Source organism: Gossypium hirsutum, chromosome A07, assembly GCF_007990345.1.
Source record: "Gossypium hirsutum isolate 1008001.06 chromosome A07, Gossypium_hirsutum_v2.1, whole genome shotgun sequence".
Lineage (NCBI taxonomy): Eukaryota > Viridiplantae > Streptophyta > Magnoliopsida > Malvales > Malvaceae > Gossypium > Gossypium hirsutum.
In genome coordinates this window covers 17,403,352-17,546,284 of record NC_053430.1, presented here as the reverse complement: position 1 = coordinate 17,546,284, position 142,933 = coordinate 17,403,352, and the positions used below count along the sequence as shown (strand labels likewise).

Here is a 142,933-nt window from a genome sequence, read left to right as displayed (position 1 = left end):
ACTCAATTGAGAACTGCATGGTTAAAAGCGGTGGAAGGTTCATAAGATGGGGATTGTGAAGTTGACACCATTAGGACCCAACGTAGCAGCGAATCCGTTACCCAACATGCTGATAAAGGGGTAAACGCAATAACGAGTGAGAAAAAGAGAATCAAAACCGACATTGCAGAGATAAAACCCATTGAGTTGGGTCTGGAGACAAATGAAGAAGGAGGTCTCATAAACAAGATTCAAAAGAAAGGCCCGAAGGAACGAAGACGTACTGCGAGTTTCATGCTCAAGAAGACCATGACATTCAAAACTGCACTGAAATCAAGGCCATGGTGCAAAATCTGATGAACAACAAGAGCTAGAATTTTATGAAGAGATCAAAGGACTTGAAAATGGAGAAGTTTATGCCTCGGAGGAGGGGCCTACGGGAAAGGCCTCAAATCACCCAGTGGTGATTATTTCAAGGCCAACGAGTACAAGATCTGGAATACAACTGGCGCCAAGGGTCATAATCCAAAACCTGTAGCCTTTCCTTACAAGGATAGCAAAAAGGTTCCTTGGAATTACGACTGCAATGTGATGATCACGGGAGAGGAGAACCCGATAAATGCTTCAGAAGAGGGTAATGGCGCAGGCTTCTATACGCGTAGTGGAAAACGTTACGACCTGGGAAATACAAAAAGGGAGCCTATAAAAGGAAAAGCCTTGGCGGTTGAACAAGATAAAACGAAGACGACCGGAATTGAACCGCATATTAACACACCGGTGACTGAAAATGAGGCTAGAGAATTCCTAAAATTCTTGAGGCATAGCGAGTATAGCGTGGTGGAACAATTGCATAAGCAACCCGCTCGCATCTCAGTGCTCGAGTTACTTCTAAGTTCAGAGATACATAGTAATGCGTTGGTAAAAGTGCTAAATGAGACTTATGTCGCTAAAGATATCTCAGTGAACAAATTGGATCGCCTGGTTAACAATATAAATGCTGATAACTTCATCTTCTTCACGATGATGAGATCCCGCCAGGTGGTATGGATCTACCAAGGCCTTGCACATCACTGCCCGTTGCAAGGGGTGTATACTACCGGTGGTACACGTGGACAATGGATCGGCCCTGAATGTTTTACCCTATCCACATTAAACAGGCTACCTGTGGATAGTTCTCACATGAAATCATGCCAAAATATAGTGAGAGCATTTGATGGCACTGAGAGAAAAGTGATGGGGAGAATCGAGATACCTCTATTGATTGGTCCAAATACATACGAGGTGGACTTTTTGGTAATGGATATTAAACCATCTTACAATTGCCTATTGGGGAGGCTTGGATCCATTCTGCAGGAGCTGTACCATCGTCACTTCACCAAAAGTTAAAATTGGTGATAGAGGGTCGATTGGTGACTATAGGTGCAGAAGAAGACATCATTGCATCAGTCACCGATGATATGCCATACATAGAGGCTGATAGTGAAGCGATAGAATGTTCATTTCGATCATTGGAATTCGTAATGCCACATTTGTCATCGAGATGAGCAAAATCCCAGAGCCTAAGATATCCAAGCTACGTCAATGAGCTTACAGCTAACGATGGGGAAGGGAGCATTGCCTGGAAGAGGATTGGGAAAATACCTCCAGGGAAGGGTCGGAGTACCGATCCTAGTTAACAAACAGGACCATTATGGTTTGGGATATAAGCCTAATGCGAGGGAAAGGAGGAAGGAGATGGAGAAAAAGCAAGAAAGGAGAAGAGCACATTTGGGCGTGATAGAAGCCAAGTGGGGATCGATAACCTTTCCTCTTATATCTAAGACTTTTGTTTCAGGGGAATTGTCCACCCTGAAGAGAATGATGAGGTTACAGAAGGAAGGATTGAGATGTTGGACATCAATGCCATATCCGCGGAAGAAAGGGTGGAAAGGAATTTATCGGGCATTCGTCCTTACGAACCTGGAAGTGTTCTGAATAACTGGACTGCAGAAGAGATCCCTGTAACATTTAGAACTAATTCAGAGTAATATTCAGAACACTTGTTGCCCTAAGCCTGGGGTGATAAGAATCTTTTGTAAAGGCACATGTCCAAAAGCTAATTTCAGTGAAAACTTATCATTCAGTTTCATCTTGAGCAAATATTCTTTCATTCTTTTCATCCCCTTTATAATCATACTATGCATACAAGTATTCTTAGATTCTTTTATTTGGGCCTCCATTTGTTCCAATAACAGGTCTTCAGATATCAACGAGATGAGCGACGCTGTTACTAATTCAGAGTCTCTATTTGAGCAAGACATGAGTATAGATGATCCTCAAGATTTTGAGGGTGACCAAGACAGCGTTTTATCTCCGGATTTGTTAAGAATGATGGAAGAAGAAGAAAAACAAATTCTACCCTATAAGGAATCAGTAGAAGTTGTGATCTTAGAAGAGGGCAGAGAGGTAAAAGTTGGCGCTTGCATTGCCAAGGAAACAAGGCGAGACCTTGTTGAGTTGCTTCAAGAGTTTAAAGATGTCTTCGCATGGTCCTACCAAGATATGCCAGGTTTAAGTACTGATATCGTGGTGCACCGATTGCCTATAAAGGAAGAATGCAAACCAGTCCAACAAAAGCTCCGAAGGATGAGGCCTGATGTCTTGCTAAAAATAAAGGAAGAAGTTAGGAAGCAATTTGATGCTGGTTTCTTACAGGTGGTCAAGTACTCAGATTGGGTAGCCAATATAGTCCCTGTTCCTAAGAAAGATGGGAAGGTGCGAATGTGTGTGGACTACAGAGACTTGAACAAAGCCAGCCCAAAAGATAATTTCCCACTGCCTCATATCGATACCTTGGTAGACAACACGGCCGGATACTCACTGTTCTCTTTCATGGATGGTTTCTCCGGGTACAACCAAATTAAGATGCTTTCTGAAGATAGGGAGAAGACCACATTCATAACGATGTGGGGAACGTTTTGTTATAAAGTGATGCCTTTTGGATTGAAAAATGCGGGAGCAACGTATCAGAGAGCCATGGTAGCATTATTCCATGATATGATGCATAAAAAGATAGAAGTTTATGTTGATGACATGATCGCAAAATCCAGAACAGAAAGGGAACACGTGCAAGTTCTGAGAAAACTGTTTCTGAGGTTAAGGAAGTTCCAGCTAAACTTAACCCAGCCAAGTGTACTTTCGGGGCTAGATCAGGAAAATTGCTAGGATTCTTAGTCAGCGAAAAGGGAATTGAAATTGACCCAGACAAAGTTAAGGCCATACAAGAATTACCTCCGCCAAGTACTCAAAAAGAAGTTCGGGGTTTCCTAGGAAGACTAAATTACATCGCTCGATTCATTTCACAATTAACTGAGAAATGTGACCCCATATTCCGTCTTCTTAGGAAACACAATCCAGGTGTATGGGATGAAGAGTGCCAGAAAACTTTCGAAAGAGTTAAACATTACTTGTCCAACGCCCCAGTACTGATGCCACCTTGCCCTGACAAACCACTGATACTATACTTGGCAGTATTGAGAATTCCATAGGGTGCGTGCTCGGCTAACATGATGAGTCAGGACGAAAAGCAAGAGCGATCTATTATCTCAGTAAGAAGTTCACTGAATGCGAAACGAGATATTCGCCAATTGAAAAATTATGTTGCGCATTGGTTTGGACTACTCGGAGATTGAGACAATACATGTTGTACCATACGACTTGGTTAATCTCAAAGTTAGATCCTCTGAAATACATGATGGAGTCAACTGCTCTAAACGGAAAGATGGCCCGATGGCAAATTCTACTATCTGAATTTGACATAACCTATGTGAATCAAAAGGCTGTAAAAGGGAGCGCGATAGCAGATTTTCTAGCAAGTAGAGCCCTGGACGATTATGAGCCTTTGAACTTTGATTTCCCAAATGAGGATCTGATGTATGTGGCAACTACTGAAGCGAGCACACAAGAAGGCAATACTTGGAAATTAAATTTTGACGGAGCCTCAAATGCCATGGGCAACGGGATTGGGGCAGTCTTGGTATCTCCAAACAGTGATCATTATCCTTTCACCAGTAAACAAGATTTTGATTGCACAAATAACATGGCGGAATATGAAGCATGTATCATGGGAATCCGCGCGGCTATGGAACGCAAAATCAAGGTACTTGAGGTATATGGGGATTCGGCATTGGTAATTTATCAGCTCAAAGGCGAATGGGAAACAAGAGACCCTAAGTTGATTAGTTACCGAGGGATAGTCCTAGAATTGATTGAGGAGTTTGACGACATCACTTTTTGTTATCTCCCACGAGACGAGAATCAGATGGCCGACGCTTTAGCTACATTGGCTTCCATTATCAAAGTAAATAGACCAGAGGATGTGAAGCCTATCCAAATGAGCATTTATGATGCTCCAGCCCACTGTTGTAACATTGACGAGGAAGAAGAAAAGGACGACAACCCTTGGTATCAGGACATATTACGATACGTGAAAAATTGTGAATACCCAAACCAAGCAACTGAGAATGACAAGAGAATGTTGAGGAGGATGGCCAGTGGTTATGTCTTAGATGGAGAGATCCTGTACAAAAGAGGAAAAGATCAGGTGCTGTTAAGATGTGTGGACGCTGTGGAAGCCAAGCAGATATTGGAAGAAGTCCATGATGGTATTTGTGGAACACACGCTAACGGTTTCACAATGGCCAGACAGATCATGAGATTTGGATATTATTGGTCTACCATGGAAGGAGACTGCATCAAATATGCTAAGAAGTGCCATAAATGCCAGATTTACGGAGACAAAATTCATGTGCCTCCATCACCTCTTCACGTCATGACTTCCCCATGGCCTTTCTCCATGTGGGGCATGGACGTCATTGGGCCGATATCGCCAAAGGCTTCAAACGGACATCGTTTCATTTTTGTAGTGATTGACTACTTTACTAAATGGGTAGAGGCTACTTCTTACGCCAACGTCACAAAGACAGCTGTCAGCAAGTTTTTAAAAAAGGAAATCATATGTCGGTATGGAATGCCTGAAAGGATCATATCAGACAACGCATTAAATTTGAATAATAGCACGATAGCAGAGGTTTGTAATCAATTCAAGATCAAGCACCACAACTCATCGCCATATCGTCCGAAGATGAATGGTGCGGTGGAGGCAGCCAATAAAAATATCAAGAAGATTGTGGGGAAAATGACTGAGACCTATAGAGATTGGCACGAGAAGTTGCCATTCGCGCTCTATGCTTATCGAACGTCCGTCAGGACTTCTACCGGGGCAACACCATTCTCTTTGGTTTATGGAATGGAGGCAGTGCTACCAATTGAGGTTGAAATTCCCTTTCTCCGAGTTTTTTCAGAACTAAAGTTAGACGAAGCAGAATGGGTCCAAGCCCGATATGATCAGCTGAACTTGATTGAAGAAAGGAGGTTAAGAGCTATCCGTCATGGTCAAATGTACCAGAAACGAATGATGCGAGCTTACAATAAGAAAGTTCGTCCTAAAAACTTTCATGAAGGGGACTTGGTACTGAAGAAGATCCTTCCCATACAAAAAGACTTCAGAGGAAAGTGGATGCCAAACTGGGAGGGACCTTATGTAGTAAAAAAGGCCTTTTCAGGAGGGGCATTAATTTTAACTGGGATGGATGGCAAAAGCTTGCCCAATCCTGTGAATTCGGATTCAGTGAAGAGGTACTTTGCCTAAAAAAAAAAAAAAAGAGAGGCCAAGGCGAAAACCCGCAAAGGGCACTTTGAGACCAAAGGGGTTTTGGATTGAAAACCCAGGAATGGGCAATTCAAATTTTCGATCAAAGATGAGGCATAGAGTAGTTTTGTCTTCTCCGAATTAACAAGAAGGAGATATACTACATCTTGGGGCATCAACAAAGTCTTTTAGGACTTCTAAACACAGAGTTTGCGCAGAGAAGCTCATGCTGCGATATCTGGGGCACCTTTTTTTTTATCTTATTTACATCTTAGCAAAATTTGCTATTTTTTCATTTAGAGCTCTGCTCTCAATAAAGTTCCATCTTATTCATTGTGATAATCTTTTTCATCTTATTCATCTCATATCTCAGCAAAATTTGCTATCTTGATTTGTTTGTTTAGAGATTTGCTCTCAACAAAATTTCATTTTGTCCATTTTGATAATCTTTCTCAAGCATTTTTCATTGAAATAACGATTAATGGACTGACAATACACATGCAGAAGGAGTTCTGCATATTACTCTGAAAGTTTCTAAATAATACGAGGACCTGAAACAGGACTATTGTTTAGAACTAACCAAACCTAAGGGTTGGAAACATTTGAGAAATGATAGTCTAAATAGCGTCTATTTCTTTAGGTTTTCTATCAAAGGTACTGGCTGAACAAGAAGGCATCAGTGATGGAACCTTGATGAACAATGAGGAATGACAACCTAAGCATTAAAAATGGATCATTCTCATGACATTCTACAAATATCATTCATACACATCTAGTTAGGAGCATTTGATCCACTCTGATCATGTCATCCTAAACACTAGACGTAAATAGGTCCATAAAATTGATTTTATAGGTCAAAGGAACAGATCCTATCTTCCTATATTGGTAGGAAGTGGATCAAAGATGCAGATCTTGTCTTCCCATATTGGTGGCGAAGTAGATCGCAGAAAGCAGATATTGTCTTCATGTATTGGCGTGAAGTAGATCGAAGGTAGCAGATCCTATCTTCCTATATTGGTAGGAAGTGGATCGAAGATGCAGATCTTGTCTTCCCATATTGGTGGCGAAGTAGATCGCAGAAAGCAGATCTTGTCTTCATGTATTGGCGTGAAGTAGATCGAAGGTAGCAGATCCTATCTTCCTATATTGGTAGGAAGTGGATCGAAGATGCAGATCTTGTCTTCCCATATTGGTGGCGAAGTAGATAGCAGAAAGTAGATCTTGTCTTCATGTATTGGCGTGAAGTAGATCGAAGGTAGCAGATCCTATCTTCCTATATTGGTAGGAAGTGGATCGAAGATGCAGATCTTGTCTTCCCATATTGGTGGCGAAGTAGATAGCAGAAAGCAGATCTTGTCTGCATGTATTGGCGTGAAGTAAATCGAAGGTAGCAGATCCTATCTTCCTATATTGGTAGGAAGTGGATCGAAGATGCAGATCTTGTCTTCCCATATTGGTGGCGAAGTAGATCGCAGAAAGCAGATCTTGTCTTCATGTATTGGCGTGAAGTAGATCGAAGGTAGCAGATCCTATCTTCCTATATTGGTAGGAAGTGGATCGAAGATGCAGATCTTGTCTTCCCATATTGGTGGCGAAGTAGATCGCAGAAAGCAGATCTTGTCTTCATGTATTGGCGTGAAGTAGATCGAATGTAGCAGATCCTATCTTCCTATATTGGTAGGAAGTGGATCGAAGATGCAGATCTTGTCTTCCCATATTGGTGGCGAAGTAGATAGCAGAAAGCAGATCTTGTCTGCATGTATTGGCGTGAAGTAAATCGAAGGTAGCAGATCCTATCTTCCTATATTGATAGGAAGTGGATCCAAGATGCAGATCTTGTCTTCCCATACTGGTGGCGAAGTAGATCGAAGAAAGCAGATCTTATCTTCATGTATTGGCGTGAAGTAGATCGAAGATTGCAGATCTTGCCTTCCTGTATTTGGCAGCGAAGCAGATCGAAGATGGCAGATTTTACCTCCCTGACTACAGTGGAGTACATTGAAGCCGATAACTCTTGTCCCTGTATTTGGCAGTGGAATAGATTGAAGATTGCAGATCTTGCCTTCCTGTATTTGGCAGCGAAGCAGATCAAAGATGGCAGATTTTACCTCCCTGACCACAGTGGAGTACATTGAAGCCGATAACTCTTGTCCCTGTATTTGGCAGTGGAATAGATTGAAGATTGCAGATCTTGCCTTCCTGTATTTGGCAGCGAAGCAGATCAAAGATGGCAGATTTTACCTCCCTGACCACAGTGGAGTACATTTAAGCCGATAACTCTATCTCCCTATATTTGACAGTGGAATAGATTGAAGATTGCAGATCTTGCCTTCCTGTATTTGGCAGCGAAGCAGATCAAAGATGGCAGATTTTACCTCCCTGACCACAGTGGAGTACATTGAAGCCGATAACTCTATCTCCCTGTATTTGGCAGTGGAATAGATTGAAGATTGTAGATCTTGCCTTCCTGTATTTGGCAGCAAAGCAGGTTGAAGACGGCGGATTTTACCTCCCTGATTACAGTGGAGTATATTGAAGCCGGTAATTCTATCTCCCTGGCAGTAGAGGAATAGATTAAAGATTACAGATATTATCTTCCCTAAGCAGTAGTGGAGCAGATCACATTCAGTCTTATATCCCTAAGCGGCAGTGGAGCAGACGAAAGAAACAAAAAAATTTCATCCCCATGGAGTTGTAGCAGAATAGATTGAAGTCATGTTTCTCTAGAGCGCAATGAAGTGGATTGAAGCAACGAGACACAGCAGAATAGAATGAAGCTATTTGAAGAGAATGACCCAAAGAAGTCAAGACTAGATGGGACTAGGCAAATTTGGTCTTTCTTAGTCTTTGCCCTGTTCTCGTTACACGAAAACGAGCAAAGAGGGGCAACTGTAGAAGCCCAAATTTGCCGGGCCTAGTGCAAAAAATAAAACAAAATAAATACAATGCCACAGTCCATTAAAGCAGGCCAATATGGCCTAAATCAGAAAATAAAATACCCAGGCCCAAAAATTAAGAAACCCCAGCCCACCTATCTTAACATTCAGCAAAAATAAACCCTAGCCTCCTTAACTCTTTTCAGCCGCCAGCCTCCACGCATGCCCACTACCGCCACTGCTTGGTCATCACGCGCACCACCCACACCTGACACACCTGCAACAGAGACAGAAACAACAGCAAAAGGAAGCATGCGAGGAATGGGGCAAAGAATAAACAAAAGAACGGAAACAAAAAAAGGAAATGAATGTTTATAGATCGGCTTTAAAAAGCCAAAATCAAGGACAAAAAGAGGGGATTTTTTTTGGGATTTTCCTTTCATTTTCGATTGTAATATTACTTGAGAATACGAGAGTAAAAGCAGATTCAAGCAAGAAAAACACCCGAAAACAGAAAAGGCAGTCAGATCTAAGGTTTCTTTTATTTTTATTATTCAAAAAACTCATCTATTATATATCTTTACATAGCATATGTTTATATAAAAAGAGTTAAAAAAAAGGTAAAAAAATTACCTACTTTCGGATCGGCCGAAAAGAGGGATTTTTGACCCTCCAACCGCCGCACACGGCGACGCCGGGGAGCCTCCGGTGGCCGTCCGGTGTCCCCCCCTGGCCGGAAATCGCTCCGGGCTCCCCTCTCCTCTCTCCCTTTTCTTTTTTTTTCCCCTCAGCTTTACAAATGATTTTTTTTGAATATTTTTTGACTTTTATAGGGGGTCAAAACGCACCGTTTTGGACCCCCAGTTTAAATAAATAAAACGACGCCGTTTTGAACACGGGTCGGGTCGACCCGACCCGCACCAGGGAGGATCCGCGTGTTTTTCTTTGGAAGGGCTAATTGCACTTTTAGCCCTTCCGCTTTTCTGGGAGTTTATAATCAAGGTTTTTCTTTATTTTTAATTTGGCTCCATGGTTTCGCCCCGAATTCATTCTGGTCCCCCATGCTGCGCAGCGTTTTAATACTTGGGTTTGTTGCGCTTTTGACCCTCCAAGTTGCACGCGTGTTACAATTAAGTCCATTTTCTTTGTTTTCATTTTAAATTGGCCCTACAACTTTGTTTTTAATTCAATTTTAATCCTTTTTCCGTTTATTTTTGTATCTTTATTAAATATCCTTATTATTTTTATATTATTAGTATTATTAGTATTACTATTATTATAATTATGTACTAGTGTATATTTTTATTACGTACGTGTATACACATATATTTTTTTCATATTTAATATTTTCCATTTCACTTTATTTTAATATTTTATTAATTTTATGTTCGTTTCTTTTATATTCCAATGTTATTATTATTATTATTATTATTACTTTATGCTTTGTTATATATTTATATATTTATAATATGTATATGTACGTACTTATACATACTTAAATATATTTTTCACATTTCATAATTCTTATATACTTACATATATTTATGCATATTTTACATCATATACATACTTATATATTCTTTATACTCTTAAAAATGCTTTTTGTATATTTCACAGATTTTATAATTCACATACATATATTTATATTATCACGATTTGTAAATATATAAATACACATTTACATTTTTTATAATACTTACCGATTTTATATATATGTACATGCTTATCTATGTTTTCATATTCTGTAATTTATATATATTTCTTATTTTATGGCTTTAAATTATACATGCATATATATTTTTTTACATAATTGTATTTATTGTCATCATTGTTACTTGGTGTTTGTTTATTTATCCATGTACACTTGTGCTTTTTCCAAAATGTTAGTTCTATTTATTTATTTGTATGCTTTGTTTATGTAATCGCCTCGTCATTTCATTTTGCCTATTGTATTATTGTTACTCACTTTGCCTTGCTCACCTTGTCGTATTCGTTATTGTTTTTGTCAAGCATTAATACCAAGCATCAAAAGGAAAATTTTTCTAAATAAGGCAATATTTCGCGTTTGGAAAATCGAGAAAACGTGCCCTAACGTGCTGGGTTTCGATTTCTCGTTCGACTAAATAGCCAAATATCCTCTTAAAGCTTCAAAGTGTGGTTTCATTAAACTATAAGGTGATCTTGGTTTCGATGATTTAAAGTATCGTGTCCTAACGTGCTGGATGTGATATTCCTTCGGAACAAGAGAATCTTATATTCCAATTCACGTCATCAGAGTTTCTTTCAAGGATCGTATTTTTTTAAAAAAACTCTTCGAATTTCCAATTTTCGACACTAAGACACTAATTAATCAACTAGGTACCAATTTTGGGCGTATCGAGGGTGCTAATCCTTCCTCGTGCATAACCGACTCCCGAACTCATTTTTCTGAATTTCGTAGACAAAAATCGTTGTTTTAATAAAATCTAAATCGTTTATTAAAAACAACCGTTTTACGAGGTGACCCGATCACACCTCATCAAAAAAGATTGGTGGCGACTCCCATTTTTCGTTTTATTTTCAAAATCTAAGTCGACCCCGTTTTCATCCAAAAAAATGGTGTCAACAGTTATATTATGAAATCTCTTACATACTTTCAAACCAATATATTATTATATAATTATTATTCTTTTTATTATGTTATTATATATATTAGATACTATTTTAAAATGGAAATGAAATATCTCGTTTTTAATTATATGTATATTTTGTTAGTAATCAATCATTTTTTATTAGTTCTTCCATATGTTTGGTATTGTATGTATCATGTATGTGTTAAATTTTTATAATTATATGCATATTGACATTACATTTATTCTATTTGTATATCATGCATTATTTGATTATGTTTGTTTTTATATCATGCATCATTTAAATATTATCTCATATGTTTATATATCTTGTTTATTCATGCTACATATCTTTGTTTGCATTTTTTTTCTTTATGTGTATTATTCTTTATATCATAGTATTCATTTTTTTATTTACCAAGGACAATAATATATTATTATAATTTATAATGCAATACAATTCTCCACGCATCATCTTTAAAAAGACAAGTCTCCAAAATTTTCAAAAAAATATAAAGGCAATACTTGGTGTTTGGAAATTTCGAAAAAGTAGTGCCCTAACTTATTGGATTGCAACTTTTCTCGTTAAGTTCGAATAGTCAAGTACCCTTCTAAAGTTTTTAAAGGATTTCAAAATATGAGTGACTGTCTTGGAATTGCAAAGTGATATGTCCTAACTTACTGGATGTAGCATTTTGCTGTTTTGAGATAGAGATTTCTAAAGGCTAACCTATAGTCGATACTTTGATACAAGTAAACCCAAATTTTCAAATACTTTGAAGAGGATTACATCTTAAAATTTTTAATTTCCGACATTAGAGACATTTTGATAATCAATTAGGTACCAATTTTTGGGCGTTACGAGGGTGCTAACCCTTCCTCGTACGTAACCGACACTCGAACCCATTTTTTTGATTTCGTAGACCAAAACCAACGATTTTAAAACAAATGTTTTAAAGGTGATCCAATCACACCTAAAAAGATTGGTGGCGACTCCCGTTTTCATTTTTCTTAAAGTCGATTCCCATTTTCCAAAACTCGATTTGAAAATGGTTTCGACAATACTAACACGTATTTCTCATTTAATTCAATTTTCTAAATTCAATTCAATAAAATTACTTACCTCAATATTTACTTACTATAAAATAAATAAATTTAAAATTAATACTTAATAATAAATAACTTGAATTATAGTCATACAAACCTGAAATTCTTGATTTACTCCTCGGTAATCTTCTCCTTTCCCTTTTGTGCCGATATCTTTAGTTCTTTGTTAGCTATGAAAATTAAAATAATTATACTATTTAATTACAATACTAATTAAAATAAATAATTGAATTTCTAATCAATTCCTACCTTATTCCCAATTTAATCCTAAATAATTTTACTTACTTTTCTAATTCAATTCATACTTTATTTCTATTTAAATTTCCTCCAAACTTACATTTAACTATTAATTTTTCAGCATATTTTCCTAATTTTAAAATTTCTTCAATTTCATCCATACAACATAAAACTTATAGCCTAGTTTACGATTTATTCCTTTAATCAATTCTAACTTAAAAATTTATTCAATTAATCCCTAATTCTTCTTTTTGTTCAACATAAACTATACTTAAAAACTTATGAACTTCCAAACTATCAACTTAATTCTATCAAAATATTATTTTAAGACTTCTAAAACATCAAAATTAAAAGAAAAGGGCTTGATTAACTTACCTATCAAAGTTTTAAACCCTAAACCCTTAGTTTTTCCTTTTTCTTTTCTTTCTTTCTTTTCCTGCTACCTTCGAAATGCTCTCTGTTTCTTTTGTTTTGTTTCTTTGTTTCTTTATTTCTTTTATGCTTTATTATTTTATTAAAATAATGTAATATTAATATCATATATTAAAACATCTTTTACTTTCATATTAAGTAAATTAATAATTATATAACAAGTGTATATATTTATATTATTACAAATGTCATTATCTAATTTGTTTTTCATACCAAAAATCTTGTTTTAATTATTTATCTAATAAATATCTTTAACATAATAATAATTAATAAATATCTATTTTAATATCAATTACATATATTACATTTGTACACATACATATTATTACATTTGTACTTTATCATCCTCATATGTTTGTCATAACTTTAATTTATTATTATATAAAAATCTCATAATATAATTAATACAATTAATTATTATAAAATATCTTTATACTTAAATTATAAGTAATTTGAGTATTTAAATTACAAATGTACCAATATAATTTTTACACATGTATATTTTTATTACCATACAATTACTTATTATTTAATTTATTTAATAATAATACTAATAATAATAATCTAATATAAAACCATAATGTTAATTAATAATTATAATAATTATATATAATATTTAAATACAACCTAAATAAAATCTTAGATTTTAATACATATATGCGGCCTCAACTTTTGTAAATGATTTAATTACCATTTTAATCCTTTTTATTTTCTATTACTTTACAATTAAACTTTTACCCCTTATTTAATTTAGTTCTTTTTTCTAATTACTCTAAATTAAGCTAAATTCACCTAATTAAAACCTAATTAGACACACCACTAGGCTCACAAATATTTTTAATAATTATTTTTTGACTTATTTCACTAAGACGAAGGCCCTATAACTCACTTTTCCGGTGCCCGTGAATTTTGAGTCATTACATCAAATGTCAAAACTATTTTTTTATTGCTTTATGGACTCTGAAATAATCCAAAATAAGGTTGTCTTAATAATGCAATAAAAAATCGAAAACCTTAATGTAAAAAACAAAAAATCTCTTTTTATTCCAAAATCATATATATCAAAATCAAATAGAAATAATATAGTGGTTCAAAGCCAAATAATTAACAAGTACATGCATTTATAATTTTTGGCATAGAGAAAAACAATAAAGCAATTTACGCATATACATTTATTCATAATCAAATAGAAAACTTATCTTGAATATACCATGTAAATCCAAAGTTGTATTTATGATTAAACAGATATTCGTATGAATACTTGAAAAATATTTTCAAGCAAATAACTCTAAAAATTAAAATCATAATAGTTGGTACATCCTACAATTCAAACTATAGATCAATATCATCATAATTTAACCAAATATTGTAGAACCAAACCTAAAACCAAATACTTTAAACATATATCATGATTAACATTAATTTGCATCAAAACCTAATTTCATCATAATTAAACCATAAAAATATAACCCTGGTCGACTTGCATTGCATATCCCAAGTAAATCTAAATCCAGAATACATGCTTAAACTGAATAGTATGAAAAGAATAAGCATATAAACTCAATAATAAATATCAATAGACTAATATTATTCCTACAACCAAGCCAAAAACAAATAAAACCTTAAACATGCCATTAGCAAAACTTTTAAAATAAAATAAAATATTCTATTTATCCTAAAGCCGCAATAACTTAAAAAAAAAAAAAAGAGTCAAAGACCGAGGGTGAAAAAGCAAACGAAATATATATTCCTTAATAGCATAAAAATCAATAGCCAAATCAGCCTTTATGCGCGTTCTACGGTCTTTTTTTTTTTTAACAATAATAACCTTTGTGACATTAATGAAAGAAGAAAAAAACAATAGCCAAATACATGCATAAATCAAGAACCAAATAAATTATAGTCTTTAATCTTTCACTGAATCACATATTTAGATATTAATCCAACCTATATTTATAACATAAACTTAAAGGGTTTCTATCAGTATTTTCAATATGCAAAATTGATGGAATATTTAATGAATATAAAGAACCAAAATATTTATTAATCAATCCACCAAATCAATATTTTAAATCCTTAAAATTTTAAAACAAATCAAAACCCTAAAAAATTGGACATAAATCCAAAAGATTTGGCATGTATGAAAAAAAATACTGAATTCAAATATCAAATTCATAAAATTTGAAAAAACGAATAGACCCGAAAATAATAGAGAATCAATTCGTTCTCAATAATTCAACATGATAAGGCTCGAATGAGACTTGTTAGAACTGTAAATAATATCTAATATAAAATTAAAACTGTAAACCAAGACCTGTCATGTCCAATCATCAGGAATAAATCAGTAACAAAACTAGATGTAGAACCGTACCTGAATTCATCGATTTCTTGAAATCTACGAATCTTGGGGTTTTGATATTTCAAATTAGCACACAAGTAATCTAGAGAATATGTCTCTCTCTTTTCTAAAGACGGGATATTAGAAAAGTTACATTGTGTGTAATTTGGGGACCATAACCCTAATATATATATAACTTTAGCACATTAACCCTTATTTCTAATCAACCCATCATCAATTAGAAATTAGTTACTAGAGTATCTACACATATTTGACCCATACTTTATTTAATAATTAAAGCCCAATAAACCATAACCAAATTAGATCACTTTTAATTTGGGCTAACCTATTATGATAGTAAATAATAACATGTAACTACCCTTATTATATATGTGATGTCCATATTTTTCTAATAAGTCCTACTTTTTAGATATCAAAATTTAGGTTTAGCTGTTAGCATTATTAAAAATATTTTGTTAAATTCATATTCATTATAAAGTCATTTTTTAGCTATATGAAATCCAGATATTTTTATTTAAAAATGTGACATCAACAAAATTAACAAAAAAAATGTTAAGAATTGAACTTTATTTTCAAATTTGGAAAGTAGAGTGACTAAATTTTTGAAAATAAAAGTACAAAGATTAAATTTCAAATTTGTGAAGAGTACATAGACGTATGGCATATTTAACATTTATATTACAAAATATTTATTATTAGTATATTTATGATTGTAATAAATATTTATTATTAAAATATTAATATTGAATATTTTTCAATAATATAAAGAATATTATTTAAAATAAAATTGAAATATTAAATAAATATATGATTAGGTATAGATAATTAATATGTATGTTTGATAATATTGAAAACATTAATATTTTATTAATTTTAAATATATTTAAAAATAAAACTTATTATTAACAAAGAGCTAGTTATTTTATAGGAAAAAGAAGCTTACTTTCCCTTGACAAATAGTATTTCATGAAACAAACACAAGAAAATATAAAAAAAACATTTTGCAGAAATTATTTTCAATGAAACAAACGGAACTTACATTTTAACTTTTATACAAATGTACAACTTAATTTCGATAAAAAAAATTCTGATTTTACCCCAAGCATAAAAAATCAAATTGGGGTCATAAATATTAGAGTTTTTGAGTGAATCAGATTTGTCATTTTAAGCTACTAAATGATGTTCATCCTAGTAACTCGAACCCTCAACTAGTTGTTGTAAAGGAGAGATGCAATGATATGATTAAAAAAACACATGGGGGAGATGTGTTTGTGTTTTCATTTAAAAAAGCCAAAAAGGCAAAACTTGGAGGATGATGAGTTAGTGTCATGGAACTTTTGAAAAGTGTAGAATAATGTTTGCATTGGTGGCATCGTCGAGTTAGGTTGTGTGGACTCCCTTTCATCCCCTAAACAACAAAAACTAAACTATCCTACTTGCCTACCATTTTAGGGTTTAGACTATAAATTCAATTTCAAACTTGCATTCCTGATTACATTATATGTTCTGATTTTCTTATTTATACTAAAACTATTAATTATTCCATGTTGACCTATCTTATCTTATCTTATCTTTTGGGATCATTCACGTAACTTCTAATTGTATAACCTTCTTAACTAAAATATTTCCAATCAACTTTCATGGTTGAGTTTGGATTAGAGTGAATTCAATATCAATTTAATTAAATATAATACATATTTAAAACAAGGATGCTTTATCCTTTTTCTACTTTTATGACTTTTTTAAAAAATAAATAAATAATTTAGATAGTACATTTTAATTTTAATTATATATTGATTGAATTGGTATCATAAGTTAACTCGACATCAACAACAATATCAGAATAAAATTAAATTGATGTATTTAAATTTTGTTTTACTCACAATTTAGTCTATATTTTTTTATTATTTTAGTATCGCACATATTAATGTGTTGTTATTATTAATATTAGTTTCAAACTTTATGTTTTAATTATTTATTGTATGTTATTTTTAAACATACACCTATATTACATATACGCCTGTGATAGAATTTCTAATATTATATAATTAAATTTAATTATCATCTTTCACCCATAAATTTTTCTTACTAGAATTAAGAAGTTGAATCTAAATATTTTAAAATTTGAAAGAAGTCGATTTGTATGTGAAATAATAAAGTAATGTTGGTGGTTTATATTGGGTATACAATTCACTAAATGTATTTTTTTTTGTAATTTTAATGAGCTATATAATTATTTTTCTTTTTGAAAGTAATATTAAATAAGTAGCATTTTATATTTTAATTTGAAAAGACTATGTTTATACACAATTTTAATATTTAAAATATGATTTATATATTTAAATAATATTTTACATGCAATTTATATTAGTTGATCGAAAGTATTTTAAATTTATATTATATATTATGTATTATAAATTAATGAAATTAAATATCATTTAAATTAACTTTTTTTTTCAAAACAAGCTTCTAAGAAGTATTTTTCAACAACAAAAGCTAAACTAACATTTAATGATACCAAATATAATTTCATTTGTGTTGTTCTAGAATTGGATTTTTGTTTCTGTAAACCTTATATGTTACGTTTGGTAGGAATAGTATTTTCTACATATATTTTAGCATTTGGATTAGTAATAAATTTACTCAATTGGTAATACTTAGTCATTTCGTGACTTATTTTTAGCAAAGAGAAAAAAAAATCGCTTATTTTAAAGATGATTTATTTTTTACTAGAATTGTTACATCTTCTTAGTTTCAATTTTAAATTAGTATTAACTATTCTTTACTTTATGAGTAACTATAGTAATACGCATGTAATTAATAAGCCTTTCTCCTTGTTAATACACTAGTAATCAAACGAAATATATTAATTTTAAATCTTTACATGTATGCGAGCACAACTCTATTTTTATGTTTAGTTTAATTGGTATTCGTAGGGTTGGCTACTTTGAGTTTTTTTTTTTCTGTTCAACTTGGAACGTGAAATGTGGGTTTATTTTGTTATAAGGGCTAACCCCACAAGAAATGTGTAGCCAAATTCATATATATTTGTCGTTGCATGCATAGAAAGTCGAAATTGGGTAATAAAAAGGGAATTTGAACGATGCAAAAACCACGACGACTCATCAATGAAACCTTGCTTCCAGACAACGTAAGTGAAAGATCGGGAAATATAAATATATATAGAGTGAGAGAAAGTTTAGTCTTTGTTGAGTGTAAGGGATGGAAGTCGGGAGGGCACATGCTGATGCTGGTGGCTAGGGAAAATGTTAAGATCCATCAACTTATCCAATCATTCTTAATCAACATCCACATTCAATGCGTTCCCCACTTTGCTCACTCATTCCTATCCTTTTCTACATTACTTTGAGAGAGAGGGAGGGCCTTTTTATCAATGTAATTTTGCTTCCACTTAATTATTTTCTTACATTTTTGTATATCATACTGACATTCAGCACTAGTTGGAGTCAAAAAAAAAAATCAATTATTTGTTAATAATGAGTTTTGTCAAGGACCATCTCGAATGAGCCAATAATAAAAAGATCAAAATTGATTTTCTTTGCTTCCCAAACGTCCATATATTGCTTTAATTGAAAGACTTTCATTGAATGGTCAATTTGTTATACGGGGATAATCTAAGCATTGATGTGAATCAGGCAATGGTCCCATTGGCTGCCTCTTCCCATCTATCTCTACAGTAAGATTTTTTATAAAATATCTAAAAAAATATTTACAAAAATATCTTCAATTGGGTTAGTATTATAATTTGATTGATAAATGCTATATTAGATTATCAAACTAGTTTCTTAAGCTCATGGGATTGAATCTTCAACAAATATATCTTTTTATTTTTTATTTGGACAGATGTTTCAATTTAATCATAATATTCTTTAGAAGATTAAGTTTCAATCATATAAGCAAAATCAAAATATCAAATCATCTACATATCACCATGAACAAATAGAGGTCGCAATAGGAACATGCAGATGCCTTAGCTTCCCAAAAGTGATAAATGGTTATTTTAATGTTTTAAAAAATTATAAATTTTTAAGTTAATATAATAATTTTGCATTACTTCAAAAATTCATACTTCAGTTTTATCTCATAATATAAAACTTTTGGCTTTATTCCTATGAATTATGATAATAACAACATCGTAATTGTGCTGGTAAGATTGAGGTTATAGGATTTTAAGTATTTAAAATTTAATCACCGCTTTTAAAAAATTATGTTTGACTAGTTAATTTATTATATTTGAATAAGTTTTTATGTTAAATATTTATAATTATTAATCTACCTGTAATTAGAAAAATTAATTGGAAATGAATAAATTTAAATACACCTAGAATGTAATCTCTCCAACCCGGCCTAGGTGTTAGGTCCGAATTTGGAATATTACATCGGTCATCGAGATGGTCTAGTACAATCAGAGCTTATAAAACGATCAATTTAAAATATTTATTTATTTTAGAAGAAAATTTAGTTTATTTTCAGAAAAATAGCGAGTTAACAAAATAAAACTATATTTCATGCTTAATTAATTAAAAATCATGTCTTAAATTAAGTTAAATGTCATGCATGCTAAATAAAATCAAAACCTAAATCTCATGCCACAGTTTCAAAAAAAGTAAATCCATACAATCTGAAAAGATGGAAATTTAAAAAGGAGTGAGCTATGAAGCTTAGTGTGAGTTCCATCACAAGCAAAACCAATGCAAACAGTCGATAAGCTTTACTAAATAATAACACAGAATAATTGCGAATAACTCACAAATTAGAGTATCGATTTTTTAGATTAACTATCAATAATATCTCAGAATTCATAATAGCAATTTCAGAATATCGGTATTTCAGTTCACTTAGCAATTTATACATAAGTATAAATATGCCATCACATAAAGTTCAGTTTGTATACACATGCTTTATGAATGTCATACAGTTTCAGTTTAACAAAAAATATCCTACCTCTTCGCTACACATCACACTATGAGTTCCCCAAAACTCATCCAACCTTATATATCTGGGTTGTGGATAAACCACCATTGATTTGTAGTTACTGCCTTTTGTTGTGGGTGCACAACATATTTACAGATTAAACAAACTACCACTTGGTTCATGATTGAACCACATATTTTCAGTTACTACCGGTTGTTGTGAGTACACAACATATTTGCAGATTAAACAAATTGCCACTTGGTTCATAATCGAACCACACTGTTTGCAGATTAAACTGTCACTCTTCATCTGTACATATCATTCCACTCCATGCAATGCAATATAACACATTTTGTAATAGAATAAATTAAAACTAGCAGTACTTATGCTTAACATGCATTCAATTCATTACTAACACTTAACATGCTTTAACAGGTATTTCAATAGGGTAGTATCAATATTAACACTAACATATTATATGTTTCATTATATCAATAACATGTAATATACAGTTCACATATGATATAACCATTACACTTTAGTCATTAAATCACAACTTCCAGGATAACACAATATCAGGGACTAAATTGAACACATAAAAACTCTAAAGACAATTCCAGGCATATACAGGGACTAAATTGAACATTTTATACATATACATAATATTAATAATCCAGTCAATTGAATCATGGATTCTAACATTATTTATATTATCAGAGACTTAATTGAATAAAATAAAACACTAAAAATAATTCAAAAATCAAACAGGGACTAAACTAGTCAAAATATAAAATTCTAGGTCAAAACTATAAAATATGAATAACAGGGGTAAAACTATAAAATTTGGAAAATAGAGGCAAAATTACAAAATCTAAAAATTAGGGGTAAATTTGTAAAATCTAAAAAAAAGAGGCAAAACTTTAAAATCTAAAAAACAAGGGCAAAACTATAAAATTTGAAAACAAGGGACACACAGCCGTGTGATTGGACCGTGTGGGAAGCCTTGGACCATGTGGAGTATTGGGAAATGTGCCCATATTGTAGTAAACATATAACAGTTTTCTATTTATTTGAACGATGAATAAATAATAAAGTTAATTTCACATTTCACTATTAATATGTCTTTTGTATTTATGCCTTTTATATTTTGCATGTATAGCGAAATTGTGACAAGCAAATATTAGCTCATTGATTGTCTAAAGTTCAAACTGAAGATAAGTAGCATTGTAAAGAATGTTTACATTGCGAGAAAGACAACTTACTTCAGTAGATAATGGTTAGTCTTGGCTACCAGAGCTGTTGACTCCACGAGTAGAGACATAGATATATTCATTGGTAGAATGATATCTTGGACTGGACCCAAGATGAATTAATTCTGAATCTGTTTGTGAATTAGTTCACTTGTGACGTTCATGATGTGATTTACCTAAATCCTGAGTTAGTCACTGACCATGCATATGCAACTCATATACTTTGATATAAGTGGAGGTTTATGCTCTAAAGATGATAGAGCCCAAAGCTGGTATGTTGGGTACATGACTTGTGTATGGCATGGCTTTACTAGCAACGGTTGAATTCATAGGTCAATTAAAGAGTTAATGATATCCTCTTATTGGCATTATATGGATTGATAAATATGGAACATGACTACGGGTTACTTGCTCTCGAACGAACAATTTATCACAGTCATTTGTTGACAGTTATCATATTAATCATTAAAAAGACACAATGGTGACAATTAGATAAGATAGGATTGTATTGAGTGAACAGATTTAACTCAAAGGAATCAATGATATCATATGAGGGTAACACATATGACAAGGTCATTGGACAAAGCAGTTGGATGAATTGCTTCCGTAAATAAAATACAATAAAGAGTTTTCAATCATGATACTTCTTGTAGACTGACCCCATGATTAAGTAATTGTGAATTATCGGAACGATGCTTCTGGACATAATTGCAATCATTAGAGCCTAATTGTATATATGTCTGATTGGTCCATCCACTAGCTTAACAAAAGCTCGATTAGACTGCATTTGAATCAGAAGAAAATTCCAAAACTTTGGGAATAATTTAATTGAGTCGATGCATTAGATGTGGAATTAAATTAGGTGGTCGTGAGAATTGTTCAACTAGAGAATTTGGTTAAAGAATTTTCTTAAAAAATTAATTTAGGAAATCTAAGTGATTTTAAAAAAATTTAATTTTGATCAAGTAAAATTAAATTAATCAAATCAATTAAAATTATATGATATTTTTGGAAGTTAATTTTCAAGTCAGACAATTGACCTAATAAGTAGTTGAACTCTAAAATTAGACCTAAGATAGTAATTTGGGCCTGGGAGCCCAAAACCGAGATCAAGATCAAAAAATTGGTTGAACCAGGCCATATATATGAAACCGAGCTGACGGTCCAACCAGTGGCTTGATCGAATTGGTCGGGTCATCATTGGTCCGGACCGTACCGACAACAACCGAATTGACTTTGGGTGTTGTAAAGGCGTCGCACCTGCATCATCGAACACGATGGTGTTCTGGTGGTCGCGATGGCTAGTCATCTGTGGTTGAGCAGTTGTAGTGTTACACTTCTAGTAGGACTCTACTAAAGAATTTGATTTCAAATTCATTATTCTAAAAATAATATTATTTTAATAGTTTAATATTAAATTTAATTTAATACTTATCTTAATTGTATTTTATTAATTTAATATTAAAGTGATTATCTTAATATTAAATTTAATTTAATGTTTATCTACAAGAGAAACATTCTATTATTTTAATAAGATTTAATATTAAATGTAATCTAATATTTATATTGATAAATGTTATATTAATTTAATATTATAGTGATTAAGTTTAATCATAGTTGAACTCTCTAAACTCTCTTTATATAAAGAGAGCCTTAGGTCATTATTTACACATACACTTGAATTCAAGAGAAAGTTGCAGAGAGAAAGTTATCTAAAGAGATTATTTTTAAAAAAATTCTAGAGATATTTTTCCTGATTTACAACTTGAGCCAAAAGTTTAGAGAAATCACAAAATTACTCTTCTGGTAATTTTTATGAAAAATTTTCTGATTCAAAGCGAGCCCACACTCGGCAAACGTAAGCTTTAGGATACAGGAAAAAACTACTCGGTCGAAGCACTCATCTTAGAATAATCGAAAAGGTACAATTTTGATTAAGTGTTTATTACTTTAGATATCACAACCAAGATCCTATTTTGGAAAAAAAAATTAAAACTATGATTTTTCCATAAATTTATTTGCTGCTGCATTTTCCAAACCCGTTTTCCAACATAGAGGGGTTACACGACCGTGTCGCTAGGCCATGTGACAGACTGTGGCCGTGTGCAAATTGAAAAATTGAGGTGCAAAGGAGACACGACTGAGTGGAGGGTTCTAGTCGTGTGAGAATAAAAAAACCTAGGGTTTTAGGGGGACATGGTCGTGTGAGTGGTCGTGTAGTCCACATGCCCATGTGGTTGGTTATGTGGCCCAATTCCGAGGCATGATTTGTCCCAATTCGCTTGTAAAAGAACATATACCTATTTTTGGGACCTCAGTCGACATTCCTCGTGCTTAAATTTGGTCTAGGGTACCTACAATAGGTTCTTCAAATGAGATTTACACATGAATCAATAACAAATTCCAAGATTAAACAAGATTATTAAGAGTTTTGACAAAATTCACAATTGATCGTAATCGAATTGAAAGAAATTCACAATTGATCGTAATCGAATTGGAAGACTAGCGAGATTCGATGCGATTTCAGAATTTACAAGTTCTTACAAATCGAAACAATAATACTTATCTAACTTTTGATGAAAATACAGGATGTGATACTTTTGATGAAAATACAGGATGTGATTGTCAAAAATTACAAAACTGATAAAGAAAACATGTTAATGTAAATCGTTTTTGAGTCGAAATAGTAAATAATTCTCAGAAAAATGATGTAAAATTTGATAAAAGAAAAGGGAAAATAAGAGAAAAAGCAAAATATATAGAGAATAGTGGGAAAATCCTATTTAGGGTTGGAAAGAAATTAAAATCCATGTCTAATTAGAAGAGATTGGAGTAAATATTTAGAGTTTGGAAATTCTAGGGGGTTGCATGGTAATTTCCTCTTTTCTACCAAAATTAAAAAAAATAAAGAGGGGAAGGGTGTGATTTAAACTTGGATTATAAGAGAGGATGGAGTGATGCTTAACCATTAGGGTACTGCCCACACTTGTTTATTTTCTACTTCATTTAATATATATTCAAATATGATTTTGATCATAGATTACTGAAAAAACAAAAAACAAAAACAAATAGTTGGAGTGTGGCTTGAACCTAGAACCTTTAGAGAGTACATTAAACACTTAACAATTAGGCTTGATCATTTACTCAGTCATTTTTTACAATTAACACCCAATATTTTGGGGTGTTACATAGAAATTTTGTCACACACGCATACGTGTAGAAATTACTTATTTAAAATATAAGTTTTCTTTTAAAAATAACAGATAATAAATAATGAAATGTAATGTTTGAAACTAACAACAACACATATACAATATATATAAAATTAAAATAAAAATTAACATTAAATAGTGAGTAAAATGATATTTGAATAAGTAAATACATCATATTTAGAATATTAAATGCACTCTAAGTGTTTATCATGGTATTGTAATTTTTTTTAAGTTGATATCAAGTTAACTTATAACACTAACTCAATTAATGATATTATCAATATATATAAATAATGTGGATAAAATAATTTATGTAATCACATTAAAATGTATAAAAATATTAAAATAAAACTTTAGTTGAAATATTAATGAAAAGATTTTATAAAGGTTAGTGATATGAGTTTAAATTTTAAAATATGTAAATTTTATATTAATTATTAAAAATGTAATATAATTTATTTTAAATATATAAAATATTTTAATAATTTTTGTGGAAAGTAAATTAAAATTTAAATATGGACTAATTTACCTATAAAGGCCCATTTCTAAGTATATTTACGGAATGGGCCAATTTTTGCATTATTTATCGGAAATGGTCGATTTTGACAAAACGCGTCTACATGGGAGTGTTTTAGGGTGAAATTTTAGCAAAACGTTGCTTGGGGAAGCGATTTTGCCATGTCAGCACAAAACTCGCTGACATGGACGCGCTTTGCTGACGTGGCAAAATCGCTCCCCTAGGGGCTCGTTTTGCTTCTTGTTTTTTCTAGGTTAGGGCTTTTTGCATGTTTAGTCCCTAAGATTTTTTTGGTTTAGGGTTTTTAGGGTTAGGGTTTTGTTAAAATAATTTAGGTTTAGTTTATATGATTTAGAGTTTTTTTAAAATAATTTAGAGTTCTAGGTTTTAGGAATTTTAAAAAATAAATCAGGATTTAGTGTTCTTTTTTAAAAATTAATTAAATTAGGGTTTAGAGGTTTTAAATAAATAAATTAAATTAGGGGTTTAGTGTGTTTTGTACTGACATGACAAAATCACTCCCCTATGTGCACGTTTTACTGAAACACTCTGACGCGTTTTGCCAAAATTGACTATTTCTGATAAATAATGCAAAATTTAACCATTTCCGTAAATATATTTAAGAATAGGCCTTTATAGGTAAATAAATCTTAAATATTAGTATAAATTAATATATTTTTAAAAGTAAATAATCAACAAAGCACAGTATATCGAGTTTCCAACCAGAGTTTTAGACTTGCACATCCCGATAATGATCACGTAAAGATCCTCCATATCATCTCGTCAGAAGATTTTCTACAGGAAAAATAAGAGATAATATTAGGGCGGGGCCTGAAGATGTACCAGCCAACCCGACCCGCCGCTGGGGTATTCATTTTTAATGCCGACATGAAATCGGGTTTTTTCTTACAGGGTATGACGTCTCACTTACATAAGAAAAGAGCAATGGGCTCCCCCGGAATACCAACCCGCCACGCGTACATAAGCAATTGTCAAAATTCAAAGGGCAGACCGTCATCTTGGTACATAATCGAATCAGAATCTGTCACATGGCGTATCTACTCCTCGGAAAGTCCACCTCGGAGGCATGACGTGTTGGGATTTCGTTGCGGCCGCCCGCATTTAATTCCTGCCTATTTTCACTTTCTCTTGCCTATCTATCTTTTTAATTGTGAAATCACAAGTGCACACGTGTACAGTACCAAGTGCTAAGTACGGTTGGGCCCACGGTTTATGTGGAAACACGCCCGGATGGGTAGATGGAATTAAGGAAAAGGGAGTCGAGGGGTGATTGAGACAAGGTGGCGATAGAGCGTGCCCAGAGTGAAATGTTGGACAGCTAGTACCACGCGCCTGTGGGGTTGCTTCCCTTTACTTTCACGTGTTTTTTTTCATCGAGCAATGTAGGTGTTATTTTGTTATGCATAAATCATGGTTGATTTGTTTTTTTGTTTTTTAAGTTAGATGTTATATTGATACTTAAATTAGATAATTATTTTTTGATTGAGGTTTAAATTTTTTTAAAAATTAATCTTTAAGTTTAATAAGTATTTTTATATTAAAGTTTGAACTTGATAATTTTTTTACATTAAGGATAGACATTTAAAGTTTTCAAAAAAATATCAAGGACTAATTTAAATACAAAAATGCAAACCTCAATATATATATGGTTACTAAGTTCATGAGCCAAAACTTATTAATTTTAATCTTTTGTTATTAGATTTCAATTTGAAAATTTGATGTTATATTAGTTATGTCACGTTTAACACGTGAATGAAAATTTTTATATAAAAAAGCATGTTTATAAAAATTTAATGTTAAAACTAAATGAAGTTTTTTTTGTCAAATTCATAGGTCTTAAATTTAAATTAAATGAAAAGCTAAAAATATTTTTTGTATTAATATTTTCTCATTTTTGTATATACATGTGTATTTTAATAAATTTTTAATTAAGCTAATTTTCGGTTAACTCATGACACCAACTCATTTAAAGACTTGAGTATAGATATTCCCGTAAAAGTTCAAGAAATAATAGTAACATTCCAAGTCTAGTTATGAATTTCATTTTTTTAATGAAAATTAAGAAATTATTCTTTATTTTAATTCGTTAAAATTTTATCTTGGTATTTAAAAGAAAAATTGGGTAATACTATTAAATATTTTTGTTAAATCAATGAGGTAAAAATCAATGTTTTAGCTATTTATATATAAGAAATTAGGGAAAAAAATAATTGATTAACAATTTATTTGCAACTAATTAACAAAAAACAATAATTCAAATTCAGGTATTTATCAATAACATGACCGATATTTTAATTTTTGTAAAGTACGAGAATTAAAATTTAGTAAATTAAAATAAATTGATTATTTTTAAAAAAATTGTAAATTAAAAAATAAAATAAATTCAAACCTAACTTTTTGTGTGTGTGTGTTTTTTTAACATTAATAACTTTTCAGTTTATTTTATTGCCAGCATTGTGACCATATTATATGTGAATTCACATGGAATGTTTCAAAATTAATTTCTCACACTCGTAATGGGGACATAAGTCAATATTGTACTTATCCCAGAGATATGTTTTGAAAATGAAAATATGATCTTTTTAAGGGTAAATATGAAAATATGTTGTATGTTTTTAAAAAATACATAATCAAATTCTTTTATATACTTATATTAAATCACAATAAATGTTTGTACTTTATGGTTAAATGTTACATTTTAAATTGTTTTATATATAAGAAGTAATAGTTGGTCTCACATATATATAAAATCAGAGCAACTGAATAGTAGTAGATGGAGTAGATTTCAATTAACATTTGTTTCGAGTTTTGTTGATATAGGGTGATTACAAGGGGGAGGAGAAAGGATACAAGGTCCGATTTACCCAAGTAAAGAAAGAGAGAGTTGGAGTCTATGGAAAAATCAAAAAGTCTTCATTCTCTTGCATGTCTTAGCTTATATACATTGGCAGACTTAGTAGAGACCTAGGCACCTTTTAATATGATAAATTTTTAATAAAATTTTAAATATGTAATGGTAAAATTACACTTTAGCCCCAAAAATGATAATACTTTGATTTAACTCTTTAAAAATCATAAATATATAGGCTATTAAAGTGATGAAATTATATTTTTAGTATTGTAAAAATATATAATTTAATTCTGCCCAAAAAAAATTTCTATATTTGCCACTGCTCATATAGCGGATTGTTCTTTGTCTTGTAGTGCTATGTGGTGAGCTATATACACTATAACAAGACAAGTCAATGGTGACATGTCGAGAACTCTAAGGAGATGCGAAATAGTGTCACTATAGAGTTTGGCGGCATGAGTGCCAACGCATCCGCATGTGTCACCACTAGGTATGGCTTCTTGCGGTTGGCAATGCAAAAACTCACGCATCTCCATAACTTAATCAGTGGAGATGCATCCATTGTGTCCTTACATCTAATTAGTGGAGATGTATGTGCGCGACACTATAGCTCTATTTATGGAGACGCGAGGCATACATCTTCATAGGCATGTCAGCATGTCAACGGAGACACATCCATTGTTCCTCTACCTCTAGTTAGTGGAGATGCATGTGTACGACGCTATAGCTCAGTTTGTAGAGACACACTATCTGCCTCTTGATAGCATTGTCGGAGGAGATGCATTAATTGTGTCTTTACTTCAAGTCAGCATAGACGCAGATGTGTTGTAACACCCCTCACCCGTATTCAATGCCGGAATAGAGTTTCGGAGCATTACCGAACTTAAAACACAATAATAATACATTTCTCATACAATTAGTCAATTCAAATACAATTCATTCACAACTAATCATATTGTCCCTAATATGAGCCTATGAGGCCCAAAACATGCATTCGAAGTAGTTCGAGACTAAACCGATAATTTTAGAAACTTTTAGAACATTTAGAAAGTTTTCTCAAAAATAGGGGACACACGGCCGTGTGGCCCGGCCATGTGTCTCACACGGCCAAAGACACGCCCGTGTCACCAGCCGTATGGACATTCGAAATGGGATCACATGGCCGTGTCCCAGCCCGTGTCTGACCTTGTGTAACTCCTTGACTTGGGTCACACGGCCAACACACACACCCGTGTGGCTAGCCCATGTGCCCTAAAAATGGCCATACACGCCCGTGTGTTAGGCCGTGCCAAACCTGTAGGGTATGCTGACTTATGCCACACGGCCAAGCCACACACCCGTATGTGAGGCCGTGTGGAGCATATTGACTTGATTTGTAATTCAACACTAGAGGACAAATTACCGTATAACCTAACCGTGTGTCGCATACGGCTGAGACACACGCACGTGTCTCTACCCGTGTGGACAAAAATAGACTATTTAGCAAGCCATTTTTCTACCCAAACTTGCTCACATTTACTCAACACAAATGGCACAAATCATAGCATAAATAGGCATCCAATACAACCACAACCAAGACTGAAACATGACATTTTAATACCAACAACTAACATGCTTATAAGATCATGTTTCGCTCATTGAAATCATACAAATTTTCACATTCATAAAGCATTTATATGCACAATTTCATCTAAGCATTTCTTTTCTTAAAACCACAAACATATCAATAACAAACTCTCCACCATTAGCTACCTTAAACTTTAAACTTCAACAAGCCATTCACAAGCAATTATAAACCACATCACCAAGGAGTATTAGTACATATATATACATCACCATATTTGCCATAATGAATCAAAATAAGCCATCTCTCATGGCTATACACCAAGCAAAATACTTATCATATACAAACCTAACCCAATGGCTAATTTCATTATAAAACTATACATCAAAATGACCAACTCCTATACATGTCATATAACCAAAACTTAGTTTCAAAAGTACCAAGGTGATAGTTGGATAGTGTAATGAAGTCTCCGACGATCCCCAAATCCGAGCTAGCTTTGATATCACTATAAAACACGGAAAAATAAACAATGTAAGCTATAAAGTTTAGTAAGCTCGTATGAAAATAATAAGCAAGTCTCACCATCCAATTACCATTCAAATTAAATGACATAATATGCAACAATGCATTAATCTCAAGCTAACATGAACTTAACTACATACTTGATCATAAACTCACAAATTCCTTCGGCTCATTGCTCGTATAGTTTTTCCGTACATACCTGTACCGATATGTATCTATTTCTCACCATTCCACATCTTCAATATACCCGTTGAACCATTCGAAATAAAATTCGAATACTCGGAAGTCTCGCACCCTAGGTGCCAATATCATTTCCCGAAGCCAAATCAATGTAACTCGCACCCGAAATGCTAATATCATGGCCCAAAGCCAAATCAATGTAACTCGCACCTGAAGTGCTAATAGCCTGAAGCCAAATTAATGAAGCTCCTATCCTTCGTATCTTAATTTATTCCTAAGGTTCAACCGGGATTTCTAATGCCAAATCTTCATCAAATGTGTCCGCAAGTTCGTAATTCACAATTCATGCAATATCAAAACAATTAAAACACAAATATAGCAATGCTTATTACATACGAACTTACCTCGGATGTAAAAACAACGGCACAAGTCAACTAACTCGAAACCTTGTTCTTTCCTCGATCTAAGTTTGTATTTCACTTTTTTTTTTATCTATATGTAATAAAATTTAACTTATTTAATTATCACTATGTTCAATTTAAAAAAACACTCATTAAAGCACATTTACACTTTTCCCCAAGCATTTCACAATTTTTACAATTTAGTCCTTCTTTCATAAAAACACAAATTCAGGCAATTTAACTACAACCCATGTTAGCCAAACTACAATTAGGTCCCTAGCAGCCCACATTTCTTATTTATTTCACATCTTAACTACAAAGTTTCCACATTTCACAATTTAATCCCCAATTTACATTTTCACTAAAAATCACTTAACAAAACTTATATAGCTATCATCAAACATTCATAATCTATCGCCAAACATCAAAATACATGCTTATTCATCAATAGAAACATCCTAAATATTTAAAAATTTTGCAAAATAGTCCCTGGGCTACCTAGACCTAGTTACAACGATCTAAAAAATATAGAAATCATTAAAAACGGGACAAAAATCGTTCCTGTGCAAGGCAAATAACTTGGCCGAATGTAAAATCTCAACAATGGCTTCCAAAGACCTAATTTTCGGTTGAATATGGAGAATAAAAAATGATAATTGGCTTTGTTTTATTTAATTATCCTTTATTTACCAAATTGCAAAATTAACCTTGGTTATAAAACAATAAAATCAATTAATGCTTGTCCATAATTGTCCACTCAAGCTAATAATGGTATAATTACAACATAAGAACCTCCACTATTTAATTTCATAGCCATTTAATACCTTTAGCTAATAGAACATAAGTTTTACATTTTATACGATTTAGTCCTTTTTATCGAATTGAACACTTAAACAATAAAATTTCTTAACGAAATTTTTACACAATCATACTATCATGTTGTAAATATTAAAATAATAATAAAATAATTATTTTGACCCCATATTTGTGGTCTCAAAACCACTATTCTGATTTGACTAAAAACGGGCTGTTACATGTGTGTCTCTATAATTCAGTCTATAGGGACGTGTCATTTGTGTCTCTATAACCTTTTTAGAGAAGACGAATTCTTTGTGTCTCTACCACTAGTCAATGGAGACACAATACGCCTCTATAACACAGTTTGCAGAAAGACGTGGTTTGCATTTCTATTGCCTCGGTGGGGCTGGAGTCCATATTACTAAACAATTATTAACAATACAAATAAACCACTAAAAAATATAAGAACCAAATAAATAAATTAATTTGACATATCAAGTTTCCAAATGTAGCTTGTTTACAAGTCGAGCACCAAAATCTAACATTACATGTCCACAAAATGTCAACTATAGCAACAAAAAGGAATAAAAAGAAAATAGGTGATTATTTTTTTTTAGCTATATTCCAACTCAAGCATATCCAAAAGCACTAGGAAGCCCATGTTGTCTTCACCAACCTATAGTAGTCGTCAAGTGTCACATCTTATCCCCACAGTTTTTTCCAATGTCATCCAAGCATTGCATCAAAGGATTATTAGATGAGAGAAAATTGTGATCAAATAATAGTAATCACATTGAATGTTAGAAACCACATGAATTAATGTGTAAAATTATATAAAATAGTACTTCCATTAATTTGTTGTATAGAATCAAATATTGAATTAATTTTCGTGTCTCGAGCTCAAAGTTTTTCTTGAAGATCAATATATCTATTGTCATTTTTAGTCTCCATATCTTCATATTTGCGTTTTAACTCATCATTCTCAGCTCGTACTACAACTAATCCTTTACATGCTTTTCCTGCAATTCATTAATCACTTGGTCCTTTGATGTTGTCCCCGTTGTTTTTGTATTTTGTGAGTTTTGCAAAATCATTGAAGTTATGCCAATGCCATATCTGCTCGTCCTTCCATGCAAGTAAGGACCTATCACAATTTCATAAACTTTATTTTCAAGGGTTATCCTCTCCTCCTATGTCATGGGTTCCTCTATTTTTGAAACAATTTTCTTTAGTTCAGTCAATACCTCTTGCTATCAAGTAGTATAAACAAACATATTATATCAAATTATCATATGGTCATAAACAAGTAGCATAATTCACACAATGCAATGTGTCTAGGTCACTTATACATACATAGTTTCTTGGCATGCTCATTTAAGAATGTGCCATCACCCTTGTAGTGTTGATAATGAAAATGTTTAAGTCAAGAAACTTTTTTATGCTTTTCTTCCTCCTAGAAAATCACTACCAAAACAATAATGTATAAATATAAGTTTATCGTAAAGAAATAGAGAATTATTGATTAAGAAGTAAAAAAACTTACACATATCTAGTTTCGTTCAGCAAAAGTTATTGGTCCTGTAGTATGAACAAATTTCATATGGGCATGTGATAATGCTCCAATCTTCGATAATCTCTGTCAACATTCAAAGTAGGAAATAATGTGTATATATGTATATATGCGTAAGTACACAAATATGCATTTAATGCACAAACATGTCGCTAACTAGGTAATGAACATCTCAACAAAATCTAGCCTGTCAACATTCAGGCTATACTTAATCTCTGTTATATTCAGCCTCTACTTGTAAATCATTACAAAAAATTCAACCAGAAATTTAATCTCTATCAACATTGAGCTTATATTTGTAAGTTATTGTAACACCCCTAACTCGTCTCTTTCACCGGATTAGGGTTACGGAGCATTACTGTGCAAAGCATAACCTTAAACTTCAAAACAAAACAATAATTCAACTTAAGTATAAATTTTCAAAAACTCATTCCAATTATAGAAAACATACACATTTGGGACTTAAATCGAGCTTTCGGGACCTTAAAAACAATTTAAAAATGATCAGGGATAATTTTGAATAAATAAAAAAAACTTTAGAAAAAACCTGAAAAATTGAGAAAGCAGAGGTCACACAACCGTGTGGCTAGGCCGTGTGACATGGCTCAAACCATGTGGACATTCGAAGTAGGGACACACCACTTATCATACAGATGCAATATTTCATACAATCAATGAGCATATCATGCTTAGTATTACAGTTTTAACACTACAACATGCATTTCAGTAAACAGAACCAATGTATGCCTTGCATACTTTTCATTTTACAGTAATGGTGGCACGCATACATGCTCTCTATACAGTTATTTTCACATATGGTATGTAATTTAAATACATACATGCTCAATGTTATTCATGGCATATTACATGCATATCAATCAATGTTTCAAAATTCAACATGTTATACATGTATACAGTACATACAATTTCATCAGGACTTAGCAATCAGAGATTTGACATACTAATATACGGTCAACCAATTATAGCATAAAGTCATACATCACACACAACTCATACACAATTCATTCGGTCCCAATAGGGCGTTTAAAAATCAGGCTATCTATTTAAATATGTACCTCACTCGGCACCTTATCTACTAGCACTTAGGCCATTTGGCCATTCCAAAACCAACAAGCAAATTTAGCAACACTAATCTGTAAAGTCTGCACTTAAGATTTAGATGAGCCTAGATGTGAACTACACTTAATACAATTAAATATGATTTAAGACATCCTTGAAACACCCCTAAAGGATTCGGTCTAGATAGTACCACATTATTGCATTTTCAGACTCAATCTGACAAGCAAACTTACACTATACTGATACGAAATGTGAATGCGAGCGAGATCTGTTATCATTGTTGATCTGGGATGTTAAAATCAGTTCCTACATTAGAAATAATACACAAAATCAGAAAGCAAAAATCAATTTAGGGCCTTAAGACATTATACCAAGAACAACAAAATCAATAAAATAATATCGACACAATATCTTGTTTAAATTTGCACTTACGTTTTCATCGATTATTAGATCTGAGATAATGATTTAAGCGAACTTGAATGCACTCAAATTAGCGAAGTAAGAGGCTTTTTTACTAGTGGAAAAATGAAGAGAAATTGTGCTTAAAAGGGCAACAAAAGCAAAAAATTTCAACAACCAAAGGTGATGTTCAAAGGGCGACAACACTACCACATACAACAACAAATGAGGCTAGCTTGAGCGGCAGAAAAGGAGATTTGTGGACAGCGGAAGGGACGATTTTAGGGTGGAAAACAACAGTAAAATAGCAACAAAAATAGACACAAAAGGGAAAGGAAAATAGGAGAAATGAGACCTAACCGGCACCACCACAAGTGGAGGAAAGGGGCAATAATGGACAACAAAAAGAGACGATTTTTGGTGATCAAGTTAATAATATAATGTCTAGGAAAATAGAAGCAAAATCGTAGGAAAAAAGGAAGAAATAAAAGACACAAGGGGGAAAAAGAATGAATGAATAAGAAAAAAATTAGAAGAATGAGGGAGGGGATGAGAGGGACTAAAAGTATAGAAGCAAAAGAGAGAAAAACTGAAAAATAAATGAAAGAAATAAAATATATATACCTAGGGTTTAACTAGGTTGGGTGGCACAACATAGGAGAGTGGGAGCAAATATAGCAAAATTAATAATTCGCAAAGGAAATGTTCGAACTCAAGTCTCAAAGTCTAATTCACTAATGCTTTACTATCAAGTCAATTACTCATTCTTGAAATAATTATACAAAATTTAAATTAAAAAAAATGGGATGTTATGGATATGGTAGAGTATTTTTGACAATTGTAATAAAGAGATACCTCACAATCATCCATAAGATTGATAACTTCATCGGTGGTTCATCCAACATCCTTAGAAGGAAGCAAAGTGGAACCAACACCACCTCCACCATTAACATGATACCGTGACTAAATTCATCTCTGTCATATACTAGCACATTTAATCCAATAGTCTCATTTATCAAGTCCCTAGTTACTAAATAGACATTAGTATCATTTAAACTTCTCATATGACTTTCCATATTAAGGGAATTTGGTAGCAAAATTGACGCGAAAATTTCTCTATGAAAAATTTATCGCTTATACCCCTTCATAAAACCATATAGACAAAGACGATCATGTACAGCTTCGGGATAGAGGAGAACTTTATTATAGCACTCCTTGCATGGACAATATATGTTCTAGCTATTTGTGCAGTTCTCAGTGACATATTCAATGAATGAAGCTATTCCATTCATGTAAACTATGCTAAATCTAAGAGCATCAACCCAACTTTTGTCCAATGTCTACATTATAAACAATATAGTGACTTAGTCATTTCAGCGAATATATAATGTACATGTTCAGTAACAAAATTATTCATTATTTGCATACATACAGATGAAATGCTTATATCATAAATTTTTTCATGCAATGGATGTTTGGGATAATATACATAAAAGTAAACAAAAACCCTCCATTAAACTTGATATAAGTGAATTTAAAATCATATGGATTGATAAATTTTCAAGATAGTGAAGATGGGCATACCATTGTCTCTATTCTAAGATCGTGAATTCGTAAGGAAGCAAAAATTAGGGAGAATGAGAGATTGGTGTTAGAAGAAAGAAAGCAAGATTCAAGAGACCTACGAAGAAAGCAAGAACATAATATTTTGGAAAGCAAGAACATAACATTTTAGTGTTTAAGTTGTGGAAAACAATTTAGAGACCTATGGATATGATGACGGATGTCTCTAAAATCAACAACTTAGGAGATGCGAGATAGCATCTCCATAAGTAATACAGAGAGACACATCCTAGTGTCTCCATTGGTTAGTCCCAAAGAGGTGCGATAGAAGCGTCTCTTTAAGTTAAATATAAGGAGACGTGCTGCAGTGATGTCTCTTTGGTGCCTACCTAAGGAGATGCTACTTATGTCCATCTCTACATATTGATGCGAGTCAATTTAAAAAGACACAATCTTGACGTGTCTCAAGTCATCTGTTACCTTTGACATGTTTTGTTGTAGTGATAGTTGTGGGGATGAGTTGGAGGTCATAGGAGCATTATTATTGCATGTTGCTTGTTGTTATGTTACATACTGTGTGGCCTTTGCCCTGTGTTGTAGCTTGTTTTGCCCTAACATTATTGTCCTTAAGGCTAGATGGTAGTTAAGGTTATTTGTCTCTGAACAAGAGGTCTTGGGTGATCAAATTTGGGCTAGTGGTACCTCGTGAGGAGTCGTCATAAAGGGGCAGGGGTATCTTGCAAGGGGTCGTTGCGAAGGGTCAAACACAAACTGTTCGTAGATCTGTCACATGCACTATGATCCTGTACGTGGTTTGTGGTAACGAGATATAACAAATTTGATCTCTAAACAACTACTACCTTGCCCCTTACTTAAAAAAAAAAAGATAACTTGAATTATTTTAAAACTTATTAAATAAATATTAAAAAACTGATTGAATAAATAAGTAAATAATTTTAATTTTTTAAAAAATTATTAATGATAAAAATTAAAATTCATAATTTTTGTATTTATATTAAATATCACACCACTATCAAAATGTTATTTTTATATCGGACATTGATTATATAATTTATTGAAATTCAATATTAAAAGTAGTAAAGTACTTAAAAATTATATTGGTCCAAACCAGCAGATCAAATAAAACCAATAAACTCAAAATTACATAATTTTCTTAAACTTGGAAATTTTCATTGAAAGAAAAAATTACCAAAAACCTAGAAAAATATTTCCTGCTATCACCCAAAAAAGTATGTGAAGAATTTTGTTATAGTTAGATTTTGTTGGAATTTTTAAATTTTTTTAATAACTAATTATAATTCGATTTAATTTTTAGTTTAATAAAATGAGTTTTGTTTTATAATTTTTAAATATTTTTGATAAATTTTCAAGATTTTTTTATAAATATTTTAAAATAATAATAATTTATTTTAATATCACAAAAAATAAAGTAAAATTCGATCCAATTTTAGATAAACCATCCAAATACATCTATTTGAATCAATTTTTGATTAGTTAAAGTATAGAAAAGAAAAACTTAAAATTAAATTCCCAAATAAGTAGAGGCATTTGCAAAGACAACCATCTGTCACCTCCAGTGAATAAAAAAGTAATGAGCATATAAATTATAAAAAATAACATGATTTGTAGCGAAATGGACATAAAAATTATGATTAATATGTATTTAAAATAATTGTATAAAATTGCTAAACATACAAAAAAACCATAAGACATGAAATACATCATTTAAAAGAGAAAAAAAAAGCCGTTATATATATATATATAGTTGAATCCCTTAAAACAAATAAATTAAGGCAAAATTAGAGGAAGTCATAATCTTAAATAGAGCTATCCTAGCAGATAGCTTTAAAATCGTTGTTATAGATATTCCTAAAATAGCAAAATTGAAAAGGAGAAGTCCAAGAAGTGGGGGAATTCAAACAAAGGAACCCATCCATCAATATAATGTGACCCAACTCTCCTCGCTTCTCATCTTCGTAAATAAAAATAAGGATAATTGTTAAAAATAGTCACTTTTATTTACCTTATATTACATTTTAGTCACTTATGTTTGAAATGTTAAATTTTAGTCACTTATGTTCTTATTTTGTTACGAAGTGATCACTCTACCGTTAAGTTCCGTTATCTCTCTAACGGTAATTCTACGTGGCAATCTAACTAGATTTTAGGTGCCAACTTGGATTTTAAATGGGATGAAAATAGATTTTTAATTAAAAAATTTAATTAATTAAATTTCTTTTTGGTGAATAATTAATTAAAATTTTTAAACCTAAACATTAACTAAAAAAATTGTTATCTCCTCTTTTTTATTTTTCTTCCGTCTCTTCTTTTGTTCAATGGGTTTTTTTTTCATTTGACTAGAAAAATTATTATCAAGATTAAAATAGTTGAAATCAAATTAACTACTTCATAAAGATGGATTCAATGGAGGGTTCAGGTATATCTTCTGGTCCGCTATGATCGAGCATTAAGGTGTTCCTGCAAAAGACAAATGTAAGCTAAAATTAGCAACATTGCAAATTTTGTGCGGAAGAAAATTTGGTTAAGCAGCACCTTCAGATAAATGGCCCAGAGATGGCTATCAACAATTATCATCTGTTGCTTCTCATCCCAAGTAAATCCATCATGGTCGAGTAGATATTTCATATCATTGAATCGTTTCCTCAATTTCATAAAATTCATGTTCACAAACAATTTCAGAAAGTAGAAGAAAATATCAAAAAAATTAATTTAGGGTTTTCATTAAACAATAAAAAATCCAATCTTTTGTTTTTCAGCATTGAATAAAAGAGATAGAGAAATGCAAAGAAGACATATCTGAACCCTACATTGAATCTTTATGAAGCAGTCAATTTGATTTCAACTATTTTGATCTTAATAATATTTTTTCCAGTCAAATAAAAAAACCATTGAACAAAAGAAGAGACGGAAGAAAAATTAAAAAGAAGGAGATGAATAGTTTTTTAGTTAAGGTTTAGGTTTAAAAATTTTAATTAATTAAAAATTTAATTAAAAATCTATTTTTATCCCATTTAGTAATTCAAGTTGGTACCTAAAATCTAGTTGGACTGCCACGTAGGATTACCATTAAAGAGATAACGGAACTTAACGGTAGAGTGATCACTTCGTAACAAAATAATAACATAAGTGACCAAAATGTAACATTTCAAACATAAGTGATTAAAATATAACTTAAGCCAAACAAAAATGACTATTTTTATAAATTACCAAAAAAAATACTGAAAATTCTTTTTAGTAATATTTTTTTTGTCAAATCTTTTTAGTAATATTTTAAATGATGGAATTTAGATAACACAAAGAGTCTAGAAAAATGGGAAAAGTAAATGAGAATTGGAAGAAGCTAAATTGAAGTGTTCCCAAAAATGAGGTGACGCGTGTCAAACAAGTGCCCCACGTAAGAAAAGTCCACTTCGTTCTTCAACAGCTATTATATAAATCCCACCACCTATTCCCCCATTCATAGCCTCTCCCATCTCTTTCTTAATTCCATTCTCATTCTGTAACCATGCAAGTCCAACTTTTCTTCCCATTTCCATCTCCATCACCACCACTACCCCAAACTCCCACCCTTATTATTACACCAACTCTGTTCTCTTCTTTATTCTTCTTCTTCTTCTTCTTGGTGGTGCTGGTGCTGTTGTCTAGTCATCAAAGGCGACAACCCAAGGGTAAAATTCTGCCACCTGCACTACACCAAAACAGGTTTTTAGCGGCGTTTTTTTAGGCCTTTAGCGGCGCTTTTTAACGCCACTAAAGATATTTGCGACGCTTCTTCAAGCGCCGGAAAAAATGCCGCTAATGAAAACGTCGCAAATGTTTGCAGCGTTTACAAACAAAAACGCCGTTAAAGACCATGTTCTTTAGCGGCGCTTAGAAAAAAACGCCGCTAAAGATCATGTTCTTTAGTGGCGCTTAGAAAAAAACGCCGCTAAAGATCATGTTCTTTAGCGGCGCTTAGAAAAAAACGCCGCTAAAGAACATGTTCTTTAGCGGCGTTTGTAAAAAAATGCCACTAAAGACCATGTTCTTTAGCGGCGCTTAGGAAAAAACGCCGCTAAAGAACATGTTCTTTAGCGGCGCTTAAGGGAAAACGCCGCTAAAGAACATGTTCTTTAGCGGCGCTTAAGGAAAAACGCCGCTAAAGATCATGTTCTTTAGCGGCGTTTTTTTTCTAATCGCCGCTAAAGAACATGTTCTTTAGTGGCATTTTTTACAAACGCCGCAAAAGAACATGTTCTTTAGTGGCGCTTTTATACAAAAACGCCACTATTTTGGGGATTTTTTTTTATTATATTTTTCATTTTTTCTGCCCTCCTGTAGCAAAAATTCAAAAGCAACATTTCAAAAGCAACCAATAGCAATAAATTTATATAATATTTCAACATAAGGGAATAAAATAATATTAATATCAATAAATAAAAGTGAATTCATATTGTTTTTGCAAAAAATGTTAAATGTTAAATGTTAAAATGATAAAAATATTTATGTCATACACTATGAAGGTGGAAGTTGCGACTTAAACATCTTCATCATAATCTGAAGCTGCTGCTGAAGTTCGTCGTACTTTTTGCTCTGCTCTGCTTCTCTTGCTGCAGCCTCCGCTTCCCTCGCTGCAGTCGCTGCTTCCCTCGCTTCCGCCTCTGCTTTAAGTTGTAGCTGGAGTTCTTCATATTTCCTTTGAACCTCAATTGTAGTCGCTTGCATCTGAGCCATTTGGTCTTTTAACCTCTGAACTTCAGCTTGAGCCTGACTCCCCGAAGCCATGTATTGGTGGGAGCTGGATCCAAAATATTGGGTTGGGCTAACAAAAGATCCTTGAAATCGAACCCGACCATACCTTTCAGGACCCAAAACTTCAGTAATAATCCGATTATCAATATCTTCAAGATGAACCGAACTATCACTAGAAGCAATTGCTTCGTACTCCGCCTTTTTATCATTTAGTTTTTCCTAATAAATATATCACATAGTTAGGAACACAATATTATATATTGAAAAACATATGCAACATAACAATAGTCGCATTAACTGCAATGAATTAAACCATTAGAAAATAAACACTATAAATAACTAAAATAAGTCAAATCGTATTAAGTAAACGTACCATTATTTCAGCAGCTTCAGGAGTCATGGGAGATCCATCTTTCTTCCTATGTGTAATTTCAAAAAGTTGAAGGCGTCCAACTTTTTGACCGGACGACCGTTCCTACAATATAGTAGTATAAATATTATTTAATAGAAAGTTATACATATTCGACAATATTAAAAAATTTAAAAATACCTCCGCCTCAGCTACACATGCGAAACTTCTCGACCCGGCTGTGTGGGTGAATTTTTGTTTCTGCCTGCTGCTTATTCCAACTTGTTCACGATCCTACATTATGAAATTTTTTAGTACGTAAATAGAAAATACTATAAACCAAAATAATTACAATAGTTTAGAAGGACGTCAGACCTCGCCTTTATTCGAATGCCAAAATCTAACCGCATCTTCCCATTGGTACCTCAACATACCCGGCGGGACATTTTGCAATTTCTCATCGAGGGTTGTTTTTGTCTTATAATAATTTTTCTTCAAAGTACTTTTGTTGTCTCTCCATCTTTTTCCCAATGCCTTCTTTACATAAGCATCCGAGACCTCTAAAGCAAACCTCGCCTGCAAAAAACAAAAAACACAAGTTAATAAAATAAATATAAATGAAACTATTTCCCAAGCATTATAGATGACATTAACATTTTGTTACCTTAATATTATCGAGGGCTTGGTTTTTGTTGCTATCGGGCATTTGATGCCATGACTCGTAGTTTATAGGTAACATATTCGGATTTCGTGCTAAAATGCCCATGTATCCAGCTAAAAGTCGAGCTTCTGATCCAACAGGCTGACCAAAACTGTTTCGTCCAACTTTGACACGCTCGACTGAATCTAACTCGTACAACTCTCTAAGTAGCGTACGTCCTCGACCTCTGCGCGTCCCACCATTTTCAGCTACAAATGGTATATTATAATATAAGAATTTGAAAAATAAATCAACTATAACAGAAACACGCATGTAAGTTAAATGAAAAATTACTTTGAACTTCTGTAGGATCCTCAGCTGTAATCGGAACATTTGAAGATCCAACTGCTGTCTGTTGTTCAGTACTATTAGTTTCTGTCGAGTTTGGATTATTTTGAACAATGCTTCCCCTTAGAATTTTTCTTCTAGGCATTTTATCTACAATACACATAAAATAGTTAATAACTTAATAGCTAATTACAACAATAACAGCACATATAAAACAGTTGAAACATATAATAAGACGAAGATTTAAATTATGATATATATATAATTAAACAATCGTAAAATCTTACTACATCATTATTCGTAAATATCTTCATCGGTATCCTGACGAACCCATCCAAATTGTGCACTAGTACTAGGGATATTATCGTTTAAGTTTAGTTCTGGAAAGGGTAAAGTTACTGATCTATCTTCGATGTTATCTCTACTTCCACTGCCCATATCAAACAAGTCTCTAGGGGTGTTACGGAGTACAACGTACCAACCCTCATCAGTTGGATCTTTTGAGTAAAAAACTTGTTTGACTTGAGATGAGAATACATACGGCTCATCTATTAGTTGTTGTCCTGTGTGAATCAATCGGTCAAAGTTCACCATTGTAAAACCAAATTGATCTTGCTTAATTCCACGAGCTGTATTAACATCGGCCCAATCACCACGAAATAAGACAACTTTCCATTTGCCGTAGTAATCCAACTCAATTATGTCAGTAAGTTGTCCGAAATATTCCACATTTCCCTCGACAGGATTATTGTCCCTAGCACTAGCATAACTCGTAATTGCAGAATTGACAACAATTCCACAATTTTGCGTTCTCCTCAACCTCTCGCGATATTTTGTATGAAATCTGAATCCGTTGATGAGGAACGCACTATATCTTTTAACCACTCGATTTGGACCTTGGGAGAGCCATTTAACATCGTCGTTTACGTTCTTCCCGCTCCAAACCTATTGAATGGAAAGTAAACTGAGTAATTCATTTGTTATGAGAAAACATTATTATTTGTAAGCGGAAGCTCGAACTGCATACCGTTTGGCTTAACCATTCATAAAATGATTCTGTAAACAACTTATTGATATCTCGATGTTGTGTTCTTCGGGAGCGCAAACGAGATCTCAATATTTGTTTGTACTCACTGTGTTAAAAAAATGTGATCTTTGTTAGAAGATAAACAATTATTAGTTTGATAAATATTTATCAAATTTGTAGAACTTACTTCCGTAAAGGTTCCAATAAATCGTGGTGAAACAGAACATATCGATGTGCTTGTACCCACGATAAATGATCTAATTCTGTAATTTCAACTTTTCCGGTTGGTTCTCCAAAACTTTGGAACAAATAAGTATCGGCTAAGTTATGGTCCGTGAGTCCAGCATTCCTATTTGGTCTGTTTAACCTTATTTCAACATCTTCCAAATATCTTGAGCAGAAGGTCATACATTCTTCTGCCAAGTAGCCTTCAGCAATCGATCCTTCTGGATATCGCTTGTTGCGGCAGTAAGACTTTAATTTGGATAGAAACCTAAACATAATATAAAACATTTCTTAATTATTGAAACTAAAGGCATAAAGGTGAATGAAGGAAAACTTTAAAAATTTTAATTAACACCTTTCTATGGGATACATCCATCGATAGAAAACGGGTCCGCCAAGAATTACTTCGTGCGGGAGATGGATTATCAAGTGAACCATAATGGTGAAGAAGGAAGGTGGGAAGATTTTCTCCATGTTGCATAAAATTAAAGCGGTTCGATCCTGTACCTTCTGAAGTTCTTGAACGTCCAAAACTTTGCCACAAATGGCTTTCATTATGTTGGATAGTTCAATTATACAAGACGTCACCTTCTTGGACATACAACATCGTAGAGCCACTGGCAGTAAATCTTGCATCAAGATGTGATAGTCATGTGATTTTAGCGAATATAATCTTCTATCTTTAACACTAACACATCGAGATATATTTGATGCATACGCATCTGGAACCTTTATATCCTTCAACACCGTGCAGAACAATTCTTTTTCCGTCTTTAATAAATGGTTTATTTATAGCAATCTTTTGGTTACGTAAGATATGTATGATGTAAGTATAGCACTTTTATGCATCTTATTTATAATTATTTAAGTAATAAATTTAAGTAACATATTTAAGTAATAAATTTAAGTAACATATTTAAGTAATAAATTTAAACAAATTTTAGTAAGTAATGTATTTTAGTAATAAATTTAAACAAATTTAGTAAGTAATGTATTTAAGTAATTAATAAATTTAAACAAATTTTAGTAAGTAATGTATTTTAGTAAGTAATGTATTTTAGTAATAAATTTAAACAAATTTTAGTAAGTAATGTATTTTAGAAATAAATTTAAACAAATTTATGTAAGTAATGTATTTTAGTAAGTAATGTATTTTAGTAATAAATTTAAACAAATTTTAGTAAGTAATTTATTTTTAGTAAGTAATGTATTTTAGTAATAAATTTAACATTCAATCGCATAAATGAGAACTAACGTCGATAATTTATTAATTGACAAGATCCTTGAAAATCGATAATTTGTTCACTTTAAAACGAATCCACTATTTGCCCATAATTTATTCACTTACTCAAATATATAAACTGATTTAAGAATTTTAATCATTTGCGTAATTATTTTTGTTTGGGTAAAAAATACGTACAAGAATTACAATCATAGTTTATACCTTGCAGTTATGGAAAAATTTGGCAAAGTAACATGCAAATTGAGCCAGCAACATATAAATAAAAAATGATAAATAAACCAATACCCACAGCGTAAAAAAAATTTTTTTAATTAAAACTCCCTTTTAAAACTCAAAAATAATAATTAAAGTAACAAAATCCAAAATTTAAACATTTGGAGGTGTTTTTTTAAGAAAACCGAGGTGGGAAACATAGGAATAAATACCTCAATTTCCTGGACTTCGAAGCAAACTACTGCAAAAAATAAAAATAAAAAGGAAAACATAAGTAAGTTAGTTCCAAATAAACAGGAAAGAATTAGTATAAAACTTAAATATAACAAAATCCAAAATCCATCATGTACAACGCTATTAAACTTTAAGTTATTTTATGAGTTTTCTTCCAAAAAAAAATCTAAACAAAATAATCACAATATGTCATGCGTTGATAAATTATAATGTAGAATTAAACCAATCATGATTGGACATATGTCATGTGTTGATAAAAATAATTAATGTTATCTTCAATACTCAATTTTGAATCATATATGAAGTTTTAAAATTAATTATAAAGATTCATAAAACAATTATATGGGGCGGGTGACAGTTTATGAACAATCTTTCAAGTGAGATTATTCAGCCGTCCATCAATGAACTTAGTCACTCCCTTTATCCAACTTTTAACCAAAGGAACATGTACATGTTAAACTTCTTTAATTGTAGGCTTCTTTTAGTTATAATCGACATCAGATTCAGTCGTTTTGAGGCTCTTACAAGTTGGTTCATTCCTAGGCTTTTAACAAAATCTAACTTTTTGAAACCCCATATTGTACATGATTCATCATTTTCTTCATCCCTTGCCAACATTGTTTCCAAAAGAAAACAAACCAGAAAAAGCAAAATCTGCTAAAGAACAGAACAATATCAGGTTGTTTAATGTATTAAAGGCAAACTAGATTCCCCAATTTGATAAGAAAGGCATATATTCTCGATAACACAATAACCAAGACTACATATATACTGACATATAAAACAGTTTTGCTTATTGTCCTAGTTGCCACATATGTTTAAAAGGAACCCAGATTAAACTCTAGAATCCACAGCCATAAAGATGATAATACATTAGTTACCCATTAGTTACCCACTAGTTACCCATAGTTTGAGATATTCAAATTTAGTTACCCATTAGTTACCCAAATACTACCATTAGTTACCCTTTTATGCTTCTCCAAAAATCGCTGTAATGGAGAAACAGCAGGCTAAGTTGTGCAAAACATAACTCAAACCAACTAAAGGAGCATTTGTCATTGGCGAAAGCACTTTTTTATAGCTTCAACAAATCATATCCGACTTTCCCAAAATCGGAAGGTCTGTCCCTGTCTTCAATCTTAACAATTTCATTTTCATGGCCACGCCATTGATGCTCCTAGTTTTATTATTGGCTGTGTTTTGTATTCGGGCAACCCCTAAATAGACAAAATTTTACCCCGAACAAACCCTTCTATTTAAATTGCTAAATAAACAATTCACAAGTTCCCCAAATTCCCAAACAAGAATGGTGTTTTAACCTAAACCGAAAACCCTAAAATTTAATTTTTTTTTCTAAGCCCCAAATTCGAAAAACACAATGCACCCAAAACCCCAAATCAAGACGATGTTCTTCAGAAGGATTAAACGCATACCTTTTAACCAGATATTCTGCAACTACTGTCAAGAATGGCGCAATCGTTGCTTCCTCTTTGATGATTTCTGATTTCTCCTCCCCTTTCTTCCTTAGAATATTTTCTTAGGTTTTTTCCCCTTCCCAATCGGCGTTTTCACTTGCAGAATATTTTCTTTCTGTCTTTGTCGACGAGTGAGTAAAAAATATGCTAAGTTAAAAGCCATCTGTAGAAACGGCATCGTTGAGAAAAAATTTTAAAACACCTTTGCGGCGTTTATAGACCAAACGCCACAAAAAATTAAACCTTTTAACAGAAACGGCGCCGTTTTCTTAGTCTGAAATTGCATTTTTTGTGGCGTTTAATAAAAACCGCCACGTATACTTAAGCCAAACGTTGACGTTTTCAATAAATTATTCTAAAATTTTTCCAAGTTAAAAATCTGTTCCGGAAACGACGTCGTTTAGCGATTATATTAACACCGTTTTGTGGCGTTTTTGGTAAAAACGCCACTAAATATTACAGCTGTGAACAGAAACAACACCGTTTTCGTGGTCTGGAATTGCATTTTTTGTGGCGTTTTTAGAAAAACGCCACTAAATATTACAGCTGTGAACAGAAACGACACCGTTTTCGTGGTCTGGAATTGCATTATTTGTGGCATTTTCTTAAAAACGCCACTAAAAGTTTAACTATTCATTCGAAAACGGCGCCGTTTTGAATTTTTTTATTTCATTTCTTATGTTTTTGGTCCTATATATATATATTTCCAAAATAAATAATTATACCTAAATATATAACCATCCATATAATATATATCAATATATTTTTTAACTTATTTATGAATTCTATTTAAAATAATTTTTAAATATATCAATTGGTACTTTAGATTGATTTTTTAAAATATTATTTAAATAAATTAATCTAAACTAACCTAAAATCCTTATTTGACCCCTAAACCCTAATCTTTAACCCCTAGATTGCAACTTGTAACCCCTAAACCCCTAGCTAACTCTTACATCCCAAACCCTAAATTTGTACCCCCTAATCCTTAAAATAGCACGACCTCTTTTACGACCTCTTTTACAATTATATATATAAGAACATATTTAAAATATAATTTGTCAATACTAATTAATCTAAACCCTAGCTAAACCCTAAATCCTTAATCAACTCCTAATAATCCCTAAGTGCTAACCCCAACCCTAACCCCTAAACATTATATCTCAGCCCTTACACCATATCCCTAAATCCAATATTATATATATACTCTTGATCAATTATAATAATAACCTTAAAATAGTAACCCCTAAACCGACTTAAAATCTTAAATTAATAATATCATATATATACCCTTAAAACCTAAAACCCTATATTAACTATAGTGATACGCTTAATTAAATATTTTAAATTTAAATTAATACTTACTATCTCTTTTAATTACGATAATAATTTCAAATTTTTAATATATAAATTAAAACTTTAAATAATACTTTAAAATTTAAATTATTTTAAATAATACTATTTTAATTTTTCCATGTGTTTTATTTCAAATTATTTATACCTGTTATTTTTTATTGAAGATTTTAAATATTCTATTAGAAATATGTTTAATTTGATTCAAATAATATAAATAATAGTTCAATTAAGATAATTTTTTTTGCGGCGCATAAACAAAAACGCCTCTGAAACACCTAGATTAGCGGCGCTTTACAAAAAACGCCACTAATGCCCCCCCCAAAGGACACAAAACGGCACCGTCTGGGAGTATTATTTGCGGCATTTTTTTATAAGCGCTGCTAATGTTCACTCTTTAGCGGCGCTTTACAATAAACGCCACTAATTCCCCCCCAAAGGCCACAAAACGGCACCGTCTGGGTGTATTATTTGCGGCGTTATTTATAAACGCCACTAATGCTCACTCTTTAGCGGCGCTTTACAATAAACGCCACTAAGTCCCCCCCAAAGGCCACAAAACGGCACCGTCTGGGTGTATTATTTGCGGCGTTATCTATAAACGCCACTAATGCTCACTCTTTAGCGGCGCTTTGCAATAAACGCCACTAAGTCCCCCCCAAAGGCCACAAAACGGCACCGTCTGGGTGTATTATTTGCGGCGTTATTTATAAACGCCGCTAATGCTCACTCTTTAGCGGCGCTTTACAATAAATGCCACTAAGTCCCCCCCAAAGGCCACAAAACGGCACCGTCTGGGTGTATTGTTTGCGGCGTTATCTATAAACGCCACTAATGCTCACTCTTTAGCGGCGCTTTACAATAAACGCCACTAAGTCCCCCCCCCAAAGGCCACAAAACGGCACCGTCTGGGTGTATTATTTGCGGCGTTATCTATAAACGCCACTAATGCTCACTCTTTAGCGGCGCTTTTCCTTAAACGCCACTAATGCTCACTCTTTAGCGGCGCTTTTAATTAAACGCCGCTATTGCTCACTCTTTACCGGCGCTTTTGCTCCAAACGCCGCTAAAAGTGCCGCTAAAAGCTTGTTTTGGTGTAGTGCTGGTTCGATGGGTTGGCCTTATATTGGAGAGACTCTCAAGTTTTACACCCAGAATCCGGATTCCTTCCTTGCCAACCGACGAAGAAGGTGCACATAGAAACAAATACAACCTATGAAAAATGAAACACACAAGCTAATAATAGAAAACTCTACCTCTTCTTCTTTTTTTTTATAGGTATGGGGATACATTCAAAACTCACATATTGGGGTGTCCCTGTGTGATGATTTCAAGCCCTGAGGCCGCAAGGATAGTTCTAGTGACAAAGGCTTATCTTTTCAAACCAACATATCCACCAAGCAAAGAGAAGATGATAGGGCCTGAGGCTCTATTCTTTCACCAAGGTGCCTATCATGCAAGGCTGAAGAAATTGGTACTGGCAGCCTTTTTACCTTCTGTAATTAGAGGTTCAGTTTCAGAGATTGAACAAATTGTTTTGAAATTTCTACCAACTTGGGAGAATACCACCATTAACACTTTACAAGAAATGAAGAGAGTATGTCGGTTTCTTCTAACTAGTAACCATTTTTAATTATCACAAATTTTTTTATTTTTTGGTTCTTATTCGTTGGCATGTTCAGTACGCTTTTGATGTAGCGATGATTTCTGCCTTCGGCCATAAACGAGATTCAGAAATGAAAGGGATCAAGCAACTGTATCAATGCCTGGAAAAGGGTTACAATTCTATGCCACTAGATCTTCCAGGAACTCCTTTCCACAAAGCAATGAAGGTAATTTCTTTTTTCCATTCAGATTCTTTCCAAGTTGAACTACCTCTCCATTCTAACGACTTCAATCACCTCGTCTGTTCTAAAAAAAAGGCTAGGAAGCAGTCGAATGAGACCCTGAGAAGATTGATACAAGCGAGAAGAGGAAATGAGAAAGCAGGAGGAGGGTTAATGGGAAATTTGTTAGGGGCCAAAAACCACAAGGTTGATCAACTCAGTGATTCCCAGATTGCTGATAATGTAATTGGAGTCATCTTTGCTGCTCATGACACCACTGCAAGTGTCTTAACATGGGTTTTAAAGTACTTGCATGACAATGGAGATTTACTAGAAGCTGTCACCGTAAATTTTCTTTTCCTTCCTCGTATATGATATTCTAGTTTTAAATAAAAAAAGAGGAGCAGTCAAATCTTGTTTGTATATCCCAATAAATATACACATTCAATCTCAATCTATATCGCAGAGAGAACAAGATGGTATTCAACGTAAAATAATTGAAGAAAACCGCAGGCTTACGTGGGATGATACAAGGCACATGCCATTGACTACCAGGGTACATAATGATTTTCACATTAAATTAAAAGAAATTCCATTTTAAGAAGGATCTTAGTTAAATAAACTAGATTTCAGGTGATTCAAGAGACACTAAGAAGAGCTTCTATCATTCACGTTTAGAGAAGCAGTGGAAGATGTTGAGTTTGAAGGGTATTATATCCCAAAAGGTTGGAAAGTTCTTCCCCTCTTCCGAACCATTCACTATTGCGCTGATTTCTTTCCTCAACCCGAAAAATTCGACCCTTCAAGATTCGAGGTGAGTGAGTGATCCGCATTCAACACCAATATTTTGTTGACTTTACATATATCATTGCCATGTTTAAATAAATTTGGAATCGCTGACCAAGATTCGTGAAGTGGGACATCCAATATCCAGTTTAGACAGAAATATAAGGTTATCAATGAATTATCTAATTTTTCCTGCTTTTGGTTCTGTCCTTTTTCATTTGTTTAGTGTGTTCTTGATGAAATTTACAAGATTCCGAGACACGTGAGTTGATTTCGTAGGCTAGTAACAGTGCAATTTGAACCTAAACTAGATTATTACATTGTCATCATATGTTAATGTTTTGTTGTGATGTTTACAGGTGCCACTGAGACCCAACACGTTTATTCCTTTTGGCAATGGAGTTCACTCTTGTCCAGGCAGTGAACTGGCTAAGCTTGAGATGCTTGTTCTTCTTCACCATCTCACCACTAGTTACAGGTACCCATTTATTCTTTCTTTCTCACCCTGAATTTTTTGTTTAACCCTCCAATTGAAGAACATAATCATTCTCTCTCTCTCTCTCTCTCTGAAAACATAAGATGAAAAATAAAGCCACGTATTTATTGTTTTTCGGGTCTACTCATTATTGACTAAAACGGCAATTACATAGTTAAAGTGGTCCTCTTGCTTCCTTAGGCTCTAGAAATGGTCCTAATTGATTAGTACTTTTAGAGCATCTAAAGCTTCTGTTTAGAATGATAAATTTAGCTATTAAAATTTTTAATTATTTTATTAATTTAGTTCTTATTTTTTTACTTAAATTTAGTCATTATTTTTTTCAAAAAGAGAGAAATTTTATTTTTTTAATAGAAATGTTGATTAAAATATTAATTTTTTAATATTGTTAGTGTGACAATTTCTTTTCGTGACAATCCATGTGTATATTATCCTGACATGATATGTTTTGTCTTATATATCATATTAATAAATAATTTAAAATTTATAAAAATAGCAAATAATTCAAAATTTAAAAAAAGTATATGTAGATTATCATGATGGCTTTTCGTTTAAAAATTTAACATGTTAGTCAATATTTTCATTAAAAACATCTTGACTCTTTTTCAAAAAGTTGATAATTAATTTTAACAATTTTTAAAAAAATTAAAATTAAAATTTAATTAAAAAATTAAATTGAAAAAAAATAGAACCCTTAATAGCTAAATTTAATATTATTCATTCCAATTTTTGAACACCAAGTCGGTGGTACTTGTAAGTAAGACACATGTTCATAAATCATTTAATTGAGCACCGAATTCTAAAGTGAGCTCAGCTCGACTCCACTCCAGTATATCGTGGATATTTTCGGAGGTGGCTGTAGTAGCTTTCCAGCCAACAAAAGATTTGGCCTTACAGGTGGCTACCATGCGCAACATTGTTTGACCAGATACTACCAAACCTTTGGAAAACAAAAACCTCATGTCGTGTTTGAGCCAAAACAATGTTTTGAAGGCATTATGTTTATCCAAATTCAGTTGTATGTCAACATGTCATGCTTAACATAGAAAACAATTAGGATTAGATAATAGTGAAGAAAGTATAATGATAGACAAATTAACTAGTTTTAAATTTTTAATGAAGATAAAAGGAAGATATTAAGAACTAGAAATGACAGACCAAGTTTGGTTTGTCGACAATCTACAATACAAGAGTGGGACCCTGTATTAATCATCAGCTTATTTCAAAACATAATGGGACTCGTCCATGTTTTTGAGATTGTTTGCAGTCCACATCAGGGATTCAAAGCCAGTGAATCCTTGTAGTCTTGTCCTTCCTCGTATCTTGTAATATGATGAACATAAAAAAAGAGGGGACTCCCCTCTTGACTTTTGAGTTAAAAGAAGAAAATGACGGATTTTAGCCAGCTGGAAAGTCTCGATTAAATGGCTATAAGACATGCATGTAGGGTTTTGCAAGCTATTATGAACGTATGCATTCAGTGGCAACCTCTGTCATATGAAACCACAGCTTTGATCTGCGAGTTTTACGCCACACCATTTGTTAGTTTGTCGTTTTCTAACAAGATGATTTCAGTGCATTTTTTTGGGACATGTTGCACAGTATGAATTGCTTGTTTATTTTGAAATGGTTATCTACTAAACTTGGGATTATAGAAAGGAAAAGCTGCATGATGAGGATAACTATGAATAGTTAGCAAGTTTGAAGTTTTAACAATGTTGCCATCAATGTTGTTTTCAGTATATTTTTCTTATTGACAAATACGGAGATCTTGCAGCCATTTTCATTGAAAAATTTAGCCCTTCAAATTTTGACTGCAGGTGGCAAGTTGTGGGAGATGAAGATGGAATCCAATATGGTCCCTTTCCAGTGCCCAAACGGGGCTTACCTGTAAAGGTCACCCCCCTACAAAAATAAACACTAGGATTTTAGGATTTGTACTCTATCAAGATTGAAAGTCCTTCAATGGGAGCCAACACAGTTGCGAGTTAGCCCCCTTGAACCTTTTTTTTTTTTTATTGTTGTAAAATTTGCCTTTGTAAAATCTTCCGTAATTGCTTAAAAAGATTTATTTAGATATGGGTTTTCATTTTGTTTTTGGTCATGGCTTATTCTGGTAAAGTAAATGTATGGTGTATAAAAACAAAAGAATAAGAAAAAGAGAAAAAAAGAAAGTGAGTGCAATGGTGCATTTGAAAGCAAGTTGGTTTGTTGTTGAAGATGAAATCTGTGTGGCTTGGAAGGTGGATAAAGTAGCTATCAATATTCCCAGATTTTTTGCCCTCAGCATTGGTCTGGTTTCGGCTGGTGCAAATAGAGCCCAGACATAACCTTCTAGAAAGGATTTTGGCCCATAGAAAGTTACCACCAAGTATCCGATTGCCTAGCACGTGGCACTAGTGGGTCGTGCACGTCCGTGTCCCACGTCACCCTGAGTTTCAGCACAAGTTTACTACATACAGGTTGAGGGTACTGACAGTTTTGTGAATTTTGTTTAATTTTCTTTATTTATTGTTTTGTATTGGGTTTGATTTTACATTATAATTACTGTATTTGTGTGTGTTTGTAATAATAACTTTGAAAAATTAAAAAATAAAAAAGAAGAGATTTTGAAAGGGATGGTCCAATTCTTATCAAGTTCCTTGATCTTTTATTATAAGGCATTGAACCAACTCTTGTGACTTTTTAACAAATTTCTTTCATTCACAACATGTTTGTAGTACACAAGTTCCTGATATTGTCCCATCAAAACGTGAAAAAGGCAAAAAAAAAAAAAAACTCTGATACCCCTCACCAGTTTTGTTGATGTGGATATCATGTGTCTTGAGTTTGGACTGTTCCTATTGTTGGATGGTAACTAGTGGTTCACATTTGAACTTTGCTGGTTCTATGCATTCGATGAGGGATTTGTAGCCAGTCCTCTCTTAGGTTAGGTTCTTATAGTACTTAAAAGATGGGTAGGATGGTGTCCACTTCCATCAGGCAAATTGCAGCACATGTCAGTAGACATGGCAGTTAGCCCACCAACTGAGCAGAAATTAAAGACAGATCACATGAACAAACTGCTTAATTTTTTGAGCAGAAAAATATTCTCTCCAATCCAAACGCTCCGAACTATGCAGTCAAGTAACATTTTTTAACTAGATTTATTTATTTATTTATTTATTATAAGAGAGTTTTGTCTATTATTATGATTGTTTTAGAGCGAATGCAACTTGAATCATTTGTTTGTCGGGGTTCCTTTGCCAGCGCAGTATCGTTTGGCTTTCGATTGGGTTGGGTGTATATTTCCATTTATTGTCCCAGTATAATCTCTCTCACTGACTATCCTTATGGACTCGAAATGAAGGAATTCAATTCCTTGTGGTGATCAGGATGCAGAACTGACATTGGGTGTTTGTTTATAATGGTATATTTAGAAATTTATCGTAATAAGGAGATTTTTGTAATAAATGATAATTATATTTTATGTCTTTTATTTAAAAAATAAGTAAATTAGACTTCGTATATTAGATAGATAAGTAAATTAATTTTTTTTATTAAATTCATTCATTTGTACTATTAAAAATCCACATTAATTTATTCTTTGATGTAACTTATAATGATTAATATATTTATTTTTTAAGTAAATAACGTAAAATGCATCTAGTGACCTTAAAGAAGCCTTTAGGACCATATCTCATACGAGTGGCCCTACGCTTATGTCCTAACACTCCATACGAGTTAACGTCCAAAGGCCAAGGATAGATGATCAATATGGAGCAAAGGACCTATGCCTGGACTATATGTGTTCATTTCACCTGTCATGGAAGGTTGGGACAAGCTGGCGGAGTAGCTATGGCCGTTGAGAACAATGGCTAAGACGAAATAAAAGGAAGAACGCAAAATCCGCCATCAAGCAGAGTCGAAACCAGTTTTTGAAAAACGGGGATTGACTCTAAAAAACAAAAGTTGTATGGAGTAGCCACCAATCCTTTTTGTTTAGGTGGGATCGGATCACCTAATAAAACATTTTATTTTATTAAAATATCAATTTTGGCCTACGAAATTCCAGAAAACGGGTTCGGGAGTCGGTTACGTACGAGAAAGGATTAGCACCCTCGTAACGCCCAAAATTGGCACCTAATTGATTAATTAATATCCTAATGTCGAAAATTTGAAAGGATTTTAAAAACCAATCTCTTTCAAAATGTTTGGATAATTCGAATTGGATGCTGAGATTCTCTTGTCTCGAAGGAAAAAAATATTATATCCAGCGCATTAGGATACGACATTTCAAACTCTCAATACCAAGGTCATCTCATGATTTCCAAAATCCATGCATCGAAATTTTAAAAGGATATTTGGTTATTTGATCAAACGATAAATCAAAACTCAGCACGTTAGGACACGATTTCTCAAGTTTCCAAACACAAAATATTGCCTCATTTTTAATTTAAGAAAACATGGATAAAATTTCAAAAGGATATTCAGTTATTCAATCAAACGAAAAATTGAAACCCAGCACGTTAGGGCACGATTACTCAAATTTCCAAACACGATTACTCACATTGGGTTTAGGGATAATCAGGCTCGAACTGATGACTTCCACCACGTCAAGGTGACACTCTACCGCTGAGTTATATCCCTTCCCTGCCCCCATCAAGAAATAGAACTGACTAATCCTAAGTCAAAGGATCGAGAAACTCAACAACGCCACTATTCTTGAACAACTTAGAGCCAGGCTTTCCTTTCGCACTATTACGGATACGAAAATAATGGAAAAAGTTGGATCCAATTGTCAACTGCTCCTATCGGAAATAGGATTGACTACGGATTCGAGCCATATACACATGGTTTCATAAAACCGTACGATTCTCCCGATCTAAATCAAGCAGGTTTTACATGAAGAAGGTTTGCCTCAGCATGTTCTATTCGATACGAGTAGGAGAAGCGGTATTCTTAAAAAAATAGAGAAATCAGAACCAAGTTAAGATGATACGGATCAGCCCCTTCTTCTTGCGCCAAAGATCTTACCATTTCCGAAGGAACTGGAGTTACATCTCTTTTCCAGTTCCATTCAAGAGTTCTTATGTGTTTCCACGACCCTTTAAGACCCCGAAATTTTGACAAATTTCTTTTCTTTTCTTAGGAACACATACAAGATTCGTCACTACAAACAGGATAATGGTAACCCCACGATTAATTACTTCATTTATGAATTTCATAGTAATAGAAATACATGTCCTATGTTGAGAGGTTTTTTTAAAATGCGGGTGGTTATAAAAGCAATGGAGAACATTTAATCAGTTTATTTGAAATAAAAAAAAATTGAAATGAACAATTTAAGGTGAATAAGTTGGCAATCTCAATCGTAAATCAATACACGGAAGTACAAAAGCAAAGTAACTAATATGAAACATGTATATGGGGGAATATATTTCACCATTTATCAACAATAATACAAAGGTGCAAATATGTAAATTAAAACACACAAAAACAAACAATAAACAAACAATACATAAACATTAATGCATAAATATAAAGTTTATCATATAAATGAATTTCAAAATAAATACTATAAGCTGAAATTTAACATTAATGCTATACAAAACAATTTAAAACTAAAATAAATAAATAAAAAAATAATATCAATTATGTACATAGAAATAGTAATGTATGCCCAGGCCAAATTTTAAAACAAATAATATACATACTAAAAAGTATAAACGAATTATATATACAACCATATAAAATTATACTAAAGAATATATATGAATTACAATCTATATAATATAAAATCAATAATCATACAAAATAATTTAAAACAAAATTTATTTATTAACAACTTATAGTGTACATGAAGAAAAAAAAACTTAATGAAAATAATATATAAAAATAATAATGAATAATAGTGTTTTAAAAATAATAATAAATGTATAGTAAAATAGGATCTTTAAAAGAAATAAATTGTATATAAGTAGATTTTTAAGAAAATATAAATATAAAACAACATGGGATCGATAATATACATGGGCAAAATTAATTTTAATATAAACTATGTGTATATAATAATATATAAAGGTAATCAAATTAAATATCATACATAATTTTAAAACTACATTATATGAAAGGGTTTTTTTAAAATAATAACTATATAATTCAAATAAATAAAAAAAACAAATACAAATAAAACACCAAATTGAAACGAGGTAAAAATGATTAAAGTAATTCACAACATATATTTAAATAATTTTTAAAAGAAATGAATATTAAGTAAATAAAAAATAAGAATTAAATATTGAAATGGAAAAACAAACTTAATTTGAAATAGAATTAAATTAAAGGATAATTAATAAATAAAATAGAACATTGTAACAGAAAAGGACCAAAGTGTAATGCGCACAAACATTTGAGGATTAAAAATGTAAATATTTCAAGTTTCAAAACGCAACGTTTAGGCGCAGATCAAACTGAATTTATGCGCAAACTCCATGTATAATTTAAAAAGATAAAGAAAATATGAATAGGGCTCCATTGAAAATCGGCACGAAAGAGAGGGACTATACGCGAAATTTCCCATTAATGGCAAACACACGGATCCTCCCCGGGTCGGGTCAACGCGTGGATTCAGGGCCTTAAAATGACGTCGTTTAGATGTTTAGACCACAGGCACAAAACGATTCTGTTTTCCCTTTGCTATTTAAAGCAAAATTTTTTGTTTTAAAATCATTTTAACCCTTAGGGTGCGTTTGGTTCGCTGTATTGGATTAGAGGTGTATTGGATTAGAGGTGTATTGGGATTAGAGGTGTATTGGATTAGAGGTGTAATAGCTAATCCACTGTTTGGTTGAATGTAATGGAATAGAGGCGTAATAGTAATCTTGTGTTTGGTTGAATGGAATAGAGGTGTAATAGCATAATGGAAAAAACTAAAATGACTAGAATACCCTTAGCATAAAATTGTTTTGGTAAATGATTATTGTTATTGTTATTTAAATTTTAATAAGATTATTATTATCAGTAATAAATATTTTAATCATATTTAAACATAATTATAATTAAATATATTTTAATTAAAATATATAATTTAATAAAATTCTTAATAATCAATATTCTTATATGAATTTACTCAAATCATAATATATGATACTATAAAATATAAATTAACATAATTATTAAATATATTATAATTAAAATATATAATTTAATAAAATTCTTAATAATTAATATTCTTATATGAATTTACTCAAATCATAATATATTATACTATAAAAGATAATTTTAAATAATTAAAATTAAATATATTTTAATTAAAATATATGATTTAATAAAATTTAAAATAATTATAACTAATAAATTATCTTATATGAATTTGTATAATTTAATAATATATAATTTCATAAAATTCTTGATAATAAATTTTCTTATATGAATTTATACAATTTAAAATAATTAATATTAAATTTAATTTAATAATGATATATAATTTCATAAAATTACTCAAATCAAAATATAACTTGAGAATTATATTCTGGATAAACATAATTAACTTATATTAAGAAAAGGTTAGATGAAATAATCTTATATACAATCAATGTATCAAATATAAATTTTATAAAAATAATTGAGAGAACAAACAAATTAAAAATGAGAGCAACTAGGTTTTATGTATATATATATGTACGTAGTCCATGTTAGGGGCTAGAGAATTAAGAGGCAAAGAGCTATATTGGTTTTGGAATGAAAAAATTGGTACAAACTGCAATAAAAGGTGAAATTAGGGGAAGAAAAAGCTAAAGTCCACAATGTAGGTAAAGGAATTGATTAATACAACAAACATAGATGTTTGTGGGAACCCATGGTTTATTTTTCAGCATCTGCTTATAATTTTGTGTCATTAAATTTATGATAAAAATTTCTTTTAATTCTTTTTTCATCAATTAATTTGGGGGTACCATTCTAGGCCAATGCCCACATGTCTTCATTTATTGCTATTATTTTGCTCTTTCATCATTTGTGGTTCTCTTGGTTACTTCCCCATCTTTTTAGGTACCATGAATATACCATTCCTTCATGCAAATTTTTATTTGAGCTTAGAGTTAGCACAATTTATTTTAATAATGTTTAAATTTGAACGAGATCTTTGAAAGTATCAAAATCGTTAAATAAAGATCATAATTGATATTAATACAAGAATTGGTACTAAAGTTTGATGTCCTTTTTAAATTATAACGATCTCATCATTTTTTGATCCATGTAGTACTCACATTTTTTTATATTAATACAAAAATTGGTACACCATTATCTTTAAGTATCAAAATATTTATCAAATACAAATAATAGATTAAAAAAGAAAAATAATTATTATTACATATAATTTAATAATAATATAGAGATACAAGATGATCAAATCTCTACTTACTCTGCCTATGTCATGAGCACCAATGCCAGAAACTAAACAATGAAGCTGAATGATGTCCATCACTGATCCTATGAATTAAAACCAAGCAATAACAAGTCAACTGTCAAAAAAGAATTAAAGTATGAATCTTAATATCTGAATTCGGGTGCCCACCATGTCCTCCTATGGATACTTTTATGAAATCCAAAGCAGAACCTTTTTGTTACTCTATGTTGGAAATTTGGCTGCAAGTATCAACAGATTTGCAAAGCAAAACCAATGAAAAATCGAAGCAAAAAGAAATGAAAATAAAGCAGCAAGCAAGACTTGAATACACAGCAAAAATTGTAACTGAACAACCATCTCCATTTCAGTTGCTTTGCTGTTGCTGATCTTGACAGTAGCTGGCAAAGCAGGCAACGTATGTTTAATGTTTTTCTAAGATTTCTCATGTATTAGAGGATTTTTCATGTATTATACATCTATGTACCATTGATGTAAACCAGATCCAGTATCTTATACTTTGTCCAGGTCAAAGTATCCTAGACCTTTGACTCTTATATACTGGGATTCAGACTCAGGTGCGTGTAAAAGGATACTTGGAAGATAGAATCAAGGTGATTATTAGTGATCAGGGAAGTATATGTCCTAGAATTGTTCTTTAAAGCATTCTAAGCCATTGCATTTACGTACTGAAAGCAAACAAGAAACCAAAAAGAAAAAGGGTTACAGGCACTTAAAGTCTACAAGATAACAAACAACAACTAACAGAATGTAGCAAGAGAATCATCTTATTGACTAAGCTGTCCGCCTTTAGCAGACAATCCAATTCATAGAAGTATCATGATTGTGTCTATAAAGAAGAACAGTATGATAGAGAGAAATGGTTTAAATTGTTAGTAAAATATCTTCTTGGTTTTATTGAACTTCTGACACCTCTGCCCACTATACTTGTACTACAATACATTCTTGGCAATATAAAATTGTCATAACATTGTAGGACACAGATCTGAACTCCAAGCAACCAATAGCACAGTTATATACCATCTTGAAAGACTCACCCAATTTAAACTTCAATGAATGTCTATCACGGTAATTTTAAGACCCTGCTTCATATAAAGCATAAAACTAGAGTAGCAGTAACAAAACTAAGGAATATAACAGAGAGCAAAGCAACCACCTACCAGGTTTCGCGATAACCTCTTCTTGAGGCTTCAACATTATCTTCTAAAAGAACGAACCGATACCAAGATTGAAATAAGTAAAGGTTTCAAAACCTAGACATGGGGTCTCATAGGCATAAATTCAATGAAATATTCTAGATAAAAGCTTGGAACATGGAAGTACCTGAAGTATTTGAGCCTCACCACCCAATATTTGAAATGGGATCACAGCATCTTGCTGACTCTACACAACTTTATACCAAAAAGAGACTATTATGGATATATATATATAAGATACATTTACACACACATGCTGAGGCATTTAGACTACACAAGATTAACATTCTAATTTCCACTAAAGCTAACAAAATATTTGTTGTTCACCGAATTCAACACTTACACTAGCTACTTTCACAGTTTGATCACTGAAGTCTTAGGAATAAACAACGTGATATAAAAATTTATTACAAACGGATCAACTTCAACAGTGAAATCAAAGTCAAGTCTATTTAAAGGAACCTCAATCATTATTTCTCAACGATGCGAGTTAAACATAACAGATCAAATGGCATAACATAACCTAAATTCCATTGAAATGCAAGCCAGTTGCAAAGAAACAAGGTTGAGTCTCCTCAGTTTTACCTTAAATTTATCATGAAACAAACAAAAAACCGATACAAGAGTAAAAAGAGTTTTGCGAAAAAATAAAATATTGCCTGATAAACGTAAGGTTGAAAAGGAGTAGAAAGAAAAGGGGCAACCATTGAATGATCTCGAATTTGAAATCAAATCCTTGAAGTTTTCGAGGTTTTAATCTAAAATATAATTCAGAAGGGAAAATGAAATTAAAAAACAAAATTCACTGTTCCACTTCTGTTCTTTGTCGAAGCGGTCGATGGACGAGCTGACATTGGAAAAGGGGTGACCTTGGAAGGATCGACTTTGGGGAAGCTTTTGACAACGTCGAGGACTCCGTCGATTACTTTGGGGAAGCTTTTGACAGCGTTGAGGACGAGGGCAGAAAACGGAAGAGAAAAAAGGGAAAGACGCGGAATGGGTAATCGGCGCTGAGGGGCCGTAATGCCTATTACGCGCAATCAATGTAATGGGGGAGTAACCGATTCGGCGGGGAATGGGAAAACAGCGAACCAAACAACCGTTTCCTGGTGGGCCTGCTGCATAGGGGGGAATACGCATGCAGAGGGGGGGAAAACAGCGAACCAAACACGCTGTTAGGGTGCGTTTGGTTCGCTGTATTGGATTAGAGGTGTATTGGATTAGAGGTGTATTGGGATTAGAGGTGTATTGGATTAGAGGTGTAATAGCTAATCCACTGTTTGGTTGAATGTAATGGAATAGAGGCGTAATAGTAATCTTGTGTTTGGTTGAATGGAATAGAGGTGTAATAGCATAATGGAAAAAACTAAAATGACTAGAATACCCTTAGCATAAAATTGTTTTGGTAAATGATTATTGTTATTGTTATTTAAATTTTAATAAGATTATTATTATCAGTAATAAATAATTTAATCATATTTTAACATAATTATTATTAAATATATTTTAATTAAAATATATAATTTATAATAAAATTCTTAATAATCAATATTCTTATATGAATTTACTCAAATCATAATATATGATACTATAAAATATAATTTGAAATAATTAATATTAAATATATTTTAATTAAAATATATGATTTAATAAAATTCTTAATATAAAATATTCTTATATGAATTTTCTAAAATCATAATATATAATACTATAAAATATAATTTAACATAATTATTATTAAATATAAGTTAATAAAAATATATAATTTATCATCATACTATAGATAAATATTGAAATTTGTCATTGTACTTTATTTTTATTTATATTTGCCGTTATTTTTTTAAAAAATGAGTAAATTTGTAACTTAATTTTTATGTTATTGAATTTTACCACTAAAATTTAAATTTTATTAATTTTTGCCACTAACTCTTATTTTTTAGTTAAACTCTTATTTTAAATTTATATTGAATTTTTATTTTTTTAAATTACAAATATCTTCATTTAACTTAACGAGTAAATATAATTCTTGACTTTCCTTTCTCATCATCTAAACAAAAGCACAATAAACAAATTGTCAAAAAGAAACCCAAATCCAATAGTTGGGAGATTCAAAAGCTTTCTCCAATAATGTGTTTCTTCTATAAGAAACAATGCTTATAAGCAGCTTGTCAAAGCTCAAAATCTATTTAGTCCTATGTCATACATCCAATGTCATTTGTATATATGCTCCCTCACATCAGCACAAAACACAAGACTCAATATGAAGCATACATGAGAAGAAAACAGTTGGATTGAGTTAATGAAGTACATGCATCTTATGTGTTTTTCTTTCTCAGGGAAAACCTTTCGAGAAAAAAGAAAGTAGAAAAGGAATTAAAAAAATGTTGGTAAAACATTTGAGGAACATGCAAACAAGGTATCCTACAGCTAGTAGTGGTGATGAAATACTCTGCAACAAAATCAGCGCATCTTATAGAATTGAACTCTCGAAACCACACAACGTCGTCCGCTCAATGAATATTTAACCATTATATCAACGTCTCGGGGATTCTTCTTGTTTGGTGCAACAGTCATGCTCCCAATTATTGTCTCCCCTTCACAGATGGTTAACACATCCTCTAGATATAGGACTGTTTGCTTCCAATGGGTAGCTCGCGATCTTGGTCCTGCATTTTGTATTTGCCATTAGCCAAGGCAAAGTTCTTCTAGGCTGGCTTACTGATTTCTCAATTTCGAAGAATCGGACAACTAGCTTTTATAAACCTTTAGAACACTGTAAATCACTATGCGAGCTTGTTGGTAATTCGCTTGGGAGTAATTAGTTGCAAGAAGAGCCTGTAACAGAAACCAAAAATACATCCAACAGGTTTCATTTGGTGCTACTTTATATGGTATTGTCATAAACATCCTACATTTGGGGTCTTCCAAATGAAAAACCAAAGGACATGCTACCTGACCAGAGAGTGCTAAAGCATCAGTTAACAAAGATACAGCCAACCAAATTTGTACACAAATCTGATGACCAGCCATAGGAATAGGGCCCTGCCTAGCTGCCAGTGATGTTGCAAGTGTGAGTGTTCCAAGAGTGGCTATTGTTCCTACCAATAAGTAGTCCACCTGCAGGTACCATCACAATTTCAATACTAAAATTCAATTGTTTGTTATTATTTTCATTTTATGAAGCTTAACTATAAGAAAAAATAAGCAGATACTGAAAGTAATACTTAAGATCAGCAAGAAATGTACCAGATTTTAAGTAGAGGGAAACTTTACTCCAGTCAATTTTAGGAGAGATCGGTTCAACTTTCCCATTCAACTCCCACAGAAGTATAATAGCAATCAGATATCTAGTTTCAAAAAATAAAAATAAAAAAAATGAATAGAACATCCAAAATTAGCAGAAATGTTATGAGGCAAATACACTAGAATTATTAAGTTTACCACATTATTGACGTACTCAGAAATCACAGTAGCAACTGCAGCACCACCAACGCCAAAACCAAAGGGAAATATCAAGATTACATCCAATATTGCATTTAGTAAGGTGCCTACACCTGTTAGTTCAAGCAATAAATTATCTATAAGCAGCAAAGAGACCCCTTGAGGGAACTTGAAACATAAGGCATGCTGTAATACTTGCCAATGGCATACAAAGGTGTCTTTGTATCCTTAAATCCACGAAAAGTGCCTTGAGCAGCAAGTGCAATTACGACTGGTGGGGCACCAAAGGCTCTCCATGTCAGAAACTGCTCCGCTGGTCCACGCATCGACGAATCCTATGAAAAATAAAAGTAATAAGATATAAGAAATTAAAGCATTACAATTCCAAAATATAATTACAAATACATCATTAGTTATCCTGACATACCATAGGTATACCCATGATATTCATTAAGAAACCCGAGCCAACTGAGAGTACAACCGCTTCTGCAATGCCAAGTCCAGCAGCAAGTGCTAAGGAAGGGAAGAACTTTCTTGCCTTGATGCTCAAATTCACCATCTTAATTATACCAAACCCCAGAGTCAATTAAAAGTTCAACCAAACGATCATTTTCATGAAGTATTGCAGTTATTGTATAATCTTTTCACTGAAAATTACCATCCTTGCTTTTACTAATCAATGCTTGCTCTTCAGCAACAAAGGATGTTGTGATATTAAGTAAAGGAACATTAAACAATCTCGACACCAGATTGAATATCGATACAGATACCCCAACTGCCGCCAATTCAACCGACCCTTCACCACAAAAAAACTAATATTTATCAGCCAATAGTTACCTGTGTGATTAATAGATAAAGCTACAAAAGCAAGCTTGGTATGATAGTATTAATAATAAAAAAAGAAAAACAAGTACCCAAATGGCCAACAAAGGTTGTATCAACAAGTGAAGCAATGGGATCAGCAGCCAAAGCCAATGCAGCAGGCAGTGCAATAGATAGATGCCAATTTTTAACGATAGTTACATGATTCAACTAATTTGATGAATCAAGTCTTAAACTTTCTAAAACCTGAAACTAATGCATGATTCAATTTCTAGAAATGTTGAATCTTCCATCATAGACATTTTAAAAACATAAAAGGGAAAACACGTTGAAAGAAAAATGTTAGGGCAGACAATGTTTACCTTGATTGAATTGGAAAGGTTTTCTTGACGGTTTTTTTGGAAATAAAATGTTTACCTTGTTGGGATTTGAAGAACAGAAGTCTGTTTTTGGACTTCCCTTCACTGCATTTGAAGAACAGTTCGGGTGCATTTGGTTCGACAAAACAACAAATGAAAGTGAAACGGGAGCGGTGAAGGTTGCTGGCATGTTTGATGTTGGGAGGGAGAGTTCTGGAGGTGGATTTTGGCTTGGGAAGATGAGGGTAAAACAGGGCATAGAAAAGAAAAGAATGCTAAACGGGAGCTAAACTGAACAAAGGGCAGGGAATAGAAATCGGTAAGAAAGGAGGAATACGTACGTAACCGATTCGGCGCGTAATAGGCATTACAGCGAACCAAACGCCGGAATAGGTGGGGCCCACCGATTCGGCGCGTAATGGTAAACCCATTACATCGAACCAAACAAGCCGTTAGTGTAAAAAAACTTTTGAAGCTTCAAAACTCTCCCATTCCTCCTTAGATACCAGAACATTCGGCCATTTTTAAAACAAAACCATAAATCGTTTTTTAAAATCCTCCCAAGCGGACCTTGACGGTGCTGAAATATGTTGCCATCTCCGCCATAGCTTCAAACGGTCCCTAGGGATCCGTCTGCCTTTGGGTCGGAGGAGCCAAACACCGATTAGATCAACACCAAATGATAGGTAAACACCTTCCTCTTTTGCCTATTTGTATGACTGATTCAAACAAAATAAAAGAAAAGGAAAAAAAGGAGCGAACTACCTTCAAACGTATTTGATTTTTTGTATTTGATTGCCATCGATTTTTGTGTGTATCTTTTGCTATTGTGTTAAAAAAAAAACTCCATTTTTACATTCGATTCTATTCGGTCTTATAGCTGAAAAAAATGGAACAAAAAAAACTTCTTTGCTGTGCTGTCCCTCCTTTTGCGTTTGCTTACAAGTACGTGTGCGGGCATACCACTGACGTGGCGTGGTGGAGCGGCGCACGACGCGGAGAGGCCCGCGACGTGCGGCGCCTGGAGGCTAATCTTGGCTACGGCGCACTGGAACCCTAGGGTTCCTGAGAATCATTTGATCTCTGGGCCATTTGGGCCGATACAATTTTGGGTCTAATGTTTTAGGTTTATTTGAACTTGATTGGGTTTGAGGATTAGTATTTGAGTTTTAATTGGCTGTAAATGAGCTTTGTATTTTGGACTGTTGTTTATTGGGCCCCGGGTTAAAATTGAGCCCTACAAGCAGTATATTGAATAAATAAAAGCATAAGATACCACAGCCCCCTCAAAACCTTTATTGGTTGGACTGGCTGAAACTAAATGTTATGTTAACACAAAAAAAAAAAAGGAAAAAAAAGCTGGTTTTAAAATCACAAAGTCCCAACCTTTCTCGTCTTCCTTTACTTCTTGCGACAAACCTGACTTGCACGAGATTCTCTTGTCTTCAACAAGTAAACTGGAAATGAAATCATTCAAAGAGCCACTGCAAAAGATGTTGAGTTTTTTGCCATCGCCTTTAATGTTAATTGTATTAACTGGAAGCAACCTGGTTTAAACTATACTTTGATGGATTATCCACAGGTAACCCGGGTATGGGTGGTTGATTGCTTCAGACACATCCCACTTGCAATTAGTGTTGAAGCTGAATTATGAGCACTCCGGGATAGGTTTAAACATTGCCTACTCCCTCAACATTAGGAACCTTGAAGTGGAGCTTGATGCCCCCATGATTGTTGTTAGTATGCAATGTTAACAGGGAGGGAAATGGAAGCGCCAACACCCTTGCTCGCTTGGGAGAAACCCCACCCAGCCTGACATATTTGCTTTGCTTTCTGTTTTTCAATGGCAATCCTAATGCTTCTGTTATTTCTTCACAAAGAGTTTTAGTGATTTGCAGCAGTCAATGAAACTTACGTATCTCTCATGAAATCAAGAATAGAATCATTAATTAATTATGTACACTTGTTACATTCAACAAGTTCCAACTCACCACACCAAGAGAAAAAAAAAATCAGTAAGCATGGCAACAAAGTACCAGTAAAGGGTTTCCACAAAAATTTGAACTTTCATAAACTAGCATTGATCTAATTCACTACATCAAACTCATACATAATATATTTACAATGGAAAACATGATTTGATCATAAAACATCAGAATGTGAAAGCTAGCAGGTAAATAGGTAGTACAGTCTCTAAAAAAACCAGTAGGAACTCCAAAGCTTTATTCGGCCCCTCAATCCACCTCCAAAATGACACCACAATGCACGATGCATAACTTGCAGTCACAGGAATCTTGTGAGGAAGTGTTACCTATGTCCGTATTTTCAAGTCATCTTGTTCCTCAAAGAGTATATTGGTCATGTTTATCGGTTCCAGCCCATATTCTGGTCAAGACTCCTCTGCAGGTACCCAACAGGAGGAAGCATAAAGAATCCTGCCTTTCCATCCCTGCAACAACCAGTGATTGTTTTCATCAATTACAAAATCTTTGTGGTACCAAGCTTTCAACTTATGCCGAAGTTTGGTCATTAGTTCCTGGTTCAATGGAAGTGGCTTGAACCCTGCTCTTGTCATCCGAATCTGCCATTGCTTGTATGTTTCTGGCCTCTGAACCCTTGCTGGACCCTCACATGCTACAACATTCACTGCTTCCTGCCCATAAAGCTCGCTCTCAAACATCAATCTTGCAGGCTCATCACGAGGTAATGTGTTATCAAACATATCGAATACTGATGAAAGATGAAATAAAGCCTCCCTGAACCTTGTAACAAAGAAGGGAGAGTTGTATGATCCATTAATTATGGAGTGAACAAAAATATCAGGGTTCATTCTCCTGATCAATTTAAGCACAGCATTCCTTGGACAATCCACTTCGGCAGTCTCATCAAGCAGATTCTCAAACCGAAAAAGAGAATTTACAGCTAGCACCTCATTGTTATTAATCTTGATATCCTCAATTCGAATATTTTCCCAGTTTTGAGCTGCTATAGCCTTGTACTCAAACGGAACATTAAAGCGCTCGCAATAATTTGCCAGGCGACGACCTGTTGCCTCAATCCTTTCTGTTGGGCGAAAACCACTTTGGGGAAGCTCTATTCCTGTTATGCGTAGCTTAGGAGGCCCACCAGGTCTATTTGAGAGATGCTGGATAAGAACCGGCCATTGGAAACCGTACAGGATACCGAAATCTACGATATGAAGGGCACTTGCTTTCTCAGTCATGTAGTAAATCATTTTGTTTGCAAAGAAAATCGGTAGCTTCTTAAAAGGACAAGCACTAAGGTAGCCTTTGTAAGACTTCAACATATCGGCAGCCGTTGTCTTCTTGGAAGCTAGAGACATATAAAAGTTTTGCATTACAGTTCCACTGCCATCCATGCGTGCCTCAAGGCCATTCGCAAAGTAATGAGCCAACCTCTGAGTTCCGTCACCTAGAGGAGAAGAATTTTCTTTAATCTGCTTCAGCAGTTCACCAGCAGTTCTATGATCATTGGCGGAAACAGCCTGTGCACAGAGAATTAGAAGAGTCCTCAAATCCACTGTTTCTTTCTTCCCTTGTTTTTTGGAGCGAGGTTTCCCAGCACTGGATCCATTTGATTGTTCTTTCCGCCGCAAGGCTTTGTTTTCTGTGTGCTGTACATTTTCATTGTCATTGCAACAAATAAACTGTCCTACAGGATAAAGTAACACCTTATCAAACATCTCCGACAGTTCGCTCTCATCTGTATAAGTTGCAGATTGCTTGTTACTCCTCTCTTCTTCCAAATCCTCGAGATCCCGACCATGGTTCTTCCTACCCCTCAACCTCTCATGCGGGTTCTCGCTCTCATCCTCACCCACCTTGACAACATCATTTGGAACCTTCCCCTTTTGCCCCGTAGGAAATGCATTACTTTCCAGACCAATCATCAGTTGATTGCTACTAGGGAGGAATTTACTGGCTTCCTCAAACCCTCTTTGGAACTGCAAGACAGATTCTTTATCGTTGAAGATGTTCTGAGCCAGAAGCTTGCTAATAGAAGATTCCATCGTCCTATTACCCGGGCTACTCAAGCTATTAGTTGACTTGACAGAAACTTGTGAACTTGGCCGTTGCAAAGCAGGCTGAAAATCGTAGTCACCAGTAAGAGGAGGTTGTGACAAGGAAGAAGGCGACTCCCAAACCTCACCAACCACCTGATGATCACTATAATTACCAGTCCCATAATTGGTGCCAATATTAGCAGACGAATGGCCATTAGTACTACCAGAAAGATTACTTTCAGGGGCCTCCAAATTCAGATTGAGCAAAGGTTGTGGTTCACTAGTTTGAGGATACGGCTCAACTAGGACTTCATATAATGATTTCTCAGTGTCTTTAAGAGCAAAATAGTTATTAAACATATGAGGCTCCTCCATGTTCTCTTCCATAAGCATCTGAGTTATGTACTTGAGAACTGGATCCGTTGAATCATTGTCATCCGACGGTGACAAAGACTCCCCTTCCGGACTCCACCCTGTGGACGTAGAAATCGAGCTCCCATCTGTACTTACAGTGAGCGGTTGAACAAAAGTAACAGGGTCTGGTTCAGAAGGTGCAACAGCAACATTCATGTTCAAAACGTTAAGATCTGGAGAAGGGTCATTGAACTCGAATCCGATTGTGCCATTTGAGTACTGACCAGAATTGAGCTGAAATGTATCATCTAAATCTTCAACACTAAAGCCGTTTATGTAATCAGAGAATTCAGTGAACTTTGGCTCCATGACCGACCATCTAAAATAACCCAAACCTACATACCCAAAAACAGAGAATCAAAATTTGAAAAAAAAAAAAGAAACCCTAGAATTGGATGACACGACAGATAAAAGAAGCAACCTTTATGATGACCCAAAGACCAAAACCATTGAAGATTCAAACTTTCTGATATCTAAACAGATAAGATCACAAAACCACCGTAGAAAAGGGAACAGAAAACAAAATAAGATAAACAAACGAATCATACAAAGAGAAAACAAGTATCAGAGACAGACCGAATTCAAGAAAAGAAGATAAAAAGTCTAATGATAAACAAGTAAAGCACTAACAAGGTACCTTAAAAGCCTTTTAAGATAGATGATGCAGAGATGATGGTGTGTTGGTGAGAGAACCTGAACCCCTAAAAACGAAAGCCTGAATAGAAACGAAAGAAAACTTCAGTGTGAAAGAAAGAAACTTCAATAAATAGAGGAATGATCAAAAGACATTTCAATGTATGGTGGAGACGTTGGGAAAAGTGATGGATGGGACCCACTGTAATTTTTGCTTCTATTGGTTTAGTCAAAATGCTTATCTGCTTTTACTTTTGTTGTCTTTTCCTCTTTTGTTTTCTTCGAGACATCGTATATCATCTTTTGTGAAGCAAGTACTGTATAACATTGAACCACCCCCTCCCTATATCACTGTTTCAACTATTTTAATAGTTGATTTTTACTAATTTCTTCCTATTGTTGGATTTCATTCATGTAAATCATTAAATCTTGTTTTAAATTATTGAAAAAAAAGTAATATCATCAAAACTAAAAATTATAGGCTTTCCAATAGAATAGACATATGTAGAAGTAAAAGTTGAAATTATTAGAGAAGCATTTTATATAAGAAAGGATTATTCTGTTATTAGCTTCTTCAAGATTATTTCAACAAAGTTCAATATTCATCATCCAAAAGGTGTTGTATAAATAATAATAATAATAATAATAATAAAGAAAGAAAAAGAAATGGGGTACCTAATCCACCAAAACCCTTTTCCTTCCAGTCAAATTCTGGAAGAAAAAGAAACCTTTCTTCTTTTGAAATTTTACCACCTTTGGTACTTCCAATATGCTTAATATATACAAAGGAAGGTCCATCACCTGGTTCTCACCCATGCTTCCTTTCGGTTTTTTTCATTTTACAAAATAGTTAAATTTCACCTTGGCTATCTCTAAATATGCTTAAATTTAATATTTAATATATTTTTTTAATTTTTAACATAATTTACTCTTTATAGTTTATGTAATTAATTAGTTTAAATAATTAATATTGTTAACTTTTCAATTAAAAAATTATCTAATTATATATAATTTAAATACTAAATATTTTAGAGACTGACACGTGACTTGTTTAGATTTACGTTGATGCTTACCTTCTTCTTTTTTCCTTGTATATTTAGAAAAATGATTACATTTAAATTTTGGTCCTTCTATTATGCCTAAATTTTATATTTAACTTCTACACTTTAATTTTAATGTAATTTGATCCTTGTAGTTTTATAATGTTATTAATTAGTCAAAATAGTTAATTTTTCTATTAAAATATTACATTGTTATATATAATTTGAATGCGCTAAGGATTTTATAGACAGATACATAGCTTTTTATTTCTTGTAGGTTTGCCTTATTTTATTTTATTTTGTATATTATAAGAAAATTACCAAACTTCAATTTTAGCCCGTACACTATGCTAAAATTTGAGATTTAATCTATATACTTTTTTTTTACATAATTTGATATTTCTACTTTTATAATGTCATTAGTTAGTTTAAATATTTAACATTGTTAACTATTTTAATCAAAATGCTAAGGTCAATTTTTCTTAGGAAGACTATTTTAACAAAAAAAAACATTTTATCATGACAAGTTCAAACGGATATTGTTAACTATTTAGTAGTCATGTAACAATAAAATTAACAATTTTTTTAAATTTTAAAATGTCACATAAATGAATTTAATAGAAAAATTTTAATAGTGGTAACTATTGAACTTAAATTTTTAAACCTAAAAAAAATAAATTGCTTAAATTTTTGGAAATAAAATTAAACTTAAAGTATATTTTAGCCTGTAAATTTATGCTATATAATTTTATGCAAACATATAAACAATGGCACTCATATTAGTAATATGTTAAAACTTGGAAAACAAGAATATCCAACACCAAAAACAGACAACAATAAATAATGTTAGAGAAAATGTCGTTATTATTATATGTATTACATGTGAACTCATGTGGAATATATTGATGTTTGACAGATTGTTTCAAAGTTTCAGGGCCACTTTGAATCTAAAAGCATTTGTTTGACTTTTATGCCAAAAATTGGCTCGCACTCGAACACACTTCGAGAAACTTGGGTTAAGAATTTTCTATCGTATTCGATCCCAACTTTTCAATTAGAGATAAAGGGTTTAATCTACTAGAGGTTTCATGAGAGATGTAATTCTCATTTTGTTCCTTTTTATCTTTTATTGCTATTTATGTTATTTTGTTTTAGGTATAAATATAATTTTAATTATTATTTAATATAATATTAATATATATTTCTCCATTATTTGGACGCGTGTCAACATTATAGATAATGTTGATCTTCCTGCTAACTTTGCCTAATAAGATGTTTCACTAGGCCATTCGTCATGATCAAAGGAGAACCAACCCTCTAGTCTTTCCAGAAGGGTTAGGCACCTTCAAGTTTGAATACATCCTAGAAGCTATTATGGCCCACTTAAATATAATCATCTTGTATTGATCGAATCAATAACAAAATCGGGCCCCATTATGAATATAATGGACCTTCCATTTGTTGACACATAACTCTCTCACAATGCTTCCTTTTTTTTTTCACTTTACAAAAATGGCTAAATTTCACCTTTGGTCCCTTTAATATGCTTACTATAGACAAAGGAAGGTCACCATGCGGCTCTCTCATCCATGCTTCCCTTTTTCCTTTTTTTTTTCATTTTACGAAAAAGATTAAATTTAGCCTTCGACCCCTTTAATATGCTTAAATTTGATATTTAATATTGTAAACTCCCTAACCCGGCCTAGACATTATAGTTAGATTGAGAAAGCTACATTGGCCACTGGAATGACTAAGTTATCCTACTAATACTTTTAACAATGCTAAATCGACTTATTTTGGGAAAACCGTGTTTGTTTCTTTGAGTTAGCTTAAACATTCATTTATTAGGTTGTATCTACTTTAGACTTCATTTTATTGTTATTAGTGATGTTTTTAGAAAATCATTTGGTTTGTCGCTTAACTTTGTAAAAACTCAATGTAATCTAATGTAGTGAAAAATCATTGATTGAGTCGGATTTTACTTAGGCCAAATAACATACAATTACTAGTTATTAAATTCGAACCATTTGAATGAATAATACATGCATAAAAATCCTTAAAATAAAATAATCAAGCCAAAGACCAAAAACTTAAAATTATAATAAAAAACTAATAAAATACTTATATTAAAAATACTTATTTAAAAATAATCTGGTGTCTGAGGTGATACTTCGCATGTTAGGTTCTATCCTAGCTTCGAGGTTTACCTAAAAAGTTAAACATTGTGGGGGAATGGACTTATGAAAACTTAGTTTAAGTCTAAGAGTTATTCAAACAAAAATACAACAATATAGTATGACATAGGGACATCAACACAACGATCATAATAAATATGACAATTTATCAATAGTGCATATATGCATTAACCAAAAGACCATAAAGCTATCTTATGGAGTTTATGTCAGTAAGAATTCATATTAAACCATAACAGTTAACAGAATGGAGTATGGGCATGGTATGATGCAAATGATGCAATGCAAAAGGTTTCTACCCAACTATCTGCTACACACCACGAGTTCTTTAAGACCCATCTATCGAACTCCAAAGTAGTAAGAGTCGAAGCTCTATGTGGATAAACCGCCAATACAGTAATGCAGATAAAACTACCGATAAAAATGCAAACAATCTATTAGTAAAAATGTGATAAATCGCCTAATCTCCTCAAATCTTCGGTGCAGTGCACTGACAACATTATTGTGGACTTTAAATGTCACCGGATCTCCACGGAACTCCTTCGTCAACCGTAAATACCCACCCATGTAGATGCAAAATGACATACAACCAGTGAGAATTTCATGCAACCAAAATGAATCTCAGTACAATGACATGCTTAACATACGTATCAATAATCAGTGTTGGTGTATGCCTTACATAATTTTCATTTAATAGTAACATTGGCATTCATACATGCTTTCAGTAACATATTCAATTTCAAATTTGCATATAGTTAGTCAACCCATTTCAAATTTTATTAATATGATAAATTCTAATCTTGGTTGAACTCCCTCTAAACTCTCCCTATATAAAGAGAGCATGGGTCATTATTCTGATACACTTGAATTCAAGAAAAATTGTAGAGAGAAAATTATCTGAAGAAATTATTCAAAAAATTTCTAGAGAAATATTTTTATTTACAATTGACCCTAGAAGTTTAGAGAAATTATGAGATTGCCCCACTGATAATTTTGTGAAAAAAATTCTAATTCGAAATTAGCCCACACTTGACAGACATGAGCTTGAGGATAGCGGAGAAAACTATTTGGTTGAAGCATTCAGCCTAAACGAATCATAAATGTACGATTTTGATTAAGTGTTTATTACTTTAGATAACACAATCAAGTTCTTATTTTTGAATTTTTTTTTAAAACTTTGATTTTTCCTTAAACCTATTTTTCACTGCGTTTTTCGAATCCAATTTTCTAATATCTTGAACTATTGTGAATGGACTGTTCCTTTTAGTGGGTTAGCATCGATGTATAATAATGATATTGCTACTGTTAATACTCATAAGGTCAAAGGTTCTAGGTTTGGGTGTATGGGTTAAGTTTGTCGGCTTGGGATTGTTTTTGGTGTTCTTCCTTTGTTGGTCCTTGTTTCATGCTACTACATGGCTTAATATGTGCTTCTTTCCATAAAAAAATAATATTGAAATTATAGTTTTTGATATTAATATTTTAAAAATTAAATATTAAAATTTATTATTAATATAATAATATTAGGCTTGATTGAAGCTAATTTTTATATCAAAAATAAAATTACTCATAAAGGAGTTCTTTTTGAAAAATGATTTATGCTTTTTAAAATGATAAGTTATTTTATAGGGGAAAAAGAAGACTTATTTTTCGTTGATCTGTTAGCCATTTTTCACTTACCAAATTGTTTTCTATGAAACAAACACTTGCAAATGAAGAAAACATTTTTTGTGAAACAAATGCACCTTTAATAACTTTATACTTGTTAGGCCCCAAAATACTAAGAGTAGGCTGAATTGGTATTTTAAAAATCTCTACAAACTTTTTTAAATGATAAGAAAATGAAAGAAAAGTTTGGACACTTCAATTTATAGTGGTTTGGTCCCAATTGTCTACGTCTACCACCTCAACTTCCCATTACTAAGGATTTCCCAATTCACATCTAGAATTGATGAAAGGAGAAGGTATAACCTTTACAATCCTTATTTTTTTTCACAAGGCCATGATAGAATCCCCCCTCTAGTTTTTATGGCTTAACTAGAACTCATCTTAGTTTTTATGGCTCAACTGAGACCCTCCCAATTTACATTTGTTGAAATGAAAGAGAGTAACCAAACAGACCTCTACAAGGTGTGTATTTACACAAATTAAGCTCTCAATACTGAAATATATGAATGATAAAATGATTTGACATTAAGCTTCTAGAGAAAATTTACAAAAGAATTGAAAGAATATAGATTTGAATATTTTTCTCTTGATCTTGATGCATGGATCTCTCTCTATTGAGTCTTGAAGTGTTTTTGAAGCGTATTTATACCAAGGAACAAGTGTGTTGATGTTTACTGTCATTAGGGATGAAATCTAATTGTTGGAAGCATTAATTTTAGGCTTAAAAATTGTCCCTACACGTCATGTCTCAAAACCTGGCAAGACGTTTCAAGACAAGTTCAAAAAAAAGTCGTTGGCAGTTTATGTTTCCAAACGTTCTACTAGTCTTTAGGCATACAACTCTTGAAGCAAATTTTTGTTTCGAAGTTTTCATGTCTCGATATATATGTCTATATATATTGAGACTTGCATACCAAAATCACTTAAAAATATTTTAAACGTCTTAAAACACTTTGGTTTTAACCCAAATACATTTAGATAAATTAAACATATTTAAAACAAATTTTTGAGTATATTGCAAGCCTTTAAAAATGCTATAAAAATATTTAATAAAATTTTCGTTCATATTTAAAAATATAACATATACATGATCAACGGGCTTGAAAATGTTTCTGGAAGATGGATGACTGAGGCTAACGAAATTTCTAATATAGCAACAGATTATTTCAAGGATCTATTTTTGGCCAGCGAGGTAAGTAGCAGCGACAATTTAATTTCAACAATAACACCTTGCATCACGGAAGAGCTCAACGAAAATATGAAGATGGAATTCCAAGCAGAAAAGATTTTAGAAGCAATAAAATCTATAACCCCTCTTAAAGCATCAGGGAATAATGGCTTTCCTGTAATCTTTTTTCAAAAGTACTAGAACATTGTAGGAGAGGAAATCACTAGGTACTATTTGCAAATCCTGAATGGTCAACGAAATATGGACGAGGTGAATCGTACAAGTATAGTATTAATTCCTAAGGTGACTTCACCAAAGAATATGAGTCAGTTTCGTCCCATTAGCCTTTGCAATGTGATTTACAAAATAATTTTAGAGGTGATTATCAACAGATTTCGTCAAGTTTTACACTACTGTATTGATGACAGTCAAGGAGCATTCGTACCAGGACGGCAAATTACAGATAACATTTTTGTAGCCTACGAGATTTTACATTCTTTCAAGAAAAGAAGAGGGAGTTCGAATAGAGGATTTGCTTAAAACTCGACATGAGTAAAGCTTACGACAGGGTTAATAGGGCTTTGTGGAGAGACTGATGAGAAGTATGAGATTTTGTGAGAAATGGATTTCTCTTATAATGAGGTGCATAACCAATGTTACTATACAGTGGCGATGAATGAAAAAAATGGAGAGGAATTTAGACCTACAAGAGGATTAAGGCAAGGCGATTCATTAAGCCCATATTTATTTCTAATCTGTGCTAAAGGTTTTTCCCGTCTTATTGAAAAGGAAAAGAGAGAGGGGAAGCTGCTAGAGGCAAAGGTGGGAATAAGTCATATTTCAGTAACGTACTTATTTTTTGCTAATAATAGCATTCTGTTTGGAGAAGCATCGACTGAAGGTGCTAATACATTGAAAAGGGCAATTAATGAAAATGAAGCATTGTCGGGGCAAAAAGTCAATTTTGAAAAATTATTGATCTACTTTAGTAGGAATGCTAAAGAAGAATTACAAGAGCAGGTGGGCAACATATTTTGAGTACGTATTTCTAATAATGTAGAGAAGTATTTGGGGCTTCTTACAATAGTGGGTCGAATTAAAAAGCAGGCTTTCATTGAGATTAAAGAATGTTTCAACAAACTGATAAACAATTAGAGTATTTGATTTTTATCGGCAGGGGAAAAGAGGTATTTCTTAAATCCGTTTTACAAGCTATTCCAATTTATGCGATGTAGTGTTTTAAGCTACCAGTTTCTTTTTGCAATGAACTTGAAAATATTATGTGTAAATTTTGATGGCATAATCCAAAAAACAATAAAGGCCTTCATGTTGTTCCAATAGGGTCGGAAGCGTGTAAATTATTGTACTAAAAAATCACACAAAGTTCAATTCCCAGGGAAGAGAGGTGGATCACATGGATCTCTTAAATACCAAGTCTTTCCTTAGTCAGAATATCCCTTCTATAGTAATTTAATAGCAGAATTAAATACTACTATTATACCCTCAAATATTGAAAGAAAAATAGGACAAGAAAGAACACAAGAGTTTTAACGAGGTTCGGTAAATTATACCTACGTCCTCGGGCACTAACACCAGATGATAACTTTACTATCTCCAAAATATTACAAACAAATAGAATTCCTTAAGAATTCTCAAATGGGAGAAGAGAGAAAACTAAGAGAGAAAGATTGGTTGGGATGATTGAAATGAGAAATGAGAAGGCCTATTTATAGTTGAGGTTCAAGGACCAAACAATAAATAGCCCATTATCTCAAGGACCAAAAAAAATTATCCCTTGCCACTTTTCCAAAGTTGGTGGTTGTCATTATTGATTGTCTCCCATTAATGTTAATGGCAACCATTATTAATTGTCTTCCATTAATGTTAACAATCTCCACCTTGAAGATTTGATTAGGATAATCACATCTTCACACACTTCTTTCAACTCCCCAAATTCGATAAAGCTATCTTTTGTAGTGCCTACAAATGCGCTCTCGAGCGCTATACACCTGAAGGTGCTCAAATTCTCAGGATGTTAATCCAGTTCAAACAATGATTAAACTTGATTGTTGTTATCACCTTGGTCATCATATCTGCGGGATTATCTGCTGTCGGAATCTTCTGAAGTAGAATTTTTCCTTTTTCAAAGACTTCCCGCACAAAGTGATATCTTACGTCGATATGCTTGGTTCTTGAATGATAGACTTGATTTTTCGCTAAATGAATAGTGCTCTGACTGTCACAATATAAACTTATGTGACTTTGAACAACTCCTAAGTCTTTCAACAATCCATTAAGCCAAATAACCTCCTTAACAGCTTCTGTAACTGCCATATATTCTGCCTCTGTAGTAGACACAGCTACTGTAGACTGTAAGGTAGACTTCCAACTCACTGGGGCTTTCGCAAGAGTAAACAGATACCCCGTAGTTGAACGACGTTTATCTAAATCACCAGCAAAGTCGGAATCAACATATCCAACTACAAACTGACCAAGTGCTTCATCCTGTTCAAAAATTAAACCAACATCTACGGTTTTTCGACGATACCGTAGAATCCATTTCACAGCTTGCCAATGTCCTTTTCCAGGATCATGCATATACCTGCTCACAACTCCAACAGCTTGTGAAATGTCAGGCCTCGTACACACCATCGCATACATCAAACTCTCAACTGCATTAGCATATGGGACTTTCGCCATATATTCTCTTTCATCTTTAGTCTTCGGAGATAATTGAGCACTAAGTTTCAAATGAGAAGCAAGTGGGGTACTTACATGTTTTGTGTTTTCATTTACACCAAAACATTGTAATACCTTTTTCAGATATTGCTTCTGATTTAAACAGAGCTTGCCTCTCGGTCTATCTCTACTTATCTCCATGCCGAGAATCTTCTTGGCCTCACCTAGATCTTTCATCTCGAACTCTTGATTCAACTGAGCCTTCAGCTTATCTATCTCATTTTGGCTCTTCGAAGCGATTAACATATCATCAACATACAAGAGTAGATAAATGAAAGATCCGTCATGCAGCTTCTGCAAATATACACAATTGTCATATTTGCTTCTTGTGTACTTCTGCCTTCTCATAAAGCTATCAAATCGCTTGTACCACTGCCTCGGGGATTGCTTCAATCCATATAGCGATTTGTTAAGCTTACAAACCCAATTTCTACCACCAGCATCTGTGTATCCTTCTTGCTGAGTCATATAGATCTCCTCTTCTAACTCACCATGCAAGAAAGCCGTCTTAACATCAAGTTGAGCTAGCTCCAAATTCAACTGTGCTACCAAGGCCAACAAAATTCTAATGAAGGAATGCTTCACAACAGGGGAAAATACATCATTATAGTCAATTCTCTCCTTCTGAGCGTAGCCTTTAGCTACCAATCTTGCCTTGTAGCGAATATCCTTCTTGCTAGGAGATCCATCTTTCTTTGCGAATACCCACTTGCATCCGATTGCCCTTTTACCTTTCGGTAATTGCGCCAACTCCCAAGTATTGTTCTTCCGGAGAGACTGCATTTCTTCATCCATGGCGCTTTTCCATTTATCACTTTCTAAGCTTTGCATTGCTTCTTGATAAGTGATAGGAATATCATCAACAACGGGAAGGGCGTAGGCCACCATATCAGTAAATCGAGCAGGTTTACGAATTTCTCTCCGTGGCCTTGCAACTGCAACTGGTTCTGGTGTACTTAGTGGTTCTTGGGTCAGAACCTCTTCAACCTCTAATTCCTCTATTGTGGCTGGAGAATTAGACTTATTAACTGGGCAAATCCCCATCTGCTCAAACTCCACCTGTTTTGGAGTACACTCCACCTGCTGTGGAGTATTGCTCGTCTGAATATCTTTATCTGCTACCTTTTTCAATGTGGCAGATTCATCAAAGGTAACATCTCTGCTACAGATCATTTTCTTTGTGCTTAAGCACCAAAGACGAAATCCCTTCACTCCAGAAGTGATTCCCATAAAGAGAGCTTTCTTTGCCCTCAGATCTAACTTTGACTCATTCACATGGTAATATGCAGTGGTTCCAAACACATATAAGGAATCATAATCTGTAGCCGGTTTTCCAGACCATACCTCCATAGGAGTTTTTCTTTCTAATGCAGATGATGGCAAACGATTAACAAGATGGCCAGCGTATGTCACAGCCTCAGCCCAAAATTGCTTGCCCAACCCAGCATTGGACAACATACATCAAACTTTCTCCAGCAATGTTCGATTCATACGCTCTGCCAATCCATTCTGCTGTGGTGTATCCCTAACTGTGAAATGTCGAACAATACCATACTCTTGGCACACATCGAAGAACGGATCACTTTTATATTCCCCTCCATTGTCCGTCCTAAGCCGCTTGATTTTCTTGCCAGTCTGGTTTTCAATCATAGTTTTCCATTTAAGAAAAACTCTAAGCACTTCATCCTTAGTTCTCATGGTATACACCCAAACTCTTCTGGAAAAGTCATCAACAAAAGTAACAAAGTAGTGTTTTCCTCCCAATGAAGGTGTCTTGGAAGGCCCCCACACATCTGAGTGAACATATTCCAAAATACCTTTTGTATTATGGATAGCAGTATCGAATTTCACTCTCTTTTGCTTTCCCAGAACACAATGCTTGCAAAATTTTAATTTGCAAGCCTTTGCACCTTTCAACAATCCTTGCTTTGCCAGAATTTGGAAGGATTTTTCGCTGGCATGTCCCAACTTCATATGCCACAACTGTATTGAGTCCAATTCTTTGTTGCCGGAAGCTGCAGCGACTGCTCCAATAACTGTACTACCTTGGTAGTAATACAAGTTATTTTTCCTGATGCCTCTCAATATCACAAGTGCGCCAGATGTCACTTTCAAAACCCCATCTCTCATAGTAACAACTGAACCATTGGATTCCAAGGCTCCCAATGAGATGAGATTTTTCTTCAAACTGGGCACGTACCGAACATCAGTCAGAACTCTGGTTGATCCATCTTTATTCTTTAATTGGATTGAACCTATCCCAACAGTTTTACAGGCATTGTCATTGCCCATATAAACAACTCCTCCATTTAGTTCTACTAAATCAGAGAACCACTCCCGGTTAGGGGACATATGATAGGTACAACCCAAATCCAATATCCACTCATCTGAATGGAACGACGATGATGATGCAACCAGTGATAGTTCAGAGTCACTAGTATCATGCTTAGCAACACAAGCATCTACAGCAGCTTTTCCCTTATTCTTCAGCTTTGGATAATTTTTCTTCTAGTGGCCTTTCTCATGACAAAAAGCACATTCATCTTTCCCGAGTCTAGACTTTGACTTTGATCTCTCCTTTTGAGTTTTCTTCCGAGTGTATGAACGACCTCGGACTACTAAAGCTTCTGTATCTCTGATTGAGTTTTTCTGTTTGTCCTTCTTTCTCTGTTCATAACTGTATAAGGCCGCACAGACTTTGCTCAGAGATATATCACTCCTGCCATGAAGTAGAGTAGTTTCTAGGAACTCAAACTCCTCAGGAAGTGACCCCAACAGCATCAAAGCCAAATCTTCATCTTTGAATGTCTCATCCATATTCAGCAAATCAGTGACTAACTGATTAAATTTGGTGATGTGATCATTCATTGTGGTACTTGGGACGTATGTGAAGCGAAACAGTCTTTTCTTCAAGTGGAGCTTATTTTGACTGTTTTTCTTCAAAAATTTTTCTTTAAGTGCCACCCACAACTTATTTGCAGAAGTCTCCTTTGAAAAAGCATACCTCTGCTCTCGAGAAAGGCATGATCGAATTGTGCCACATGCCAACCGATTGATCGCCTTCCAATCTTTCTCCTGTACATCATCTGGTTTCTCTTCATCAATAGCAATGTCTAGACCCTGCTGAAAAAGGGCATCTAGAACCTCACTTTGCCACATACCAAAATGGCCCGTGCCATCAAAGATCTCCACGGCCAATCTTGCATTTGCAATTGTCGGTCTTGTCCACATGGACGATGTTGAAGCTCCTACACCGACCGTTTTCTCCATAATCTTTCAATATACCTAAGGAAATCTTTTCTGATGTGGAAGATCAGTTTAAACTGCAACCACAGAGCATACTACGATTAACCTTCGGCTCTGATACCACTTGTTGTTCCAATAGGGTCGGAAGCGTGTAAATTATTGTACTAAAAAATCACACAAAGTTCAATTCCCAGGGAAGAGAGGTGGATCACATGGATCTCTTAAATACCAAGTCTTTCCTTAGTCAGAATATCCCTTCTATAGTAATTTAATAGCACAATTAAATACTACTATTATACCCTCAAATATTGAAAGAAAAATAGGACAAGAAAGAATACAAGAGTTTTAACGAGGTTCGGTAAATTATACCTACGTCCTCGGGCACTAACACCAGATGATAACTTTACTATCTCCAAAATATTACAAACAAATAGAATTCCTTAAGAATTCTCAAATGGAAGAAGAGAGAAAACTAAGAGAGAAAGATTGGTTGGGATGATTGAAATGAGAAATGAGAAGGCCTATTTATAGTTGAGGTTCAAGGACCAAACAATAAATAGCCCATTATCTCAAGGACCAAAAAAAAATTATCCCTTGCCACTTTTCCAAAGTTGGTGGTTGTCATTATTGATTGTCTCCCATTAATGTTAATGGCAACCATTATTAATTGTCTTTCATTAATGTTAACACTTCATTGGTGTAAATGGAGTGATATGTGCATCCCCAAAACGTAGGGAGGGTTGGGTTTTAAAAATCTATCAATGTTTAATATGGTTTTGTTAGCGAAACAGGGATGAAAGATTATTATGTAGCCCAATTGTTTGTTCGCAAGAGTAATGAAAGCGAAATACTTCCCAAAATGAGAGTTTATGAGTGCAAGAATCGGATCTTACCCATCATTTACCTGGTGAAGCATATGGGGAGCTAGACGTCTGTTAGAGGAGGGGACTGGCTAGAGAATCGGGAATGGCAGGAGTGTTAATATCTGGAATGATAGATGGCTACCAGGAGCTGGAAAAGGAAGAGTTCAATGTCAACAGATTGATATTAGGTATTCCACAGTATTCGACTTAAATGAAAGAGATTCTGTTACTTGGAAACAAGAGGAAATACATTCTTTATTTGGTGAGGAACAAATTCAGAGAATTGTCTCAATACTGCTGGCCAGCAGTGAACCAAAAGATATACTAATTTGGAGGGGGATAAGACAGGGAATTACACAGCTAAGAATGGTTACAAAAGGTTGAATAAAACAGAAGATCCCAGAATACAACATAATCCCCTAACTAAGTTTTATACAAAACTATGGAACCAGTGGCGAATACAGGGGGGCTGGCAGTGGCCCTGGCCCCCCCTAAATTGGAAAATTTATGTTTAGGCCATTGAATTTTTCTTAAAATTTTAAATTAGTAAAGGTAAAATTATACTTTGCCCCCCTAAAATTATAAAAATTCTATTTAATCCTTTAAAAATTATAAATATATAGATTATAAAAAATTAAAATTTCATTCGGCCCCTAAAAATTTGTTCTGGCTTCGCCCCTGTATGTAACCTTAAAGTGCCAAGTAAAATCAGAATACATTTGTGGAAAGTTGTGAATGAGTTCGTGCCGGTCCTGTATAATCTGAAACTTCAAAAATTGGTGATAAACACGACTTGTCCAGTGTGTCAAGAAGATAAGGAAACGGAGAGCCATCTCTTTAGGGACTGTAACTTCACCCGACAAATACTCCGGGATTTGGGAGATATCAATTCGACATGCAACAGAGAAACAAATTGGAAAGCATGGTTAACGAATGAACTTGAGCATCTCACTGAAAAGGAATGTAAAATCAGAACCATCTTTTTATGGTCTATTTGGTACAACTAAAATAGAGTGTATCATGAGGGAATAAGGACCCTAGTGCATGAAGTAGTGGGATTTATCAACGCATATTGTGCAAAAATTAAACAAATGAGTGAAGTAATAAAGATCAGAACTGAGAATACCAGTAGGGAGTGGCAACCACCCATAGGAAATGTGATAAAAATCAAATTTGATGCGTCTTTTAACCAGATCCAGCATACTTCATTAGTAGGAATCATTGCGTGAAATAAAGAAGGGTTAGTGATGGCATCGTGTACTTACCTAGGAGAAAATATTGCAAATCCAACAGCGGCCGAGGTAAGGTGTGCTTACTGGCTGTCACTATGGCAGAAGAAATAGGTTTTTATGAAATACAGGTTGAGGGAGATGCATTGACGGTTATTAGGAAACTAAACCTTGAAACAAAAGACAGATCATGCATTAGAGTCTATATCCAAGAAATAAAAAGAAAATCACTTGGATTCATAATTATAAAGTTCAAACATGTACCAAGAGTAGCTAATATAGTAGCGCATGGAATGGCGATGGAAGGATGGAAGTAAAAAGACCCACAATATTGGGTGGAAGAGGTACCACGAGCGGTAGAAGAACTGGTGAATAATGTCAAGAACCGCAACAATGGTAGAATAAATGACAGTGACGAGTCCAGATCTCAAAATGACGGATTGATTCGATGAACTCGTGGAAACAACGAAGGTTGGTGTTTAAAAAGTCATATGCTGATATATTCACAGCTGAGGAGTCTCCAAAGCGACTACTGCACAACGGATTTATGGGTTTAGTGAGAAGAAAATGGGATTTTAATATTAGTCTTTTATTTTTCTGCTTTTAAGTTTAGAGTCTTTCTGTTTGCTTTTCTCGATTCCTAAAACTCTTTTATTGTTTTTCTGCTTTCATTTCCCCAAGGCACCGTTTTGGATGTCAATTATAGTAGGACAGTTGTAGGAAGAAGTTATTGTTCCATTTGTACTTGTATAATATCCCAGCTAATAAATGCATCAGTTGGGTCTTTCAAAAAAAAATATAATTTATACAAAATTTATCTTAAATATTATTATATCAAAAGTCTAGAAAATGAAAGCAAAGAATATTTTTTTTAATATATTAATAATAAAGATTAAATTTAAAAATTTATATAGTGAATTCACATAGTTATATTTGTATGTATCCACTTTAAAGCACATGATCATGTCTCCATGATTCTCGCTTTCTCTCTACTTTTTTTTTTTATTAAATTTTTTATTTAACTTAAAATCTATGTACATATGATTCTTTTTTATTATTTATAATATTTCTCCGTAGGATTCAAAATGTTGAATGTATAATATGATGAATTTATGTGTGGTGAATCACCCAAAATCCCAATTCAAATTTTATATTGTAGATTATATACAATTCTGGGTCCAGATTCCACCTCCTATACCAATTCTATTATAATGTTTTTAATTAAGTAGTATCAATATCAACTTTGTTAAAAAATAATTTAATAAATATTATTAGAATAGTATTTTTTTCTCTTAACAATTTTGGTTAAAATATGTGAATTTAGTCTCTATTTCAAATTATAAGTCTAATTGTTAGTACCGTTTAAATTTTTTTGTTAAATTTAAGTTTATAATTCCATCATCATTTTTTCTTGTTACATGACTATCAAATGAGCATTTCTTTATTTCAAAATGTCACCTTAATTAATTTAATAGAAGAGATCAAATGGTGTTAACAATTGGACTTGGATTCCGAAATATGAAGAGTAAAAAGATTAAATACCTAAAAATAAAAATAAAAAGACTAAATTTTAAATGTACAAAGAGTATAAAAATTTAGAGCATATTTTAACCTTTAATATTTTATTTAAAATTTCTAAAAAAAAGAAGAAAATCATTACTAAAAATAAACCATATATCCAACAATAGAACCCATGAATAATGATTTTTTGTATATAAACCTTTTACTATCTCACTTATAATTTAAGTTAAATCTTTTTAATATCTTTCTTGTCAATTCATGTACAAGATTTCTAGATGTTCCTTCCCTTGAACTTGCATTTTTTCTTTGATGAGTTTTATATAAGTGATTTGTCGTAATTTAATACGTCAAATTAGGCTCTCCATTACATGAGAGGAGTTTATTCTCAAGCAATTTAGGTGTCTTTTATTTACTTTTGTCGATTTTTAGTTTTTGTTGTTAATAAATTATTTTTATTAGTTTTATGCTCTTTTGACATCCAAATTGGCCAAATGGTGCCATGGGAGAACCAACAATATGATTGAATGATGTAGAAAGTCGATAAGGGCCCAAACTTAAATCATCATTCAGAGGGGTATCACGACACTGAGCTATGGAAGTCGTGACACCCTTGACAATGCTGAAGTGAAGAAACTTGAGACTAACTACAGTGATATTGCGATACCAAGAGTGGGTATCATGACATCGAAACCCCCAAGACTCCCAATTTCAATATTGTCTTGGGTATTGCGACACTAAAGCCTGGATATCACGATATTGCTACTTAACAAGGAGCAAAATTGACTACAAAGATAGTTTTTGTCTAGCACCAACACCAATCAAAATACATCTAGGGGCATTTTGATCCAAAATATTGGCCTGCAATAAGAAGTCAAAAGTCACTTTTGGCTGAGAACTAAGAGGTTGTTTAGTTTTACTTTTCTTTCATCTTTTTAGCTTTCTAGTTGTCTTCTTCTTTATATTTTTAGGGTTTAGTTTAAACTTTTCTAGTTCTTAGTTGTGTTAGTTGGTAGTTTGTTAGTTTGTTAGTTTTATTGTAGCTTTGTCTTAATTGTAGTTTTTAGTTGTATTACCATTTTAATCCATAACATTTAATATAGCTCATCTCTGTTTTTTTTATAGTTAAAAAAATGTTCTTTGATAGTATTTGTGACCCCCACTGTTGTCAACATTGTCTCTTTTAAGCAACCATTAAGAAATCACTAAGCTTTTTAAACCCTACTTTTGTGCTTAATCTAATGTATGCTTTGATTGTTTATTGGACTATTTTTTGTATGGAAATGATGTTAGGTGACTAAGTTTATGGTTGTTGGTTCATGGTTTGGTTAGTTTTTGGTATAAAGATTAAATTGTAAAATTTAGACTACATTGAATAACTTTCAAAACTTAGGATTGATTCCTCTAAGGGAACATATAGATGGGTGAGACCAAAAGGAGATCCTATTAAGCACCAATTCATTTAGTCTGAGTTAGTTTGGTGAAGTTGACAGATAAACCGGACTAAATAGCCTAATTTGGTAAAATGGTGACCGAGAGGTAAAATTGAGTTGATTAAAAGTTTAAACTTTTTAGATCCCTAATTCAAAGACTAATCAACAATATGGAAGTCAACCGACCACTTTTTTTTAATTGTTAATTGTGTAATTTTTTGGTTTTGCAATTTGGTCCTCCTTACTGTTAAGTAGGTACTTAGCTTAATTAACCCTGATAATGAATTGCCATAATATAGAACTTAGTGAGTAGTTAACTAGACTTCTTTGTTGCATACTTGTCAATTAGGAATCACTTTGTCCTCAAACTCTCTTGGGTTCAATCCTTGGAATATTCGAGTGTTCCATTGTATCACTAAAAATATTACAATTCGATCTGTCACACTTGTAATATATCGCCCTATTATTGATTTTTTTATGTTGATTATCAACCTCAGTGCGCGCGGTCAATAGGGTTAATATGTAATTTGCCCCTGAGCTTGTCCAAAAATACCTAATTGATATCTGAATTTTTTTGTACCTAGTTGATACCTAAACTTGTATTCCATTACCAAGGTTGGTACCTCTATTCTAGCACGTTAGTTTGTGCTGATGTGACATTGATGGTCAATCCTATAGTTACATGTAGTAACCTCTTAGTATGACACATGACGGATATAAATTAAAAAAAAATTAAGAACCTTTTAAAAAATAGAAATGAAATTAAAAAACGTATAATTTTTTGGACAAGTTCATGTGCCAACTAAGTACTTTTGGACAAGTTTAGAGGGCAAGCTACATGTTAACCCTTACAAAAGTAATGTTGTTAACAAATTGGAGCAGTGTATGTGACAGAATACAAATTAAATACCAAGTAAATAAAAAAAAGAGTCAAATACTAACTAAATACTTTTTAGACAAATTTAGAGGTAAACTATATATTACCCTTTTATATAATTTAATATTTCAATGAGAGTGCTAAGCTTTAAAAATGGTAAAAACATACTAGACAGTGGTAAGCTTTAAAGATAATCCTCACTCATCAAATTAAATTCATTTTGTTTGCTTTAGTAAGCAATTATTATAGTGACTACGGAAAGATGCTAGCTTTGATTGATTAGTACATATAATATTGCATTAAATTATATGCCAATCACCCCATATCGCCTGGTATATTGAACATTACATGCACTTCAAAATAATTCATGATTAGCAATAGTGTTTGGTATTCAAGGTGTCAAATCATATAAACTTACATACAAATTGGGTATTAACATGGTTATATTATCTATTCAATTATTATTTGTTTTTGGGTTAGTTGTCTTTGCTTACAGCAGAAATTGTGACATAAATTAACCTTAGTGGCGTATTGATAGTGAAATTTGGTAAATAAAATAAAATAAAATAAAATAAACCCAAGAAATTAGCTAAACCTTTGTTATTGAAAGAAACATACTCTGGATTGATTTAACTTTTTCCGTTGTCAACATTAAGGAGAAGATACCACCTGCCCTGCAGTTTGTCAAGCTGAATTGGACTTTGCTTAACCTCATATTTATGTAAATTAATGGACCCCCACCGCCCTGTTTGTTTCTTTTCGATCATGATGTTCTAGAAAAAAGTTAGCCATTTGGCACGTATTCCATGCTGTACGAAGCAAGGCCATGGATTATGGATAAACCAGTAGTCCCTGCATAATCTATGAAGTTGCATTGCACTAACTAAGATTAGGGTACAAGAGTAGGTCAAATGAGCCGAAGGCATAATCTACAAAAGCTATGTAGCATGTTACACCATGATGTTAAGGAGCATTAAATGTAATCAATACAAGCCACTGCTACTTCATTCTGAGGTAAAAACAAAATTTTCTGATAGGTCATCCTAAAGATTGATGTCAATGCCTGGCTTGAACGATGCTCTCGTTAAAGCTTGCGTTTTAAACTGGCTAAGATGCGGGTACCCAAGCAGAAGACGCGTAGATAATCCGACCCTTCCATCCCTGCAACATCCACCGCCCATCCACGTCCACCATAAAATCACTGTGGTAGCACTCCTTCACCTTTCCTCTAACTTTCTTCATGAGTTCAGGGTCTAATGGAAGCTGTGTAAAGCCAGCCCTCACACTACGAACCTGCCATTGTTTGTATGCCTCTGGTCTTTCTACTCTTTCTGTGCCTTCGCAAGCTACAATATTCATTATTTCTTGCCTGTAAAACTTTTGCTCGAGCATGGTCCTCAAGTTATCTTCTTGAGAGATATTTGTCTCGGACATATCAAATAGTGCAGAGAAATGGAAGAGTGCCTCCCGGAACCGTGTCACAAAAAAAGGGGCGTTATAGGACCCATTAACAATGCTATGAACGAAAATATCAGGATTTATCTTCCGGATCAAGTTTAGAACGATATCCCTTGGACTGTTCAACACTACTGTCTCATCTAGTAGGTTCTTAAATCGAAACAGGCAATTCACAGCAATAACTTCATTGGAATTAATCTTGAGGTCTTCAGTTTGGATTGTCTCCCATTTCTGTGCAACAGCATTGAACTCAAACGGAACATTATAACGCTCACAATACCTTGCCAAGCGATGGCCGGTCTCCTGGACAGCCTCAGCAGGCCTGAAGCCAGGCCTGGGAAACTCTATTCCAGTAATTCGTAATTTTGGAGGACCACCAGGTCTGTTTGCAAGGCAATGGATTAGAGCTGGCCACTGAAAACCATAAAAAATACCAAAGTCTATCACATGGAGTGTCGTTGCTTTCTCTGCTACCTTAAAAATAGTGTTGTTTGCGAAAAAAATTGCCATCTTCATGAATGGGCAGGCAGATAAATAAACTTGGTAAGCTTTCAACATATCAGCAGCTGAAGTTCTTTTCACAGCCAGAGAGGAATAAATATGAGTTCCAGTCCCAGCTAAGCGTGCTTCAAGGGCATCGACAAAGCATAGAGCTAATCTCTGAGAGCCATCACCAGTGGGTGAAGAATGCTGCCTAATCTGCTTTATCAGTTCCTTAGCAGTCGCACCATCATCTCCTGAGACTGCTTGTGCACATAAAATCAGGAGAGTCCTCAAATCCACTACTTCTTTCTTCTTACCCTGTTTCTTGCCACGAGCCTTCCCGGATTCATTTGTTTGCTCCTTTGGCCGCAATTTGCTTGGTCCATTGCGTGGAGTTTCATCAGCACCACAAGCAGGAGATTTTTCATTTCTTCCAGCACAAATGAGCACCTTATCAAACATGTCAGATAGCTCACTTTCATCCCCAGAAACCGCTGACTGTTTGTTATTCCTCCCTTCTTCAAAATCTTCATCTTCTCGATCATGATTCTTCTTTCCTGTCAACCGATATGGTGAATACTCCTTCCAATCACTCTCCATTTCGACTACCGTCACTGGAGCCTTCTGATTCAACTCTGCAGTCCATGCATTGCTCGTGAAATCGATAGTCAGCTGATTACCTTTGGGTAGGAACTTACTAGCTTCCTCAACCCCCTTCTTGAAGTGCAATGCCAATTCACTCTCACTAAAATAATTTGGAATAGCAAGCTCATTCGAATTAGATCCCACCAACCCTTTCCCATTACTGGCAGTACCTTTTTGAAAACGAGCTGAAGACTGTGAAAAAGAATTCACAGAAGACTGAAAAACAAAGTTATCAGGAACACTTGCTTCGAATAAAGACGGCTTGTCATTATTTTCCCCGAAATCACCATTCCACCGAGAATCAATAGATTTGCTAGTATTGGAACTAGAACCAGTATAAGTGCTATGATCACCGGACGTACGGAAAGAACAGTCATCAGGGCTGCTCTCAACACTATGGCCACTACAAAGAGGGGCTCGATTGCGAGGAGGATAGCTCTCACCAAGAACTTCATAAAGCGATTTTTCGGCAGCTTGAAGTGCCAACGAATCATGGAACATACAGGGCTTCTCTTCCATGTCCTCTTCCAAAAGCACCTGGCTTATGTATTTGAGAACAGTGTCGGAGAAGTCACCGTCATCAGAAGGAGATGAAGAATCTCCCTCTTTGTCTGTGCTAAAGAATGAAGCATAAGTGCTAGAATTATTCAAACCAAGAGAAGGTAAAAACGGGGCACCTACAGAGCTTAAATCTAAAGATGGGTCATTTGATCTAACCCCGTTAGAATTATCGGATTTAGGGTATCCATTTGAATAAGGCATGCTAAAACCATTGTGGAACTTGAAACCGTTTATGGAATTGAACTCTGAACCCATAATTTACAGCCTAAACTAACAACCTAAATACAAACCATAATTCAGCACAAAAGCAGGTTTTCTATCTAATCTCTAATTAGAATCCACAGACAAGGAACCCCCCCACCCCCCAATGTAGAAAAAAGAAACAATACCGTCTAAAATTCCAACAGAAAACTAAAGTTTAAGCCATACCTGAGACAACACAGAAGAAGAACCTAGGATCTAATAAAACAAGAGAAAGAAAAAAAAAACGTTTTTTCTATTCTTCTGCTACTACTGTTTTTATTAAGGGATGGAGAACTGAAGAAAAGAGGGAGTCTATCAAAACCATTCCAGACCATAAAAGTAAAATACCCAGAAAAAAAAAACGGAAGCTTGTAAATAGGATGCCGCACCGCAACCCGCAAAATGAAAACGTCACGGCGTCACAATGGGTCCGTTTGGTCTCTCGGACAAACCAATCAACGTTTTTTGCTTGTTTCTGTATTCACCGAAGTCATAGTTTTACGCGGCAGCTGCGGAAAATCAAATCTTCCACTTACTATAAATTAAATTAAACTATTTTTACCCTTCTCTATATTTTTGGACAATTAGCATTTTAATCATTAAATCCTTATATTTCATATTTTATTAATAGATTTATATAAATTTTTTAGCTTAATAAATATTAATATATACAATATTTAAAACCGATATGATAAAAATATTAAATTAAAATAAATAAATAAATAAACACTAACACATTTTAAGAACATAAAAGGTAGAATTGGAAACAATTTTAAGAGCATTTTCATTATCACACTCGATCTGTACAATATACTCAACTTTGCACAACATATCTCCCATCAGACTCTTCAACCCTTTCGTATTATTATTTATGACTTTGTACACGAAAGTTTGAGAAAGAAAGAGCAATTAGCTTCATATTGTTGTGAATGCATGTTTTATTTTGGTGCAGTTGCTTCAAAAATTTTCCTACAAGTCAAACCAGTGGAACTATTTTATAACTCATGCTTTAGGATTGTCATTTTGTTGAAAGGGTGCTTTTTCCAAATTCTTTCTACCTTTAAATTAAGAAGTTGAGTGATGAGTTATTAATAAAATAAAAATACAATCCCAAGACAAAGACCAGTTTAAGAAAAACCCATTTAATAAAGAGGGCAACTAATCCCAAAGACTCATTTTGCATGGTGATTGGTCGGCACCCAGTTTTGTTCCCATGCCCTGCTTTCACCCTTTATTATATTGATTGACATTATTGTCATTTTTTTAAAATCTTTATCTTACTCACAGCTTTTATTTGACTATATTTATTTCTACTTCATTAAATAAATAAACCAAATTTAGAGCAGTTGTTCGATAAATATTATAGGTGTAATGTGTCGGTCAGACATGCTTTGTTAGAAAAATAATACAGACGGTCAAGATGCTAGCAGTTAGCTGTTACTTTAGTTGGACTTGAATTTAATTTAATTATTAAAAATATATTTATAATGTTTTATTAAATTTTAAATAATAAAATTGAGTGGGCTGGAGCAACTCAAAAACAGGAATCAATCGGGCCATGACACCTTTACCCTCAACCAAACAGTGCATTGTTTTCTTCATTTACCATTGATTTTTCAACAAGCTGTAAGATGGGAATGAAAGCAACCCACAGGGAACCAAACTAAACTAGTACTTTTGTATCGAAGGCTGAAACAAAATTAAAAAGGAGCAGTGGAAGAAATAAAAGAACAACATAAAAAGGGTGTTGCAGAAATGATAATGCAGACATAAAACGAAAGGGAAAGGTTTCATCAGTTTACGCATTTATCTTAAAAAAATCGAATTTTAACGTTTTCAATATGTAGTGGGTAAAGGTGTTGAAATCAGTGGGTCCCCCCTACAACTATCTTCAGAAAATTCAAAGACAGCTGGTTTGTTTTGTTTTGTTTTGAGACCCTTTCATGTTCACTCACATTTACAGGTAAAAGCTGATGTTATAATCTCTTAACATACAAGGTGATTGTGATGTTTGGTTCAATCCTTGCAGCTCGACAACTTTTTTCCCTTAATAATGTCAAAATATATTTTTTTATTAATAAACAAAATAGAACAATTTTTCTTTTTGTCAGCCAAAATTGTTTCATTTTCATTTCTTTTCCCAATTTCGATGACCCCTGCTCATTAATCAAATCAGTAAAAAAATTAAATGTTGCCAATAATTGACTGGTTCCATCAGACCCATTTTTGGTGTTTTCAGGCCGATTCCATCAATTGAAGAGACTAAGGGAAGCTAAAATCAGTTCAATCAAACTAACTTTGGACGGTACAGAATGAAGAATCTAATTCTCCCGCTTTATACTGAATCTGATTCTTCCTATTTTCAAAAAAAAATTTAAATTATTTCAATACCTATAAAAAAAATCATAGTTTGGGTCCAAAGCAATTCCATATAAAGTTTTAAAAAGAAAACATCAATCAGGTTTGAGGAATTGTTGGTCATCAAAAAATTCTGATTAAACTAATAATTTTCATGCCCATGTATTAGATTCTGTAATTGTTGATGGATATTGATAAAATTAAGTTTGATTTTGATGAGATTTGAAGTATGATTTTTGAGTATGTTGGGATTAAGTTAAAGGGTATAGAAAAAGTGTTGGAATTTATTAGAAATCCATTTAAGCTACATGGTTAATTTATAACATTAGGAATTAAATTGGATAATTCAAACGTTGTTAAGAAATTATGCTATAGATTAAAAGTATGAGGTCCATAGTAAATACATATAAAATTGAATTTTGGTTCAATGCTAAATATCGAAACATATGATTATTTCAGATATAGAGACTAAAATGAATAAAATACAAATTACGTTAAATTGTTGTGTTTCATGTGTTTGTTTGAAATTAATATTATTTCTATTATCGAATTTATCATATGTAGCTAAAGACGACGTTAGTCATCTCTAGATAAAGGAAAGGCGAAGGTCGTAGACGAGTAGCCTATTTTGGTTTGTGCTTTCATGACTTTGAATTCAATATGTATGTGGTTTGTTAAATATGGTTTAATTAAGGTAACACTAATATTTGTCTCTTGATTTGATAGTTATTCATGTTATGATTAAGATTAAATTAAAGATATGTGATGTGTTAACTAATGTTATGTATTGATATGTAAATGGTTTGATTGATATGAACTTGCTATATGATGGTTGCTATATGTAAAATACATATATATGTTAAGATAATGATTATCCTATTAAAGGCCTTGAATAATGTAGGGTACAATTGGCATGCCATGGGACTAGTATACAAGATTTTACTTCGAACGTAACAATGAGACATTGAGCGTCGGATATATTGGTATGATGGTTGGATAATCCGTGTATCTGTCTTGAGCCCGTGTCCAGTTAATAAGGATTATAAAACATGTACTTTGCTTATTGACATTGGATATTGATTGTTAAAGGTGAATTGTGAAAATGTACATTAATGATAAAGCGATGAAAGATAGCATGCGAAAGACCATGCGACTCGATTATTATAAGCCTTGAGGGCCGATACAACAATAAAACGAATAAATAGATTTGAAAAAGTGATAAGAAATTGAAATGGTTCTTGTGATATGTCGTGATTTACATATGATTGAGATATAATGATAGGTGAATCAAATGTTGGTATATGACATGGTAATAAGCACAAAACATGATATTAAATACATGAGACAAGAAATGAAAACATGATTTAGATAGTACTCGAATTTTATATTAAATGTATTTGATTAAATTTCTTATAATTGATTATTGTTTTAAATCATGTTAGCACCATTGAGCCATATTGCTAAGTGCACAATTTGTGTAACACCCTATACCCGACCTGATCGCCAGATTCGGCTACCAGATGCAACACCAAACTGAATAACTTAAATATTACTTCCGTTTTGAATTTAATTTCTTACTTTCATAACTCAAAAATCTTGGAAGTCTAAATACAAATCTCATTCAAAACTTATGGATAGTCCTTACGACCCAAATCTCAACATTTATTTATAATTTTTGGATTTTTACTCGAATATAGACATATTCAACCTGAACCTCAAGGCAAGGCCTCCATGGGGTACCCCTCTATACATTTGAACAACTACAGCGCCACCTGTTTTAGCGAAATTTGTAATAGCTTATTTTTAGTGAAATCGGAACAATGATTTCGAGACCACAAATCCAAATTCAAAAAATTTAGTTTAATATTATTTTATAGTCTAAATATGATAAAAATATCATATAAAAATTTCGTTAAGAAATTTTACCGTTTACATGCCTAATTTGATAAAAAGGTCTAAATTGCATTAAGTGCAAAGTTGTGTTCTAATAGCTAAAGGTATTAAATAGGTATAGAATTTTAAATTAGAGGTCCTTATATAGTAAATAGGCCATTAAAATGCTTAGTGGATAAATATGAATAGCTATCATTGGAAATTGAATGAAATATTAAGGTTAATTTTGGAAATTAGTGATTAAAGTTATAATAAATAAAATAAAATAATCTATTCTCATCATCATCGACCAAAAAAAAAACCTAGCCATGGAAGCTTGAAAATTTAGGCAAGCTTATTTTTCTCAATTAGGTATGAATATTTGTCCCATTTTTGTTGATTTCTATGTTTCTAAGATTGTAGTAGCTTAATCTAGCTAGTTCAGGGATTAATTTGCAAAACTGTTAAAATAATAGGGTTTTTCCGTTGATGAATATGCTTGAATTTTGAAGTTTGATGATAGAAAATGAATGGCTGTTGTTAGTTATACAACTTTTGTAAAGAGAATTTTGATGAAATTATCAATTAGGGATTAAATTGAAAAAAATGATAGATTTATGGTAAAATTTGTGAATTTTGTGAAATATATGGGCTGCTATTAATATGTATAAAATCGGCTAGGCTTGAGTAAGGATTAAATTGTATGAATTTCGTTTTTCGAGCGTACGGACTAAATTACAAAGGAATTAAAAGTGTAGGGCAAAATGGTAATTTTGTCGAAATTTCATGTTGGATTAAATTGAATGAGAATTATATTGAAATGAGTTAAATTCATTCGTATAGATCCTGCCAGACCTCGTACAGAGTTAGATTGAGGCAAAGAGAAAATATCTGGTTAGTCGCATTCGTATCTACGTACACTTGTCGAGGTAAGTTCGTGTAATTAAATTGAGTATTTGTATGTTAAAATTAAATCATATGTATGTGATTTGTATAATTGCCATGAATAAGTACCGGTTGTATATTCAACAAAAACCGAGCCCCGTTTGAACCTTAAGAATCCATAAGATACAAATGACATGTTATTAGGGTTACCTATTTCAACTCTTATGAGCTTCCCGTTATTTAGCTCACATGAGCTTTCCGTTATTCAGCTCGAAAGAGGTTACCGTTTACAGCTCGTATGAGCATACATGTACATGACTTAATGGATTATAGTTCAGTACACTTCGTGTGTACTACCCGTGTATCCAATGATATTCTAAATAGTTCAACGAGCACAGTTCTGTTACTAGATTATATGAGTTCGTTATGAACTATTACTGGTATTTACATAAAATACATGAAATATGATTTTTTGATGAATTCAACCATGTGTGTTGGATCTTATATGTGATTTTCATGGCTAATATGTTGGTGATCATGTGTTTAAGCTTTTGGCCAAATTGGTTGAGATATGTTTTGTTTACTTAACTATTTTTATGGATATATGGTAAGTTAAATTTTGTGTTAAACAAGCTTACTAAGCTTAAATGCTTACTCTATGTTATTTTTTATGTTTAACTGTAATTCAAAAGCTCGTACGGGTTGGAAGCTGGTTGGAGCTATTTCACACTATTCATCGGTCCTTTTGGTACTTTCAGTAAATCAATTCCGGTTATAATGGCATGTATAGGTTAATTTGATCAATGTTGGCATATAATTGTCTTGTTGAGATTAGCCACTTATATGACTTGTGTTTGATATATTTTGATGCATATATATATGTGGTCTTACCATATTTGATGTGTGTTTAATATGGTAGAATGATGAAAAGTAAAATGTGGTTTGAATATGCATATATGTATTTGGTCATTTAGGTAAGTTTGGATACTTGGTTGACAAGTTTTTAAGTTGTCATTTGAGTGCCTAAAGGCATATTGGTTGTATGTGGTGATATTTCTTGTTTAAGACTTGATTTTGGCTTGTTTTAAATGCCTTGTTATGACTTGTTAATGTGCAAAAATGTTAAGTTAGCTTAGTGTCAAATTGGGTGAGAAATGTGGCTTGAAAAATGACCTATTTTCATCAACACAGGCGAAAACATGGGCATGTGTCTTAGCCGTGTGTAACACACGGCCAAGTGACACGGCTGTGTGTCCTCTATATCTTTTAAATTGCGCAAGTCAGTATGTTCACATGGCCTAGCACACGGGCGTGTGGCTTGGCCGTGTCGCCCAAGTCAGGGAGTTACACGGGCATGGGCAAGAACATGGGTTAGGACACGGCTGTGTGTCCCTATTTCGAATGTCCACACAATCTAAGACACGGGTGTGTCTCTTGGCTGTGTGAGTCACATGGCTTGGCCACACGGCTATGTGACCCTTACAGCTTTGAAAATTTTTAATGTTTTCTGAAAAAAATTTTGAGTATCCAATTTAGTCCCGACTTATTTTTAATGCGTATTTTGGGCCTTCAGGGCTCACATAAGGGACAATATGTTTGATTTCAATTGGTTTTTGAGATGAATGTTATATGATATGAAATGTCTGTTTATTTGATTTGTAAACTTCGGTAATGTTTCATAACCTTGTTCCGGTGATGGATACGGGTTAAGGGTGTTACAGAATTAGACTTGGTCCCTCATGATGCCCTTTTGTTTACCTAATCCTACATTTAAACAACAATTTCATGAGTTCAAATAAACTTAGTGAGATCTGCCCACAGATATATATATATATATGCATGGGTCCTATGAAAATAAAACATCTAGCTAAAAATCAAACTCCCTGGTTTTTATAATAGAATTTGCCAACTCGGTTGACAAGACTTGTGCCTCCATTATTCTAGGCCATTCACTGACGAACATGATCCTTGATTCTCATAATTAGTACTTTGAATTAGCAATACTTGGCCTTTTTTTTCGATAATTGTTAAAATGTGGGTCTTTTCCAGAACACTATCTCTCTATAACGTTCCTTCTCCTCAGAACACTGATACTTACAGTATAATCTCTACAATTCTTGCTCTTTCAGTCCCTTTTAAAATGGAAGGTTTATTGGTTCTACAGCTCCCGACTAGGTAGATTATTCAGATCATTATCGCTTTTCATGGTCCTGACGGACTTTCACCCATCACTAGCCTTGGCAGACTCCACTAGTCCCTTAGTTTTGGGCTGACACTTTCTTTCCTAAAGACTCAAGTAGGCTTTTCCTAACTCACATCTACTTGGTGGCTGACTTACTATTTCTATAAAATTTTGCATCCCCTTAAGCAGTGTGGGATCCACATCCCCATCGGTGGTCTTGGACTAAACATAATACGTATACCTCCCTATCTAAGGAGTTACTTTATCTTTTTATCCTTGTTAGTTTGAGACGTTCTCTGATCCACTCTTTTCATTACCTTTGGTGGATTCTCTATTCGCATATTGATCTATGGACGTTCTAGTATAACCCTATGTTTATCATATTGGTAGAGTATTCTGTGTTTACTGTCCCGAAAGACTACCCCAATTGTCATAGCTGAGCTATGATTTTGCACATTATACCTCTATGAGGTGTTGCCACGAAGAACCTTACCATAGTCGCAGTGTCACCTTATAGAGCCTGTAGGCCGCCGTTGAGATGTTGATCTATAGAACCTAATAACTGTCAATATAGTCTGATCATATGTCCACATTGATGCTCAAACACAGAAGTGTCCCCCCACCCTCACATGGTCTGGAACTTCGTTCATCATGGTTTGCTCCAAGCTATCCCGGATGGTGAAATCGAAATGGAATTCCAATTTTCCTTTTTCCCTATTCCTCTGCCTATTCCTCTATTCGTCATCCTAACCTAGATCCTTGAACACCGCAGTGTCCCCTCTACAATGCCCAGAGCTTCACCATTACAGTTCATGTATAGCAACACTGTATGATAGTATCTAACAGAAATTCCCATTTTCCAGGTCATAACTTCATCTAAACCCTTTGATAATTCCTTTTCATGTTCCATTATTAAAATATGCGACATATGCTTTTCACAATAAAACATCATGGTTTCATAATCAAATCGAGTATATTAAACTAGTATGGAGAATACTTATGTGCCTATGAAATCTTTAACTTACTTAACATTACAAAGATGGGGTGCAAAAACTCACCTTGCTTCCTTAGTCTTAACAGCTTTGTTTTGTCCAAATGCTAGAGCCTCATTTATCCTAGTAGTTAATCATAACAACTACTTATCGGTTATCTTAAAGGCATTCGAACTTTACAAACCCAGAATTTTTCATTATAAAAGGTTTTTAAGAGTTCTTAGCCTATCTCTTTCTTAAATCCATAAGTACAGAAGGGTAAGGAAAATTACCAGTTCCTCAATTTCTCTACTATCAAACTTTAACTTGCACAACTACTGCGGCATACAAAGCTTCCTTTAGTTAAATTCTCTTCTTCTTCTTCAGAGTAACTTAAAGAAAATGATACTACAAGAAGAAAAATGTGTAAACAAAATTGAGAAATCCTGTCTCCACACGTACCTACCTATATATACTCTTTTGGCGTGATTTCCACCAACTGCCACCACTCTATGTTCTTAATTATTTTGTCTCTCACTATGGAACCATCCAGTTCCATCCTAACTGAACCAAAAATTGAGATCTAACTATTGCGATTCAGTCTCGGAGTTTTTCCAAATTTCAAATGGAGCCTGAAAATTTGCTAACCCCTTTCAATTTAATCCTAACCATCCTTAAATTTGTAGGCTAGTAAGGATGTTCGAATGTTACAATCTGTTTGTTCTATACGTAAGTCACAAACGAAAGTTTTTGTAAACTTAAGCTCAAGCATCCAATTTCTCCAAACTCAACCAATAAGACATCTTGATCCTTTTTTGTATATACATGTGTGCGGGTGTGTGCATGTTTTAATCTTGTAGCATGTACCTAAGTTAATTAGTATGCTTTTAAGTCAATATTTGGTACTTTGGTATTATGACTTATAAATTTTTAAAGGTTAAGTTTCATCATTTGAATCATGATAATCTATGTTTGTTTATATAAGTTTGAATGTGTTAATTAGTATATTAAACCTTAATGATTTCGATGCTATGATTTAATGATGTTTGATTATGTTTACATGTGTTAATTTGGTGATATTGTATAAGGGCAATATTTTAGTATGTTTTAGGTACAATTAGGTAAGGTTTGTATGCTTGAAAATGTGCATTTTAGGCTATTTGACCATTTAGTCTCGAGACATGACAAAAAAACATATCTCGAGACCATTAGAACAAATTTCATTTAAATTTTACATTTAAGAGTATGGTGTCTCGAGACATAAATGTATAGTCTCGAGACAAATGATTCTAGATCTCGAGACAAGTGGTGTTTGTCTTATCTTGAGACAAAGAACATTGAAGCTAAATAGGTTTTGCCCTTCTTCAGGTCTTAAGACAGGAAACCCTTATCTCGGGACATTCAAACATCGAAGGGAAAATAAGAAAGCAGGGGAAGTTGGAGACATAAAGGACCTTGTCTCAAGACACAATTACTAGTGTCTCGAGACATACTAACTTTGGAGCTAAAAATTCCTAAAATAATTTATGACTTGTCTCGAGATATAAATTTGAAAATTGGTATTTGAGTTTGGGTTCGAGTTCTAACTCTGATACTAAGTCATATAATTCCATAAATTGATGAAATGAATTCATTGAATTTATAGATACATTTATATGAATTATATGATGATTAAATTAAAAGTATTTGTGTTACAATAGCTTGAGTTGCTTCGGCAATATAATGTGACATCACACATTTGAATCTGATAATTGAGTCGGATGGGGGGTGTTACACCTTCCATTATTATTACTACTTTATTAACTTAGTTACTTACTAAGCTACGTCATGAAAATAAATTATGCAAGTACAAACCGAAGGTGTTTCTCTTTATTCACTTTCTCTTTTCCTTTTGCTTTCGACGTCCTGTCATCGTCTTTAGCTACATACAAAAATTTAAATACATAAAAAATATCAATCATGAATTCAAGAAAAGGAATTAAAAAAAATGAATATACATTCTTTCGCATTTAATCCACTAGGGCTTCAATATCCAAAATTCTCGTTACTCACAACTCTCTCATTCAAATCTAATTGTAACTATAGAACTATGATCTAGGGATGTCAAGCTATCTAACAAATACAATTATTTTCCAAATTTCTTATCATATCACTCATTCTTACTTAAACTTGCCAATGGTTACTTAAACAGCCCTAAATAAAACCTCACTTACTACTAAACCCACTATTTTCCCAACATGATTCTTTCATAAATCAAGCTTAAAAACAACTTTACATTTATGTTTCCAATCTCTCTCCCTACTTTAGTGCATATTGATGTGGTGTAGTTTATGTTCTTATAAGCTCATTAGTGTGTGATCTGCCACAATTCGTTGTGGAAAATTAATGTATTTTTAGCACTTAACGAGCTTGTTTTATAACATTTTTTATTTCATTTTTTATTTTTATTGCTTTGTGTTTAATTTATGCAAAATAAGCGTTTTTACATAATTTTGAGTTATGCCGTGACCTAGTGGGCCACTATGGGTTTAGGGATGATCTAACGACTCTATCTAGTGTGTTGGACATTATTTTCTAGCTTAAAAGATGAACGAAGATTGTAGCGTCGCGACATCGAAATGTGGTGTCACAACACCGAACTTTAAAGACAAAATACCCAGATTTTTTAAGGCAGTGTTGCGACACTGGTCTTATGGTGTCGCGACATCGAGTTATAAGCTGGAATTCTAATTAAGGCTATTTTATTCCACACAATGTACCTTAATCAGATTTTTGGACTGTTTAGTAACCCTAATTAGGTCTGAGCATAAACTCTACAAATAGGCATGTTAAGTCTCATTTGAAGAGGCTCGGCCAAGTGAGTTGTTTAGTTATTTTAAGGTTTTTACTTAGTTTTTATTTTCTTTTCAATTTAGTCTTTTATATACTTTTGTTCTTGTTTCAACTTGGATTAGATTTCGATCTAAGAATTTAATATAGTAGTTTTTCGTTATTTCTTTGTTGATTCCAATTGCAATTGAAGTGAGCTTCGTGACTATTAAAGGAGATTTCACTTCCGAGCTCAAATTGATATAAAAAAATAGACTTATTTCTCTACTCCTTAGGGAGATTAACGAACGAATGTGTGAATAATTAACAAATGAATTAGGGTTTGAAATTCAAGTGAGTTGGTTTAAATTATGTGCAATTAAACCCTAGGAATGGCGCCCATAAGAAGTAATTTAGGATAAACGAAATTGAGAGATAAGTTTACCAAGTAAATCATAATAATCTCGGCCAAGAAAGTGAGAACGAGAGGTAAACGTATATTGGTCAATTAGTTAATTAGTTAGAGGTCGAGAGGTAATAAATAGTTAATTATTAGCTAACTCGATAAAACCCAAATTTTAAAGTTAATTAGGATCACTGAAGTGAGTTGATCTCTTGCTAGTTTTATTGGATTTATTTCGATTGTTAATTGTTGATTTTTTTAGTTTAAATAATTTTTAGGTTAATTTGATTAATTGATGTTAATTTGGTTTTTTGTAATATAATTTTAAATTAGTACTATTTCGACTTATTAGTGTAGAGAATTAGTTTAAGTTTTATTAACTTCCCTTAAGTATGATCCTCAGAATGCTTCCCGAAATGTTTCATTACAACACTAATCTATATTACAAATTGACTTGTATATTTGCGGACACCACTATTTAATTATTTATCTATTTTGCTGCAGTATTTCTAGTCCAAACGTGGAAACATCTAGCAGCGGTCAATGTGGTAGAGGGATGGGTTGTGCTACTATATGATTTTGCACTTCAGTGCCCTTTAGTGTGGTGGAGGAGTCCTGTAAATTTGAGTCATTTCCTAGTGTTTACTATAGCTAATCAAACTAAAACCTACATAATAATATGTGATTATGAATATAAAGTGAAAATGTGTTCTAAAGTGAAAAATGTTAAAAGATTATCAAATTAAAAGAATATGTGTCTAGCCAAAAGGTTAAACCATGAGTCATAAGTCATAAGACTGAGATTCAAGTATACGATTCCACATGGCCTTGGTAGAAAATTTAACAAAGGAAAATAAGGTTTGCAAAATGTACCTAAGGCCATATTTGAACTCATATGTGAATATAATGGTAAGTTAAGGCCAAAAAGGATAATGAACTTTGGATTAATTAATAATGTTAACATCGATAAAAGTCTTGAATATGAATTATCAAGTGATCAACTAATAAGTTAAAAAAGGTAAATTGAGCCTAAGGATTTGGTAATACGAAATGAGTTTGTTTGAAACCTTAAATTTGATATGATTACATTGTATTAGATAAGATTAAAATAGCTCAACACTAGTAATGAGATAAGATAAGTAGGTTTATCCATTGAGACTTATTGAGCTCATCAAACTCACACATTAGTAATTTAAAAAGTTTAAGTACTAGATTCGTCAAGAAGTTGCACCTTTAAATAGGGAGCTTCACATCACCCTTCATTAGAGATTGCTATGTATTCATAATGTATACTATGGGAACTTTGGCAGTACATCAGGACTTAGTTTGAAATGATATTGGTAAATTTGATTTGTACCTTGAATTCCTTTCAATTTTTTTAAAGTAGTTTTATTCCACTATTCATTTTAAATACATGTATGCCTTTTATTTTGAGTATAAATGAGTTAAGAAATTGATTTATAACTTTTTGAAACCCATTGATATTTAATATGACAATGTTTTCATGGATGTATGAAAAATAAAAATATTTACAATACCACCTATGCAGTAGTTTGGGTTGCCTAGGCGGCTTCTTAATGTACACATTTGTAATAATTGTAGTATTGCCTAGGTGACAACCTAACGTCCCTTTTCTATTTTGATTTTAGTTAATTTCTTATAAATTCTCAAAAGATTTGATAAACCTTTAACAAATTAAGTAATGTTCCATACTTTACAAATTACTTAATTTTTTTTTTGTTAATATACATTATAAGATTTTGAACTTTATTTAAAAAAAAAGCATAAAACTTATTTTTAATAGAATTTAAATATTTTTTTATAATTTTATAAAAATATTTTTAAGTTTAATTTCTTGAATAAATCAAAGTATTTATCACGTTAATACTCCGTCAGCATCTCCCATTCATTGAGAGTGAGGAGTGTTACATAACTTTAGATGGCTACCAGTTCTACTTATAACTATTAGGATTAACAGAGTAAGTGAATATATTAGAATGTCACTCGTTCTTTTGACACGAAAACAAATGACAGCTCAAACACTTGACTCTAATTCTTCAATCAATCACAATTCTAAAACTTTACTTGTAATAGGCCCATTTCGCCCGGGCCCATTAGAATAAAAAATAGAAAATAAAAAAAAATAAAAAAAACACACAAACAAAAAATCCAAATATCAATGTCCTTTTACAAATTTTACCAGCCCAAATATAATTTCAACCCAAATTCTAAAATCCCTAACCCATGACCCAATAATCCTAAACCCATACCCGAGGCCCAAAACACCAAGAGAGAGTGCAGCAGAGGAGGGCACCAGAAGCTTCTGGAATCGGTTAGAAAGTTGAGGCTCCCACGAGTGAATCCTTGCACGGCTTCCTTCGCACGTTTCCTCTGTACGGCCGGGTCTGCACAGGAATACACCAGAAGAATTGCTAACAGAATACAACAAATAAATGTATTTTTTATTTATTTTTCACTTCAAAAAATCAGGCTATAAGAAGCCATTGATTTCATCCCTGTATTTTTACGCACACAGAATAGATACCTACGCATAGTATACACTTACGCACGCATACTAAATACGAGAGAAAGTATTTCAAAAGCAAATTTATAAAGGTGATTTTCAGTTTTTTTTACTGGCTTTTAGTTTTTTTTTCGTTGAATCGTTTCATTTTCCTATTCAATATTTCGATATTGTATTTCAAAATAAAAAGTAAAGCGAAAGAAGAAATCTTACTTTGCAAATTCGCCATGGATCTTCTTTGTTTCGTTGAAATAGAAAACAGGGGAGAGATCTTAAGGCTGCAAATTGATTTCATGACTCAAATGCTCCTCTTGTTGGCGGCACCTGCTAGATGAAACCCTAAGGGATTGGGCTGATAGCATATATTTTAATTGGAAAGATTAGTTGCGTTTTGGGGAAGGAATGGGAAAACGAAGGTTAAATGGCCTGTTATTGAAACGGCGCCGTTTCAAGGGGGGACAGGGTCCGTGTGTCAGCCCGTTTGGAGACCCGGATCCACCCTCTTGCGTATGAAATGGTTTATTTATGTAGCAGGCCTCTCCCCTTTGCGCCGCATTGTGATTAAATCCTTCTTGTAACTGTTTTGTTTCGGTTTTCTTTTAAAATTTCCCCAGAATTTGTATAATCTTGCATTTTAATCTATGCCTTCACGCAGTGTTTCAGGATCAGGGACAATTTCGAACATGGTCCCTGTGAATTCAAGTGTGTTATATATGAGTCCTTATTTTATTATTAATAGTTTATTTATTTATGCAAATTATCCTTTTTATTTTACTTTGATTTTCATTGAGTAATTTGTTAGACTTATGCTATAGTTTTAAATTTGGTTTTACTTACTCGTGCATTTTGAATTACTTTATTGATGTATATAGATTTATTCTTTATTTTTTTATCATTTATATTATTTGTAATGTTCATATTAATTGTATCATTTGTATTATTGGTTATTTATTTGTTGTAATTTGGGTAATTATTTTTCTACTTGTTGCACACAATTTTATGTAATGTTGTAATTTGCATCATATGTACAGTTAATTGTTTTTTTTCTTCTTCACCTATTTATGTTATATATGTAATTGTTGGTTAAAATAAAATCATATGTTTTCTACATTATTTAAATTCTAACTATACGTATACAAAAACATTGGTATGTATTAAATTTATCTACATTTACTAAATATTAATATTGTATACATATAATTTTTAGTAAATTTGTATATAATTGCAGTTTTTTTTACGTTATTTGTCGTATATATATAATTTATGCTAATTTTAAGTTAATTTTATAATTCATATTTTTTTATTCCATATTATTTTAATATTCAATTATTTTAACAATGTCTTCATGTGTACATTACCCATATTAAATTATTTTTACTATAGTACATGTTATTATTTTCATATAACTTTATGTAAATATTTTTCTATGTATATATTTTCTTTTAAAGTTATTTATGTGTATAATATATTTCTTTTAAGAACCATATTTTAAATCATATAACTTATTTATTGTATATACTCTCATATTATCCTTATGTATGCATTATTTATGTGTTCCATCAATTCAAATCGTTTTGCTACATGTAAAATTATGTTATATATTATTTGTTTTAAAATTTCCTTTATATATATAGTTTTATAAATATACATCACTAAATTTATATATTTTGTAAATATTAGTTTTACCTTTTGTATATGACCTTGTTTTTTTTTTCTTAAAAATTTTGTTATATATATATATATAATTTATATACTTACTTTTTTTCATACATTATTAACTTCATTTTTGTACAAATAATTATTCCCAAATTTACTAGTATAGACATATTTTATGAATTTATTATGTATATTATGTTATATCATGTATTGTTAATACATTATTTAAGTTATCATGTGAATTATCAATTTTTGAATGAATTTGTGTTTTAAATATTTCATATATAATTTGATTTGAACTTTTTATTTTATAATAACTATTTCAATAAACATGTATCCCAAGTTTTTCAACTTATATATATATATATATATTATGTGATCATCAATTCATCATTATGTTGAAAATGTCTTATATTGATTTCCAATTCCATTTTGTTTCATACATATTTTTTGTGCATCATTTTATTTTGTGTCATATTAATTATTGTGTATATTATTTTTGTATTAATTATTCACTATCCATGCTTAAAGAATTTTTGATTATATTATACTTAGAATGATTGTATATAATTGTTAGATGTATTAAGTAAGGTTTATTGTACTTTGTGTATATTATTTCAAATTCATTAACCCCTTTTTTTATATATATATGTCTTGATGCATTAAGTATTTCATCTATTTTAAAATATATAAACGTGTTTTTGAGCAAATTTTTAATTTCTTTTATCATTCAATAATTCTGAAATAAGGCAATTTCTAATGTTTGGGGAATTCAGAAAATCATGCTCAATCGTATTGGGTATGACTTTTCCGGTGAACCAAATATTTGGATAACCTTTTATAATTTAATGTATGAGTTTTCAAAAGTCAAAAATTAATCGCGTTTTTAAAGGTATAAAGGATCGTATCCAATCGTGCTGGGTATGATACTGCATGTCTTTAAAACGAGAGATTTTTGACTACTAATTTGAACTATTCAAGCATTTTTGAAAAAAATCATACTTTGAAAAAGTTTTTCTTTTAAGACCTTTTGGTATAAGGACAGCATCAAATCAATTTGATACCAATTTTTGGGCGTCATGAGGGTGCTAACCCTTCCTCATGCGTAACCGACTCCCGGACCCATTTCATTTGATTTTACACGAACCAAAATTATTTTTCATTGAATAAAGTGTTTTAGTAGGTGGCCCAATCACACCTAAATCAAAAGATTAGTGGTGACTCCACATTTTTTTTTCAAAGTCGATCCCCATTATTTTTAAAATAAAAAGGGTTTCGACATTACTCTTGATCTAAATAATTAACGGAGTATATGACACTTTATTGCTTTTTTTTTTCAACTTTTTTTGAAAAATTATCTATAAGACGGAACTTGTGCTAATAAAGTATCCCAACCGATTTAGCAAAAGCTAATCATCATGGAGCATTCAATTCACATAATTTAACTCATATAATCACACCGGCCTAAAGTGTTTCTTGTAAGGTTAAGTCATGGAATAAAATTCACCTAATGTCTAAATTCTTAAAATATCGAGGTAGTGAAATTCGTGCTACGGGTAGATAATAAAAACATGTATGAAAGGCAATAAAAATACAATTCATGCGCAAGGATAAAGCAAGTTAATTGTCCTTGACAAAGTTTTGGACAACACTTTTTCCGCAACCAAAAACAGAAAAAAAAATCAATCAATTTAAGAAGAAATAATTTTATAGGCTATTTCTACCACATCATTTATGATTTTGCCTAACTAAAAGAAGATACATCATCTTTGATTTAGAAGTTTTGTTCAACTGCACATATGATGTGAAAAAAAAAGATGACGTGTTCTTTTTTAATTGAACAAGACCATAATTAATGTGATAGAAATGATCTATAAAATAATTTTTTCAACTTTATAATAAGCAATAATAAATATTAATTAGGTTTCAATCTAAAGTCCCCTACTTAATTCACATTGTTCCTAATGTTATTACAAATGTAAAAAAATAAAGGAAGGTAAAGAAATACTCCCCATATGATAGTTGGATGCTTCCATGATTGTTAATATCGCGGCGTTGTATGAAAGACATTTAGTTTGGCATTAAGGTAACTAGAGGAACCATGCATAAGATTAAAAAAAAGATAAAGTAAGTAAATAAATAAATAAATAAGGCAGAAATGGATAAATATATGTTGATTGATTTTGTTCATCTCGAAGTTTTAATTCGTATTTCTTCTATTTTTTGAAGTTGCAATCTTTGATATTCTCTTTTGTCAATTTTAAAATCATTGCCTACAAAATGAATGGAAAAAGTTTAGAATGAGTAGATAGTAAATCCAAATGGCTAGATGTATACTTTAGAGATAGATAATTTGATACGCCCCGGCCTCGGTGATGAGAGTCGAGTCGTTGATGTACCCGATCGTGAATTGGAGTAATATCAAGGTTTGTCGAAGATAGGTTAAGAAAGAAGGGATAAAGGCTCAAATTTAGTTCAAAAGGGGTTATGAAGTGTATTGAGGATGATAGGTGAATGAAAACCAAGTATTCAAGTTGAACCAACACAATATAAGTGTGTTAACCCGGGACTTATACGAATACTTAGGAAAGGTTAAATGTTATATGGATGGAAAACGAATAAAATGGAACCTTGACCCACTATCAAAGATGATAGGAACCTCAGTATAACTTGAACGCCACACTTTGGATGCAAAGTGATAAGTTCGGATAAGAAGAATGGGTTGACGCTACAAGGGTTACTTGATAAGTCAAACGAGTCTTTGGAGAACAATGAGAGTTGTAAACAATCTCACAAAATGTAAAAACATTAATTCAAGGTTCTTCCATGAATTATGCATGATGTTGGCCAAATGCTTCCTCAAATTCTTCCATGAATTATGCATGATGTTGGTCAAATGCTTCCTCAAATTCTTCCATGAATTATGCATGATGTTGGTCAAATGCTTCCTTAATTTGTTCCACAAATTATGCATGATGTTGTCCACCTCTTCTTTGCCGTCCATGTACATTGTCCTAGCAAATTCAACAAATTTACTTAGCTTAAATCTCACACATTAATTCGGCTGAACCATGACATGTTTAACATTCTGCATTTAAACAACAGCAGCATTAAACAACAGCAGCAAAACACATTAATTAACAGCATTAAATTCGTCCAAAGTACACAATATCCTGCACATTAAATTCGTCTGGAAAAATTAATTGACAACATGAATTAAATTTGTCTTAAATTTAGACACACTTAATTAACTATTAGACATCTATTTAATAGGTAATAAACTAAGACACATTAAAATAAAAATGTCCAGATTTTTAAACAAATTAATTAACTTATTTAATTAACTAATTAGCAACTTATTTATTCCATCATCTAAATGCAAACTTAATAAATTGCATTCTAGCTCCATAAGCTAGAATCCGCCCAAATTGAGCTGGGACGAGCTTGTGAGAATAACGAGCCTCGCTCGTGAGTCGAGCCAAGAAATGTTTCCAGGGCAGGGTCGTATCATCCCCCCCTTCTTTAGAACGACTTGTCCTCAAGTCGAGCCATTGGTTCACTCGAACACAGCAACTTTTACTCAGCTTTCCTCGGTCGAATGGGACGGATTGGAATTGGAACAACTGAAAGGAATAACCATGAATTAGCAAAAAGTGTTTCAGATAAATTTGTAATCCATATGCAAGCAGAATAGAACAAGAAAATTCCATGCGAGTGGACAGATTCAAAGCAACATGTTGACAATCATGCAAACAAATTAATTTACTCGCTAATGCCTCGTCAATTATTCGAAACAAAAATGAACATGTTCTAAGGCATTCAAATGTCTCAAATTGTTTCCACAAGTCATAACCAGCATGTGAATAACGAGTCAAATCAACAACACTATCTTTATCACCACCTAAAGAGTACAACGATGTTTCAAAAAGTTCATGAGGCTTACCTTTAAAAGTAGGAAAACAAAGATCAGTTTTACCTTGTTCGGTCAACACAAACCTTCTCTCCTCGGCAATGTAGAGTAGTCGAAATTCCTTGCTTGAATTAACCTTTTCAAAATGGATCTCCATACTCGACAATAGAGCATGCATCATAATCAAATTGGAATTATAATCAAAATACATCGAGAACTCATCCAAATGATCATGTAATCTAAATTTCAGTCGGTCAATTTTGCTCAAAAATGCAGAATTTGGATAACAAAGCAGATTTGAGGCACCATCTTCAACTTTAAGTGTACTAACCATTTTACATGTCATCGTCATATCAAACAAACAAATCAAAGACATGCATGTTTTCAAGCATTCATATGTCTCAAATCTCATACGCACATTCTTGTTTATACAAAGTAGTTTCTCACAAAAGATCAATGAGTGCATATTTTTACCCAAATCAAGCCGATGGAATGACTTATATGTCTTTTTATCTTGCAAATGCCGAATAGTTATTATTTTACTAACAAACTCATCAGCATCGCAATTTCCAAAAGCGTTATTCTTCTTGCCATCATTCTGCGCAAATGTATTATCATCAATCAAAGGATGGCAAGTAACCACATCAAAGTTCAGATCACTTCTAAAGGACAATTCATCAACAAGGTTTCCATCAACAATCGAATAAAACAGAGGTGCTTTAAGAATTTCAAAACTCATACCTCGCTCCTCTTTTAGCATAGGCGAACTAAGATAGTTGAGAACGTTACCTTTTTCAACCAAGGTGAACCTTCTCTCCTTGGAAAGGTATTGGAGTTGTAAATTATCGTCACTCGGCCTTTTGGATACCTGAAAAGCAGAAACAGAACAAGAACAAGTTTCATATGGATTAGTTGAAATGCTCCTCACTTTTTCTAGTTCATTTGTCTCTTTTTCGCTCGTTTCTTTTTTAATCTCAACTTCTTTTTTTCTCTTTTCATTTCCTCTCTCGTTTTCAATTTTATTTTCGACTTCACTCTCTTTTTTGATTTCTTTTTCTTTTTCAATCTCTTTTTCATTTCTTTCATTTTCTTTTTCTCGCTCGCACTCTTGTACAATCTCAATTTCTTTTTCGAATTCTTTCTCTTCATTTTCTTTTTCTCTCACTTTTTCGATTTCATTACAATGTGCAGTCGACACGAAAGAATCAAAAATATAATCATTTGCCCCAAAGGAAGAGAAAATATTTTCATAGGCTTCTCGTCCATTTCTTCGGGAACAATCCTCCGGGAAGGACTTCTTTGAATCATACGATGAATAACTCGTCCTCTCTCGTTCGTCATGTCGAGAAGTTGCAAGCTCTAGGCTGTCGCGTCTTGAATTCCTTGACGAATAGGAATCCCGATAAGAATCTCTTAGCGAGTAGTCTTTGGACGCGTATCGCCGCAATGATCTCAACTCCATTTCTCGATTTGGTAGATTTTGTTTTCGTCTGGCTCTTTCCTCCACTCGATCCAATCGATCATGCAATTTATCAAAATTTGATTTCACCATTCTACGTATCTCTTGCTTCAAATATTGGAAATCTGATTCGGAAAATTCTTGTGACATGATTTTTTTTTTGCTAAAAAAATGATTAAAATAAAATAGAAAGTAAATACCTCACCAAAAAAAAAATCTCACATTTCACTTACAAAGAAAATTGGATAACACTCCACTCGTGTTTACACTTGTTTAATGGCTTTTGCTCGCTCTAATGTACTCACCACTCGTGCCTTTTTCCACTCGATTTTCGCCTCTCGAAGTTCTCCACAAACTAGATGACGAATCAATACCGTTTGTCGTCGGCTTACAAAATTGAGTTGGCTTGGTGGGCAATGATGTCGGAAATGGTAGGCTATCAAACAAAACTTAAAATGAATTTCAATCACTTTTTTTTATTCCGAATTTTTTTTATACGGATCTTTCACGTTCTTTTCGTCCGCGCCTAGACCGTAGGCAATTTTTTTTTTTGATTTTTTTTTTACAAAACCATAATATCAAAGATGATGATTCTTACTCCGATTCGGCTAGCTCTGATACCAGATGATACGCCCCGGCCTCGGTGATGAGAGTCGAGTCGTTAATGTACCCGATCGTGAATTGGAGTAATATCAAGGTTTGTCGAAGATAGGTTAAGAAAGAAGGGATAAAGGCTCAAATTTAGTTCAAAAGGGGTTATGAAGTGTATTGAGGATGATAGGTGAATGAAAACCAAGTATTCAAGTTGAACCAACACAATATAAGTGTGTTAACCCGGGACTTATACGAATACTTAGGAAAGGTTAAATGTTGTATGGATGGAAAACGAATAAAATGGAACCTTGACCCACTATCAAAGATGATAGGAACCTCGGTATAACTTGAACGCCACACTTTGGATGCAAAGTGATAAGTTCGGATAAGAAGAATGAGTTGACACCACAAGGGTTACTTGATAAGTCAAACGAGTCTTTGGAGAACAATGAGAGTTGTAAACAATCTCACAAAATGTAAAAACATTAATTCAAGGTTCTTCCATGAATTATGCATAATGTTGGCCAAATGCTTCCTCAAATTCTTCCATGAATTATGCATGATGTTGGTCAAATGCTTCCTCAAATTCTTCCATGAATTATGCATGATGTTGGTCAAATGCTTCCTTAATTTGTTCCACAAATTATGCATGATGTTGTCCACCTCTTCTTTGCCGTCCATGTACATTGTCCTAGCAAATTCAACAAATTTACTTAGCTTAAATCTCACACATTAATTCGGCTGAACCATGACATGTTTAACATTCTGCATTTAAACAACAACAGCATTAAACAACAGCAGCAAAACACATTAATTAACAGTATTAAATTCGTCCAAAGTACACAATATCCTGCACATTAAATTCGTCTGGAAAAATTAATTGACAACATGAATTAAATTTGTCTTAAATTTAGACACACTTAATTAACTATTAGACATCTATTTAATAGGTAATAAACTAAGACACATTAAAATAAAAATGTCCAGATTTTTAAACAAATTAATTAACTTATTTAATTAACTAATCAGCAACTTATTTATTCCATCATCTAAATGCAAACTTAATAAATTGCATTCTAGCTCCATAAGCTAGAATTCGCCCAAATTGAGCTGGGACGAGCTTGTGAGAATAACGAGCCTCGCTCGTGAGTCGAGCCAAGAAATATTTCCAGGGCAGGGTCGTATCATAATTTTTAATCAAGAAATTTGTCTCCAAGATGGTTGAACTTTTTCATAGTAACATTCCTGCAATGCACTAAATATGACACTGTTTATCATGCAAATCAAATGAATGGCGAGCTAAAGAACCAATAGTATTTACTATGCAAGCTTTGGTAAGTTCACTAGGATGTTTAACTATATCATAAATATTAAAATTAAGAATCTCACCATCAAATCCATAGTAAGTATATTGTTTTGGTTCTTACGATGCTAAGCAATGATTTTGCTAACAAAAGGCTAGAAAGATCCGAAGAGTTGTCATCCTTCAAGTGTAGGGGAGAAATTGATGGAGATGAGGTTCAGAGTGATCCCTCCATCCAACATTACATGCGTTAGAATTTAGAAAATTTTACCTGTTGTTTCCACTGTATATTTAATTGGAAATTTAATAAAATTTGAAGGTATTACAAATTTAAAATTCTTTTTATAGATTAATAAATAAATTTATTTTAAAAATTTTAAAAACCTCCTCTCACCTAATTATTTCAGAAAATTTTAAACCCTAACCCTAATCAACCTCAAAATCAATGAATGTTTTCTCTTTTACTTCTCATTTTCAATTAATTGCTATAAACTATTTACTTTTTTTCTTTCTTTCTTGCAAAGAACCTTTGAGGAAAGCAATTAAAATTGACTATGAAAGAATCGAAATCAGTTAAATCGAATGCATTGCGACATCTGCAAGAAAATGGTCACTTTCCCCCTTTCAAATTCGCCAAGTTATTAGATCCAGAAGCTTCTTGGGACAAGGTGAATCATTTTCTTATATGTTATTGTTACTTTTTGTTGACTTTTTAAGAAAGTAACTATGAATTGAACGAAATAGTAACTGTCATGCTGTTCTGTTTTTTTAACTTTAATGAGTCTCTTAATTGAGCTAATTCAGATCTGAAATAGTTTAATTTAATGTCTTTTTAATAGGACGGTCATGAATGGAGCTTGAATTGGGTAAATTTGAGAAAAAAAGAAAACTTGATCATGTGTTTTGGTTGATTTTTGGAGCAGGACCAATTAGGTGATGTATTGCATTGGATTCGACAAGTTGTAGCTCTTTTCAATGGTTTATTATGGGGTGCAATCCCTGTTGTTGGAGGCATTTGGATCTTCATGTAAGTTTACAGATTCATGTTACATGCATTTTATGAATTGCAGTGTTCCAAATTTGTCTGGGATTGTTGAAACTGTCCCAGGTTTGGTCAGTTCACTAGCAATTTAGATGCCATATTGTATTTTGTTCTCTATGGAATACTTTTGCGATGGTTCACACTAATTCTAAATAGGACTGGGGCTTTTGGAATTTGCACTAACATAAATGGTGATTAGAGTTTGATATAACAGTAGATTGGCTGAGAATTGTTCACTGATAGTTCTTAGTGATTGAGTTGTGCGTAAATAAGAACTCTAACAACTCAAGCTAAGGATAACTATACCGGAGTGCATTTTAGAAGATAATTGTTAAGTCTCTTGAATAGCATTTAATAACAAAAAGTGGTTGCGCATTTTGCTATGCTGCAAATTCACATAAGCATATTCAATGGCTCTTTTTTATGTGTTTTTCTCAGCCATTTCTAGAGTTATCAATTTGCTTTCCATTTCTGATGTTTTTGAATTGATAAATTAATAAAATTTCTACTTGCTTTTCCAGAGAACGAAATGTGTATGTCCCCATCCCATTTCTTTGTAAATTGAAAGGACTATTGGCGTTGTCTTCATGGTACCAAAAGAATTTAAAGCTAGCTTGTCCTTTTTAGGTTTCCTTTTTATCCATGTTGAGAAATATATGATGCCAATTTCCCCTGCGTTGTATTTATTCATTTTCACCTAGTTTGTGTGTATCAACAAATAGTAGTAGGACATTCATTGTGACGTAATATTTTTTTTACTGTTGTTTGCTAAACTTTTAGTTAATGGTTTCTTTGCAGTTTTCTGGCCATATCCTCTGGGATTATATATGGTTATTACGCAATGATACTAAAAATAGACGAAGAAGAATTTGGAGGTCATGCAGCCCTTCTCCAGGAAGGGCTTTTTGCTTCGTTAACTCTCTTTTTGGTACTTAAATAATTTTTTACTATTTCTTTCATGTTCAAATGCCAGAATTGCATAAGATTTTCAAAAGGGAAAATTTCCCATGTTTCTAACTGACAAAACTCCTCTTTTTGTGTTCAGTTGGCATGGATTCTGGTATACAGCTTGGCCCACTTTTGATATGCGCTGTATCATCAATTTGGCCACCCTGTGTTTCTAAGTCATGTTGAAGTATTTGACACTGTTACATGAGGAACGATTCATTAATCAAACAATGAGAAACTTCCTTACTTGAGAAATGCTAATAGCCATTGCTTTTATACATTTCATTGTGTAACATTTTAATCTTGCAGATCATGAAGCTAGTTCTCAATCGTGGTACATTTTTTACTACAATGTTACCTTCATAAATATCCCACTGAATGTTAGCAGCTTGAGTTACAAGCACCTAATGCTAATCAACACTGTTTTTCTTGCTTCATATTAACCATTGCCAGCAAACTTCATCGTAGTGCTAGATTTGTATGGTTTATGGCTGCTAAAAATTGTTTGTTTTGCATTATTTATTTTCTTCAAAAGCATAAATTTCAGAATTTGGGATGCTTGAAGTTTGTTCAAATTTGTATCTTTTATGAATTGCCTTATATATGTTTTTTTATTAGAATCTAGGGTTCCGATACTTAACCTTACAAAGCATTACTGATTTCCAAGCTTTTACTATCTTGAACTAGATGGATAATTCATGTGAATCTTAATAGTGAACGAATGTATGCTGATTGGTTGCACTTAAAGTTTTGCAAAATATGAGCCAAGCATGGGAAATTTAGATCCAAGGATGAAGAAATGTTAGGCTAATGGTTAAATTTCACTATTGTTTATACTTTATAACCTAATTATTTGACTAGATATCTAGAGGGTGTAGTGTTAAAAATGCCTTTTCGGATCTTGAAGCTATAAAATTTTGGAATAGCAGCCCAAAACAAATGGCCTTTCCCTTATGGAGAAAGATGACTATATAACCAGTCGATTGGATGAATGCAGTGACAATAATGTCCTAAAAGTTGGCTCGCTGTTTTGCACTACATTAACACTCTTCAACAGCAAAAGATAACCATTTATTTTTCTTATTAAGTACGATTAATTTTAAGAGTCTCGACAATTCGTTCTAAAGTATAAGAAGTCTGGTAGTCGATTTAGTTTCTTCAAAAATAAGTGAAAAATCAAAGAGAAAAGAATCGTGCTTCTATTAACAGTTACGTTGTGTACGCATTGCAGAAGGCTCACATCCACCTCCGACTTCTACCTTTTCGTGAGACGAGATATATACGACCATATACCCACTTTCTCCCAAGTCTAGATACAGATTGCTGTAAAAACGTAAAAAACAACTGTGTCAACAACAAAAAATCCTATGAATATGTCCTGCAATCCCCATTTCCTATTCAGAACAATTTATGATATGTAAATCATACAAAATATTATGAAAACAAAGACGAACGTGTGATCTAAACACTGAAAAGAGGAAACATTGAAGTGAATCCTGTGAAACTAAAAAGTTAACAAGTTCTATAAAGGCCTTGTATCTATATCAAATGTAAGCAAGCTACATTACCTCAGTCTTGGCACGAAACTCTAGAGTGCAATCACAGACATGACAATCTGCTCTCTGGGGGGAACCATTGAATTTTTCTGATTTCACAAATGCAAATACCTATAGCAAAATAATAAATCAGTTAAGATTGATAGTGGTTAGGTTTGTAGGAGAAGATCTAATGTCTAGGTCGAAAAAAGAAGGATATGGTGGTGCTTTTAGATTTCAGAGACATAAAATAAGTGCAAGAAAAAAATTTGTATAGATTCACCTCCTCCCCACAATTAGGGCATGCACCCTTTAGAGCTACCAAGTCATTTCTCCACAGTCTTAGAAGCACCCGAACTGGAGAAAGTATGAATTAGTATAATTCTGAGGCATCAGTCAAAAGCAAGATAAATATCACATTGTTAGAAGTCTTACCAGCAGCTGATGCAAGTGGATAGCCAGTCACTGATCCAATGCCCATAAAGAGAATGCCATTAACCGTGGCAAGAAACTCCAAGTTGGCCGCTTGGCTGTCGTATGACGCACCAGAACTGAATGGATCTTGATACGCTAGACTAATGGTGTAAATGATAGGCACAAGACACAACGTACAGCCAAATGCAAAAATAAGGATCCATATGCTTGCTAACGCCAAACCTTGAGACAAATCTTCCTGCCCTACATCCAAGAACAGCTCAATATTCAACCAGAACACATACAAATAACAAAGAGAACATATCACTGATCCTACCCACCATTTCCCAAACAACATAACAACACAATGGATCAAAACTCAATCTTTTGCGACGCATTTAACATATAGAAAAAGTACCATACGAGACCTTTACCACATCAGCTATAAGCATATGCTGAACAATTCAGGGTGTAACATAACATAAACGGGTTTTCTTTTTTACTACATTAACAGTTGATTTGGGACAAAGATAAAGCATTGAACAGAACATAAAAACCAGGAAAAAAACGAGATATAAACAAATAGATGATTCTAAAGAGAATTACCTCTGCATCTGCATAAGTAGAATGTCTTCTTATACTGCAACGAGGGTACTTAACAACGGATTTCGAACCATACCAACGTAGTTTTAACTGCATATAAAAAGCAATTACATTTACCATATATCAATTAATATTAAATTAAAGAAAAACTTTCACTGATAAAAAGATTAAATGTTTAAACAAAGTTAGTTACCTCTACTCTATCAAACATGTCATCAACTATCAAAGGCTCCCCACTGTAATAAGCATCCCGAGCCTGATCATTTGATTCCAAGAACAATTTTTAATTAATTCAGTTAAAAAACAGCTTAGGTGTTGAAATTAGTGAATAAAATCTCTTACTTGGCGATAGAGAGCTTCTAAGGTTTCTTGACTGGCAGTCTCGATAGGGCCAACGAATATGCAAGAAGGCCCTTCCTCCTTGGCGGAGGTGGTGAAGCCCTGGCTATTGCTGGCGGAGAAACCCGAGACTCGAACCGAGAAGGGTGGTGGTTTGGTCCGGGATAAGGGTGGCTTAACGACGGCGGAACCTCCGACGACGTGAGGTCTAACGGAGTGGGACATGGCGGGTATATTAAATGTGACGGAGGGAAGGGAACATTAGGCGTGTGGAAACTGGAATCTGGAAATGGTTTTGCGACCACGAAAAATGATTGGGGGATTTGGAGGGTAGGGAGTTAGGGTTTATAAATGGTGATGGGGATGGGATTTTGAGGAGAATTTGTGAATGGTGATCGTGTTTGGGCGCGTAAATATCTGCTTGCTTGGTTGGCTGATCCTCTTTGGTGATTGGTTCTGGATTTAATTTCCGTCTCTGTCCATCCCAATTACAAATATGTGCTTCACACTCCAAACCCGGCTTTCATATAACTCCATTCTATCTCAATTCACCAGTTTCATTTTTTAACTTACCTTAAATAACCCTTCCCAATTATTTATTCTCTTAAGTCTTTTGTCGAGGTCAACTTAATATATACAATGGTATTTTAACACAATCAGGTACTTAATAAATAGCTTAGATAATAGACATTTAATCCTTTCGTATTTAGATGGGTAACTTTTTTTGTTTACACTTTTTGGAATGTGATTGGGTTTATATGTAAATAGTCTCTGGGTTAATTGAGAGTGAGTTGCAAGAACATGAGGGCATTGGTAAAAATGAATCCTTGCCTTCAGTCTTTTTGCTACGTGAGATACTTTTTTTCCCAGATTGCGGTTTTCTAAGAGAAAGATTGGCACTAGTATTTACAATAAGCAAAACAAAAGATTCATGGTTGTTCCTCCTCCTAGTTTCTTATGCTAATACATCTCCCCCCACTTCAACATTTTTCATTGAAAGGAAAAGCTGGATCACATCCATGGGAACGCACGCTCTTCGAGTTTCACCAAATGCTTTCGACATTCATGTGCCCCGTTTCCCAAGTTTGCTTGAGAAGAAAGGATCCCATTCGTAGCCTCCAAGTTTCCCAAATGTGAAATACTTCCATGACTCTTGCTCAGGAAATTCGGAATTCACTTCTTTCCCATCTTTCATTTGGTTCCTCATTGTTTCAACTCTGTCAAGAACTCCTTTAACTGTCAGATTGAACGCATCTTCGATGGTTTGCAATCTCGAAGCAGGATCTGCATAGATCACATTTGGAATCAGCTTTATGACCTCATCTCTCTTTGCTGCTCTTTTATCTCTTGGGATTCTTTGCAACAGTTGTTCAATGTTGACCTCGCGCACTGGCCGGTATCAGCGCAGAATATTTGGTGTAATCCTTGGGGAAATGCCATAAATATTGAACATATGCAGAACCTGGATGGAAGAAAACTGGAACGCAGCCTGCCAATATTGAATCAAATATTGACCTCCTAGTGTAGGAATCCCCAGGAGGTTGTAGGCAAAAGATGGAGCTTTGTAACAACTTCATCAAACTTTCTGGCTTGTAGCAACTCTGGGTTTGATCACATTCTAGGAACCTGCATCTCTTCCTTGACACTAGTCACTGGTCGATAATTTCATTGCGTATACACTCGTCCCAACTAGGCCTTCATGCACCTGCAAAAGAGAACAAGAAACGTCTCTTCAGTTCTCTCATTCTGTTCTGCCATTGGAACACATCATCATCTCTTGAAGGGTGGAAATAAGTGGGATACGGAATCGTGAAGTCGTTGTTGTTCCAAGGACTCGACTCGATTATCAGCATTGTCATGTTCTTTGATTCGGGGTAACTCAAAAGCCCATTGCCCCAATCAGACACATTCTTGAGGTCCCTCCTGAAATCCCAATTGATTCTTCCAGCAACCAAGAAATGGTCTCGACCCCACATTTTTTTCCATTCAGGTCTACCCGCAAGCCACTTGACAAGCTCCATTGCATCATGGTCTCTCCTATAACCAATAGGATCCCAAAGGTAACGACCAACATCAAGGCCTGCATAATATGGAACATAGATTGCTGAAGCCACCATTGGATCATTAGTTAAACACTGGTACTGCTTCATCCTGTTGTGGAAAATGACTTCTAATAAGAACTGGTTCGTCGAAAACCAGCCAGTTTTTGAATAAAGCTTTTCATTGCTCGGAAGAGTGGGGCCTAGGCCAAGGTTTAATGCAGACTCACACATATCCGTCCATGAACTGAGCGACTGGCAGTTGTCCAGCAAGTCTTGGTTAAATTTCCTAGGGATATCATGAACAAAAATGTACCGACCCAAACAAGGCGATGGATAGGGTTCCGGTTTTACGATATTTTGTGGTTTTGGTTCTTGGGGTTTTACCACATTTTGTGTTCTTGGTTGTGGAACAACTTGCTCTATTTTTTTGGGTATGGTAGTGGCTGCAGCAACAGCCTCAACAGGTTTAATCCTGCCTCGTCTCTTGCTACTCTTGGCTTTCCCTTCTGCCCCTGATAATGGGGCGTTCATCCCTCACATTTCTGAACTCTTCTTCCAGTATTTTACCGGATATTGTCTCGAAAGTTTCGGTTTCATTATCATCAGCCATCAACGAAGCGATCAACCAATCGATATCCCTGTCGATGTAAAACTTAATAGGCTTCCTATCGTTTTCCGTTTCATAAATGGCCTTTCCCACATTATCTTCAATCTTAACATCATTAACATAAGAAGCATTCCCTGTTTCATCTTTAACAACATCATGTATAGAAGACTCGGACGAACCCACAAAACCGGTTCGATTGTTGCCTAAGAAACTATCCCCCATCTTTCCAAATGTCATAGATGAAGAATACAAGTAAAACAGTGAGAACCATATAAGAAAAGAGATCAAAACAATGTACCAGGATTGGGTTCGGCAGGGACATTTGCCATTCAATGGTTTCTCCATTAACGCTTCACGGTTCATTCAGTTTCATGTATGTACAATTCATGCAGACAAAGAAACTGGAAAATCATGCAAAAGAAAGCAATGCTGGAATTTCTGCTGGGGAAAATGACAAACTGTTTGAATCATTCAACATCTTTGGTGCACTGAGGAAAATTTCTATATATCTGATGCGTTGAACCACATGGAAACAAATATGAGGGCTGATTTTCAGTGATTTTGCCTACACTTAGATCAAATGATTACCGATTGATCATACTGGTCAATCACTCTTTAATCTGTAGCCATTGGTTGAGGAGAATGATGAAATGGTAATCACCTTAGTATTTCAAAATAAGTTTTCCTATCATTCAAAATTTTCCCGATATTCTTGCTAGGAATGATAGTTGCTGATATAAGATTTTGTAACATCACCATAAAACTCATGTTAACCAATCTCTTCCTTGTAATAATAATGTGAACTTACTGAAAAGTGGTAGCAGGCCTTGGAAAAATATCCAATCTAAAAAGTAGTATAATCATAAATTTTCAAGTGCCTACCTGTATTGGCTCATTTGCAGCCTACAAATGCACGCTAGAAAGAGTGTGCAAGGCTAAATGACTCACTGCAATTGTTGATAAAGGTTACATATGTTTGGGCCTGGAGTTAGTGGTTAGCTCTATGTTTCAGATGGGTTTCAACATTGGTGTGCTTAGAAAAGGGGTGGTGATAGCGGTTAGCGCTGCTTAATAATCACACTAGCACAAAATGATATAAATTTAACGGATAGGTGGTTTAATCCATCATGTCATTCATTTGGTGTATTCGACTTGATTGGTTTGATTAAATAAATTATTAAAAATTTATAAAAATAAAAAATAAAAAATTGATCAACAATCTAATTTTACCGATTTGTACCAATTCCTGAGTCAACCGATTCAATATCCTTTTTTGGACCAGAACTCTGACCAATTCCTGCTCCAATTGATCGGGTCGGTTCAAACAACCTTGGCGTGTGCTTTTACATTATAGAAAAAGAAAGTTAAATTATGTCATAAGGTCCAATTAGTCCTTATACTTCCATTTCTACGCATTTAGTCTATCTACTTTTCAAATTTCTAAATTCAAGTCTAACTGTTAACACTGTCAATTTTTTTTTGTTAAATTCAAATTCAAAATAACACCACTTTTTTTAATTACATGACTACCAGATGAGTATTTTTTTATGTCAAAATGTCACAAAAAGTTTAATAGCGTTAACAGTTCAACTTGAATTTTGAAATCTAAAAAGTAGATGAACTAAATTCCTAAGAATAAAAGCATAGGGACTAAACTCCAAAATTTAAAAAGCACAAAAACTTATGACATATTTTAATAAAAATAACATAAATCCTCCAACAAATCAAAATTTAAATTATTAAAATATGTTTTTATTTCTAAGGTATTTACGAGTACAATTACAAGTATAATAATAAATAATAGATGTTGGATTAATCAGAATTAAAATCAACTCAATATAAAGCATATGCTTAACATATAAATTGGTATTTAAACTATACTCATTTTCTCGTTTTGATACTTAGACTATCTTTTCCCCAAGTTGGTACTTCCGTCAAGCCTATTTTTTTAAAAAAAAAGGCTTAACCATAAATTGATACCTAAACTGTGTTATTTTTCCCATTTTGGTACTTCAATATTTTTTTTGTCATAAGTGTACCTAAACTATTTTTTCCTAAGTTGGTATCTCTATTGTTAGCCAAACTGTTAAGTTTATTTTTTAAAAAAAAATCAATTAAAAATAACCATGTAACAATAAAAAAAAAGACAAAAAAATATTATTATATATATGTAAAAATTATTAAAAAAGCATAAAATAAAAATAAAAATATTTTAAAAATAGAGAGAACTGGTACAACCTTCTTCTTTTTTAGCTTGCTCAACTGATTTGTATTGGTTCATAAATCAATCAGTTCAACCCCTATCCTAAGACCGATTCCCAATCCAACTGGTCAATCCAGTCTAGTTCTGAAAACACTGATTTTGATCGATAAAAGAACTTTTTTGATCCTGCCTAGTTCTAAAAACATTGATTTTGATCGAAAAAAGAACTTTTTTAATCCCGTCAAGTCGAGCAAGTAGACAGTGAAGTTCAAAAATAGAATTAGTCACTAGCATCTCGACCTCGAGAGGGTCAATTTTGAGCATTGTTGGCATTGTTTGATATTATAAAGGAAGATTAAAGGAAAAATAGAAAAAAAATAAAGAGAAAAAATAATATAAAATAAAATAAGTAAAAATTATCTTTTTAAAAGTTTATATGACATGACAGTCTTTTATTAACATGATTTGTTTAACAGATATAACATTTTGGTATAAAATGGTTAACAAAATAATAGTTTAGGTATCACTTGTAGCAAAAAACATTTAGGTACCAACTTGAAACAAAGAGTATTGTTTAGGTACTAATTTGCAAGCGAAGGCTTTTTTTTTTATATAAATTTGATTATTTGACTAACGGATGCATCAATTAGGAAATAAAGAAAAATAACTCAAATACCAAAAAAAAAATTAGATAGAAAGATGAGAAAATATATATAATTTAAGTATGGTAAGCGTAAAACATAATTGACCGAAAACAAAAATATACAAACCTAAACCATAATAAATAATGCTCAAGTTCCTAGGGCTTCAACTTTTACCAATATTGACAAGGTATTATCAACATTGACATGGCAAAATTTAAATGAATTTTATAATTAAATTAACAAATCTAAAAAAAATTATATAAAAATTAAATGTAAAGAAAAGGAATTTTTGTTTAAAATATTAGATTCAAATTTTATCATGTACTTATATTTTTTTAAATTAAGGGCAAATAAGTAAAAATACTCCTAACATTATATATGTTGTTTTATAAAATTATTAAGATTTTTGGTAAATTCTCCGAGTACATAAGTATAGATAACAAGAAAATAAGGAAGGCAAAATTGCAAATATATGAAATTGAAAATAAGAAAGGTGGTGATGTTATATCCTCGAGAGCAAAATTCGGATAAAATTGAATTAATTCGGTTAATCGATCAGTTAATTGAATTAATTCGGTCGAAGTTAGTTAATAATTTTTTAGAAGTTCAGTTAACGGTTAATTCGATTAGAAATCGATCAGTTAATCAAATTAACCGAACTTAATAAATATATTATAATATATAAGTATTCAGTCGAGGGTCAGTTGATCCGGTTAATTTTTTTAAAGTATAAATTAATTGGTCGGTAAATTTGGTTAACTTTTTTTATATGTTTTATACTTGTTTTAACTAAATTTTTTTTTTTAAAATTTTGGTTAACCGATAAAGTTCGATTCGATAAATTTTTTCTTTTTAAAATCTTAATTTAGTTAACAGTTAAAGATTTAAAAAATTAACCAATTCAACCACCTATTATCTACCGTTTCAAGAGTGCATTTACTCCAATTTAGTCATAGGCTGGCGTATTACTTTTACGTGAAAGAATTAGTTAGGATGTAATGGTGCAGCTTTTAATGAAGGATAACAAGAATAGATTTGAAAACGTCATCCTTCATTAACTAATCAAGAGTGGTTGAGCTGAATCATTTCTTCCTTCCATACAATAATTATTTCAACTTTTGTTGTTGCTGGGAATTTATGTGTATCACTAATTGTGCAAGATTGTTAGATATAAATAAGTTGTTCACTTTATCACAAAAAATATTATATTATAGGTATGAGAATTTAGGTTTAATCTTAAATAATTTTAATTTTTTAAATTATAGAAAAGAAAAATTATTATTCTATCTTCTTGTTGGCTCCGCAAACTTTTTTTTTCTTTGCCTTAGTCCAAATTTGGGTTTTCCCTTATATAATATAAAATAAAAAATTTATTAAAATGACACGTTTACAAAATTATATATCAAATGTTACATTTAAACTGGTGAAGGGTGGTGCATAGACAGCATCACCGTAAAATTCCAACAAATTTGACTGAAAAAAAAATAAAATAAAAAAATTGGTGAAGGCAATGTAATAGGCGGCACCACTTTTATCTAGAGGTATGGTGCCTGTCTGATAGGCGGCACTGGTGACCCCTATCGGATAGGCGTCACCAGTAGCATTCCCCTCCTCCCCCATCCGACTCAATTTTAAAATATCAATTAAAAAAAAAGCAGAACAAGAGAGAGAGAAGAGAAGAAAGAAAGAAAATGTATTATTATTTTTATTGTTATTTTCAAATAGAATAGATTATGATAAGAAAAATATTATATAGTTTATTTAGTGTTATTTTTATGCTTTGTTTTAAAGTTATTTTGTTTATTGTGATTTGTTAGTAAGTTTTATGTTTAGATTAATTATGTGTTTATTGTAAATGTTATATTTTAAAAATTTTTAATATATTTGAAAGCTTTTATGTTAGTAACTATTATAAAGTAATTGTTACTTAGTGATAACAACAGAAAAAAATAGATAAATACTGAAAATATTTCTATCATAGATATTGTTAGAAATGACAATAAATTTGATATTGTTAGAAATGGTCTCTTTTTATTCATTAAATTTTTTTTATGTAAGTACTTTTATGCTATTTGAAATAGTTTTGAGAATTTTTGTTTCTTTTTAACGGATTGAGTATTGAAAATGGATAATCAGTTTTTTGTATGCATTTATTTCGATGGAATCATCTTGACAACAACCGTTGGATATATATTTGAATGTCGGCAACAACTAGCAATGAGATTTAATAGAAATTTCTCGTTCGATAAAAAGAAAGAAAGGATTAGCGCAAAAATTGTTAGATGTTGTGGGAGAAGGATCTTGAGACTTTTCTACAAGTTTCCAGTTTCGACGGATCCCATCAAATTCACCGAAATGGAACTTGTAAACGATGAAGACATGGAGACAATGATCGTTTTTTTTATGAGAATCAGAGTGACCAAAATGCATGGATTCAATTATTTGCTGAGTTAGCTGGTGTGGAGCTAACTGAAGATCTCACTGTATCTAGTGAAGAATACGGAGCTCAAGAATCGTGTATGATGACTCCAATATCATACGTTGATAGTGAATCGACTATATGCGAGACCGATATCGATCTTAATGTTGCACTCTATATTAATGTGGTTGGTGATGATGGATACGATAGTAGTGATCCTTGTGATCAAAAGGTCGATAGTAATGGTAATCCCGATGTGGACGAGATCCCCGATGATATTAACGACGAAGACGTGAATGACGATGGAAACATTAACGACGTCTTGAAACGTTTCGAGTTACGGAGACCATTAGTTGTCAATCCAGTATACCACTTAGGTCCTATGGAGTTGATCTCCGAAACAGACGATGCGATTACAGGAGGTTCCAAATACTTCATTATCTATGTGCGCATATTGTGGTAGTGTATGCTAAAGTCTAGCTCAATGCTGAACAATTTGTCAATGATGTGTACACCTTCGAGTGTAAGTTGCGTGTCTGGGAGAATGAGTTCCCTGTCCTGCCTGACCTGTCTACGTGGGAGGTGCCTCCGACGACTTTCGAGTTTATCCCAAACAAAGGGTTGCATAGGAATCCGAAAGGTCATCCGCAACCATCCAGAATCCATAATGAAATGAACATTAGGGAGAAATTCGACAATAAGCGATGTGGATTATGTAGATTAGCTAGTCATTATCGGAGTAAATGTTCGCAGTGAAACTCCCATATTGAATAATCGTTATGATTGGGTAGGAATTGAGCTTATGTAATCCTATGTACCTAATTTATATTACAAAGCTTGTTCCAAGTTTTAATGTTTTAATGTATTTAATTTATATAACAAAATTTATATTACAAAGTTTGTTCCAAGTTTTAATATTGTAATGTATTTAATTTATATTACAAAGTTTGTTCCAATTTTTAATGTTGTAATGTTGCAATTAATCTAATTGAATAAATAAAAAAATTGTCTTTTTCTTGATTTGTATTTTTTTAGAATAAAAAAGTACAAACTTTGTAATATTTAAATTGCAAGAAACCCCCCGAAAATTAATGGTTTGATGGTGTGGTCGTAGGGGTATATTTCTGCGGGGTCGATGTTCATGTTGTGGGTGATCGCGGCGATCAACATTCTCTTCAGTCGTAGGTGGGGGTGTGCGAAACATGGAAGAAAAATCATATGCCCCAAACGCTATTGGTGAACTTGAGTCAAGAGGAGTGTTATACTGCGGTGGATACGACCCAAGAGGAGTGGAGTAATACGGTGGATACAGGTTGAGAGGAGTGTTGTATTGCGGTGGTATTAAACTAAAGATATTGTAGCGACCTAAAAATTTCGGCACGGGCGCTAGTCGAAGTAATTATTGAAAATTTGAAAACTGAATCTCTATTTTATTTGAAAAAGGAGTCGCCACCGATCTTTTTTTTTCTAGGTGTGATCGGACACCTAATAAATTCTCTTTTTAGAAGAAAATTTTATTTTTAAATTTTCTAAAAAAGAGGTAATTTTAGGTCTACGTAAGAATCCAGAGAAAATTCGAGTTCGGGAGTCGGTTACGCGCGAGGAAGGTATTAGCACCCTCGCGACGCCCAAAATTGGTATCTTGTTAAACGCGCGTTGTCTTCATTTTCAAAAATACGAGTTCAATTTAATATTAGTCGTGATCCGATTGAAACACGATAATTTTAAAGCACAACAACTTTTTCCTTTTTTTTAAACACGAATTTTTTTAAAATACAAGAATTTTAGAAACACAAATTTTTAAAAAAACACGAAAATTTTGAAACACGAGATTTCTTTGAAACACGAGATTTCTTTGAAACACGGTCAATTTCTTAAAACACGAAAGTTTTTGGAAAACGGGAATTTTTTTTGAAACACGAAAAATTTTGAAACACTGGAATTTTGAAAACACGAGGATTTTTTAAATACGAAAAATTTGAAAACAAGAAAATTTTTGAAATACGAAAATTTTAGAAACACGAAAATTTTTGAAACACAGAAGTTTTCAGAAAACACGAAAAATTTTGAAAATTGGAATTTTTTTTGAAAACACGAGAATTTTTGAAAAACATGAAAATTTTTGCAACACGGGAACTTTTGAAAACACAAAAAATTTTCCGATTTTTATTAAGCACGTATCGTATTTAACACTAATTGATGATATTCACTCAACAAAGCAATGAAATAAACGAATTAGTGTCAAATCGATTTGTTACCTTATTTTTGAAAAACACGAGAAATTTTTTTGAAGACACGAAAATTTCGAAACCCGAGGATTGATTTTTGAAAATACAATTTTTTGAATATTTTTTTATTTTTAAAAGGGCGTATTGAGTTTTAACGCAAACCGGTGATATTCACCCAACATAGTGATGAAATCAACGATTTTATGTTAAATCGATTCGTTGCCTTATTTTTTAAAATTATTTAAAATAAAATAAAATTAAAATTGAATTAAATTGAAAATATAAATACAAAAATATAAAAATATAAAAATGCATAAAATGCTAATATTAAAATGAAATAACATAAAAATACGAGCATTAAATTAAAAGTGAAATAAACGAAATTACCGAAAAATCTAAAATGCGAGCTTCACCGAACGGGTTACACAAATTGAATTTTTCTTTTCTTTTTCTCTTCTTTTTTCTTTTTTTTCTTTTTTCTTTTTTCTTTTCTTTTTCTGCTGGGCTGCTTGCTGTGGGCTGCTGTTGGGCTGCGCTGGTTTGGGCCGCTGCACTGCTGGGCTGCTGTTGGACAGGCTGGCTGTTGGGCTAGGGCCTGCTGTTGGGTTGCTGGAATTGGGCCTGCTGTTGGCCTGCCCCCTTTTTTTTTGCTGCTTATTTTTTTTGCTTTGTTTTTTTCTTTATTTTTTTTGGGCTGCTTTGGGCTTGACTAATGGGCTCACTGGGTCGGGTCTTCTGCTCGGGTCGGGTTTTGAGCCGGACGGGTCGGGTCGGTTCAACCCGACTGTTTTATTTTTTTTCTTTTTTTTTTCTTTTTTCTTCCTCTTTTCTTCTTCATTCTTCTTCCTTCTTCTTCTTCAAAGTCTACCCTCCACCGTTGCTTGCTCCGCCGTCGACTGCTGCCGCCGACGCCACGGTGCTGCCGCCGACGCCACGGTGCTGCCGCCGACTCCTCCTTCTTCTCCTTCCTCTTTTCTTTCTTTCTTCTTTTCTTTTTTTCAAAGCTTTTTCTCTCTCTTTTTGCAAGTTTTTTTGATTTTTTTCGTGGGTGTTCTCTGATTTTTGGAGTTTAAACTCTTTTTTATAGTTGGTTTTGCTTCTTTTTTGCAGGTAGCAAATGGGGAAGGAGCAGCCACCCATTTTGTGGCCTGAAAATCTGGGAAGTGGGTGCCCCAAATCACGTAACCTGTCTGAAGGACCAAATCACAAATGCAGCAAAACTTCTGGGGCTAAATGTAATTTTTAGAAAATTTGGGATTAAAATGAAATTTAATGAAAGTTTAGGGGTCTAAGTGAAATTTAAAGAAAGTTTAAGGGTCAAAATGAAATTTAGGAAAAGTTTAGGGGTCAAAATGTAATTTTTATTTTTAAATTTTTTTTTTTGAAATTTTGAAAATTAAACACAAATTCTAGTCGGACAAAAATTTAGTGCTTACAACTGCCCCTCTTTGCTCATCATTGTGAAACAAGGATAGTGCAAAGACTTAAAAGCACTAAATTTTGTTAAATTGTCCAATCTTTATTCTTTACTCGGCATGTGATCCTGAGCTCAACTCATTTCTCGCAATATGAATTTACTCTTTAAAACTAGACATTAAAAATAGAAATTGAAAATAGCTCAGCACGTGAACCAAGGCTCAACTCACTTCTCGCAATATGAGTTGATTTTTGAAAACAGAATTTGTAAAAGGCTCAACTCACCTGTCGCAATATGAGTTGAAAAATAGAAAAAGGCTCAACTCACCTCTCGCAATATGAGTTGGTTTTTGAAAAATAGAAATTAAAAGGCTCAACTCACCTCTCGCAATATGAGTTGATTTTTGAAAAACAGAAATTGAAAATACCTCAGCGTGCCCTGAGGCTCAACTCACCTCTTGCAATATGAGTTGATTTTTTTTTAAAACACAGAAATTAAAAAAACAGAAATTAAAAACAGAATTTGAAAAGACCTCAGCGTGTGGCCTGAGACTCAACTCACCTCTTGCAATATGAGTTGATTTGAAAAGTAGAATTAGTAAAGCAGAAATTGAAAATACCTCAGCGTGCCTTGAGACTCAACTCACCTCTCGCAATATAAGTTGATTTTTGAAAAGCATAGATTGAAAAAAACATAAATTGAAAATACCTCAGCATGTGAGCCGAGGCTCAACTCACCTCTTGCAATATGAGTTGATTTTTGAAAAACAAAAATTAAAAGGCTTAACTCACCTCTCGCAATATGAGTCAATTTAAAACATAAACTAAAAATACCTCGGCGTGCCCCGAGGCTCAACTCATTTCTCGCAATATGAGTTGATTTTTGAAAAACAAAAATTAAAAGGCTTAACTCACCTCTCGCAATATGAGTCAATTTAAAACATAGACTAAAAATACCTCGGCGTGCCCCGAGGCTCAACTCACTTCTCGCAATATGAGTTGATTTTTTTAAAAAAATTTAAAAATACCTCAACGTGTATTGAGGCTCAACTCATTTCTCGCAATATGAGTTGATTTTGAAAAACAAAAATTAAAAGGCTTAACTCACCTCTCGCAATATGAGTCAATTTAAAACATAAATTAAAAATACCTCGGCGTGCCCCGAGGCTCAACTCACTTCTCGCAATATGAGTTGATTTTTTTAAAATACCTCAACGTGTCTTGAGGCTCAACTCATTTCTCGCAATATGAGTTGATTTTGAAAAACAAAAATTAAAAGGCTTAACTCACCTCTCGTAATATGAGTCAATTTAAAACATAAACTAAAAATACCTCGGCGTGCCTCGAGGCTCAACTCACTTCTCGCAATATGAGTTGATTTTTTTTAAAAATTTAAAAATACCTCAACGTGTCTTGAGGCTCAACTCATTTCTCGCAATATGAGTTGATTTTGAAAAACAAAAATTAAAAGGCTTAACTCACCTCTCGCAATATGAGTCAATTTAAAACATAAACTAAAAATACCTCGGCGTGCCCCGAGGCTCAACTCACTTCTCGCAATATGAGTTGATTTTTTTTAAAAAATTTAAAAATACCTCAACGTGTCTTGAGACTCAACTCATTTCTCGCAATATGAGTTGATTTTCCTTGGAAAGCATGAATATTAAACATCAAAATACCAAAACCAGTCCTTTGGTAGAACTCGGGTATCTTTTCCTTTGATTCAGTGCGACTCTCATTCAAGATTTCTTGTTTTACTGGATTACCTGTATATGCCATGCATGATGTCATCATGATATGCACATGTTTGTCTTAAATGCCTTTATGCCTACATGATTATGCAGTGCTCCTTAAGCATATTGGTCGTATGTCATTTTCGCCATGATTGTTGAGGATCTGCGTTCATTGCTTTGATTCTCGACCTTCTCTTCAAGCCTCATACCTGTCTTCGAGCTTTACGAGTAATCGACGTTTCTCAGATATCACCCTTTTTGCCCTTGGTTAAACTTTGTTCTTGCTTTGAAGATCTTGCACTTATCAAATTCTTATCCGGGTAATGCTTGACATTTCTTTTGTTTAGAGTATGTCATTTCACTATTTATCATTAAATAAACACATAATGAGATGCATGAAAATGGTCAGGTAGGGACACAAAGGATATCTCATATTCCTTTATTTCAAGTGTGACAAACAAAGAAAGTTAACCAATGAGAGTAAAAATGTCAAAAAGAAAGAAAAGGTCGTATTCAACGGATACAAATGCTCTAGATATTCAACACATGAACTCTTCCACGTTCCTCAATCAATAATCTTTTCGAGCATGGCTTCTTGCGTAGAAAATTTTGAGCTTTCAGAAGTGCTTCAAATACTGTAGTCTCACTACTTAACCTATCGTTCGACCGCCAGGTTTGTTTCATTAGGACGCCCTCTCGGGTTTTCATCCTAATCTTTTTGTACTAATCAAGACGCCCTTTTCGGGTTTTCGCCCTTTTTTTTAAAGATGCCCTTTTCGGGTTTTCATCTTAAGCATAATATTTCTTCACCGCATCCGAATTCACCGGATTCGGTAACTCCTTCCCATCCATCTCGGTAAGGATTAAAGCTCCTCCTGAGAATGCCTTTTTTACAAGGTATGGTCCTTCCCAATTTGGTGCCCATTTTCCTCGCAGGTCTTTTTGTATTGGGAGAATCTTTCTCAAAACGAGTTCTCCTTCATGGAACTCTCTTGGTCGTACCTTCTTGTCATGGGCTGCGATCATTCTCTTTTGGTACATTTGCCTATGACAAATTGCCCTTAGACGTTTTTCTTCAATGAGGTTCAACTGATCATATCGAGCTCGAACCCATTCTGCTTCTTCTAACTTTGATTCCATCAATACTCGCAGAGAGGGGATCTCAACCTCGATAGGTAGCACAGCTTCCATTCCATAGACTAGAGAGAAAGGAGTTGCTCCCGTAGATGTTCGCACAGATGTGCGATATGCAAACAAAGCAAATGGAAGTTTCTCGTGCCAATCTTTATATGTCTCAGTCATTTTCCCAATGATCCTCTTAATGTTCTTGTTAGCTGCTTCAACAGCCCCGTTCATCTTTGGGCGATAGGGCGAGGAATTATGATGCTTTATTTGGAACTGCTCGCACACTTCTTTCATCATCTTATTGTTCAGATTCGTGGCATTATCTGAGATGATTCTTTCAGGCAAACCATATCGGCAAATGATTTTCTTTTTAAAAAACTTACACACTGCAGTCTTCGTCACATTGGCAAACGAAGTGGCTTCAGTCCATTTTGTGAAGTAATCGATAACCACAAAAATGAATCGATGTCCATTTGAAGCTTTTGGAGAAATTGGCCCTATGACATCCATGCCCCACATAGAAAAAGGCCACGGAGAAGTCATGACATGAAGGGGTGAAGGGGCTACATGAATTTTATCGCCGTAGATTTGACATTTGTGGCATTTTCTGGCAAAATTGATGCAGTCACTTTCCATTGTCAGCCAATAATAACCGAGTCTCATGATCTTTCTAGCCATATTGAAACCATTGGCATGCGTTCCGCAAATTCCCTCATGGACCTCTTCAAGTATTTTTCTGGTTTCAACATCATCCACACATCTCAAAAGCATCTGATCCTTTCCTCTTTTATACAGGATATCCCCATCAAGAACAAATCCCGCTGCCATTCTTCTAATTGTTCTTTTATCGTTCTCATTCGCTTGTTCGGGATACCTTTGATTCTAGATATATTCTAAGATATCATGGAACCAAGGCCGTCCGTCTACTTCTTTCTCAATGCTACAACAGTGTGCATGGACCTTGTATATGCTCATTTTGAGGGGCATTATTTCTGCTTCTCTACTTGCTTTGAACATTGAAGCCAAAGTGGCTAGGGCATCAGCCAGTTGGTTATCTTCTCGTGGGAAGTAATGAAAAGTTATTTCTTTGAATTCCTTGATCAATCCAGCCACTAAATCGCTGTACTTAATCAATTTTGAGTCCCTCACTTCCCATTCTCCACGGATTTGGTAAATCACTAGGGCTGAGTCCCCGTACACCTCCAAGATCTCGATGTTTTGTTCGATAGCTGCACGAAGCCCCATGATACAGGCCTCATATTCTGCGATATTATTGGTACAGAAGAAGTTCAGTCTTGCAGTGAATGGATAATGATTCCCGTCTGGTGATACCAGGATTGCTCCAATTCCATGCCCTAAAGTATTTGACGCACCATCAAAGCACATCTTCCATGACTTCTCTTTTGATGACTCGGATTCTATTTCTGTGATGCACATTAAGTCTTCGTCTGGGAAATCGAATCTTAAAGGCTCATATTCCTCTGTCGTTCGAGTTGCTAAGAAGTCAGCTATTGCGCTCCCTTTTATTGACTTCTGACTTACATAGGCAATGTCATATTCCGAAAGGAGGAGCTGCCATCGTGCCATTCTTCCTGATAGTGCTGGCGATTCCATCATGTATTTTATTGGGTCCAGCTTTAAAATTAGCCATGTCGTGTGATACAACATATATTGTCTGAGTCTCCGAGCTACCCAAACCAGAGCGCAACAATATTTCTCAACGGACGAATATTTTGCCTCATATTCAGTGAACTTTTTGCTGAGGTAGTAGATCGCCTTTTCTTTCTTTCCTGACTCGACATGTTGTCCCAGTACGCAACCCATTGAACTTTCGAACACTGTCAGATACAAAATTAATGGTCTTCCCGGAGTTGGCGGTACTAGCATTGGAGGACTGGACAAATATTGTTTTATCTTATCAAAGGTCACTTGGCATTCCTCGTTCCATTCTCCCGGGTTATGTTTTCGAAGAAGCCGAAAGATTGGGTCGCATTGGTTGGTAAGTTGAGCGATAAATCGGGCGATGTAATTTAATATCCCTAAAAATCCTCTAACTTCCTTTTGCGTGCGCGGAGGTGGTAATTCTTGGATGGCTTTTATTTTATCCGGATCAATTTTGATACCTCTTTCACTGACAATGAAGCCTAGCAACTTTCCCGAGGTAGCCCCGAATGTACATTTGGCTGGATTAAGCTTTAGCTGAAATTTTTTCAGCCTTTCGAACAACTTCTTGAGGTTCATTACATGCTCTTCTTCTCCTCAAGATTTAGCAATCATATCATCGACGTAGACCTCTATTTCTTTATGCATCATGTCATGGAATAACGTCACCATAGCCCTCTGATATGTTGCCCCAGCATTCTTTAACTCGAATGGCATCACCTTGTAGCAGAACGTTCCCTACATTGTTATGAAGGTAGTTTTCTCCATATCCTCAGAAGCCATCTTGATCTGATTATACCCCGAGAATCCATCCATGAAAGAAAACAATGAATGTTTTGCTGTGTTGTCCACCAACGTGTCAATATGTGGCAAGAGAAAATTATTTTTTGGGCTTGCTCGATTCAGGTCACGATAATCCACGCATATTCGTACTTTTCCATCTTTCTTTGGTACCGGGACTATGTTAGCCACCCATTCTGGATATTTGGAGGCTTGTAGGAAGCCAGCGTCAAATTGTTTCTTGACTTCCTCTTTTATTTTCAACAGCATTTCGGGCCTCATCCGTCTTAATTTTTGCTGGATGGGCTTGCATTCTGGCTTTAATGGGAGCTTATGAACCACTAAATCTTCATCTAGCCCTGGCATGTCCTGGTATGACCACGCGAAAACTTCTTTGTATTCGCGGAGTAAAGTGATCAAACTACGCCTGGTACTTTCTGAAATAGAAGTCCCAATCTTCACTTCTTGTTTCCTCTCTTCAGTGCTCAAATTTATTGTTTCTACAGATTCTTCATGAGGCAGAACCTGTTTATCCTCTTGTTCCACCATTATTAACAATTCAGGAGACGAGACATAATCTTCAGCATTTTCTTCGGCTTCAAATTCTCCTAAGCAAACAGCCTTCTCAACATCAATTTCAAGATTCGTAACGGGCTTATTCATGTCGTCAATATCTGAGCACCTGAAAGTTGAATGGAAAAGGAAGCTATCGGGGGACATCCAAGTATTGGAAACAACAAACAAAATGTTATGTCATGGCAATGAGGCAAATGTAAGGATAGGCTATGAAATGAGAAAATGATTATGAAATTAGTGATAATGCGAAAAATCATGACAAAATACATCTTCATTGAAATTCATTTAAATGATAAAGAGCGAATGCAAACTCTTACAAAAGAACTCTATTATATCTAAGGACACAATAGAAGGTTGATGTTTGGCATTACTCTGAAGGCTTATAAACTACAAGAAACTCATCAGCAATCCAATTGTTCAACATGAAACCAGGAGGGCAAGGGCGTATCCTCGAGACATCTTTACTTGCACCAGCTTCTTTGTCAATGACATTTATACTAGCATTCTGAAAATCCTTTTCAATTAATCCCAGCATGTTTCGTGGATCCTCTTGTCCAGGATACATCATTCTCGCAGATGTAAATGTTTTTGACAAAGGAGGGTACTCTATTGGTTCTCATTCTGGTTCTTGGCCCAAAGTTCTTGCAATTCTTCTCTCTTGATCCTTCTTCCACTGTCTTCTTCTTTGGCGTATGTCAGGCTGGAACCCCAAACCGTATCGGGCCTTGTGGTGCACTGGCTTTAAAGCCTTCACTATTCCTTGCAGATGTCTCTCTAAACCTCTTCTCGCACGAGCTCCCCTTCCTACGGTTAACTTGACACCCATTCTGGTATTTCTCGACAGTTTTGGCATCGGAATTCTATTTCCCTCAGCGACGAAAGTGGCATTGATGAATTCAACGGATCGAAAGGAACATTCCACTGCATCCTTGCTTACTTCCAGGTATGGCGCATCAGCAGAGATAGATGCGATGATGTCTTCTTCGCCCTCAACTGTGACCAAACAGCCATACATGATGAATTTCACTTTTTGATGGAGGGATGATGGGACTGCTCCAGCAGAATGAATCCAAGGTCTTCCCAAAAGGCAGTTATAAGAGGGTGTAATGTCCATGACTTGGAATTCGACCTCATAGATGTAGGGGCCCACTTTCAAAGGGATTTCGATCTTTCCCATGACTTCACGCCTCGTCCCGTCGAATGCCCTTACCGTGGAATGACAGGGCTTTAAGTAGGACAAATCTATCGGTATTCTAGAAAGTGTAGCCAATGGCATAACATTTAATGCTGACCCATTATCGATGAGTACGTTCGGTATTATGTAGCCCTTGCAGCGGGTTGTGATATGCAGCGCTTTCACCGAACCTCTACCATTTAGCGGTATCTCATCATCACTAAAAGAGATGAAGTTGTCCGCATTCAGATTGTTTACCCACCTATCAAGCTTTTCGACAGATATGTTGTTGGCTACGTAAGCTTGATTTAACACCTTCAATAAAGTGTTCCGGTGTGGCTCTGAATTTAACAGTAGAGATAGAACTGAGATTCGTGCTGGCTGCTTGCTCAGGTGTTCCACCACACTATATTCGCTGTGCTTAATAAATTTCAAGAATTCTTGAGCTTCTTCCTCATTCACAGGCTTTTTAGTTTCTTGCACGGGTGGAATTTCTTGCTCGACTTCGACCTCGTGCATCACTGCTTTCCCTTTTTGCTTCGAGTCGCTACTTTTCTTTACCGGTTCAACTTCTTTAGAATAGCATCGTCCACTTCGAGTAAAATGACCTACCTCCCCAACATCTTCAATTATGGCTTTGGACTTTTCAATTTCCGGTGTAACGATATTAACATCATATCTCCACGGTACTGTTTTGTTGTCCTTATACGGGAAAGGAGATGGTACTTCAATTACCATCTGTGGTTTCAATGGCTCTCTCATCGCGTCGTAATAAATTACCAACGGTTGATCAGCACTATAAGGGGGCCCTGATGATTGGCTATCAGAGACGCATACTTCTCTTTCGTTGGCATCTTCACTTTTGTTAAGGACCTTGATCTCCTTATTATTCATCCGGTCTTGAAGTAACCTTTTAAAGTCCTCGCACGACTGAATGTCGTGCCCAACAATCCCATGAAAATTGCAAAAACTTTGACCTTCTCCGAGAATTCTATCTGGGTGACAAAGCAATCCTTTCTTAACCAGTACCTCCCAGATTTTCTGCAGAGGCGTCCTTATTTCCGAAACACATCTTCTGACTTTCCATTCGTCCACGTTCCCCACTATGCTCACATCCCTTTCGATATGGTTAGGGAATGGGTTCCCAGTTGCATTACTGGCACTATCGAATCGTAGGATACCTGCATCAATGAGTCCTTGAACTCTTCTCTTAAAGGCTAGGCAGTTTTTCGTGGAATGTCCCTGGTTTCCCGTATGGTATGCACAACTAGCGAATTGTATGTTTTAACCTCAGCGAACGAGTATGGAATATGCAATGAATGAATGAATGCATGAATGTCAAATGACTGTTAGTCATGAAAGAAATGCAAGAAATTGGTATTAATTTCAAGATAGCCCCTATTTAGGCATTTCCTTAATCAAAAGAGTCTATTACACAACGTTTCGGTCACTCGTGTAATTGACTCCACTAACAGAAACCCCTTTTTGGCAACCAATCTCTAATCAACCCTTTCCTAACAAGATGTATATGATGCATGATGAAAATAGAAATACAGACAAACAACATTGGTTAGCAAAACACATATGATCAGAGAAAAATTGTGGAAAATCTAACAAATTAAGCTACTTGGTCCAATGGACTCGATTCCCTTGCATAGAAAGCGAAAGTGCAAAAGGTAAGAGGCGTTCCTCCCGTGCACTTATTTTGGTGACTACTAAACGGACGGAGGTTCAGCATGGCTCTAGTTGGATAGCTCGTATGGTTCACTATATGCGGTTTTGGTTCTAGGTGGGTACTCGAATCGTCTGCACTGTCATCTACTAAGATTAGTACAGAGCCTCGATCATGGCCCATCATAGGCTTACGAGATCAATTCGAGGGATTACATTTACTTATGCCTATGCGGAGGGACAAGTTAACTCACGAAAGCATAAGTCATATGTAACCCGAAAGTATTCACTAGCCTGTGCGGAGGAACGAGTTAACTCACGAAGGCGTAGCGTTTACTTTCTCTTAACAGGGACGGAGCCCGGGTATAGAGCTCATGTTATGCAAAAAATGCAAGTGCACGGTGTGTGGGGAGAAACTTGTAAACCTTTACGTTTTATTTAGAAAAACTAAACCAAAAATAAAACCGCAAAAATTTAAAGCTGAAAAACAACCTGATAAAACAAGTTAGAATATATACAACACGATGCAAATGCATGATTTTTTTTGAAAACAAAAAATTTAAGGATCACGACTAAATGTTAATTTGAACAAGAAACTTTGAAAATTTTGACAACGCGAGTTTAATTCGACTCGACTCTCAAAAGGGTCCCCAGTGGAGTCGCCAGCTGTAGCGACCTAAAAATTTCGGCACGGGCGCTAGTCGAAGTAATTATTGAAAATTTGAAAACTGAATCTCGATTTTATTTGAAAAAGGAGTCGCCACCGATCTTTTTTTTTCTAGGTGTGATCGGACACCTAATAAATTCTCTTTTTAGAAGAAAATTTTATTTTTAAATTTTCTAAAAAAGAGGTAATTTTAGGTCTACGTAAGAATCCAGAGAAAATTCGAGTTCGGGAGTCGGTTACGCGCGAGGAAGGTATTAGCACCCTCGCGACGCCCAAAATTGGTATTTTGTTAAACGCGCGTTGTCTTCATTTTCAAAAATACGAGTTCAATTTAATATTAGTCGTGATCCGATTGAAACACGATAATTTTAAAGCACAACAACTTTTTCCTTTTTTTTTAAACACGAATTTTTTTAAAATACAAGAATTTTAGAAACACAAATTTTTAAAAAAACACGAAAATTTTGAAACACGAGATTTCTTTGAAACACGAGATTTCTTTGAAACACGGTCAATTTCTTAAAACACGAAAGTTTTTGGAAAACGGGAATTTTTTTTTGAAACACGAAAAATTTTGAAACACTGGAATTTTGAAAACACGAGGATTTTTTAAATACGAAAAATTTGAAAACAAGAAAATTTTTGAAATACGAAAATTTTAGAAACAAGAAAATTTTTGAAACACAGAAGTTTTCAGAAAACACGAAAAATTTTGAAAATTGGAATTTTTTTTGAAAACACGAGAATTTTTGAAAAACATGAAAATTTTTGCAACACGGGAACTTTTGAAAACACGAAAAATTTTCCGATTTTTATTAAGCACGTATCGTATTTAACACTAATTGATGATATTCACTCAACAAAGCAATGAAATAAACGAATTAGTGTCAAATCGATTTGTTACCTTATTTTTGAAAAACACGAGAAATTTTTTTGAAGACACGAAAATTTCGAAACCCGAGGATTTTTTTTTTGAAAATACAATTTTTTGAATATTTTTTTATTTTTAAAAGGGCGTATCGAGTTTAACGCAAACCGGTGATATTCACCCAACATAGCGATGAAATCAACGATTTTATGTTAAATCGATTCGTTGCCTTATTTTTTAAAATTATTTAAAATAAAATAAAATTAAAATTGAATTAAATTGAAAATATAAATACAAAATATAAAAATATAAAAATGCATAAAATGCTAATATTAAAATGAAATAACATAAAAATACGAGCATTAAATTAAAAGTGAAATAAACGAAATTACCGAAAAATCTAAAATGCGAGCTTCACCGAACGGGTTACACAAATTGAATTTTTCTTTTCTTTTTCTCTTCTTTTTTCTTTTTTTCTTTTTTCTTTTTTCTTTTCTTTTTCTGCTGGGCTGCTTGCTGTGGGCTGCTGTTGGGCTGCGCTGGTTTGGGCCGCTGCACTGCTGGGCTGCTGCTGGACAGGCTGGCTGTTGGGCTAGGGCCTGCTGTTGGGCTGCTGGAATTGGGCCTGCTGTTGGCCTGCCCCCTTTTTTTTTGCTGCTTATTTTTTTTGCTTTGTTTTTTTCTTTATTTTTTTGGGCTGCTTTGGGCTTGACTAATGGGCTCACTGGGTCGGGTCTTCTGCTCGGGTCGGGTTTTGAGCCAGACGGGTCGGGTCGGTTCAACCCGACTGTTTTATTATTTTTCTTTTTTTTTCTTTCTTCTTCCTCTTTTCTTCTTCCTTCTTCTTCCTTCTTCTTCTTCAAAGTCTAGCCTCCACCGTTGCTTGCTCCGCCGTCGACTGCTACCGCCGAGGCCACGGTGCCGCCGCCGACTCCTCCTTCTTCTCCTTCCTCTTTTCTTTCTCTCTTCTTTTCTTTTTTTCGAAGCTTTTTCTCTCTCTTTTTGCAAGTTTTTTTGATTTTTTTCGTGGGTGTTCTCTGATTTTTGCAGTTTAAACTCCTTTTTATAGTTGGTTTTGCTTCTTTTTTGCAGGTAGCAAGTGGGGAAGGAGCAGCCACCCATTTTGTGGCCTGAAAATCTGGGAAGTGGGTGCCCCAAATCACGTAACCTGTCTGAAGGACCAAATCACAAATGTAGCAAAACTTCTGGGGCTAAATGTAATTTTTAGAAAATTTGGGATTAAAATGAAATTTAATGAAAGTTTAGGGGTCTAAGTGAAATTTAAAGAAAGTTTAAGGGTCAAAATGAAATTTAGGAAAAGTTTAGGGGTCAAAATGCAATTTTTATTTTTAAATTTTTTTTTTGAAATTTTGAAAATTAAACACAAATTCTAGTCGGACAAAAATTTAGTGCTTACAACTGCCCCTCTTTGCTCATCATTGTGAAACAAGGATAGTGCAAAGACTTAAAAGCACTAAATTTTGTTCAATTGTCCAATCTTTATTCTTTAC

The 142,933-nt window shown here is 33.6% G+C and overlaps 6 protein-coding genes, 4 long non-coding RNA genes and 1 pseudogene across 13 annotated transcripts; 3 read left to right on the top strand and 8 right to left on the bottom strand.

Moving 5' to 3' along the window:
* Positions 1–32,004: 32,004 nt before the first annotated feature.
* Positions 32,005–35,200, bottom strand: LOC107937463 (uncharacterized). Of its 2 annotated transcripts, XR_001694681.2 has the most exons (4): positions 34,625–35,200; positions 34,426–34,498; positions 33,086–33,178; positions 32,005–33,006 (listed from the first exon to the last, which is right to left on the bottom strand). It is a non-coding gene; the product is annotated as an uncharacterized lncRNA (long non-coding RNA). The 2 variants fall into 2 exon arrangements; XR_005930433.1 differs by having other exon boundaries at positions 32,005–33,178; positions 34,625–35,198.
* A 13,942-nt stretch (positions 35,201–49,142) lies between these two features.
* LOC107937468 (abscisic acid 8'-hydroxylase 2-like) lies at positions 49,143–53,646 on the top strand. The gene is given in 9 exon segments (XM_016870352.2): positions 49,143–49,224; positions 49,313–49,631; positions 49,717–49,866; positions 49,957–50,205; positions 50,327–50,416; positions 50,494–50,519; positions 50,521–50,674; positions 51,006–51,124; positions 52,963–53,646. Coding segments are annotated over 9 exon segments (1,284 nt in total). The 5' UTR covers positions 49,143–49,144; the 3' UTR covers positions 53,060–53,646.
* A 9,170-nt stretch (positions 53,647–62,816) lies between these two features.
* LOC121232183 (uncharacterized) lies at positions 62,817–63,845 on the bottom strand. Its single transcript, XR_005930432.1, has 2 exons — positions 63,698–63,845; positions 62,817–63,580 (listed from the first exon to the last, which is right to left on the bottom strand). It is a non-coding gene; the product is annotated as an uncharacterized lncRNA (long non-coding RNA).
* Positions 63,846–64,308: 463 nt separating this feature from the next.
* Positions 64,309–65,552, bottom strand: LOC107940035 (protein DETOXIFICATION 44, chloroplastic-like). 2 transcript variants are annotated; one of them, XM_016873444.2, is made up of 4 exons: positions 65,426–65,552; positions 64,845–64,982; positions 64,614–64,745; positions 64,309–64,521 (listed from the first exon to the last, which is right to left on the bottom strand). In XM_016873444.2, exons 2-4 carry the CDS (start codon positions 64,845–64,847, stop codon positions 64,324–64,326), a joined length of 333 nt encoding a protein of 110 aa, XP_016728933.1. In that variant the 5' UTR covers positions 64,848–64,982; positions 65,426–65,552; the 3' UTR covers positions 64,309–64,323. The 2 variants fall into 2 exon arrangements, with proteins under 2 accessions (XP_016728933.1, XP_040973616.1); XM_041117682.1 differs by having other exon boundaries at positions 64,854–64,982.
* A 141-nt stretch (positions 65,553–65,693) lies between these two features.
* LOC107940040 (uncharacterized) lies at positions 65,694–66,659 on the top strand. The gene is made up of 2 exons (XR_001695302.2): positions 65,694–66,053; positions 66,248–66,659. It is a non-coding gene; the product is annotated as an uncharacterized lncRNA (long non-coding RNA).
* Positions 66,660–67,413: 754 nt separating this feature from the next.
* LOC107940039 (scarecrow-like protein 34) lies at positions 67,414–70,588 on the bottom strand. Of its 2 annotated transcripts, XM_016873448.2 has the most exons (3): positions 70,443–70,546; positions 70,227–70,278; positions 67,414–70,140 (listed from the first exon to the last, which is right to left on the bottom strand). In XM_016873448.2, the coding sequence occupies exon 3, from the start codon at positions 70,112–70,114 to the stop codon at positions 67,757–67,759; it is 2,358 nt and encodes a 785-aa protein (XP_016728937.1). In that variant the 5' UTR covers positions 70,115–70,140; positions 70,227–70,278; positions 70,443–70,546; the 3' UTR covers positions 67,414–67,756. The 2 variants fall into 2 exon arrangements, with proteins under 2 accessions (XP_016728937.1, XP_016728935.1); XM_016873446.2 differs by lacking the exon at positions 70,227–70,278 and having other exon boundaries at positions 70,443–70,588.
* Positions 70,589–88,996: 18,408 nt separating this feature from the next.
* LOC107940028 (scarecrow-like protein 33) lies at positions 88,997–92,307 on the bottom strand. Its single transcript, XM_016873437.2, has one exon. The coding sequence runs from the start codon at positions 91,811–91,813 to the stop codon at positions 89,519–89,521; it is 2,295 nt and encodes a 764-aa protein (XP_016728926.1). The 5' UTR covers positions 91,814–92,307; the 3' UTR covers positions 88,997–89,518.
* A 12,963-nt stretch (positions 92,308–105,270) lies between these two features.
* LOC107940032 (uncharacterized) lies at positions 105,271–106,818 on the bottom strand. Its single transcript, XR_001695300.2, has 2 exons — positions 106,018–106,818; positions 105,271–105,685 (listed from the first exon to the last, which is right to left on the bottom strand). It is a non-coding gene; the product is annotated as an uncharacterized lncRNA (long non-coding RNA).
* A 7,888-nt stretch (positions 106,819–114,706) lies between these two features.
* On the top strand, positions 114,707–117,651 carry LOC107940037 (respirasome Complex Assembly Factor 1). Its single transcript, XM_016873445.2, has 5 exons — positions 114,707–114,941; positions 115,251–115,394; positions 115,650–115,753; positions 116,567–116,696; positions 116,814–117,651. Exons 2-5 carry the CDS (start codon positions 115,281–115,283, stop codon positions 116,850–116,852), a joined length of 387 nt encoding a protein of 128 aa, XP_016728934.1. The 5' UTR covers positions 114,707–114,941; positions 115,251–115,280; the 3' UTR covers positions 116,853–117,651.
* Positions 117,652–117,772: 121 nt separating this feature from the next.
* Positions 117,773–120,173, bottom strand: LOC107940031 (PGR5-like protein 1A, chloroplastic). The gene is made up of 7 exons (XM_016873442.2): positions 119,611–120,173; positions 119,462–119,524; positions 119,272–119,358; positions 118,687–118,924; positions 118,535–118,608; positions 118,285–118,383; positions 117,773–118,039 (listed from the first exon to the last, which is right to left on the bottom strand). Exons 1-7 carry the CDS (start codon positions 119,830–119,832, stop codon positions 117,953–117,955), a joined length of 870 nt encoding a protein of 289 aa, XP_016728931.1. The 5' UTR covers positions 119,833–120,173; the 3' UTR covers positions 117,773–117,952.
* A 54-nt stretch (positions 120,174–120,227) lies between these two features.
* Positions 120,228–122,956, bottom strand: LOC107940038 (probable xyloglucan galactosyltransferase GT11; annotated as a pseudogene).
* Positions 122,957–142,933: the final 19,977 nt, after the last annotated feature.

What these genes read in the sequence shown, in the direction of transcription:
- LOC107940028 (XM_016873437.2), bottom strand. Translation starts at nt 91,813, where the DNA reads ATGGGTTCAGAGTTCAATTCCATAAACGGTTTCAAGTTCCACAATGGT.
- LOC107940031 (XM_016873442.2), bottom strand. Translation starts at nt 119,832, where the DNA reads ATGTCCCACTCCGTTAGACCTCACGTCGTCGGAGGTTCCGCCGTCGTT. An exon ending in CTACTTATGCAGATGCAGAG is followed by an intron (nt 118,925 to 119,271) that starts GTAATTCTCTTT and finishes GATGTAGGGCAG; the next exon opens with GAAGATTTGTCTCAAGGTTT. An exon ending in TCCACTTGCATCAGCTGCTG is followed by an intron (nt 118,609 to 118,686) that starts GTAAGACTTCTA and finishes TACTTTCTCCAG; the next exon opens with TTCGGGTGCTTCTAAGACTG.
- LOC107940037 (XM_016873445.2), top strand. Translation starts at nt 115,281, where the DNA reads ATGAAAGAATCGAAATCAGTTAAATCGAATGCATTGCGACATCTGCAA. An exon ending in CAGAAGCTTCTTGGGACAAG is followed by an intron (nt 115,395 to 115,649) that starts GTGAATCATTTT and finishes TTTTTGGAGCAG; the next exon opens with GACCAATTAGGTGATGTATT. An exon ending in CTTCGTTAACTCTCTTTTTG is followed by an intron (nt 116,697 to 116,813) that starts GTACTTAAATAA and finishes TTTTGTGTTCAG; the next exon opens with TTGGCATGGATTCTGGTATA.
- LOC107940035 (XM_016873444.2), bottom strand. An exon ending in ATATCATGGGTATACCTATG is followed by an intron (nt 64,522 to 64,613) that starts GTATGTCAGGAT and finishes TATTTTTCATAG; the next exon opens with GATTCGTCGATGCGTGGACC.
- LOC107940039 (XM_016873446.2), bottom strand. Translation starts at nt 70,114, where the DNA reads ATGGAGCCAAAGTTCACTGAATTCTCTGATTACATAAACGGCTTTAGT.